This window comes from Alosa alosa, chromosome 8 (assembly GCF_017589495.1).
Source record: "Alosa alosa isolate M-15738 ecotype Scorff River chromosome 8, AALO_Geno_1.1, whole genome shotgun sequence".
Lineage (NCBI taxonomy): Eukaryota > Metazoa > Chordata > Actinopteri > Clupeiformes > Clupeidae > Alosa > Alosa alosa.
Window position 1 is genome coordinate 9,510,518 of NC_063196.1, and position 144,179 is coordinate 9,654,696.

The 144,179-nt window shown below is 44.4% G+C and overlaps 5 protein-coding genes across 9 annotated transcripts in view; all 5 read right to left on the minus strand.

Moving 5' to 3' along the window:
* Positions 1–39,839: 39,839 nt before the first annotated feature.
* On the minus strand, positions 39,840–98,229 carry ppp1r13bb (protein phosphatase 1, regulatory subunit 13Bb). 4 transcript variants are annotated; one of them, XM_048250787.1, is made up of 19 exons: positions 97,790–98,229; positions 96,611–96,760; positions 77,159–77,306; positions 74,859–74,978; positions 67,714–67,784; positions 57,293–57,394; positions 53,691–53,865; positions 52,098–52,294; positions 51,367–51,507; positions 50,113–50,305; positions 48,924–49,115; positions 46,615–46,739; positions 45,712–46,240; positions 44,312–45,177; positions 43,939–44,076; positions 43,239–43,372; positions 42,848–43,014; positions 42,044–42,243; positions 39,840–41,627 (listed from the first exon to the last, which is right to left on the minus strand). In XM_048250787.1, the coding sequence occupies exons 2-19, from the start codon at positions 96,617–96,619 to the stop codon at positions 41,586–41,588; spliced, it is 3,549 nt and encodes a 1,182-aa protein (XP_048106744.1). In that variant the 5' UTR covers positions 96,620–96,760; positions 97,790–98,229; the 3' UTR covers positions 39,840–41,585. The 4 variants fall into 4 exon arrangements, with proteins under 4 accessions (XP_048106744.1, XP_048106743.1, XP_048106746.1 ...); XM_048250786.1 differs by having other exon boundaries at positions 51,343–51,507; XM_048250789.1 differs by lacking the exon at positions 48,924–49,115.
* A 642-nt stretch (positions 98,230–98,871) lies between these two features.
* Positions 98,872–105,991, minus strand: atp5mj (ATP synthase membrane subunit j). The gene is made up of 4 exons (XM_048251182.1): positions 105,887–105,991; positions 105,113–105,233; positions 104,810–104,833; positions 98,872–99,205 (listed from the first exon to the last, which is right to left on the minus strand). Exons 2-4 carry the CDS (start codon positions 105,231–105,233, stop codon positions 98,973–98,975), a joined length of 378 nt encoding a protein of 125 aa, XP_048107139.1. The 5' UTR covers positions 105,887–105,991; the 3' UTR covers positions 98,872–98,972.
* Positions 105,992–109,434: 3,443 nt separating this feature from the next.
* Positions 109,435–114,509, minus strand: rd3l (RD3 like). Of its 2 annotated transcripts, none has more exons than XM_048250741.1 (3): positions 113,938–114,509; positions 111,411–111,755; positions 109,435–110,728 (listed from the first exon to the last, which is right to left on the minus strand). In XM_048250741.1, exons 1-3 carry the CDS (start codon positions 113,982–113,984, stop codon positions 110,296–110,298), a joined length of 825 nt encoding a protein of 274 aa, XP_048106698.1. In that variant the 5' UTR covers positions 113,985–114,509; the 3' UTR covers positions 109,435–110,295. The 2 variants fall into 2 exon arrangements, with proteins under 2 accessions (XP_048106698.1, XP_048106697.1); XM_048250740.1 differs by lacking the exon at positions 113,938–114,509 and adding an exon at positions 112,119–112,441.
* A 7,771-nt stretch (positions 114,510–122,280) lies between these two features.
* Positions 122,281–124,214, minus strand: LOC125299617 (avidin-related protein 4/5-like). The gene is made up of 5 exons (XM_048250953.1): positions 124,142–124,214; positions 123,993–124,029; positions 123,519–123,720; positions 123,023–123,140; positions 122,281–122,907 (listed from the first exon to the last, which is right to left on the minus strand). Exons 1-5 carry the CDS (start codon positions 124,189–124,191, stop codon positions 122,871–122,873), a joined length of 444 nt encoding a protein of 147 aa, XP_048106910.1. The 5' UTR covers positions 124,192–124,214; the 3' UTR covers positions 122,281–122,870.
* Positions 124,215–130,258: 6,044 nt separating this feature from the next.
* rtn1b (reticulon 1b) overlaps positions 130,259–144,179 on the minus strand; it is a 55,761-nt gene continuing 41,840 nt past the window's right edge. The window contains 6 exon segments of the mRNA XM_048251046.1: positions 130,259–131,461; positions 131,631–131,689; positions 131,802–131,848; positions 132,249–132,318; positions 133,701–133,839; positions 134,234–134,441. Of these exon segments, the coding sequence (XP_048107003.1) occupies positions 131,419–131,461; positions 131,631–131,689; positions 131,802–131,848; positions 132,249–132,318; positions 133,701–133,839; positions 134,234–134,441 (566 nt within the window). The 3' untranslated portion in view covers positions 130,259–131,418.

Below are 144,179 nucleotides of genomic sequence, written 5' to 3' on the forward strand. Positions count from 1 at the left end.
ATTGCTAAAAGACGGCCGTCAACAGTTCCAGATGTGGCTGGCGCGGCATTTTCCGCCGGCTGACTTTCTTTTGTTTTTCTTCATCTACTTCATCTCGTTTCAGGGGAGCCAATCGGACAGTTTATGCTGCCACTTCATCTGATAGCACCTATGAGGCTTATAGCCATCAAACATGCGTGCACATGCACGGTCACACATGCACAATCTCTCTCTTTCACACGTATGCCCGCACACACAAACACACACAGTATCTCTCTTACATCCATACACACACAGTCTCTCTTACATCCACGGACGCACGCACGCATGCATGGTCCACACACACACACACACACACACACACACACACACACACTCAGCATTCAGAGGGACAGCTTGTGATCTCAAGGTGCTGGGCCAGTGGGATGTAAGAAATGGGGAACAATAATGACGGACTGCCTGCTGCTGTTGCTTTGCCCCTCGGCACAAAAACAGCCCCCGTCCTACTCGAGGGGGTAACAAATGACCACAAACAGAGGGTCCACGGCCACTGGAGAGGGTCTAAGCCATTCCGAGGGGGCAGGAAGGGAGAGTGAGCGTGAGGGCTGCTTTCAGCCGGCGCCACAGGGTGCAGAGCTGTGATGGACATGGTGACAGCTCCAATACGTGCACACACACACACACACACACACACACACACACAGACACACCACAACCACACACTACTGTGTTTCACATTACCAGCCTAGGGGAAAGCTGAGAGCGAAGGGAGGATGGAGTGAGAGAGAAAGAAAGAGAAGTGATAATGCTTCTTCAGCCCCTGCTCAATATCACTATTACAACACTTACAGAATGAGAGAAAGCCGGAGTGGCAGGGAGAGAGAGAGAGAGAGCAAGCACAAGGTTGTTTAGCATGTGAAAGGAGAGCAGTGGAAAAAAAGACCAGACCTGATAAGAGACACAGAACAGAGAGAGAGACAGATACAGAGAGAGACAGAAAGAGAGAGAGAGTGAAAGAGAGAGAGAGAGGGAAAAAGAGGGCAGTCTATGATCAAGGTGATCTTCTCCTTCTCCACTTCGCTCTCCCTTGCACACAACACTGACCTCCTTATCTCTTTTCAACCCAACCCCTAATAAAAATGGTTGCCTGTTTCCCCCTCCTCATCCCACCCCATCTGTCCGTCACACACACACACACACACACACACACACACACACACCTTCTCTCTGTCTCTTGCTATCTCACGTCATCGTAGCCACAGCCAAACAGAACGCATATTACAACCTGTTGGAAGCGGAGTCACATTCATTCATTCAGAAAGAGTTCACAGCTGAAGGTGAATGAAGGTGACCAGGGCAAACATCGGCTTCGGCAGAGCCACACCATTTAGTCCATTCTGTTTGCACCCCACACTCACGACACACACACACACACACACACAAGCACATATAGAACTCCAAGAGTACTAGAAATCAACACCTTCAGCCAAGAAATGATAGACCCAGAAGGTGTTTTAACTGAAAGGACTGTGATTAACTGCAGGGGATGAAACTACATGGTGTACGGTCTATACATTCCACGCCAGTGGCACTCGAACGCACACTGTATTTGTGTGGCTCTTTATGCATTCACAAACAAACACACACAAACACACAATTACACTCACAAAAAAAAAAAAAAAAAAAAACACGTCCCTGATGCCTGTGGTTTGAATTTGCCCGTAGCAGGCGTGTCTGGTAATGTTGAGGCTTGCGTTGGCTTACCTGCTATTCCAATAGACGGGCTTGATAAGCGCTCTGCATCCCCCTGAGAAGCGAAGCTAAGCAACCGGCTTCTGCATCGGTGCAGGGGAAACGCCAGGCATGGGGAGGAGAAGAGAGAGAGAGAGGAGAGAGAGAGAGAGAGAAAGAGAGAGAGAGGAGAATAACTGCTGGCTTCTTTGCACAGAGCCAAAAAACGTGACACGCTGCAACACGCCGGTCGGTCAGTGTCTCTCTCCCATCCGCAAAATAAACCAAAAAAGAAAAAACCCCACACGTCCACCGTGGCACACACAGTGAAAACGCAGTCCAATAGAGTCCAGTGCAGTCCAGTCTTTTCCACTCTGTTCCGCAGTGTCTGCGCCAGGGAAGCGCTGGGTGTAGGTTCCAGAGGCTGACCGCTCGCAGCGCCGGCTGGAGGGCTAACGCAGGCTGCAGCGCTGACGAGGGAAACGAGGCTGAGAGGAACGCAGAGCTCCCTGCAGCTCAGCAGTGCACAGGAGTGTGGAGCAGTACTGACTGAGGCGCTGAAGCTCCTTCACTGGTGCGCACACACACACACACACACACACTCTCGGCTCCTCCCTGCTGCTGGTGTGCACAACCTCCCCCCTCTCAAACAAATGCCCTCCCCCTTCACACACACACTCTCTCTCTTTCTCTCTCTCTCTCTTGTGCTCTCTCCCCCTCTCTCTCTCTTTCTAAGCAGAGGCACAGATGTTACTATTGTCAAGCCCCTCCCCTTTTCAACACCCCCAGGTTCCTCATAGGAGGATGGCCTGGTCTGGCCGACGCCCACTGGTCTTCACACAGCGTAACCAAATCCCCACACTCACACTCCCCACCCCCACTCACAGTCACACAGTCACACACACCCTGTCATTGGTTTGTTTTGAGGCAGGCTGTGAGAACCTAAGTGTATGAGGGTGTGTGTGTATGAGACTATATGTGCATGAATGTATATTTACACGTCTATGGATGTGTGTGTGTGTGTGTGTGTGCGCGTGCGTGCGTGCGTGCGTGTGTGTGGAGAGAAAAATGTGTGTGTGAAGAGAGAAAGCATGTTTCAGCATGAGAGGAAATAAAAAGAGAGAAAGCAAGAGAGAGAGAGAAAGAAATAGAAATAGAGAGAGAGAGAGAAAAAGAGAGAGAAGAGAGAGAGAGAGAGAGACACTCCACAGTGCAGTTGTAGAGGTTGAGTCCAGCGGCACATTACTGAGATGGCTCACGTCGCAGAGAAGGGAACTCAAGGGGTCACTGCGCCGCATATGAGAACAAGACCTGACAAACACTTCCTGCAGGAGAATATTTGGAGCGCCATTCACAAGCAAACACAAACACACACACAGACACACACACGCAGGCGCAAGAACACACACGGGGACACACACATATACGCATGCAGTCTTACATGCATACATTTACACATATTCACCAAAACACACACACACACACACACACACACAGCTGCTGGAAGTTGAGTGCCTGGTGGGCGGGCGGGTGGACAGGCGGGCGTGTGTGTTGGCGAGGATCGGGCTTAGACCTTTGGACAGGCTGTTTTCCATTCCAGTGTCCCGCTCAATAACGGAGAACATGCCGAGTGCTGAGCTCCCCGTCTGGGGACTCTAAGTGCTTACTCATAGCACAGCTCCAGCACGGGGCACTGGCCAACACCACACACCAGGCTTTTTGTTCTCTGCCCCAACTCTCTCTCTCTCTCTCTCTCTCTCTATCCCCCTCACTTTCCACCCTTTTTCTCCCATTCCATCTCTTTCTCTTACTCATTCCCTCATTCTTTCTCTCTGTCCCTCTCTCTTTCCGCCCTTCTCTTCCATTCCATCTCTTTCTGTCCCTCTTTCTCCATATTTTTTCTTCCTTCTCTTCAGTTGGCGTTCGCCTCACACATTGACCAAGCGCAGACAGACACACATAGACACACACACACACACTCTCCCAAAAACATGTCAACTTCAAAAAGGCCATCCGTCAAAGCCCAATGCCAAAGATGAAGTGGGCTTTTTTTTCATACAGAAGGATTCGTCAAAAACAATCCCAAAGAAAGACAGCCAGAGCCACAGCCACACACACACAGACAGATGGCAGGAAGGTAAACAACATCCACTGCTCTCGGCCTGCACGGTTTGCGGCTGGCTAAAGGAGGGGGTGGATGGGTATATATGTGTGTGTGTGTACGTGTGTATGTGTGTGTGTGTGTGTGTGCGTGTGTGTGTGTGTGTGTGTGTGGAGGAGGGGGTAGCATCTGGGTAGTGGACGCACTCACCCTGTATTTAACCCTCCAGCTACAGTGAGGACAAAACACATGAAGACCACCTCCTGAGTCTGGGTTGGGATTGGGGTATGTGAGTGTGTGTGTGTGTGTGTGGGGGGGCATACCCCCGTCCTCCTCCTACACACATCTCTTGTTTTGACGGATGCCCCACTCACGCAAACCACTCACTCTCACACACACACACACACACACACACACACACACACCTCCTCCCTTGTCTTAATGAGGCCCCATACTGTCCTGTAAGCAGGCCGAGCCCTGGGGGTGGTGTGCTGGGCTGGGCTGGGATGGCAGGCTGCCTGGGGCTACGGCTGCTGACTGACACCTGCCCGTCACTGGGCCGAGTAGGCAAATGGGTCAAGTCAAATTGCTAGTGTGTTTTTGTAGAGCAAGCAGACATACAATCAATGACATACATAAAGGACAAGACACTCAGACACTCAGACACACACACACACACACACACACACCATAGCCTGTGGGCACGTTGGAGCCCCCCCACACACACACACTCCCCCACATACACAAAGATAAGTATACATTCATATACACACACACACACACAATGTGGAAAAAATAACCCCCCCACACACACACACACACACACACATACAAACAAACAGAACATGCAGAAAATACCCATTCCTGCACAGACGTGACTAAACCGGATATGGAAAATAGAACCATTCCTCCGCGTGTCTTTACCACAGCATATCCGAGACAGAGAGAGAGAAGTAGGAGCGGGTTGATGAATGTCGTAGTAATGTTCCTGACCTGAACGAGACCTCTGTCCATAACTTTACTTGACTAAAGTCCAGCTATCCTAATGGATGAAGTGCGGTGCATAGAGGCAGTAAAAAAAAAAAAAAAAAAAAAATGGAGAGTGTTGGAGACGTAACTCAAGTGCGGAAAGTGAGCTCACACACTTGAGCCGTGTCACATAAATAATGAGAGAGGGCAGGGAGAGGGGTCTGGGAAGAGACAGGACTGTACATGTACACACACGTGCACCTACACCAAACACATGCACACAAACACATCCAAAATACACAACCAAAATACACACACACACACACACACACACACACACGCGCACATAAGTATAAGTATAAGTATATATACTCTTTTGATCCCGTGAGGGAAATTTGGCCTCTGCATTTATCCCAATCCGTGAATTAATGAAACACACTCAGTACACAGTGAACACACAGTGAGGTGAAGCACACACTTATCCCGGCGCAGTGAGCTGCCTGCATCAATAACGGCGCTCGGGGAGCAGTGAGGGGTTAGGTGCCTTGCTCAAGGACACTTCAGCCGTGCCTACTGGTCGGGGCTCGAACCGGCAACCCTCCGGTTACAAGTCCAAAGCACTAACCAGTAGGCCACGGCTGCCCCCACATGCAAATATCCAAAACACACACAGCAAAACATACACACATACATTTCCAAAACATACACGCACATACATACATTTCCAAAACACACACACACAAACACATCCCGAATTATATTTGTTCCTGACCCGTCTTCATGGAAATTGGAGTGTGTGTGTGTGTGTGTGTGTGTGTGTGTGTGTGTGTGGTGAGTTATGTCTCCAGCTGACTTTCTTGAGGTGCGCGTGTGCACGTCCAGGCCTGCCCCCAGTGCCGCGCCCTCTGGTCTGCAGGCCCCGTCTGGTAGAGCCCACTAACCCCCAGGGCTGGGGATCGTAGGACAGCTCACCGTTTCATTTAATCACAGATTACCGCAATCTGCGACGTCAACTCTCTCTCTCAGGCACATCCCCGCAGCCGTCTGACTCACCCCTCACCTGAATCACCGACAACAAAGGTCGACGACGACGACAACAACAACAACGACGACGACAACGCCTACTGATTAGCGCTTCGGACTTGTAACTGTAGGATTGCCGGTTCGAGCCCCGACCAGTAGGCACGGCTGAAGTGTCCTTGAGCAAGGCTCCTAACCCCTCACTGCTCCCCAAGCACCGCTGTAGCAGGCAGCTCACTGCGTCGGGATTAGTGTGTGCTTCACCTCACTGTGTGTTCACTGTGTGCTGTTTGTATTTCACTAATTCACGGATTGGGATAAATGCAGAGACCAAATTTCCCTCACGGGATCAAAAGAGTATATATACACTTATATACTTTACTATACTATATACAACAACTACTGCAAAGCACCAGTTGCTAAGGAAGACGAAAGGGTGTGACCTCTGTAGTTTACGATGATGAATCATGCCCACGGGTGTGTGAGTGTATCGTGGCAGTGATATAACCGTTGGCGTGGGGGAGTGAGTTCCAGGAACAGATGAGATAGGGGCCAGGTGCTCTGCTGCTCGATGGTCTCCCGTCAACAGGTGAGAGCATTGTGACAACATTAGCAGAGCAACGCGGGGTGACGTGATGAGAACCGCCAAACGGGTCTCGCACGCAAACGCGGTGTGTGCACATGTCAAATGCTCACTCGCGGCTGTGTGTTAAAACACTGGGCCTACACACACACACACACACACACACACGGAAAACACTGAAGCCTGAGGGACAGACAAAACAGACGTTAACAGACAGACTCACAAGCTTGAAAGTCGGGCATACACAGACATTGACAGTCAAACCCCAATGCCTGGACTTCCGGTGACGACATGCTTTAAGCAGCAACCTAAAAGTTGAGCTCCGTCCAACCAAATACTAAATAACCTAACAAACTTCTTAAAACTCGGCATTTCATCACGAATTGACAATGGCAACATCTTCAAGAAATAGACCTGCAACTAAACAAGATGCGTCGAAAGAGAAGAATGATAATTTGAAATTAAATCAAAATGCGGGTAACGATAGTGCTAGCCCAGAATCCAAAATACTAGCCGAGCTAGAAAAGCTAAGGTCAGAAAACGGGGAAGGACATAATCAGACCAAATTATGCCTTACTGAAACTGGAAACATCAATGGAAGAACTGAAAGGTGAAATGACAAAGCTAGAGAAAAGAACCAAGGAGGCGGAAGATCATTATAAGTGCTGCCGAAGGCGATGGGAGAAGGTACGAGAGAGCTATATCGTTATCTGTTACACCGAGAGATGAACCTAACAGCTAGATCGCGTAGATTTGCAGAACAGAACAAGGCGTAACAATCTGAGAATCTATCGGTGCCTGAGGGTAGCGAGGGAAAAATGTGAAGACATTTGTCAAGGAGCTGATTCAGTCTGTTCTTAAACCAATGCCTGGCGTGAATATGCAAATAGAGAGCACACCGCTCTATAGCCTCCAAACCGAAAAACCCTAATGCTACTCCTAGGTCGTTAGTAGTCCGATTTGTGGATTACTCGGTCAAAGACAAGATCCTTCGACAAGCATGGAGTCAAAACTAATATACAAAGACGAGCAAATATACTTCGACCACGACTACTCTCCGGAATTGCAAAGGAAGAGAACAAGTGCGAGAGGTCATCAAACAACTAAAGGAGAAGAACATTAAAGCCAAGTGCCTCTATCCAGCGCAACTGAAATTGACCATGGAAACAGGGGAACAGACCTACCATACGCTCACAGAGGCTCTTCCAGTCTTGGCGGAGTATGACATACATCCAAAAGTAGCTAAAGAGCTAAGATGGAGGGCGAGATGTCCCGCTACAGGTGGAATGTTGTGGGTGAGAGGCGTGGGGAAGATGCAGCGGGAGTGTTGCCTTCTCGGATCTTGCGGCCCTCTTTGACTAAGAGTGAGGTCAACGCCGAGACTTTTCTTTGAATATTTCTGGATATACTTAAGGTTAGGATTATTATTTCTTCCTTCTTTTCTTCAATGGACGGAACTCAGCTGAACTGTGAGTGAATACGCACAATGAGCAGCAACCGCTCCACGAACTGGACGACAGCAGCCAAGACACTGTGTTAATCCCACGGAACTGTCACCATCCTCTGCCCAGGCTACATCGGGATATGGTTTGCTTAGTTTAGAGGCCAATGTTCTTTTCTTTCTCAGTAGGCCTACAGCAAACCATTTGGGTATGTGGAAGTGTATTGTTCTTATAGTTAGACGTTTTATTTTATGTTTGATTTGTTACTGTCACCTTGAGATTATTAGTCTAGTTACTGGTGGAGCTTTGTTAACAGGTAGTTTAAATGTTAAGAATGAGTGATATAGGTAGGCTTAAGGATAGGCTCCAAACATGTACATATAACTGGTATGAATAGTCTTAACTGCATTAGCTATAATGTTAAGGGCTTAGGCAATCCAATCAAGAGGAAAAAATACTTAGCCAACTTAAAAAAATTACATTGTTCTATAGCAATGATCCAAGAAACCCATCTGTCGAAAAAAAGAGCATTTAAAGCTTAAAAAGAGAATGGGTAGATCAGGTGTTCAGCTCCTCTTTTGAAAGGGGGAGAAAACGGGGCGTGGCCATTATCTTTAATAAATCTGTATACTTCAATCATATAGAAACGGTTAAAGATAAAGATGGCAGATATATCATTGTAAAGGGGGATATTAGTGGCACAAGAGTAACACTGCTCAATCTATATGCCCCAAATGAAGACTGTTCTGTCTTTTTTAAAGACATAGCAACTTTATTAGCAGGCACAGTAGAAGGGATTGTGTTAATAGGAGGCGATTTCAACTGTGTCCTGAGACAAAATATGGATAGGCTACCTGCAGAAGTGGGCTCAGTATCTAGAAAAGCTACTACACTACAGGCAATGATGAGTTTAACTAGGCTTAGTGGATGTATGGCGCCTTACATCCCAAAGAGAAGGACTTTACTTTTATGTCACAGGTACATGGCAGTTACTCCAGGTTGGACATGTTTCTAATATCTGGACCAGATCTGTATAGGGTCAATGAGTTTAAAATAGAGCCAATCACCATATCAGATCATGCTCCAGTCACTTTAAAAATAAATATAGGGCCAACCAAATCATTTAAGTATTGGAGACTTAATGTTTCATTGTTAAATGACAAATTAATTAAACAAGAAATACACAAGGAATTAACTAATTATTTTGAGATAAATGAAGGTGATACCGTCTCTCCAATAACTCTGTGGGAGGGGGCTAAGGCTGTGATGCGGGGCTGTATTATTGCCATTGCTTCTAGATTGAAAAAGCAAAGGTTAAGTCAACAGGATAGGCTAGAGAAAGAAATTAAGCAATTAGAAACAGAACATCAGCAATCTAAGAAACAAGAAGTATTGCATGCATTGAAAGAGAAAAGGAAAACATTGGATGACCTACTAACTTACAAAACAGAGGGGGCTTTAAGATTTGTAAATAGAAAATATTATGAAATGGGAAACAAAGCAAGTCGCTTGTTGGCTTTCCAATTGCGGAAAGCGCAAAATAGCAGGACAGTTCACAAAATAAAAAGTCCAGACAGTGACGAAATCTTAACACAACCTACTGATGTTACAGAGGCTTTTGCCACATACTATAGAAAGTTATATGAAGAGCAGCTGGACCCACACAAAAAAGACAAGATTGAGTCTTTTTTTAGATCCATCAAACTGGCAAAACTAACATCAGAAGTGGCTGACATGCTGTCATTGCCAATTACAGAAAAAGAAATCAGAGACAATATCTTAAAACTTAAAAATAACAAATCCCCAGGAACAGATGGTTTCCCAGGAGAATACTACAAAACATTTATAGATTATCTGACCCCAATCTTGTGTAAGGTCTATAACCATGCATTAAATAAGGGAGATCCGCCTGGATCCTGGTCAGAAGCGATAGTGTTATCCACAAAGAAAACAAGAACCCAATCCAATGTACCTCCTATCGTCCAATCAGCCTCCTGTGTGTTGATCTTAAAATTCTTACTTCAATTATAGCGAAAAGAGTACAAAAATTCATACACAAACTCGTAAAACCGGATCAGACAGGTTTTATTAATAATCGACAAGGAGTAGACCATGTCAGGAGGGCTTTAAACCTGCAATGTATTGCAGCCAAAAGGAATATCCCTTCAATGCTTCTCAGCTTAGATGCTGAGAAGGCATTTGATAGGGTTGACTGGTCTTTCCTATCAGACTCTCAGATATATGGGTTTTAATGACACATTTATTAATTGGATAGGCATATTTTATAAAAACCCTAAATCTAGAGTTAGAGTGAATGGGCACTGCTCCAACTTCTTTCCACTGGGACGTGGCACCCGCCAGGGAGACTCTTTATCTCCTTCTTTATTTGCCTTAAGCATAGAACCATTGGCTGAATTAATAAGGACAAACCCCCTCATACTGGGTATTCCTGATGAGGGAATGATTCAACACAAACTAGCTCTATTTGCTGATGACATATTGTTATTCTTAGAGCGTCCCATGGTTTCTATCCCTGCACTTCTAAATAGCTTAAATAAATACAGTGCAGTGTCAGGATATAAGATAAATACTAACAAATCGGAAGCAATGATGATAAGTGGTGAATGGCCGCAGCAATTAGATGACTTGGTCTCCTTTAAAAAATCCAAACAGGGATTTAGATATTTAGGTGTTATTTTGACACCAAAACCAGCACAGCTTTACTCCTCCAATTACAACAAATTAATCGAAGAGATCAACCAAGATATAAGTAGGTGGGATATGCTACCTCTGTCACTTTTAGAGAATAGAGTCAGTGAGGATGAATATCTTACCTAGACTCCTTTTCTTATTTCAATCTCTGCCTATTCATGTGCCACAATCAACCCTTAAGCTTCTAAAAAACATTATATCAAAATGTATTTGGCAAAATAGGAGACCCAGAATACGTCTAAAAATATTGATGGCAAGTAAAGAAAAAGGAGGCCTGGGTCTACCTAATCTTAAAATGTATTATTTAGCAGCCCAACTTAGAGCAATAGTGGCATGGGTGACCACAGATGAAGAAACAGGATGGCTATCCATTGAACAGAATTCCTTACCAGGGATACCAATATCTACTCTTCCATTTCTTAGTCAGCAGGCTCAGAAAAAAATAAGAATTAATAACATCTGGGTCAAACACACACTTAAAGCATGGAGCAGTGTCCAGAAGCAATTAAAGGGGTCTATGCCTCTATCAAGAGCAATGCCCATTCTTGGAAACATTGATTTTCTCCCATCTTTGACAGACTTAGCATTCAGAAGATGGGCGGAGAAGGGGTTGGTTATTATAAATCAGTTGTTTGAAAACATTGCGATCATTTTCACAACTTCAAGATAAGTTTGACTTGCCCTCATGTGACTTGTATAGATACCTACAAATACGACATTATATCACAAAGCACACAGATTGGGATAGTCTAAAAAGAGATCCAACTGGGTTTGAATGGTACTTTATACATATATCTCAACAAATGGTATCAACAAAGCATCAAGTATCACATATCTATAGGAGTCTTATGAAAGACACATCAGATAATACTTTCCATATAAAAAGTGAATGGGAAATGGAGTTTAATACAATTATAGATGATGATACATGGGAAGATATATGTCTGGCAAGTCATAAAGGGATTGGAAGTCAAATGTGGAAAGAATTTGACTGGAAGGTGAAAATTAGATTCTTTAGGACCCCTCTTAAGGTATCAATGTTCAAAAACAATGCCCCAAACACTTGCTGGAGAAACTGTGGCATGGTTGGGGACCATACCCACATATTCTGGGACTGCTCCGTGATACAGACATACTGGAAAGACATTAAAAAGGAGTTGGACAAAATATTTAGGATGGATATTCCTCTGGACCCTTTACTTTTCATACTGGAGAAAACACCTGAAAACCTGCTTTCTAAGGACCAAAGCTACATGTTTCACATCTTGTTAATGATTGCAAGAAAAATGATCACTATTAATTGGATGAAGCCTAGCCCTCCTACAATAGCTCAGTGGATACAAAAAATCCAACAGGTCCATACAATGGAAAATATGACTGCTATTTTACAGCTGAAAATACCTTTGTTTGTAAGAAGATGGACCCCTGTTATTCTGGGCCAATAATCTAAACATACCGTGTGAATGCAATGGTTTATCTATCCTGCCTCTATGTAATCAGTATATGTGTTGAATGAAGCTCAACCACAAGGTGACTCCCCCTTTTTTTTTTTTTTTTTTTTTTTTTTTTCCCTCTTTCCTCCTTTTCTTATGGTTGTTTTTAACCTCTGTTTTTAACCCTGAGAGTGTTTTAAATGTGTGTGTGTGGGTCTATGTTTGTATTGTAATGCTAAAATTGCTTGTAATGTTCAGTATGGGCAATAAAGTTAAAAAAAAAAACCCAATGCCTGAAGCTCTGGTAGACACAGACATGAACAGTCAAACACCTATGCTTAAAGGTCACTCAGACAGGGTATGGCCTTCTCCCAATACACAGACGTCAATGTTTTTCTACATGCCTGCAACAATTGGGAAAAATGCTGTGGATTCAAATCAAAATATACTTAGGGTAGTTTATCCGTAGATTACACCGGCATTCCCGCAGGCAGACAGGGGTCTAGCATGGCCAATTAAGCTCACCTCCAGGCAATGTTACAGAGCCAAAATGGGCCATTTAGCTCCAGTCGCTGGACAAGGAGACTTTGCCATTCAACGTTTCCCGAGCCTGCCAAATGTGTAGTTGAACAAGCAAGCTCTGGTGCACAGAACCTGAAGCATGGAAAAACAAGATCACTATCTCTCTCTTTTCTCTCTCTCCCTCTTTTCTCTCTCCTGGACTGATAAACATCTACTGAACAGCAAAAGCGTCTACCCCCCACCCACCCATACATGCACAATCTCTCTCTTACACATACACACACACACGTCTCCCTCTTACATCCATGCGCACACACACACACACACGGCTTGTTTGACAACCCCTGGGTTGTATGTCGGTGTGCAAAATGAGTTGGACAGGTATCTGATATGGACCACATCATTACCCAGTCACTGGGCTGGCTGGCTAGCAGTAGCAGCAGTCCCCACTGAAAAGGTGGCAGGAAGTGAAATACTCAGAATGTGGCTTAAAAAAAGGCTCAAGGGTAAACCGATCGGTTTGTGTTTTTCTTCTGTTGTTGTTTTCTCTATGACAAATTCAAATTGATGTCTGTGTCTAGCAGGAATGAATTGGCTTCTTAAATCGGTCACAGTCCTACCTCCTACATGCATCTCACCCACCCACCCAAGAGGCTCCTAACCTCCACTATAATTATTCTTACGATCTTTTCAATTAAAAACAACGGGCCAAATTTCATAGCCAAGACAACTGGCCCTTCAACCGCATGAAGGCTTCGTCTTGCCCCAGCACTCGACATCAAAGTGACAGCGTCCCACTCGTGACCAGAGGCTTGGCGACGTTGGGATGGACCCAATACACAGTGGTGTAAAAAAGAGAAGGGAAGGGGATGGAGATTTTTTTCTTCCCAGCTCCTGAGACCCCTCGTGTCAAATTAAAAGCTTGGAGAGGGTCCCTTCCCTTCCCTTCTCCCCAGCTTCTAATTACTACTGGCAGCATTGGCATGGCTTTACAAGGGCTCGGCCCTCCTCTCTCTCTCTCTCTCTCTCTCTCATCTTCTCATAGGACCGCAGGAACTATGAAACGAGCCTCTTCTCGATCTCACGCAGTCCGGGCACTATACTTTTCAATTTTACCCCTAACCAAAGAAAAATGTCAACACACACATACACACGCACGCACGCACACACACACACACACACACACACACGCTTTAAATAGAGTCCACCTCACAGGCTTTTAATGCCATCTCTACCAACATGCTGTAGTCTGTGTGTGTGTGGTGGGGGGGGGGGATTTCAGTGCAATTCAGACAGACAAATGACTTCAAATGACATGAGGACCGAACAACAGTAAACAACCACTGCACAAGTGGGTGTTTAAGTGGAATAATGTGTTTCACCACGACAGTCTCTGAGGGACTATCACACAGTTCTCTGTGTAGATATAGATTTTGACACCGCAGTGGTTCAGTCATGTGTTGATTTTGAAACAGCAGTGAGAGCTGTGTGGACAGGGCTTGTCTTACTGTCAGACCACGAATGTGTTCGTATTTAGTCATCACAATGTATATTTCCATCAAGTTCATCATCTAACTTCATTGGTCCTTCTCTTACGGTATATGTTTACAATTTGTGTGTGACCAATCAGGAATAAGCATGTAAAAATGAAAGGTCATTGGCGATATCCCAAATGACATGTCTATTAAAGGGCTATCTGAAAACCTGGGTTTTCGTGACTCGGCTAAGGGTCAAGCCTGCTGACCTGCTCTGGGCCCAGATGTGCAGGGTGCTTACGGATGAGGAACATCACAGGGCATCAGAGCCAGACACTACTCGAAACTCAGTGATCCTATCAGCATTCTGAGAACTTGCTTGTGACACCAGCACACACATTTTCCCTTTGAGCAGATAAGCATATCTATCTAAATCTCTATCTATATCTTGAAACCCACGGCAGCCAAGCACAGGCAGCAGTTGCATGGCAGGGCATCATATTTAAATACTTATTTTAATAGTCAATAGACTGTCAGACTTGACTGTCTCCATCAGAGCATTTATAAATCTGAAGCAAAAAGGAAACATAGTGTTTGTTATAGCGTTTCATCAATCTTCCACATAACTTATACATTTTTTTTTATAAATAGAGCTATTTTATCTGTCAAACAAGTCTATTGAGCAGAAACACATATTGTCCATGTTGAGACTTGAACATGTGCACAGCAAATGATACTCAAACTAGGAACTGGACTGGACTGGACTGCTGTCTGCCATTCATGCTAAAAGAATTCCCAGATTTCAATGGAGAGGGAGGCGGAAACGCGCCAGCTGTCGCCACTGCCGGTGCCGGGAACGGGCTTCCGCACGATAGCTGGAAAAAGGGAGGTTAACGGCCGGTGTTTGAATTCGCCAATCCCCCCAGATGTGTCCTTGTCTTTTTCAAGCTAGATGTTTTACTTCCTCTGAACTCAATGCAACCGACCAGCCTTCTTCCCTGGGCATGAGCCACAGCACATGCTAGCCACAGCTCTGCACAGATGCTGCGATCGAGCAGTGAATCAGCCGTCGGCCTCACAGTCAACAACAGCATCATGAAAGGAAAGAGTGTGACATGATTGTTCTAAAGCACAGATGAGAATGCTTAAGCTGACGATACACAAAGCAAATTTTTGAGCAATGTTGCTGTGGAATGTTCCGGAGCATTGTTGTTCGGGTACATTTCCATTACTATTGAGCATCAACTTTTTTCTAGGAGAACTTAACATGTTCATCCAATCAGAATACATGGAACTAGTTGTGTGATTGATTGCCCACCAACATTGCTCAAATACTTCATGGATAGGTCATCAGCCTTAGCCACAGCCCTTGTGGAAAGTGTCTTAATCCATGTAAATAAGCTCTGTATAAATATATGACTTAAGAGGATACAAATGTTTAGGTTGTTTTGGGTCTTAACTTGCACTCTTGAGGACCTCAAGAAGAAAAAAAAAACATTGTCCCTGAGGGAATGCTCAGAAAATGTGACCCTTGCTCAGTGATCCATCCCCACCTGCAAACTCCATCTCCTTTTTACAAGTATTGGCTTTGACAGATATCACCAGATGCGCAACACTGCCAAGAAATTCAGAATCAGAGTTGAGGTTGAGGCCAGAACACCATCAAAAAAGTGGATCAGCGAACTGAAGTCTCCTTTGCACTATTGGTTTAACATAACTTTGGTACTAGCATGGCTAATTGCTGTCGGAGTCAAGGTCGAGCTGATCAAAGGAGGATTTGCAATTGCAATTGAAGCTAAGCTAAGCTTAACTGTATTCGCTTAACACTATTTTAGCATTAGCATAGCTAATGGTTATTAAACTGTGGTTGCGACCATAGAGCCTTTATGAGGGACAAGTACCCATAAAAGCCTCTGAGATACATGTTTATGTTCAAATTGTAAATGTGATTCCAGTCTGTTGACACACATAATTATGACCCCATTCATAAACAGCAAATAGAAATCTGATATGTTTTACAACCTAGGCTACCTTGCATGTTGAAGGGCATTATTATGCCATAGTATGAAATGTCTATGCAAACTCAGAGTATTCCACAGAGTATAAGTGTGATTTCTATAATGTTTTTACAGACCTTTTCCACATGGGGTATTTTATTTGCTTTTCTCATTTCTATTTCTGGCAGCTGCGGTCATAAGGTTAGAGGTAATGGTTAGCTAACTAACCCAAGTGAGTGGGGAAGAGAGACAGAGACTTGTGAGAAATGTCCACCAAGCTGCTGACTCACTGCCGCCGCCAAAGTAGAAGCCACTTACTCCCTCCGCCTCCCAGTCGGTTAAGCCTTCACAACCACCTACGTACACGACAGAGAACGCCAGAGAAACATGAGCTACGACATTAGTCTTAAACTTGGGCAGGGTGCCCTCTGCTCCACTTGCTTTAAGATACTTCTTGGCAGTACACTTTGCCTTGCATGGAAGGAGACCAGAAAGACTGTTGATTGGCTTTGGACAGAGCGAGAGAGAGAGAGAGAGAGAGCGAGATTCGATATTTCGATATCCTGTATTCTACGAAATAGCAGTTCTTCTTGATCTTAATGTCATGATATTTCCTGGGTTATTTCAAGACGGTTTCTCTTTGTAGTGTCTGTGTGTTTGTGTGTGTGTGTAGTGAGAGATGGCTGACGAGACAGAGGGATCAGTACGTCAGTGTTGTCATACCTGTGCGGTAAGAAGCTTAGCCACTGGACTATCGCATCTTTGGCCATGACTGAGGACTAAGAGAGTAAAAACAGGCCCACCTGACAACATACCTGGCCAAACCTACTATCTATAGAATGGCCTAATTCCACCAAGATGAGCCCTATGGCTTAGGTGCTGTATAGCATAGCTTGCAGGCCTCTCTCTCTCTCTGTGTGTCTGTAGCCGAGTGCTGACGGGGATTAAAAGTGGACTTGGAGTGAGTCATGACACGGAGCATCACTGATCTGAAAACATCTGTTCTCCAAACATCCCACTCCAGTACGGAAATAGACTGCAGTTACGTATGTGCTGTTTATCGTGGGACAAGTGCCAGTGAGGATCTGCTTGGATTTTGAAGAGGCTTCAACACCTTACTGTGTTTCCTTGCGTGTGTATTACTCTTTGTGGATTAATTGGTCTGCAGAATGTGAAGTGTGTGTGTGTGTGTGTGTGTGTATGTGGGGGTCGGGGATTGGCTGGACATATGCCTGTGGTGAGGTTAAACATGTGGTCAGTTAAAGTTTTGCAACAAAAATAAAGGGAGAGTGGGCAACTATGGTAAGCTGGATAGAACAGAAAGAACAAAAATCAACACAAGCAACATACAGCATAAGGATTACCATCTCATCGGGCCCACTATTTGCTTATTATATGCAATTTTCTCAAGAGAAAGTAATTTCAGCAATCAAAGCTTAAGAGGTTTCACTCACGAATCTCCCTCAGAAAGTGGAACATATTTTTGACGTTTGTTTACTGAAAACTCAGCATGATACCAAAAAAGTTAATATACTTGCCACTTACAACGCATTCTCTTAGAGCTAGAACACGTAATGGGACAAGAGTGGCAAATTATGCTGTTAGAGCAACAGAATTAAACATAGACAAAGCATGCAACCTTGACCCAACCTTAAACTTTTCAGTTGAGCCTTTTAGGTTTATGTCTCAGCGAATTCTGCTTTAAACTGAATTAAACAGAAGCATGGCCTTTCATTTGAGAGTGCTTCACAAATATCATGTCATCACATGAAGATGTGATTAATCCTTGAAAATACCGCAGCTACCCTCAGACAAAGGCCTCTTGAGTTAAGCTGAGAACAATACATTCACCGATAAGTGCCCTCGGGATATGGTTGGCTGGACATCAGGATCAGCACAGAGGCAAAGAGAGGACCAGGAGGCCTTAGGCCAGGGGTGGGCAAACTTTTTGGCTCAAGGGCCACATTGGGTTTTGAAAACTGGCCGGCGGGCCGCACAACAACCAGCCCCCCCCCGACACACACATAAAAAAAATACATTTTTATAGCCTATAATTTAGTATGAAACGTATTTGTTTTAAAATATGAATTGCTTAAAAATGCTGCTAATTTTATGCTGTTTAACAAATGTATAAACTGTGCACTGTCGCTTTAAGACAGTCGCTTTAATTCACGTTTATTTCTCAATGATCTTCTGCCTGCTCCGCTATGGCTAGTGCTGTACCTACAGCTGGGCCCTCTCACAGTTTTTAAATGGTCAGTAGTGGGAACTACTGTTGCCTTCATGATTTCCTTTTAAAACTTTTCTTATAAGAAGGAGATATCAATTATCAACAATGACAAGCCAGCTGGAACCTGCGGCTCTCTCTCCCCCTCGTGAGTGCAGACGATTCCCAATTAAATGGATCGCGATAATGTTCACGTTAGATCTGCTGCAAAGGAGATAACTAAGAGTTAACTTAGTTTAACATGATGTTATCTCTATTTAACATGATGTTTTGACATTGACATAATGTTCTCTAAGGAGAGTGAAAAGCAGTTTGCAGTAAAGCTAACCAACGTCGTCTCTATCGCAGGAAAAAAATAGCGAGCAGCCTGATAACCAAATGAAATGCTCGGCGGGCCGGATGAAAGTGCTTGGCGGGCCGGATTCGGACACGTAGGGAGATTTTTGTAATGCGTTTTGGCCTCTCGTCCAAACGAAAACTCTGTTTCCGTCACTGTAAGGATATTTTTTTTAAACTTCAGCCGAAAAGAAGATTTTCTTCAATTCTCTGTTTCAGTGTTCACGTGTGGACAGGGGAAAATGGAGTTTTTGGATTGTGACGTTTAAAATGTTGGCCAATATTGCCTTCTGTTTGATTGACGTGTTCTCAACAGCCTTCAACAGCTGGCTATTGTGTGGACATGGCCTCAGACCAACAGCCTAGCAGGGAATTATCAGATATTACTTTGTCCAGCGCAAACAAGAAAAAACAAGAAACCACTTGAAAGACTTTTATGAAAGCGTTTTATCTGTAAAAATCAAGGAGGTGACTTTTGTTTGAAAATAAACTTGTTTAATAACAACTTTCTTATTTGTTTTAGCTGTCTGTGAAGCTGCTTTGAACAAAAGCTACCTGTTACAGGTGTCTTGTCCTTTGATGTGATTGAATAATTATGCAAATAGAGTGTGCAAATAGATATGGTGGCTTCTCATTTTGTGAATGGGCTTTTCTACATGCTAATTGTGAGTTGTTACCCAAATAATGTTGACCAGACTTAATTTATGACCACGGAAACTCATTTTACAGCCACCGTTTCTGCCAGGAGTCTTTAAACCAGCCCAGGAAATCCACTTGCAGGGTATTGTTTTGTTTACAAATTCCTTCATCTAAACCCGACTGCCATGGATTGAGCCATCGTCTTGACGTCTAGCCATGAGGTCAAAAGTAATACATCAAAATGTCTGGTTCTTCAAGTCTGTGATTCTGGGAACTCTGAAGCTGAACAATAGCTTCATGAACCAAAGCAGAGAACACAGTAACACAGTCTATGGTAACACAGTCTGCCCTACACAGGAAGGGCATCTGCTCACCTCACATCAACCTAGGTGGTGAAGGCTTAACCCAACTCCATGTGCAGTCTGCCGTCTGAATCTCAGTGTCTACATCCAAACGTAATCAGTTGCACTGTACGTGGCAACGGTAGATCCCTGCAGGGACTGTCTATACTACATCCAGTGTTAGAAAACCCACTGGCACTATGCCAACGTCTGACTTACCACCCCCTTCAACACACACACACCCCCTCTCCCTGGCTCCCCATCATCTCCATGGGACCCCAGCCAAAAGGGGCCAGATTTACAGACTTCCACAATCGCCACCCTGTCTATTAGCACACAGTTGATGACTGACTAAGACAAAAGACTCTTGACCGTTTCACCAGATGCAACCCCACCCCACCAAGTTCAATGGGACACCTCTCACCTTTGTGCCCCTCCGTCCAGCCTACTCCCAGTCCACAAAGGGTCTGCTTAGGATCTGGCTGGCTGGCTGGTGGTCTGTCATGTGTCCAGTCCCGACTCCCCTGCCATGTTTGTTCCTAATACAAAATGAGCACAGCACCCAGTGGCTTGGTTACCGGCAGCAATTTGTGCCTTCTCATTACCAGGCTAATTCCAACGTTGGCAGCACTCTCCCTTTCATTCTCTCTCTGTCGCTCTCTACATCCCTCTCTCTCTCCCTCTGTAGAGAGCCTGACATGGGATGTCTACAGGTTCCCGTACATGTCCATCTTTTAAGGATGTCTATATTGGATGTTCTCATGCATCGTGTGTTTTAAGGGTGCTGCAAAACGTTTGAATACTGGTTCAATAAAAGTGTTAACCTCAAAAGTGTCACACTCTCTCTCTCTCACTGTCTCTCCTCTCTTAAATCATGTCTCTTGTTCTCTCTTACTCTGCATCTCTCTCTCTCTACATCACTCTCTCTCTCTCTCTCTCTCTCTCTCTCTCTCTCTCTCTCTCTCTCTCTCTCTCTCTCTCTCTCTCTCTCTCTCTCTCTCTCTCTCTCTCTCTCTCTCTCTCTCTCTCTCTCTCTCTCTCTCTCTCTCTCTCTCTCTCTCTCTCTCTCTCTCTCTCTCTCTCTCTCTCTCTCTCTCTCTCTCTCTCTCTCTCTCTCTCTCTCTCTCCCCATCTCTCTCTCAATTTCAATTTCAATGGAGCTTTATTGGCATTACTCAATGAAGCAGTGTTGCCAAAGCAAACATATAACAAAACAACACAGATACAATATCTGTTTAAAAAATAAAAAATACAAATAAAATAATAACAATAATAATAATAATAATAACAAAATGATTATAATTAAAAAGAGAAAATAATAAATGAAATGTATAATGATACAGTATTACTATATACTGTATATTTATCAATGTGCCATCATGGGTATTGGTTATTGATATAAAGCAAAGCATGTCACAATATGGGTCACTCACTTCCTTGATTTATGACATGTTAACAGGTACTGCGCAGCGAGTTTTAAACAACTTGTATGCTCTCCCAACAAGTATGGGAGCTTGTCTTCATTTTCTAATAGTTCAAACTGAGGTATAATTTGGCTGAATTGAAAGAAATATTGGTTCCTGACTGTGTTGAATTTACTGCATTCAGTGAGGAAGTGTTTTTCATCTTCTACTACTCCCTCACTGCACTGCAAACACAACCTTTCTTCCCTAGGAAGCCAGGTTTGCCTGTGTCTTCCCATTTCTAAGGCCAGAGAGTGTTCACTTAATCTATAGGATGTTAGTAATTTTCTTTGTTTGTACTCTGTAATTTCTTTTAGATAAGATGCAAATTCATAATTGGTTTTGATTTTTTGGAAACATTTCAATTTGTTGGATTGTTCGATATTGTTTAGCCAATATTTGTAATATTCTTCTTTTGTTAATTTTTCGATATGTTTTAACTTTGCCTGAGACATGTCAGGTGTATTCAAATTCAAATTGTGTTTTGATATAAGATAATCAAAGGATCTCTCTGGGTGGGTTCTCCTCTGTAGAAGGGCACTGTGATTATATTCCTCTGGTTTTGAGGACAGTACATGGTGATAGAATTTGCATGCTCTTTTTTGAATATCAACTAATAGTGGATATCTTCCAAGTTCTCTCTCTCTCTCTCTGCATCTCTCTCTCTCTCTGAATCACACTCTCTCTGAATCACACTCTCTCTGCATCTCTCTCTCTCTCTGAATCACATTCTCTCTGAATCACACTCTCTCTGCATCTCTCTCTCTCTCTCTCTGAATCACATTCTCTCTGCATCTTTCTCTCTCTCTCTCTGCATCTTTCTCTCACTCTCTCTCTCTCTGCATCTCTCTCTCTCTCTGCATCACACTCTCTCTGCATCACACTCTCTCTGCATCACACTCTCTCTGCATCTTTCTCTGCATCTCTCTCTCTCTCTGCATCTCTCTCTGTCCCTCTCTGCATCTCTGTATGAGGACACAGGTTTTAGGGCACTGCAGTACTGAAGTGGGTCAACATCCATCATTGGGACTCCAGGGCAACAGAGGACACAGTGTGGCATGCTAAACTTAGCCACTGAATCACACTGCAGCTAGGCCTCCCTCTGAAAGGCTGAACTTGATTCGATTTGAAACATAGTCCAGAAAGGATGACACAGCTGGATGGCTTGGCAGAGTCTAGGGCAAAGCAACAGCAAATCATGAAAATGTATTGGTACACCTAAATCAATAGTCTATGTCCGTGATAGAGAGTAACAGTGAGAGGTCCCAAAGCATCCCAAAGGTCATCTGGTTAGGTGCAGGATCTAAAGCACATAGTATACTAGAAATAAGAGATAATTTGCACAAGGAGCTCTCGTTTAATGTTTATTTTAATTGGCAGTAAAGAGTAGGCTAAACCAGGAATATTATTATTTCCCTTTAAATTCTTATTTTTCCTGAGATGACCATTACAATTCAGGAGCTCTTTTCTGAGAGAGGTTTAATCAGACCTATGCATGATCCCCACATTAAAAACACAAAGCAATTGCCATTAGGAAAGCCCATCAACCAAAAAGATCAAAACAAATAAACTTCAGTAGTCTGAATCAATGAAAAGTAATCCCATTTAACTTTAAGAGTGAATGAGTCAACCATGACTGTGGTCAGTAGTGTCCCCATGACATCACTAACACACACATAGAAGAGTTTTCCAATTAAGCCTACTTAAGAGACAGAGAACAAAGTCAGCCCCTCTCTCTTTCCACTTCCCTAGAGTGGAAATAATACTTTATTAATAAGTTGCCCCTGCCAGTTACTACACAACTGCAATGAGGGAGGGATGGGAGCAATTCTGCATCTTCTGAAGCCAATGACACATGTATATTTTGTGAGGGAAAGTACTAATTATGTGTTCCTATCTAATCCAATGAGATGTGTTCTTTTTAATGAAAACCACATCAAAGTCTTCTTTTATGTCAAAGGGTTAACACATCTTTTATATGTTTGGGAGATCAATCAGATGAGGGGTATTTAAGCGTTTTAAACCCTCTGAATTCAACGTCCAAAGAGAAAGAAAAGGTAGCTTCTGGCTCGGCTGCAGTATGAGGGCAATTTACGAGGATCCCATGAACCCTGACAAGCCTCGACTTTGAAACAACCTCTTCTTTACCTCAAAGGAATGGTGAAAGTCTCGAGTCACCTCTGGCTCTGTGTTTCCAAGAGATGAAACGCAGAAACTCTCCATGAGCTCCATTCGTCGTGGCCTCGAGGCAGCCGCAACAATCTGGTTACAGAGTCAAGAATTTTCACCTTCCTCAAAGGGCTTTTTTTCCTGTCAGGAGCTTAACGTGAAGCTTGACTTCACTCAATGTATTCATTTCAAATGACCTCATGCCAAAAAACTCCTAATAACCAATTACGGGAACCATACGCGCAAAACATTCAGTTATGTATATGGAAAAGATATTAAACTTGACTGGTTGACTGGTGTTGTTAAGTAGATGCTTGTATCCAAAGCGACATGGAATCATGAGGTTCCTGGAACCCAGACCAACCGATTGTCAGGCAGAGACCTGATCAGCTGATGTAATGAAATTATATATCTTATAAGGGTAGAAGACATAATTTCACATCATGTCCTGTTTACCTGACCAAGCCACACAAATCCTTCCCTATGCAGTCTCCACCCATGCTACACACGTCTACGCACCTGGTTCACCAGAGAGTCAGGTGTTATCGACCTCGTCAGCAGCACAACGAGTCCCTGCTGCCACGTCACCGTGGAAACAGCAGTCAAGGTTACGAAAGAAGGGACAAACAGGTGTGGGACAAACGTCTGTGCAAGAGTGTGTGTGTGTGTGTGTCTGTGTGTGTGTGTGGCAGGGGGGAGAAAAAGATCAAAACAAAAACAAGCAAAGCACATCTGCCGCTCAGAGGGAGGAAGATGTCTTCCTTTGCAGGGCAGATGGCATGATGATAGAATGTGACAGGGGTTCAGTCATCAGCACACAGAAATCTAATTGAAGGTCTGGCAACAGACCTAGCCGTCAGTTTAGCCACCGGCAACAGAGCAGAATTCAGTTACCCAAACAACCTTTAAAGGGCCCTGATAACACACCTACCTTTAAATCTACATGTACAGCTCTCTCATCATTTGGATGTTTGACAATGAAAACAAATACCAAAAGAATACTGAACAAGCAAGGCCTACTTAAAAAGCACTGCAAGCCGCTGTCGGACTTTTTATCCCTCGAAGCTAGCTGTTCATGCTGTGCTCTATCTTGTTTTCCAAGGGGACACCGTGCTAATTTACAGAAGGAATGCTACCTGAACTCTTTTACAACTTTAAAGCGTCGCCCGAGAGGCTGTCTCAGCATACCTCTGTAATAAACGCGTTCCTCTCCCTCCCCCTGTCTCCCTCCGCTACCTCCACCTCCGCTACCTCCACCTCCACCACCACTACCCTCCGACTAGCTGTGAAGGGCGGGGAGTTTTTTCGGGGCCCTGCGGCCATGCTGAGTCTGGTTGCGGGTCCGTGGAGAGAGGATGACGCCCGGGTTTGTGTTGGCCGGGAGCCTCTGTTTATCTTATTAGCCCCGGCTGTGGTGGAGATAGAGGAGTGGAGAGGGAGCGCGGGAGGCCTGTCCACCCTCACTCACTCACTGGCCTCCCCTGCACTGCCCGCTCCAGCTCAGCTTACGCAGTGCCAGCAGTCCACCGATAGCAGAGGCACCGTACAGAGTACTACAGACACACACACACACACACACACACACACACAGGTTCACGTCGAAGGGGAACATTTCATTTTTGACACATACAGTAGGTTCAGTGTCTTGGACAAGGAGACGTTGATCGGGAGGGTCTGAAAGGTCATTTCTGTAGAGGTCACGTGGAACAGTTGACACAATCAAGGTCATGGTGGACAACTGCCTAACTGTGAAAGCCAATTGCCCAAACACTCATTACCAAAAGGCAGGTGGTTTTAATCAGTTCCCCATAATTTGATGACCAGGAAATTATTCCGTTTTCGGTATGCTTTTGCAAAATGGATGCCTGACCGACTCAAGCACAGTAGTGTCTGCTTGCCAATCATGCTGTTCGGCTTGACAGTAAAAAAGTTTAGGTCAAGAATGCCAGAACTTTCTCTTTTTTTTTCTTCTGGAAATTTCTTTTGGGGGTGTGATCCATTTATTTTAATACTGGTCAAATATTTACCTTACCAGAATTCAGAGGCATGGCGGAGTTATTGAAAGGATATTAAATGGCCATTCTGACGTGCGGCCGCCGGCTTGTCCCATCCCCCCACCCGGGGGTTTCAGATTCCAGAGCGAAGCCCCTGACTCCTGAGGGCCCACCGGCTCGGCCGGCCAGCCTTTTATTTCATCGCTCGCAGCGCACAAGAAAAATGCATTTCACAGAGATGGACGGCCACATCTGGTAAGGCTGAACCTAAGGGAGAGAGCAGGGGGAACCAGCGGCCTCGCTCTTCACAAAGGGGCACAAGAGAGATTTGCTCCTGTTTCTGAAGGCTTGGACGTTTTTCTTTTCTTTTTTTTTTTTTGGGAACAGCACAGAACCTGCTGGACATCGCAGGACACAGGGGGTGCTGCAGGAGAGTCCAGGAGTGTTAATAAAATGGTAAACGGCCAGACAGACGGCCCGTCTCGGCATGAGAGGCAAATGCGTTTCAGATGCAAGGCTCTCGCTAACCCCACTCCAACGTCTTGGAGAAAAAGTTCAACGACAACCTCCATAAATTAAGAGCTACCCCCATTCAGAGCTGGGGAGAGGGGTGGTCTGCCCCTTGACCTCCAGAGTAATGGGGGACGGGGGGTTCAGGCTGACTGTGGTTTCTGAAAATAAGAAGAAGAACAAGAAAAAGAAGAAGCCCACTTTCACTGGCACTCAGAGCCAGCAGGTCTTTTACTTCACATTAGGCACTCCAGAGAGGCATCAATTGACTGGGTGATTAATATGCTCTTTTCCCCCAGTCTTTTCCATGAGTGCACGGTTCACAGAGACCAGGGAGCCATATGGAGCAATGGAGCCGCAGTGCAGTCCCAGTGTGTGCAGGGGATGATAGAAGAACTACCAAAAAGAGATTGAATAAACTGATGGAGATCAAAGGTGCATTGTGCCTGGCTCCAGAGGGTGGATGGAGAACGAGAGGGCCAGAATACTGAGCGTCTGTGTATTAGTGAAAAAAAGAAAGGCAGGGAGAGGAAGAGAGAGAGAGAAAGAGAGAGAGAGAGAATGTGTGTGTGTGTGTGTGTGTGTGTGTGTGTGTTTGTGAGAGTGCAAAGACTGATGCAATTACAGTCACAAGGCTGTGAGGAAATAATCTTCTTTTATCTGCGGTGAAGGACAAAGCAGAGAGAGAAAAAGCAAAAACGAATCAAATCAACCCCAGAATGTCCGGCAAAGGACGCAGGCAGAGGACCTTAAACACCGAGAGACCCTGATGGCCTGGTGGGGTTGCAGCCAGAGCCGCATTTGAAGACACCGACCATCACGGTTGGTACGAAGTGAGGGTGAGCAGGGACGGTTGTAGTGACAAGCAGGGCCTCAGAGAATAAACGGCCCTAAATGAGGCCATTGTCTGGCCCAAGTGAACCACACCACCCTCGGAGAATGGGACATTCAAACGGGTCACACGGTCTCATTGTTGTGGTTGGGCGGGCCAGTCGGGGCGGGCAGGCGGAGTCTTGATTCACAGGGGTAGGGGAGGACCCTCTCAGTTTGTCCTGTTTCCTCTTCTCGCCTCGACACTGGTGTGCAGCGCACTCACTGCTGACACATCACAAGTCACACACACACACACACACACACACACACACTACATTATTTCTACCTCAAAAGGGACAACAGAAGGGGGAAATCACACTGACCAAAATGTCCAAACCCAAAATAAAAAGTTCCAATGGGTGGGCCTTGGGTAAATAAAAAATGCAGAGTGGCCTTGCGTAAAAACATTATTCCAAATATTTATAGTTCTGCGTGCAATGTGCATAGCTTGTTCCTATCTTTATTTTCGCAGACCAGACTCGTGTTTAAAAAACGCTGTGAAGGTTTAGGGGCCATGTGAGCATCTTTGAAAATCCACCGACTCAGGCCCTGGCATGTTTCCATGGATACAGAGAGCTGGGCTGGAGGGAAGTTGATGGGGGAGAAAGGGGTATTGACTGTGAAGAACGGGGAATCTGCCCCAGTGCTCGGGTCACTTACAGGCTGCGATTGATCACAGTGCAATTAGTGATACAGGGACTATATCTGTGCATCAGCAACTATTGATCTGGGAGAGACATTATTAAAGAGACTGAGCCAGATCCAGTCCCGGTAGACCAAGGGCACAGTGCATAAGCTTGGTGGTTTGTGTGTGGATGGATGAATGAGTGAGTGAGTGAATGAATGAATGAATGCCTAAGTGAGGGGGAACAAATGAGTCAGTGTGTGAATGAGTAAGTCACTAATCAAACAAGCAACTTGCAGTACAGAGATTGAACTCATTAAGACAAAATGACAATATGCAATTACCTGTCCACATAAACATAAACAGAAATAAACATAAACAAACTTGATGCTATGTTGGCGTGCTCTATTAGTTTTGTTATTCCCATCCTAGGTCAGGGAAACTCTGCTGGGCTAGCAGCCCCTATCGACGGTGAGTGGAGGACCCGCTGCCCCTGACCACCCTAATAAGCGGGCGAAGGAAACTATTGTGGTTCCCGGTGGGCCCTCGCTCGCTTTTCATTTGTAAAACATGAGCGGCGGCAGAGGCGGCAACGGCCCCTCCTTCCACCAAAGGAACTCTCTGGTGTGTGTGGCGCACTCGTGAAATCCAACACCCCACTAATTAAATATCCGCCCATGGTTATAAGCAGTACGCAAACACACACCCTCTCACACACACGCATACACCTGCAAAAAAAGTGAGACAGAGGTGAGAAGGGATAAATCAAGAGTAAGTAAAAGGTTCACTATATTACACACACTATGCACGCACGCACACTGCACACACACGCACACACACACACACACACTAAATACAGTACTACACATCCATACTACAACAAAGCTACATCAACTCAATGGGAACACTGTAAAGCTGTCTGCTTGGATTTGGGATGAGGCACAGCAGAGGTAAGACTGCCTGGGAAAAGCATGTTTCACATAATAAAACTAAGTACCGGTTAGGGCCAGAGAGAGAGGAGCACATTCTGTTCAACAGCCCAATGGCCCCCATCTATCAGGAAGGGAAGCTGAGGTGAGCCATGGGGTGAGGTTGCTTGCACCATGAGGGGCTGCACAATCAGAGATCCACTTAATCATCTACTACGTGTTGATTAAGCTTAGTCAAGAAGGGGAAAGTTGTGCGAAAGCGCCATGGTCATTGTTGACCTCGGCTTTCTGTGCAGACCTCTGGCAGGCTTTCCTTATGGCCCCCCATCTAATTATCGGACTCTATCCGAGACAGCGGGCGGCGAAGAGTACATCTTAAACAAAGTCGGAGATGCTGACTGGCCTATTTGTTAGAGCCCTGATGGCACACAACACAAGGTCGATGAGAAGGGAGAGTGAGAGAGAGGGAGAGGGAAAAAAAAAAGAAAAACAGAATCGAGGCCACCGTGTTCTTGAAAGGCACGGTCAACGCGTTCCCTCAGAAACTGTCCACTCATGCTGTCTTAAAGCACTCGCTATCCCAAGGCTGGATGGGGGGGGGGGGGTCAAGGCAGGACAACGAGCCGCATCTGAACCCCCAAAGGGAAAACCCTAAATGACACGAGCACACACGCACACACACACACATCCGCAATCACACACATACACACATCCGCAATCACACACATACACACTGTATCCCATTTTTTCAGAGCTGAAAATATGTGTGCGGTTTACTGCCACTAACTGGTTGGATCGTGTTTTTAAAAGCCTAAAGTCTCCCTTGACAGCCACTGGACAACTTTCCCTGCAACAGCAAAGCTCGACTTGCTCAATTTCAATCTCTACCTACAGGGAGGCTTTTCTGAAGGGCCCATTGAACACAGGACTTTTTGTGCAGCACAAAATATCTAAATGGCTCCAGAGACACATCTGGTTACAACCATTCTTTTGCTAATATTCTCTTCGTGTGTCTTTTCCTTGTCCTCTCTCTCTCTCCTTTCTCTCTTGCCCTCTCGCTCTCCCTCTATCTCTCACTGCAGCTTGCTCTCTCGCTCCGTTTCTCACAGTCACTCACACACACACACACACACACACACACTTACACGCATACACACACGCATACACACACACATACACACACACTTGTTTTGGCCTGAGTACTTGTACACCCGTGGAATGCAACTAGCATGGACTCCTCACCATCCCAGAATGTCCCAGGAGAGAAGATAAAGGAATGTGGTTAAAGAAAAGATTAAAGCTCTCAGGGTTGGATGCTGATATAGGCTACATTCTCACAGATTCGCACAGATTTGGATGGTGGATCATGGGAGACTGAGTTAAGGCCAGCAGGGCCTGGGGAAGCCTGGGGTGGGACTTCTACAGAGACACACGGCAAAGGTGCTCCCCCGAGTCAGTGCAGAGCATAGACAATCACATTACACGCTGGTTCGTTCGTTCGCCCGCCCTCTCTCTCTCTTTCTCAGTCTCGGTCTCTCTCTCTCTCGAACACACTATGCATGCACAGACTTGATTTACAAGCATGGAATCCCACTGAACGGTACACACAAGGAGGACTCACGTGAGTCTATAACTTTATGGCTACTCATGTGATGAAAGGGCTGCTCCCACATGGTCAATTTGACATGGCCGGGTAGGAGACATAGCACACAACATGGGTACAGTACATGACACACTGAATGACTATAAAAATGGGCATAAACAAGACATAATCTTGGACATCCTCCAGTGACTGACATTTAAACATGGAAACATGGCCTAGATTCGTGCAGGTCCAAACCACTCTTCCCAGCAAGACAGACATAGACATCTGAAATTTTACGATTAAAAAAGTCAGTTAATCAATGAGTGGGATGCAAGTACACACGCTGAGTCAAGTAGGCCTACTCTTCTGTCAGATGAGCACCACAGCCTTTCAACTCTGGAATTCATTGACTGAATGACTCGTTGTTCCACTGAATGCATGGATTTTCTTAAAAGGTTTTTGAAAGCCCGTGAGGAGGTTCTCCCTCGTTCAATAGGTCTGTCAACTTTGTTGCTGTAACGAAGTGAACCAGAACACAAGGGATGCAAAACTAATATTTGATGGTGCATGGAGACACCTGAAAGAAAGCTTCTGATTTTATGGACTATCCTACTAAGAGCCTGCTTAACTACAATACAGTAACAAAGCAATGAGGCTAATAGCCGAGAAAATAACGGCGACCGGGAAGTCACCTTTTCCAGTCCATTTCAAAACATATTTCATATACTACTGGGTGAATGAGAAGAAATGATCATGGAATCTCCTTCACCAGATTCACAACGAAACCCTTGTGAGTCTACACTGTCAGATGCTTGCAGCGTAGGCTACAACTCTGGTTACAAATGACTAATCACCACTGACCGAGTAAACATGCGTGACATGGGCTGGTTACTGCGTCTTTATACTCTAGGCAAATTGCGATTGCAAATTGATGCAAATCACCATCGCATTGGTCAGCTGGCGAGCTAAAAAACTCACGTAACAATCAAAGGAAAAAAAAACTTTTAGCTCATATTTTTCAAAGCGACAGATGCCAAACGCTTCTTTGATAAGTAGGCTAAGAGTGCCACAGAATCATTGCACGGGGCTTTTAAAAAATAATTTGTGCACCACAATTTTAAAGAACGACTGGTCATAGTTGCAGTTAAAGAAAAAAAAAAGAATTCCCCACTTCACTCGATGATAGAGATGCCTGTTCAGTTGTTCGCAGCAGAGTTAGCTGGCATTTCACTGTAATCGGATCGAATATGTCAAGTTCGTATTTTGCAAGTAATTTTCAATCTGAAAGCCGCAAGTTAATAAACGTACCTTACTGTTGCTAGTCCATCACTCAGTTGAACTTCGTTTTCTTGCATTAAAAGGCAGTAGAATACGGCTTCCAATTCGCAGAGTACACAATCCGACTGCCACAGGTGACATCATCCGTTTTGCCACACAGCCATTCGCGCATGGACAAAGGATCTCTATCCCGATGTTCCATGGGATTTGTAGTTTGCGCAACCTCAGGAAGTCCCCTTCGAGCTAGGCATTCTCTATTTTTCCAGGTGGATGTCAGAGTTTTCATACAAAAAACATGAGAGGAACAAAACAATGTCCTCTGTAGTTTCATTCAAAAACAAACGTTTCTATTATTAAACTATTTCTTATTCTTTATTCTGCATAATAGGCCTAGATAAGTATAAGTAAGTATATCCTCTTTTGATCCCGTGAGGGAAATTTGGTCTCTGCATTTATCCCAATCTGTGAATTAGTGAAACACGCAGTGAGGTGAAGCACACACTAATCCCAGCACAGTGAGTTGCCTGCAGGGAGCAGTGAGGGGTTAGGTGCCTTGCTCAAGGGCACTTCAGCCGTGCCTACTGGTCAAGGTTTGAACCGGCAACCTTCCGGTTACAAGCCCGAAGCGATAACCAGTAGGCCACGGCTGCCCTAAGATGCCCTAGATGGTGTTTTGTGCTTATGAGAGATTGCCTGGAGCTCTGTGGTAAAATAAAGCATGTGTGTTTCCCTATTCTCTGCATTTAACCACAGCTTGCAATGTCATTGTGTGGTCCAACCTCATCTGGTCTAAGAACCCATAGTTCACAAAACCAAAACTAAATGACCATGTTGTGACAAAGTGCATGCCAGCCCTAAAAAGAAACACTGACCATTAAACTGACTGTTAAACAAGTGCATCTGAATATGAAGTTAGGACAGTTGATGACTTCAATGTAGCCTATATCAGCTGAAATTATGTAGGCTACTGTGCAGTAGCCCCTTGTCAAGTCTCCAATTGGCGGACAAAAATTATGATCTTGTGTAAGGGATCAGAAGGTGAATGCCCTGTTTCTATACAGCTGAGAGACTCTTACTCTTAAATCACCCAGCTGACTCTCAGCAATGAGATTATTAAGCCTCAGTCAGTGCTCCCTCTCATTCCCTATGTTCTGTTCTGTTCTGTTCCTCAACCAGATTGAATTAGAGGGACTCAGGCAGTCCGGCATGGACTGGAGGCCTCAGTGAAATTGCATTTGCCTGCTCGATGCTTTGGAAGACAAGGGGCCCAAGTGTCTTTGGCAGAGGCCAGAAGTGCAGACTCTGGGAGTTTTCACGATTGAAACAAAACAAAACAAAACAAAAAAAGCATAGAGACATTTCCCCCAGACTGTGAAACTGCATAATGGTATGTAGTTGCTGATATACAGTAACTGAGTGAAAGCCCCCAAAGGATTCTGCAGCTTTCCTCCTCCTTTAAAGATATCTCATAGATGAAAATACACTCCCTTTGGCGAGGGTTATTTTGAGCGTAAACATTCCTACTGGAATGGGCTGTCTGCTGTCAGTGTTCTTTGGCAGATGTTCACCACACATGATATATCGCAGGGAGAGCAAAACAGCATTTTTAATCCCATTCAGTGCTTTGATAAAATGACACACATAAGTAGTCGTCTGCCTCATAAAGAGTTAAGTGTGAAGCTGGCTGACTAGGTTACTGAGTTTACTGTAACACACCAGAACTCCCATTTTCGCAGCACCATGGTTTCAAAATAAAAACAAACCCTAAAACAGAGATCCGGAGGAGTGAACAGCAGAGGATCAGCGAGCATTCCATACACGACGATGACTCCTCCTCGCCCGAATCAGCGGCCCCAAAAAAAAAAAAACACGAAGACCTGACTGAGCCTCAGAAAAGAGTTTTCAAAAAGAACCTGGAAAGAATTCAATAGCTCTGGCTGCCCAGATCCCACAGAAAACCTCATCTGGCTTTAGAGGGGGAAAGAAAATAAGTACAATGCGAGTCAGGAAGCCGTGAGACAGAGTAAGCTCACCAAGATCAAGTTGGGAAAACATTCCAAAGCCCATGTTATTACTAATAACATTAATAAGATGGCATAACCTTGGCGCTTTCTATTTGTGTCTGAGGGAGTGAGAAAAAAAGACATTGTGGTGAAGGTTTTTTTTTTCACTGCAGCTCAGTATTTGAATTCTACCATTAGCCATACGTTAGCATATTGTGTGCATGCACATGTGTAGCCAAGCATACTGTATATGTTTGAATGGACCTGTTCTGTTACAAACATGTCAAGTGGTTGTAAGGGGACTTTTCTGTATCTTAAGTGACTTCAGTGACTTGAGTGAGACTCAAGGTCAAAGCTCATGATGGCTTTGTGGCAGTAACTTCAGCAATAATGCCACTCATTGTGGAGGTTTTGGTCAAAACATGGGCACACAAGAGGAACAAAACAAATTGTCCTCTGAGGCTGGGTGGGGACAATTCCACTGAGGCATGGATCACGACATATTGTTCTCTGACAGGATACATTTACACGCACCAATTACAAACCAGTTTGATTTATATGTAATAAATGTCAACAGATTTAATTGTTTAGAACAACAGCAGAGTCACTGTGGTTTATTCCTCATAACACCATGTCTCCGTCCACACCCTGTTATTGTTTTACTGCAATATTGTTATATTATAATGTAGTTTGACACATTCAGTTTAAAGGGATTGTATATCAGCTTTAGTCTGGCTCCACCCACTTAGAGCCTTTGACCACACCTCTACCACCTCCTTTGAAGTATTTATTTTCTTGTGCACCAGTGCGCATGTGCTGCCATTTCTACCAGTCGTTTTTGCTCTTAAAGGGACACCAGGCAAGCCTGATGCTTTTTCTCTACGAAACTCCCCCTCGGTCTGAAGCTCTTTTACTTTTCTTTGCGTCTTCCGTCAAGGGTTTTCGCTGCTTCTTCGCCGGCTCTGCCATTATACACACGTTTGCAACAATCTCTAGCATTTCGTTAGCCTGCCTCTGTGCTGTAAACTGATCCTGCTTTGGTCGGCGGGTAGGATACACCGAACTTGTGGGATATTCTTCCTACAGGCAGTAGGGGCGGGCGAGAGAGCCTTCATTCGCCCCGTAATGAGTCATTTAACCATATACCGACTTACGAAGATGATTAATTAACACGAAAACGTTGCCTGGTGTCCCTTTAAACTTGGGCCCCTTTTTGGACCAGCCAGGTGAGGAGAAGAGGTTGGAGGAGACTGGACGGGTCTGGATTTATGACCACATAACCTCAGAGGTGCGGTGACGGAGAGCCCTTGGAGGAGTCTGGACACTCTCCAAGGAGCCAGACAGCTGTTCATAGTGCACAGGTGGTCATAGTGACAGGTCCAGCATTCGTGGAATGCCTGCTCTCCCTTTTGCTTCAATGGTAATAGAGTCTGCTGTTGAAGTACACTGACGATGTATTGTATATAACTTCTATATCCCAGATGATCCTCTTCTGCCATAACAAACAAGCAGATATGATTATAGTGAAGACTAAAACGTTGAGGCAGGCGACCTCCTGAAAAAAAAACTGGAAGCTCTCAAAATATCTGCCCTGTCAGCACAAGAAAACAGAATAGGAAACTGATATTATTTCTCTATTCATATGTTTATACTTTTCCAAATGTCTCAATGTGAGAGGACATTCTTATCATGGGTGGGTTAAAAGTTACACATATTGATGTTTTTACAACAGAACATATGGGCTAATGTATCTTAGATTTCACTTGATAATGGCAGAGCGTATGCATGCTTTCCCCAACCAAAAATAATATTTGAAAAGTGTTTCTTAAAAAGCCTTCGGAACTTATTATCAGTGGTGAGACATGCCCCTGAGAGAGAGAGAGAGAGAGAGAGAGAGAGAGAGAGAGAGAGAGAGACAGGGGCCAGAGTTGGGAAATGGGAATGAACCGTTAAATCAAGCAGTCTGGGGCAAACGGTACCCCCATTAGCCATCCATGTGCTTAGATGCTGCACACGGCACCAGCTGTGTTTTCCTCCTCCGACGGTGAAATCCAATAAACAACGCTGCAAAGACCTACCTGACTTTAAAGAGACCCGCCCGACAAAAAAAAAAAAAAAAAAATCATTCCCCAGAGGGTTGGTCCGCTAAGCGATTCTCCGCCTGTCACTGCTGTTTCTGAGAAGGGGCAAGAGGGCCTCTCTCAGTGGGGCGGCTTATGGTCAAAGCCACAGCATAAACAGATGACAGACTCAGGAGAGGTCACTGAGGATAGTGACCACTGAGATAACCATCAAAACACACCGGGGCTACCTGCCACGAGAGGAAATTCAGTAGGCAAGTCAGGAACCTCACAAGTGAGACATTTATTCATACTAATAATAAAATAAAATCCTGAGTTGCTCATCGTCCTAATAGGACTTGTTGGCAATCAAAGTAAATCAAATGCCTTTACACATAAACTAGAGCCAGTGGAGAGCATGTTGCTTATAATGATCAGGCACTTATCACATTTGTTTCAGATTCTTCACCATCACCTGAGAAAGTAAAAGCATTTCTTTTTCTTAAAGGCCATAACAGTAGAAACTATTAATTGGATGGAAAGTGGAGATTCCATTGATGGAAAACAGTTTTGTAAAAAAAAAAAAGTTAAGCCATTTCCTAGAAGATGCCATCAATTTTGCACATTCCTTTACCATAGACATAGGTATTTCATCTATGCCTACTTGAAGATGCGTGCAATGTTTGGACATGACGATGCGTACAAATTGCTTTGACCTAACGTCACCACAAGGCATACTTCCTCTACCACACATTCTTCTCAGTTATCGCATGTGTGAAGCACATCACATGCCTGCTAGATCAAAGCACATAGATCTTGATGTGTTGGCTAAGGGATTGTTTTCTGACAACCATGAATACAGTGCTGAAACTTTTGAAGACTTTTCTGAGGTCTTTTCAGTCAGTGGCAAATTGGCAATGCCATTGTTTAAACCACATGCAGCACAGTGTTTTGCAACTGAATAAACCAGTACACAAGTTCAACATGACTTCTTGGCCTTCCAAATAATGCTTAGCAGACAAAACTGGTTCAGAAATGGTTCCATGCAGTCCATTGTCATTGTGTGGCTATGCTGAGTTTATGACTTCCAGGGATGAAGGCGATACTGTGGGTGGGTGTGTGGGTAGATGGTGGGCAAGTCCAAGCTCAGAGACAGATGACTGAGGAGATCATGGTAGGCCTCTGTCCAAAGCCAGAGGGCGGCTGAGTGAGAGGGGGGGGAATTGGAGTGTTTCGTTGAGGGGGTGGAGTGGCCTTCTCCCCGACGCGATAATTGACTCTTTGTTTACTCCCAGCTCTGTGTGGTGCTCTTCCCCTACATGTTATCACATGCCGACTTGGCCTGACCTGAATGTCCATGAGGGCGGGGGAGACTGTGGGCCAGGAGGCTGGGGGGGGGGACTCTCATCTGACTTATTACACACTTCATATGGTCTGCTTTTACTTCCTGCATAATCCTCTCAATGTTATACACACAGATGTACTGTATAAGTGAAAAACTAAATTTCAGTAGAAGATCGCACCTTGGCACCTGTACACCCCTTTCAGACATGAATCCTATTTATTTACCAGGTAAAAAGTAAACAGGATTTGTATTCAGACTTCAGACCACGCAAACCTCCGCTTGACCTCCCCTTCGTGCATGTAGCCCATATGCATGTAGCCTCTGAATCTTACTCTTTCTCTACACTGCACCTCTACACTGCCTGATTCTCCTCTATAGGCAGTGACTTCCCCCTCCATATTGGAGGCGATGGCAGATGGCTGAGGGCAGACAATAGCAAAGGCAAATCTCCCTCTCCCTCAGGTGGGCACCCTGCTGACTCAGGCCAGTGTGAGCTCTGACTGAAATTGAGCAGGACAGATAGTGCACTTAGTGGAGACAGCATTGGGCACAGAGAGAGAGAGAGAGAGAGAGAGAGAGAGAGAGAGAGAGAGAGAGAGAGAACATTTGAAGTGAAGGAAAGGTCCATTTAGTAACTTGGGTTGTTATTGTATAGTTGCTGACTGTCATTTTCTCCTCTGCCAGATTTTATCATTACTGTTTTCCTTTTTTGTAAATACTTCAGTGCTCTAGTGTCATATTTTAAAATGCTTTCCTGTCCACATTGGTGACTCTAGATATGGACATAGTACCATAAGAACAAGAGTATGTAGCCTATGCCCTAAGCCTAGATTGTGTAAACTATAGATGAGCAGAAACAAAGGCCACATGACTTGTCCTCCCCAAATCTGGCTTTCTTCCAAGACATTTCAGCAGAGCATATCAGTTTACATATTTTCTCAGAACACATTCTTGACATATCAGTCGGGGTCCACTTCATTTGAAATTTCAGCAACAGCACGCAGCCTGATGTCACTTTTTGAATTTCTGTTTTCTTAATGTTGCCGATAAATCACAGTTGAGCTGAACTGCACTTACACTCCTCCGATCTGTCTTACTTTGTCACACACCGCTGTATATTTGAGTGCACATCGGAGGAGAATAATGGCTCACATAAGTGGTCGTAGATAAGCGAGTCGCAGGGAGAGCCTCCTCTGCCATGGTAACTTATCACGCGTCCATGGGGAGGGCCGCGCTGGTCTGTTTCCCGTCAGATTTCCGACATGGGGGCTCATTCCACTCCCCACAACCCCCCTCAACCCCACTTCCACAAGTAATCCAACAGGAAATGGTCATCTTTTGTGTGAGTAGATTTGGGTGGGTTCTATGGATTTTTATTGCTAACACCAGATATTATATGAATGCGAGTAGTCTGGTTGAGATATGGATTTTAGTTCACTGACAATTACCTGAGATCATCACAGAGGAATAAGACAGAGTGTTTAAAAAGTAACAGAGAGTTGATAAATGTTTCATTGCAGTTCTTCATGATGAATGTACTTCAGGCATGTAATTTCAAGTGCAGCGATGATCAGGTGTGTGTTGCAGCTATAGTCATAGGTTCAGCTATGTGAAACTAATAGCTAAATATATTTAGATTATAATATAATATTATATTTAAACATGTGTATGATATTAATAGCAGCAGAATTTGACTATAGGCCTACTGTTAAACAATACAACCATCTTCAGCTTGAATTCTAGGGGTGAACCATTTAGGAGCTTTGGAGCTTTAGTGAAATTAGTTAATTGGTATTTAAGTGAACATAGACTGATAGATGACAAAAACCTTTTTTCATTTGGGTTTGCTACTGAAAGAAAATGCACTAGGTGTCTAGATGTGGTCTTTCATCTAGACACCTCAATATGCAATAGCCTATGTAATGCATTGATGCACAGATCAAAGCAGAGGAGAAATCCCTCAAGCAAGCCTGGGTAAGCCTATCACAATGAATATTTAATAGGAGCAGTCGGCAGCGTAGCCTAATTGCTGGGTATTTAGATATACCCCTTAAATAAAATTTAAGACTGTTGCCATCTGGAGTGGAGGCGACTCCCATCCCATATTCCTAATGTTCCTGGCCAGCACAGCTGCCGCCCTCTCTCTAGGGACTCCGGGAATGCCAGACTTCCACAGAAGCCCCAAGGGCTCTCTTCGCGAGCTCATCTGTGTCTCCTCACCCTCAATTAAGCAGACATCACTGTCAAATGATACTCCATGATGGTCAACCGTATGGGTAATTGCGCCAGGTTTGGTTTTCGCTTGCCATATGGTTTCATTTCATTTCATTTTGAGCCACTAGTCTGATCGCCACCAGTGCAGATTGAGATGTAGTGCGGCTTTGTGAGATTCCAATAGGTTTTTTGCTAGCAGGCCATTGCCTAGTAACCTTTATGTAGGAGCAAGAAAGATCAATGCACGTATTTTTTAAACATCATAGGCTACAGCAACAACGAACATTATAGGCCTAAACCAATCAATGTTGAAAGTAGTGGCTTGCCTATGCAACGAATTCCAGTTAAATCTTTTAAAATATTAAATCTTTAAATTCATTAGTGCCTCCTACTCAAGCAGCCGAAGTAAAACAAAAACTGAGTAGGCCTCCTCAGGCTTTGTGCTGCAGCTGACCTCAACATCCGTCCACCTGACACTGATCTGAAAAATATCTTGTGTTTTTTTAAAAGGCGGCGACTGATTAATGGGCTTGAGTATTTGGGCTTTTTCCTCCATCACCGGGCGAACAGCAGGCTAGTTGCCCCCCAGGGTCCTTCGAACGAATGGAGTGCTCTGTTTACCTCAAGCGCGCAGGTTGATGCACGCGTCGCGCTGGCACGCGCTCTCCAGTCTCCACAGAGCCATCAGTCAGTACTGCCTGGAGGCGCATCTGTTACCCACATCATCAGGAAAGAAAAGCCTTTTGCACTTTATTGGTCTGGCGTCTACGCACGCTAGTTGACATGGTGAGCAAAACACAGGGTACCTATTCAACGGCTTTTTTTGTCTGCACCCCAGCATTCATGAGCTTGCCTTTTTATCATGCGGCGGGGGTGATTTACCTCCTTTCTGGCGGCTGCTTTGCTCCGACTTAATGACAATTTACCATAACCACAGCTGCCCATTATCAAGTTATTCATAGAAGCTGGGCACATTATCACTTAAAAAAACTAAATATCTCTGGGTTAAGCATCTGCCGAGCTTTTTTCTGCATGCAGCAGCGCTATCTTAATAAGAACATTTAAGGGTTTTTATTGCATAGCTTGACACAGTTCTTTTTTTGAATTCATAGCATATTATTCATATTTTTATGGTATGTCCCTTTCTTTTACCGTGTAAGACAAGAGCGCGACTACCATCTACTGGAAGAACTAAAAACTGCATCTTCAAGCTTTTGGATTATCTCGAGCCGAGGTTCTTATGCCTTCCGAGTATTAGCTGCACAAAACAAAAATCACTCCATATCATGCCGGAATCTTTTTTGTTTTAATTGTGCACATGTATATAACGGGTTGTGTGAGGTACTGTATTCTTATACCAAACAGAAACCGCACGGGGCAGTAAAGTCAGACAGCAGAAGAAGAAAAGAAAATCCAAAAAACAAAGTCGCCTCTCAAAACTTTTTTATCACAGTATCTACAGAACCCCACAGTAAAGCTCTTTGCTGCCGGACAGGCAGGGTACAAATCTCATCTCACAAGACTCGCATGTGGAGCAGGAGTGTGTGGGGTTGTATAATGTGATGTAATGCAACATAAAAAAAATGTAAATAAAGCAGGTAAATACAGCATGAAGGGTGAACCTTCACGTCAGCTTGTATAGAAAAGCTTACAGTGCCATTTGATCCAAGTGCTCTATTAGTTTGACCATACACACGAGTACTCACATACACACACTCTTTCTTTCACACACACATATGTGGTGTCATCCGTTAAAGCTTAACTACTTTAGGGGTGCTAAATATAGAACCTAGACGCCCTTCTTTCTGTCAAAATACTGTAGGTGTTGACAAAATCACTCACTCCCAAATTTCTTACACAATACCAGTCTTTCTGCCAGTGTTTCACAAGTATATGTCTTTCATGTGGTATGGCCACACACACACACCCAAGCAACTAAAAACACTCATTCATCTATCAACTTGTCAAAGTGACCACTTCCAATAAACTGTTGCAGTCTTTTTCTTTGTCCCTTTCTCCAAATACAGAATTGATTTAATGCAATTTCAACACGCACTGGAATCTAGCTACCACACATCTTCAGTCATTCTTTTTGTTGGTCTCTCCTTCGAGATGCACTCCTCTGAAAACACAGCACTCAAAATTCATCTGGCTTGGTCTCATTAACTTATTCTGGTGACTGAATAAAAAAATGTGTAGTCAATGTCAATGCGCAGACTAACTCTCCTAAAAAAAAAAAAACACGTAAAATGGTAATAAGAAAGAATCACACACAGCACTGAAAGCAAACACATACACGCTCTGCACTGGAATCAAAGTGCCTTGTTAGTGTGTGTGTGTGTGTGTGTGTGTGCCTGAGAGACAGAGAGAGGGAATGGAAAAGCTTCAGTTTTGTCACACTTCGGGTGGCTCTGAGAGGCGTGCAGTTTCGTTTCATGTCTTTGTCTTGTCCGACGCACAACTTAAAGGTGTAATATCAGGTCTGTGACTGGGTGAGTCGACAGGACTTGCAGAGCCTGGATGAAGATGTGTCGGGGGAGAGGGGGGGGACACGAGAGGTGAACTTGTTCTCAGCTTGTTTGATTTGCCTGTAGTGTCTGTGTAGTATGTATGTATGTATGTATGTATGTATGTATGTATGTATGTATGTATGTATGTATGTATGTATGTATGTATGTATGTATGTATGTATGTATGTATGTATGTATGTATGTATGTATGTATGTATGCATGTATGCATGTATGTATGTATGTATGTATGTGTTTGTCTATATGCATGTATTTGTGTGTGTTGCGCTGTTGATCGTCTTCCCCGCCGGGTGGCCCGGGGCGGTAGCAGCTTGAAGCCCCTGTGTGAGGCTGAGGCAGGGCAGGGGCAGGGGCAGGGCAAGGGGGCTGTAGGGCCAGCATCTTGTCTCGTCCGTCCAGGGCCATCCATACCCACTACCCAGAGTTCCAGTTCATCGCCCGGGAAGAGGCGCAAAGGGTCAGAGAGAGAGAGAGAGAGAGGGGTGGGCGAGGAGAGCGGCACTACGCCAGGGAGCGCTGGCGCGGCTTTATTCTGGGATACAACTGTGGAAGGAAGAGAAAGAAATAAGAGAATTAGAAAGACAAGAACATGAAGAAAAGAAATGTTGTGTTCACAGAGTGCTACTCAGACAAAGCACACTTGCAAACCCATGCAATACATGAGCAGCGGTTTTCCCATGCCTGAGCATTCATGCCTGTGCACTGAGGCTGAAGTGGCTGACCACTCCTTTAGGTGTGTGTGTGTGTGTGTGTGTGTGTGTGTGTGCGCGTGTGCGTGTGCATACTTAATATTCTGTGTGTACTCATTTCTTTCTGCTCCTAGTGTGTGTGTGTGTGTGTGGTCACTGCTAACGTATGGGTTAAAAGCATTTAGAGTTCTCATTTGTCCTGTGTTAATAATAATTACTTCTTGTCTGCCTGTAGGAGCCCTTTGTGGGGTCATCTATGCGTTCTCTCACCCCGAGCAGGTTGCGGGGCACGTAGCCCTCCTTGTCGTTGAGACGTCCCCACCACCACTCGGTCTCGTTGTCGTCCTTGCGCCGCAGGATGGTGATGGCGTCGCCCTCGTGGAAGGAGAGCTCGTCGCTGCTCTGAGCCTCGTAGTCCCAGAGCGCGTACACAGTGCCCTTGTTCATCACACCCAGCTTCTCCTGCACGCCTGCAGACACGACACAAACACCGTTGGAAATTCACTTTTTAAAATGGGAATACCTACCAGCCACCGACAGACAATTGGTCAAATTCACCAGCCACTCAATAGTAAAATCATTACTTTGAGTCTGGAATCTACCAGACTCTTTCATACTTTACTTTCATACTTTTCAGTTGGCTAGGGATTTGTGCTAATTTTGGTTTCTAGCACAACAAACAATTCATTTGATACACAAGCATTACGCATTCAGTAGTAGTATCAACGAGTAGAAAGCACTTGACACGATAAATGTGATGTGCTCTTGTAAGTTTCAGCAATATAGGCACGCTCACTCACGTACTTTATGAAGTATTTTGGGTGCGAGTTAAAAATGTCAATCTGGAAGTGGAGGAAACCGCACTCTCTTGTATGTTACTTTTAAAAGGATTTATTGCACCATCCCCTTGACTACAGACGCGTTTCGGCGTCAAGCCGTCTTCAGTGTCACACAGACGCCGAAACGCGTCTGTAGTCAAGGACATGGTGCAAAACTGAAAAAGTGCAGGCAGTAGCCTTGTCCAAAACCATGGACGCAACTGAAGACAAGAACCAAACGGTGAGATGGACATACCATAGAGGAACTGTGAGCACTGGATGTAGCCCTCCTCCATCTCCTCGCACTTGTCTGCGGCCGTCTCGACATCGCTGATGGTGGTGGCGAAGATGGCTGCCCCCGACTCTACCAGCAGCTTGCACAGGTGGACGCTGTTACATGAGGCAGCGCAATGCAGCGGGGTCCTGGTCAGGTGACACAAAACACACCAATCAGCACACAGGAAAAAGTACCAAGTGCGCTCAAAGCAAACAGCAAGTCAGTGGACAATCAAGTGATAAAATAGTCTTGTCAAAACAAAAATTGTCAAAGTTTATATGATTTTGTTGTTTAAGCTAAAGAAAAGGCACGTATTGTAAGACAGAGGGGAAAAAAAAAAACATGCAGGAGGAAGTCAGGGATCTCTCACCAGCCATCACTGTCTGCTGCATTGACATTAACACCGAAGTCCAGCAGGAATTTGACAATATGGTGGTGTCCAGCACACACGGAATTGTGTAGAGGCGTGATTCCCTCATCATTAGGTTTACTGGGGTTCTCCACCTGGAAGTTAAAGAACCAAGGAGAACACAGTCAGAGAGAACCGTGTTGGGAGGTTGTGGGAGTAATACGAGAGGAGAAATGAGGTTTTAGCATTTAGCTCCATACCCACTCTTCAGACTGAGTGCGTAAAGGAACACACAAACATTACGAGAAATTAGCTTATTTGCCGTCTTCCCCAGAGTTATGTAAGAGGATTCATATCCTTCTTGTCTGACATTGTTAGCCTAGCTAATAATTCACCACACCACTTAGCCTATAGCTAAATTATGCACTCAATAACAACAGATTAAGAATAGCTTTTATGTTGAATACAACTCTGTGCACTCTGTTGTACATCATTTATGCCTATGTAGGGGTCTCTTTGCCTAATTAGGGCCATTAATGCATCACAGATCATGTTCTATTAATGTATTGTATGTACAGAATCGCTGTGATCTTATCCTTCACATGGCCCGAGTATTCTGACCGTATTGATCCGAGTTACTCTGTGATTCCCACCCCAATGGACTGTTTCTTGCGTTTAGTTAGGAGAACAGAACAGCCAGCAGCAGTGCATGAGCACCTACCTCATAGATGATTCTCTGCACCAGGTCAAACTCTCCCTCCAGCGAGGCGTCCAGCAGCAGGGCCAGGGGGTGAAACTTGACCCGCTGGCCACTGCCTGCCCGCTCAGAGTTGGGCTTCTTCAGGTTACTGCGCTTCTCCTGGACGGAGGGAAAGAAGGAAAGAAATGAGGTTAACTAATGACTGTGTTGAATGACGAGGCTGAGCATCAGAAGACAACAGTTGTTTTTGTTATGCTATTCCTAATTCTGGAAGATGCCCAGTTCTGCAGACTGATTGATTCTGAAGTAAGGTATCTGTGTGTGTGTGTGTGTGTGTGTGTGTGTGTGTGTGCACACGTGTGGTTGGGCACACTTCTGCTGGATGGACACTGACCGTGGGTGCAAAGGGAGAGGAGCCAGCTTCTTGTGGTGAGGTGGCCTCCATCACGGGACTGGGCAGGATGGTGGTGGCGGATGTGGCCGCTTGCGTGTTGTTGTTCGCGTTGTCCTCTTCTGATGCCGCGGGCACCGGTGGCGCCTGGACCTCGCTGGCCGGCGGTGACCCCACCCCCACCGCGGGCTGGTTGTCATTTGTGTCTCCCTGTGGCAGCGTCGCTGTCGTCGTCGTCGTCGATGACGACGTCTCGCCCGCCATCCGTTCCGAGACGCCAGAGGGCACTTCCGATGGAGGGTTCCCATTGTCGGCATCGCCCTGACCCACGGCGCAGGCGGCGGCGGCGGCAGCAGCGGCCACTGCCGAGCCGGGCTGGTAGAACGGCGTGACCCCGGAGGGGGCCGGCCCGACTCCGACGCCCCCCTCCATGCCGCCGGCGAGCGTGTTGAAGCGCTGGTAGAGCAGCTTCTGGATGTTGGGCCCGCTGGGCCCCTCGGGCTCCGTGATGGAGCTGCGCTTCTTGAGCGGCCGCGGTGCGTTGGCCAGCCTCTTGCGCAGCGCCTCCAGCTCCACGTCGCTCTGGTAGCGCATCGGCGAGTGCACCATGGGCGTCAGCTTGGTGGGGCTCAGCGGCCGCGGGATGTGGTCCACCATGGTGGGCGGGGGGGGCCCCGGGGGGGGGAGATCCATGCCGCCGCCGCCGCCCAGCAGGGGAGGGAGCTCGCCGACCATGTCGCCGAAGCCGCCGCCGTCCGGCAGGTCCTCGCCGGGACCGCCCAGGAAGCCGGGGAAGTGTCCCGAGGCCGGGCTGAAGGGGAGAGGGGAGGTGGGGGTGGAGCTGGAGTGCAGGACAGGCTTCCCATACACTGCAGAGGGGAGGAGGAGGAGGAGGAGGAGGAAGAGGAGGAGGAAGAGGAGGAGTAAGGAGGAGGAGGAGGAAGAGTTGGAGGAGGAGGAGCAGGAGGAAGAGTTGGCACAGAGATGAGACCGAGTTATTATTACTAACTGATTGAGACTGATTACTGACACTGACTGTGGTTGGTGAAGCACTGACAATGCGACCCTGTAAGATGAGTATGCGTAGAACTACAATTATTTATTCAGATACATTCAGACGCAAATCTACATATAAACTTCCACTGCGAAACTTCAGCACCTCCAACGCAGTAAGTTGCAGCAATACATCAGCAGAGATCAAGGCATTAGAGTATGTTTATTGACCATGTTTTATAGTGACTTTCCATTAAATATCATCTATGATAAACCCAATAAGTACACAGTAGACTGAAGGTTCCTTTGTGTGTTTCTTAGTTCATACTTCCACAAAACAATTAATACCTATGACCTCCTTCCTGTTACTGTCAGCACAGAACGGCTGAAGAGCTCCCTCTGCTGGTTACCTGCTCTGACGGCGGGCTTGTTGTTGAAGGGGTAGTTCTTGGGGGCGGCCTGCTGCAGATACATGTGGTAGATGGAGCTGGAGTTCATGGTGGCCGGGCCCTTACGCGGCGACTGCGGCCTGGACCCCTTGTCCGGGATGAAAGGCCGCACGGCCACGGCCAGCGGTGGATCGGACCGGTCCCCTGGTGGGAAGAGCGGCGAGCCGGGTTGGTAGGTGGGACTGGGCGGCACCGAGATGCGCTGCTGGATCTGCTGCGAGGACGAGCCCTGGGACGCGGGGCCCGTGCGCGGCCAGGCCGGGGGAGGGAGCGGAGGCAGCGCCGGACCGCCGGAGCCCGGCAGAGGAGGTGGAGGGACGTCCTTGCGGAGCTCGAGGGAGCTGGTGGAGCCTGAGTTGGAGGAGGAAGACAGGGCACTGGTGGCGCTGGTGACGCTGCTGCCACTGCCGGCGCTGCTGTGGTGGTGGGCGCCGTATGGAGGCGGCTGGGGCTTGGAGATGGGGGGAGCTGGCTTGCTGCCGTCCTGAGCCTGGCGAGCAAGAATACACACATAATCAACCATCCTTTGATACATACAAATAATTCGATACATGCTTCTGTACAGTTGCTGAGAGAGAGAGAGAGAGAAAGAAAGAAAGAGCAAGAAAGAAAGAGCAAGTGAGAGAATAAACGAAAGAAAGAGGGTGAGAGAGAGAAAGGATATATATATATATATATATATATATCTATATATCTATATATATATCTATATATATATCTATATATATATCTATATCTATATCTATATATATATATATATATATATATATATATATATATATATATATATATATATAGAGAGAGAGAGAGAGAGAGAGAGAGAGAGAGAGAGAGAGAGAGAGAGAGAGAGAGAGAGACCTATACCTTGTCAGCAGGAGTGCTGGTGGGGGAGGGGGTCTTGCCTGGTCCATCTCCTCCAGACTCCTTCCAGTCGGGGGGCTTGAGAGAGGCGTTCCCTTTTCCGATGGTGGGCCACCCCGCCTCGTTAGCTGAGGAGACGAGGAGATGGGTGCAATAGTGAGATACGCAGTCTGGGAAAAGCACCTGTGGCAGAGATGCTTCAAGAGGTGGCTTTGGTGAAATGGGAAACTAGACTACTCAACAGCGTCCAGGAAGTGTTAGTCGAGCAAATGCCCATCAGTGCACTTAAACCGATGTGCATTATCCAACTACATTTTCAGTTAGCTGAACCCTGTGTCTAGAATTTACAAGTCCTGAGACGAGATGAGGCTCAATCATTATTGCTGCTGTAATTCAGACAATCAGATCAATACCTAAATTCATTCATCCAGTAACGGAGTGTTTAATAGCGCTATTACGACACACATGTATGATACGTTATCATACGGAATGAATAAGACAGCCAATCAGAAGTGCTTGGTGCATTTCCTGCCTTTTGCACACACGGTGACTGAATTATCTGCACTTGCGTCAAAATATGAGCTCAAGTTCAAATCCAAATCACCCAGTGAACCTTTTTACAACCTAATAAAAGGCAACTCCACTGGAGTCACATGATTATTCTTCAATATTGAGCTCCAGCTGGTTTAGCCACCATACCCAATTCCAACATCAGTCCAATTCAACAACGCTTTCACTGTGATCTCCCCACCATCGTGGAAATAATTACAAAACATGCAGAGAAGACTGCAGGAAGTGTGATGGAACACAAAGAACATTTCATCGACCCTAAAACAGCAATGGCCTCATCTCTGGACAGTGCGCTATTGTGACAGTAGAGATCTGTGTTATGCGTTTAATGAACTAGCTTTTCTTCTAATGATGTTACTGCCTGACTGATGTTAGCATCTCATGGCGATGTTATGACAGAACTGTTTGATCTGGTGGGGTATGAGCTCAAATTTACTTTTGTGTGCTGATGTAAATTTGACTGATCCGTGATCAGGGATGAAGGGGTTGAGAGGGCCCAGTGAACCTTATCAGAGTATAGTTCCTCAAACTATAGCGAACACACACACACAGCCAGATGCATCAACACACATCCCCACACATTCAAAAAACAGGATCAGCAGTTTGCAATATTTCACTGTTAGATTCACTGTCAATATTTCTCTGTACTTGCACCTTTTGAGCCAAGTAATTGTTATGACAAATGCCACTGCCCTGGCAGTGACATCCCTATGAACAGTTTCTACTCTCCAGTGCGTCTGTTTTTTGTAATTTTATCAAATGGAAAATTTCCCCTCTGCTGGCCATATTTCTAGGCCGAGGCAGAGGTCCAGTTGTGTTTTTTTTTGGTCCAATCGGAGTGGAAATCTGTGCCCTTCCTCTGGCCTGCCCTGCTCTGGTGTGGCCTGCTCTGGCCTGCCCTGCTCTGGTGTGGCCTGCTCTGGCCTGCCCTGCTCTGGTGTGGCCTGCTCTGGCCTGCCCTGCTCTGGTGCGGCCTGTTCGGGTCTGGGGGGGATTACAATAATAACCAAAACATCACAGCCATTAGGGAACATTCCAGAGCCGAGACTGACCCCAGCTGCCTGATCACGGACAAGATGAACGCCTCCCCCCCTCTCCCCTCCCAAAGTGATACATATTACACTACAGCCAATACATGTATAGCTGTTCTGAACTTTATAGATGGGTCCAGGAAATAGCAATCACAGAGAGGCAGTGTAATGAGATAAACAAGATGAATGTGTTTCAATGCGTCAGCAGGCTCTCATTTGGAGGACACAGAGAGGAAGGGAAGGAGGGGAGAGATGAAGGCACACAGAGGGAACGGCAGAGAGCCCTAATTTATCTGACGGGCAGTCCAAAAGTCTAATGCATGGACCAAACATTACTCTCACTGCTGGGCATATACATGTGTGTTTCAATTTCAGACTTCGCCCATCAATTAAATTAGGGCCCAGAGATATCATTACTGCTCTGTGCCTCTATGGCTCTCTGAATGTCATCATTAAAAAAAACGACCAACACCAAACAACCCAATTAACTTTTTTTAGTCAAGGTCTTTCACTCCCTTTTGAGTTTAAAATTCCGCAGCGCCTCTGCCAAGCCTCTCAAATCTCAGAGATTTCAGACCTCTCTCACTCTATGTTGTACTGCTTGGATCCTGCACCCTACACTGGATAAGGTTCAGGGGGTGGGGGCGGTGGGTGGTAGGGTTGGTGGAGGAGGTGGAGGATCTCTCCGCCTGTGACAACCTTCTGACTCACGAGAGGCTCCATCTGGCCCCGCCATGCAGGAGGAGGAAGAGGAAGAGGAGGAAGAGGAGAAGGAGGAGGAGGTAGGAGCCCCGGGGCCCGCTGGGCCCCCCGGCCGGGGCTCTGGCAGGGTCGGCTGGACCGGGTCCACTATGATGTCTAAATCAGAGACCTTCCAGGGGCCGGGCGGCTTTCTCACTCCGTCTGAGCCCCCCCCGCAACCCCACCACCCCAACACAGAGGAGACACGCATACACGGACCCCCCACACACACACAAATGAACGCACAAAACCACAGCACAGACAGGGAAAGGGTGAGAAAGACAAGAGAGAAAGAAGAGAGAGAACGAGAAAGAAAAACACGGAGAGGGAGGGAGAAAAGGGGAAGGAAGAGATTAGGAAAAAGGGGATAGAGAATGGAGGGAGGAAAGAAAAAAAAACAATAGCACAAGACACACACCACATGGGAAAGTTCACACAGGCGGTTAGAGGAGGAAGGGGAAAAAAAAGAAAACCATAATAGTCATAATACAACTAGAAACAGCTATCGGTCACAGAGAAGTGGATACAAGCACAGGTACAGTACAGGATACAACAGCACCATGCAAACCATGAACTCAGGCACATCCACACTAGCACATGACTCTTTGAGACTTGGACTGAATGGCGCTTGATTAAATTAGCTAATTTCCCCTCAACGGTGCTCATTCTCAAAGGATGTGAGCGGTACACAGTCACGCTGTCATGATTTGAGGCACTCGGTCTTGGCCTTGTGAAGTCCTTATGAACACATGCTGGCGATGGAGCTCAAAGTCGCCCCCCACTGGCCAAAATAGCAATATTCCCAAGCTAATGTAAAAGTACAGTCATGTGCCCTCCACTATATCTTTTATTACATTACATTACATTTAGTAGACACTTCTTGACCAAAGTTACTAACATATTATGTCAGCTATATTACAAGGGATCACATTGTCCCCGGAGCAACTTGGGGTTAAGTGCCTTGCTCAAGGGCACAACGGTGGAAGCCGGGAATTGAACCGACAACTTTCAGGCTACTGCACGCTAGCCAAGCCCCTTCTAAAACGTTACAAGAACAGTTTTTTTTTAAGGCACTTATACAAGGTTGTAAATATCAAAAAATTAAAATTAACAAACGTGGGAGAGTGATGGGTGTGGCGGGCCTGGACAGTGGACTGACCTGATTTGGACCGGGCGTGGTTAGCGGGTGAGTTGACGCCCAGGGACTGAGGTTTGAGCGGGTCAGGAGGCACCGTGTAGCCTGCTTCCTGTCGCACGGGCACCGGGACCTGGATGTAGGGACCCACTGCAGCCACACGGCCCGGACCGCCCGGCGCCGGCTGGGGTGAGGGGGGTCCGTTGGTCCGGTTCAGCTGTGGAGGAAAGACAAGAGAGAGGGAGAGGGAGAGAGAGAGAGAGAGAGAGAGAGAGAGAGAGAGAGAGAGAGAGAGAGAGAGAGAAACAGAGAGAGATAATAAGGGTTATTCTCCAATCTACACAAAACCACCCAAACAAACCAACACCCTCATCCTGGTGATTACTGCTGAGGCATCAGCATATTTGAAACAGACTGTCAGACTGCCCTTGGTCTGAGTGCTGACAAACAAGGTCATAATAATCAAAACACACACAGAGGGATACTTTTTTCCATTCCATCTACAATTACTCAGATTTCAAAGATGATATTTATTACGCACTTGGAATGAGCCCAAAATCACTGTCAAAACGCAACAAACAAAACAGTTTGTATGTCTGTGGGTGTGTGTGAGTTTGTATGTCTGTGTGTGTGTGTGTGTGTGTGTGTGTGTGTGTGTGTGTGTGTGTGTGTGTGTGTGTGTGTGTGTGAGAGAGTGTGCATAATGGATGGTCTGCTTAAAGTGTAACTCGCCAAAATGCAACCTAGGGTCTTTTTGTGAGTGAATCCGAGTCAAACTTTCGTTTAAAAGCATAATTAGGACGGAAGTGCCACTTTTAAGATTGACCGTATTGTCATTTTCGGGTCAAATGGGAGTGGGAGTGCTAGGGGCACTACTATGACCCCATCGCTATTTTTAAAACACTAAGAAGGCTCGACACAACATGAAACTTTGCTCGAAAGTTTACTAAAAAGAAAGGTTTTGAACAACTCACTTTTGCAGTTGGTTTTTCCGCTCGCTGCCATCTTGCAAACACCTTTCTTTTTTAGTAAACTCTGTGTATGTGTGTGCATCTGGGACTGCGTGTGTGTGTTTATGTGTATTTGGGACTGCATGTGTATATGTATGTGTGTGTATCTGGTACTGTGTGTGTGTGTGTATATTAGGGATTGCATGAGTGTGTGTTTTGTGTATATTTGGGACATCAGGTGTGTGTGTGTGTGTGTATGTGTGTACACATGTGCCCATCTTGTTGTGCACCCCCCAAGCCTTACTGGCACGTTCTCTTTTTGACGTGCCTCGGCTTTTTTCTTGTAGAGGCGTTGGCGCAGCTCAGTGATGCGCTTGTCCATCAGCGTCACCTCCATGTTGCGCTTGTTCAGCAGCTCCTTCTGCTGCTGCAGCTTACTGTTCTGCTCCTGGTTCAGCTTATTACGGATCTGAGACAGAGGATGGAGGGGGAGAGAGAGAGAGAGAGAGAGAGAGAGAGAGAGAGAGAGAGAGAGAGAGAGAGAGAGAGAGAGAGAGAGAGAGAGAGAGAGAGAGAGAGAGAGAGAGAGAGAGAGAGAGAGAGAGAGAAAGAAAGAAAGAAAGAAAGAAAGAAAGAAAGAAAGAAAGAAAGAAAGAAAGAAAGAAAGAAAGAAAGAAAGAAAGAAAGAAAGAGAGAGAAAGAAAGAAAGAAAGAAAGAAAGAAAGAAAGAAAGAGAGAGAGAGAGAGAGAGAGAGAGAGATGGTGGAGATGTCAGTGCATTCAAACCATATGATGAGGCCCAGCAGGCCATTGAGTTTATGTGTGTGTGTGTGTGTCAGGCTTGTGCAAAATTCCAGAATTGAATTGAAACTGGCTCTTAAATTCCAATTCAATTCTTGAATTTCACTTGCATTTCAATTGAGGTAGCAAACAGGAAGCAGAATTGCAATTCGAATTGTGCACAACCCTGGTGTGTGTATGTGTGAGAGAGTGTGTGAGAGAGGGTACCTGCAGCTCCTGGTGTGTGTATGTGTGAAAGAGTGTGTGAGAGAGGGGTACCTGCAGCTCCTGGTAGAGCTTGCGCAGCTCGAGCGCGGCAGTGCCGGTGAGCTGACCGCTGAGGCCCTGCAGGCCGTTGAGTTTGCCGCGGCGGAGTTCGTCCAGCTGCTGGCTCAGCTGCTCAACCCGCAGCACGGCCGTCTGCAGCTCCGCCTGCTTCTCCTGAAACAGACCGCTGATGTGCTCGATCTCCACCGCTACGTGCACGCACGCACAAAAACAGAGAGAGAGAGAGAGAGAGAGAGAGAGAGAGAGAGAGAGAGAGAGAGAGAGAGAGAAAACACACTTGTAAACATACATGTGTGCAAGGCAATATAAATACAAGTAATCCTCCTAAAAAGTAACACACACACACACCAATGAATGACACACACACAAAAACAAATAAATAGAGATGCAAATGCTAACATTAAGGACTAGAAGTGTGTGATTGCACCGCATCCACACAAGAAAAGGGGACTGTGCAAACATAGTACACCACCATACAGAAAGAGACAAAACCACATACACAAATCACTGAGAATGACACACACGCATGCACACACAAACAAACGGCAGGCATAGCACATGAGATAATTGCCAGCGAGGAAGAGCGAACACACACACTAAGCTGACCTCAAGGGACTCCATCCATGAATAATACCAAAAGTATAGGCTTATTCACGCACATGAGAGAAACAATGATGCGTGAGAAGACAGTGTATGTACTCTGTGTGTGTGTGTGTGTGTGTGTGTGTGTGAAATGACTAAGTCTAAGATTAATGCCCATGATGTGACTGCATACACAATATCTACCCTGAGCTGGCACATGTTTATACACTTGCTTGAGGACACTGACCTTGGATCTGGGAAAGTGGGTCACTATTGCATGTGCTTTCAGATGGCCAGTTTGTGTTCTCATGGAGTTGAACGGCTTTCTCTCATCACATACATATTGCATCGGTGTGTTCTAGTGTGTGTGCGTGTACCTTGTTTGACGTAGACTAGAAAAAACGACAAGCACATACAGTCTACACACAGCAAGTGTGAAGCTCTGGGGTCACTCTGGTGCATGTGAGTGGGTGACCTGAGAATGTCAACATACACTTTACCAAATGACAACATTCTAAGCTAACCCTGCCAGCCTTAATCTAGCACTTCGAGCATAAGGAAGCGTAGCCTCTGTGAGAGCAAATTCAAATGTGTGCAAACAAGTGTGTGAGTGCCTGTGTGAGTCTCCATCAGTGTAAACAAGTTACTGTGTGTGTGTGTGTGTGAGTGTCCTGCACAGGGTGATGGCAAAAAGGCAATGGCTAGCGTTCTTGTTCATCAGTGCACTCACCACTCAAAACACCAGTACTAAACACTATGCACTCACCACTCAAAACACCAGTACCCAATTCATTGCACATGCGCATTTTGTCTGTGTGTGTGTGTGTGTGTGTGTGTGTGTGTGTGTGTGCATGTCTGTGAGTAAGTGTATGTGTGGAGCAGGAAAGGCACGGTGTAAACAAGTTACCGCGTGTGTGTGTGTGTGTGTGTGTGTGTGTGTGTGTGTCTGTGTGCGTGTGCGTATGCAGGTTGCCATGTGTGGTGTGTGGGAAGTCCACGTACACAGGTTGCCGTTGATGACCTTGCTGTAGTCCACCTGGCCCCTCATGGCGCGGATCTTCTTGAGCTTGGCCTCCTGGCTCTCCACGCGGTCCTTGAGCCTCTGCAGCTTCTCCGCCTCGGACACGGTCTGCTGCTGCCGCCGCTCCTGCTGCTTCAGGTAGCGCAGACGCTGCTCCTGCACGCCACGGGGGAGAAGGGAGAAAGAGAGACTTTTAGACCACTTACATTTTTATTCAGCTAAGATTGAACTTAAAGATTTATACTTGAAAAGGGAGGATATTGAGGAAGAGGGTAAACATTTTTATAGGAATCGGTATTTACACCCCTTGTTGTCAATTTCCAACATACTTGGTACCCATTTAACGTGTGGGTGGTACCCAGTGTGTGGAAAACTGACGGAAATAAGTCATGTTCCTACACAATACAACAACGTTAGACAGTGCAATGGCAGGCGTTCTAGGCCTGCATGTCAACTGAGTTTGGAGCTCTTATTATCAGGTACATAGTGTTGCTTTAAAGGCAAATTTAACAGGGAACAAGAGAACAAGTTAAAGAGAATGAAGGGGTGAGGAGGTGAGGGACAAGCAGGGGAAATGTTCGAGAGACAGGACAAAGGGTGGAGGGTCCGAGAGGTGAGAAAAGAACAATGCCAAAGGATCAGAGTGAATTTACGTCCAACGTGAAATAACACGACGAGATGGAAGGAAGGATTTGAGAAAAGGAGAAAGCGTGGGATGAGCAGAGAAGGTGTATGAAGGGCTGGAAGAGACAGGAGAGGCAGAAGGAGCGCTCCAGTGTGTGGGTGGCACGGTGGACAGTACATACTCCCACAAGCACAAGCACACACACACACGGGTCCAAAAACTCCCACACAGCCAACCCTCAGCCCAGCAATGGCATCTCTCTCTCGCCCACACACAAAGACAGACACACACAAAAATGCACAAAAGCTGTTTGTGATAAGTTTGATGTACAAGTAACACGTATTGATATGTAGCAATAATATATGTTTTACATTTATTCATTTAGCAGACACTTTTCCAAAGCAACTTACAAAATGAGAAATAACATTCAAGCTAATTTTTGGCTTTTTTTTTTAATAATCACCATCAGCTAATGTCCAAGTATATTAAGGTGATTAATATAACAGACAGTTGCATCTGTGGGCAGCCCAGTGTTGCTGTTGCTGTGGAACATGCATGTATCAATTAAATTACCAGCAGACTCCACAAAAACAAAAACATCCATCTTCAGGGCCTAAATTTCAGTGCGTGATTGCGGGTATTGGAAACGGGGCTATAAAAAACCCATATCGGGCTACCTTTATTCGGTGGGTGATATCTATAATATCTGTGATTTCTGAATAGACCCCGAGTCTGCTAATAAAGGTGGTGATAAACTCAGGAAGCAAACCCAGATGAACAAATCACAGACCCAAACACTAACACACCAGTTAATGCCTCAATGGGTCAGTGACCCTGCGACTGCTAACAGCAGATCCACTGGAGCTCTGCTACTAATGAACTCCATGCCTGGGTGAAGCCTGGCCTCTACACCCTGGAGCAGTCTGTGTGAGACTGTGCCAATTCTCTCTCTCTCTCTCACACACACACACACACACACACTCTGATGAGGCTGTGTGAGTAAAGCATGATGCTTGGCCTTTCTAGGCCCTGGAGCTGTCTATATGTGAGCCAGTCACGATCCACACACACAAACACACACACTCTGATGAGGCTGTGTGAGTAAAGCATGATGCTTGGCCTTTCTAGGCCCTGGAGCTGTCTATATGTGAGCCAGTCACGATCCACACACACAAACACACACACACATGTATTTCACTCCCCTAACAATCCCACAGCCACACGCTAACCACAAACACACATAGTACTCACTTCACCCTGCCGATAAACTCTGTGTGGATCTCTCAATCAAAGCAAAACTGCTGTAATTGGCGCTGTGCACGTTACCGACGAAGGGATTTTTTTAAAAAGCTGGCGGGTTTTATTTTAGTGTGGTTCAAAAGGAGTTCAGTGTGATTTGGTGCCCACACGCCATGTGCTAAGAGGCACAGCACACACAGCATCACACTGGAGGCTTTTAGGGGCTTCCATCTCTGGGTGCCATTATCCTCAGCCATTAGCTGTGTACATATGCACATAATCACAAAGACACACTCTCACACACACTCCTGCACACGCTCTCCTCTCCCCTGCCCTCTCTCCCTCTCCATCTCTCTCTCTATATAACACACACACACACTAGCGCCTTCTCTCACTCTCTCTCTAACACACTTTCACACACTCTCCCTCACATATGCACATAATCACAAAGACACACTCTCACACACACTCCTGCACACGCTCTCCTCTCCCCTGCCCTCTCTCCCTCTTTATCCCTCTCTCTCACACAAACACACACATTCATTCATTCTCTCTCTCACTCAAAAAAAAAAACACACACATAAACATAAACACACACAGACATACACACGCACACACTACTGTCACGCACATAGTGTGAGCTGGGTGCTGAGGACAGGCTGAGCGCGTGCGAGCAGTGAGCAGCGATGCACTAAATATAGCACAGGCTTGCGGTGGCCTCGCGGTGACTGGAGCCCTGTGTCATCACCATCGTCACGGCAATTACACGCTCAGAAAGCGCCCCGTTATCACCCTCGCCCCAGTCCAACCCCAAAAAACAGACCAGATAAAAGAGTGAGAGCGAAAGAAAGAAAGAGAATGAGAGAGAGAGAGAGAGAGAGAGAGAGAGAGAGAGAGAGAGAGAGAGAGAGAGAGAGAGAGAGAGAGAGAGAGAGAGAGAGAGAGAGAGAGAGAGAGAGAGAGAGAGAGAGAGAGAGAGAGAGAGAGAGCTTGTCCCACCAGTCCCAAAACAGAAAAGACACTTTCAAAGCACCCCTGTGCCTCAAAAGTAGTCAACAACACCAAACAATTATGGAACGAGCAAGGAAAGCCTTCATTAAGAAATGCTTAAATGCTCCAATAAAGGCTTGTAGTCATTACCCAGTCTCACAGCTGTCTCGTGTCAGGGAAAATAAGAGCGACAATCAGTTGAGGTCTAAGCGAACCCAACGCTACAGAGACTGCTGGACGGATCGCTAAAAACATTTAGACATATTTCCCCCTCACTGGGAAACCAGTCTCATGCAACCTCAGAGTGCCGCTCTCATTAGGAGACCAGACAATTATCAGGCTATAACTCACAAACCATTAGGCTACACAAACACACATCACTACTAAAAGCCTTGGAATAAGGGCTTCAAAATGGCATGACTCACCATTGAGGAAATCATTGAGTTGACCACAGCAAAAGAACTCAGCCTTACACAAACCAGCTGCTGGAGAGCAAACAGAACTGGTCCTGTTCTATGACATGCTCCTGTTCACCTTCAAAACTCTCCCGATAATCACGTTATTGATCACAGCCGGGGCAAGCAGAGTGTGGTGCTATCCCTAGGGCTTCAGTGCAGAGTGGACAGCTCGCAAGCACATAAGCCCTACACACACACACACACACACACACACACACACAATAGAGCCAAGCAAGGGACCACCCACCCGACGCACATCTGAGAGCGTTACCTTAGCGACGAGCATCTGTTGCTGGGCCTCGATCTGCTGCTGTTGCCGAGTGGCCATCTCCTGTAGCTCTGAGAGAGTGAGCTCCACTCTGGGGTTCCCCACCTACACACAGCAGAGAGAGGAAGAGAGAGATGGAGGGAGGGAGGGAGGGGAAAAAGTAAAAGAGCAAGAGAGAATGACAGAAATAGAGGGATGGAGAGATGTCAAGAGAAGGAGGGAAGAATAAAAGTGTGAAATGAAAGTGAGAGAGAGAGAGAGAGAGAGAGGGAGGGAGAGAGACCGAAAGAAAAAAATAACAAGGGTTAATCTGTCTGTTACTCATCCGGCCTCCACACTCCAGTCAGACCACAACCTCAAGCATCAGCACTTCGACAAAACAAACAGCAGCAGCAGACCCTGAGTCACAGGCTGCGCTGCTGACCACACTGGGTCCAAGTACTGGACGTGGAGAGGATACTGTTAAAACTTAAAAAATGAACACACACACACACACAAATAGATGTATGTGCACACAGAGACACACGTGGACCCGTAAGAATACAGGTAGCAAAAAGGAGTACAATACAAAAAAATACTGATCATTACAAGGTGCTTGAACAATAGCCTAGTGTCTGAACTCAGGAAGACTGACAGAGAGAGACAGAGATTCAGAGATGAAAGAGAGAGAAAACAGGATAAAGGAAGAGGAAAAAAGAAAAAGGCAAAAAGCAGCGATTGAAAGAAACCAAAACAAGGAGCGGGAGGAGGGCAAGTGTGCAAAAAAAAGAACAGAGTGGAGAAAATAAATGAAAGAAAAAATGAAAGAAATGAAAGAGAGAGAAAGACAGGATGAAAGACACAGACAATTGGGTTTGAGCTGGATTGGTAAACAGGCTAGCGTGATCCGAGGGATGGATGGATGGACAGGAGGAGGGTAGGGAAGGAGGGAAGGAGGGAGGGAAGGAGGGAGGGAGGGAGAGAGAGAGGGAGGGAGGCCCTGCCTCTGTCATCCTGCATTGGGGAAGATAAGAGCACAGCCAGTCAGTCACCCGCTGGCACCCCGGCTGGGCCGTGCAATCGCCATGGCAGCAGGACGGAACACTCACACCGTGCTGATGAAATGAGAAGGAGGACGAGGAGGAGGAGGAGGAGGAAGATGTTCACAAGAAAGAGGACAAACAACACTGACAATGCTGTGACTGCTACAACAAATCTGTCTGGATACAGCAGCCAAAAACAGACGCACATTGGGGAACTTAAAAAAAGTCAAAAGGCTACTGGGTTTATGGTGTTATCTCTTGTTGCAACTGAACTAGCAGGTTATGAAGAATTCAAAACGGATGCAGTCACTCCCAAAGCGTCTGGGCTTTGGGCTGTGACATTTACGTAAGCTTTTTAGAGGTGTCAGCTGTGCCTCATCAGAGCCCAACTTGCATGGAGAGAAACTGTTTGAGATGAACATCACAGAGTTCTCAGAGGAGCAGCCAGGAGAGCAAGAACGCCCACACAACACAAACAGGAAAAGATGGAGCTAAAGACATGCAGAGAGAGAGACAGAGAGAAAGATGGAGCTAAAGACATGCAGAGAGAGACAGAGGGAGAGAACAGACTGAATGGATTCTGTGAACCAACCCACTCCGGTCGAGTACAGAGAAATTTCATGTACTTCAAAAGTTCATCAAAAACCAAAAAAACATGATTGAAACCTATTAAACCTACCTATTATATGATAAGATAAATACAGTACTTGAATGCTGAAGAAAAGAAGTTCAAAGAGAGAGTTAGAAGCCACCTACCCAGTTGTATCACAGTAATTAACAACACTTGCCACCATTTGCCACCAAACAAAGCTTACGCAACACTAAGGACTGGCACCCCGACACAGGTCATGCCAGTACACAACACTAACGACTGCTACAATGATGAAGGTCATGCCAGTATGTAACGGAAAAAGCGGTCAGCCTCAATGTGAGGCAGCAGTGCCTTTATTAGCAAGCAGGTCAGCCAGGCCTTGTGTTTTTTTCCATTTGCCAGCCAACAAATGCCACAGGGATGCTGAGATGGTTAGTGCCATCGCTAATTCAAGTTTAGACTAGCAACATCCCGGGCTGCCTGTGAAAGTTAATTTTGAGGTGTTTAAAGGTACACTATGCAGGTTTAGGTATTTTGGGAGACTGTAGAGCTCCCTCTAGAGTCGCGATATATTTATATTTAACTCTGCTGTTGTAAATAGCAAACTTCCTGTGACTTATCCCCCCTGTACACAATGAAAATGCTTTTGTTTTGGAGGTGAAGGATTAACAACAGGCAAAAACTATCTCCAAAGAGCTATATCTACTGACAAGGTAATGTTACATTAATGCCGCAAGATTTGTCGGGCCGCTGTTCTTGAAGTTGCATGGGTGGTTTTCTCGTAGCGACTTGATTCGTCTGCTGTATAGCTATGCATGTTGAACAATTTGCCAATTACAAGTTTGTTTACCATCAAATTGGCTTTGTAAAGGTAAAAATCTTGCATAGTGTAAGATAGTGTGTGAATGTGTCGGTGGCTCAAACTTGTTTAAAACTATACAGTGTGTCAGAGTTTTTTAACGTGCATAACCAACAAACAAAAGCTGACTTTTGGTGGCTTAATTTGTACATTTTTTTTTTTTTTTTTTTTATAAAATTTGCAAACCGAAATCTTGGTAACCAAATGAAGATTTCTTGGAAAGCCATCAATCAGCAATCCCTTAGTGGGCTATCCTCCCATACAATCACCCTCAGGATAGCCACAGAAAGAGGCAGTGAGTGTATGATGGGAGGCTTGGCCACTTGCCAGTTGCCACCAAACAAAGCTTACGCAACACAGGTCATGCCAGTACGCAACGCTAACAACTGCTACCTTGATGAAGGCCATGCCAGCACACAACCCTAATGATTGCCATCCTGATGAAAGATCATACCAGTATGCAACGGAAAGAGTCAGCCTCAATGTGCCATTGGCAGCAAGCAGGTCAGGCTAGGTCTGATTGAGTCACCTCCAATCCTAAGTTCCTGCTGATAGTGTGCCAAGGGTACCAGGTTAGATCAGTGCACTAGCCAGGGATTGTGTTTTCTTTTGCTCATGTAGTAGCCAACAATGCCAAAGGGATGGTGAGGAGGTGGTAATCCCCTTTTAGGCTATTGACATTCCTGGCAGAGGTGTGTAAGAGAGAGAAGTGTCTCTAATGCAAATGACTAGCAAAAAAAAACCTTTGCGTTTTAGTTGGAGCCAATATGACCACTCCAAAACAACAACAACAAAATACCGTAGGGGTAAATAACAGCAATTTTCTCTCTTGTTTGATACAAAGCTTTCTTGTAGGGAAAGCAATCAAAGGGATATTGCCTGACCATCTTCTCCCAGTTTTCATCACATACATCTAATTCCAGTGATGTTGGCCAGTGTCTGACATCTGATAATCACAGAGCAATGCTTGTTGAAATCCCTGCTGTTATGTAGGTCTCCTTGTAGGTCTGGGATAATGTCAGAGTGGCGCTGGGGTTGAATGTTCCCTGATGATGACAAAAGCTGGTAAACGTGGCCTTGTGAAAGCTTAGGTCACCCCACGCCTGCGGACTTAATCTATTTCTAGCTCCGCATGCTCAGTAAAAGAGTATTAATAGATACGGATGTCTTGTTGGTTTCCTTGAATTCCTAACATTTGCAGCAGGGTGAAACTAGGCTATGCCCAATTTTGCCTAACTTTGACCAAAAAGATCCAGGTGGGGAGATATAGCATCACCAATAGGTAATCACATCAAAGTAAAGATGTATGTCAAAAGAGTTACTACAGAAATCTTCAAATCAATTTCTTTGGTTATGTTGAGAAGCATCAACACCAACATAAATGACCGGGGGGTGGGGGTGTTGCACAGCCCCTCAGATGTCAATTCCTCAACAACTCCCTGGTGTTTAAATTCCATTTTGTAATTAATCTGTGCAATCCAATTGCAAGTGTCCAAAGCCTGTTAATGTTGATGGTGGGTATAAATAGGAGAGCTTAAATCGCGTCTTTGCTTCCTGCGTAGTAACAACTGGTCCTGTCATCTTTCATGCGACCTCGCTTTCTGGCGATGTTGCTCGATCGCTCCCCCTCGTCCTACCCACCAATCAATACAGAGGGCTTGTGCCCAAGGTTTACTGATAGGAAGCAAATGCTGAAAAAAATAAATATCCAGTGGATTTTGCCGGCAGGAAGGAACGCAATTGGGTCTAGATCAAATCAAGTGTCAGTGTAAATCTACATGATGGATTGAACTTCAACATTTCAGTGGGAACATTGCCTCAACTACTGTTACTACTACAAATTACTTTTCTCAAAATCCTTAGCCTCAACACCAAACATAGAGGTCTGGAGAGGTACAAACTTCATTTCTAGTCCCATTTCGTGCCTACTTTGGGGAATATCTTGCATCAAAATTGTAACAAACAAGTGTTTGTCTCTCATTTACATGACCATATACCATGAAAACTGACTTGACAACACCATTAGGCTGCAAATGCCTCGCTGCAGAATGACTGGTATAATGTTAAGTAGAAATGACATATTCAGTGTTGTATGTGTCCTCATTCTGGTTATAATATCATCTAGATATTTGCTCGTCATTGGTAGCACACATGCCTGAGGCCTGAAGCAGGCAAGAAGGGAATAAGAGAAAGCCTGTGTGCATTAGCCCCTGCACATATTGCCTCCCTACATAAATCTGAAGTTTTAATAACCACACAAATGCCACCATTTTACAGGCACTTTGTAGAGACTTTTCAACTTCGAGACCTTGGGGGTACAGACAGAGCCATTTCACTGACATACTGGCTAATTAAGACCTTAATGCTTCCTCGCCCAACACAAACAGCTCAGTGTCCAATATTAATTAAGATGGGTGACAATATTCTGGCAAAATTAACGTCATTACGGTGTACTACAGTTTTACTGCAATTTTATAATTACTAAGAATTAGTTTATAATGAGCAAAATCACTTCAAAATCTATTCCATGTGCCAGCTATACAGGGTAAGAGAAAGAAAGTGGACACAAGCAGCCAGAGTGCACAAATCTTATCAGTTTGACATAGTTCAGTTTAGCTCATGATCAGTGCAGTCACGGCCAAGGCCAACAGTAGGCTCTTGTGTGACAGGGTTGCAGGGTTGACCAGTACGATGGCAGGCCTCCCAATTTCATTAGCTCCGACTCAATTTGTAGGGAGAGTGATTCATGGCTTACTTAGCGACTGTGTCAGCTGCTGTTTGCACACACAGGACGCCGGCTGGATCACATCACGCGGGCTCTAGGGGAGAGAGAGAGAGAGAGAGAGAGAGAGAGAGAGAGAGAGAGAGAGAGAGAGAGAGAGAGAGAGAGAGAGAGCGAGCAACAAGGAACTCCATGGACCAGGGCTTAATTGGATTAACCAGATGTCCCTGGGCTTGAGCAATCAGAAGAGAGATACGCTCTCTCTGACTTGTCTCTGATTCCTCAAAGCGGAACATAGCTAAGGTCCTCTTAGGTCAGAGGTCTCATCTGACTTAGACCTTCACGCCTGCAGGACACCCAGTCTACTGCTCAGTGGAAACCTGAACAAACAGCCTGTGGTCTATAAAGGGCAGGAGGGTGACCGACCTCACATGAGACGCTCTCTTTTCAGACAAAAGGAAGATTGTCAGTAACCAAGCTAGTAATTAGACAAGCTTTAACCAATTATAGGAAGAAATAATGACAACAAACTGGTTCTGGGCAATGTATGAACATGTTTTAGTGGCAAGATGAGGACACTTCTAAGCTATAAGTCCAGAGGTTATCCCCATATCCATAAACAGAATGGGGAATTCCTATGTAGGTTTGATTTAGATACACTAGTAGTACTACCACTACTACAAATGCTGGTCCTGGTCATGGTCATGGCTTGCATGTGAGAACTGTGATGATGCTTTGCAGAGCGCTCTGCCTCTTATCCAGGGAAGGAAAAAGGAAGCAGGTCTGTAGGTAGACTTAAAGGTCCTGTAGTTTTATATTGACAATAGCTTATGTTAAGAAAAAGAAGAAAAAAAAAACCGTTGCAGTTGTGTGTGACTAACAAGATCTTCTTTTCAGTTGCTTGCAACTTAAGCCGTTCTATCCAGAGAGGATCTATGCTGTCAATTTTGCTCAATGAGATTTCACTGCACATATGTCAATATATATATATATATATATATATATATATATAGGTCTGCTAACATGTGCCCACCTTATTGTAAACATTCAAAGCCAATCCTGATTGCCTTCGCCTTCCTCGGACTCCCAGAAAGGAGATTAAATGGCAAGAGCACATCTGGCCAAATCCATTCTTTCAAATGCTCAGGGGGAGGGGCAAAAAGGAGAGATGCAGCAGCACTAGTCTTTTTTCAGTCTTTGAATGGATTGCCCCACTAAGATGCTGCATTATTTTGTCCACTGCTCTCTAAAGGTGGCTTGGCGAAAGGCACAGCAAACGCTCCATTCCGAAGAGAAGAGGGTCCAACAGCAAGGAGTTGGCAGCAGAAGAAAACGCAAACACAAGTGGTTTCATTGAAACCCTGACAATGCACACAGAGACAGAGTTGACTTGCAAGAAAAATATGTTGCAATCACTTGGAAAAAAACCTGTTACCCAGTGTAGATCATTAATGCTCTCTGAATAGAACACTTCAATTTACAGCTGTTTTTTAGGAGACTACTTAAAAGGGGGAAAAAAACACTTGATTGCACTGAAATCTCACTTGCTTGGAAAGGCAACTATAATGCACTTTTGTGAACCAGGGGTACCATACTTTAATTATGTTAAGACTAGACTCCAAAAGGCATTAAAGGGGGACTTGGGCATGAGCACCAGAGTAGAGAGATTGGTTTTTATCGTAAGCCTCCTTGGCCAGACAGCAAAATCCACATACTTAGATGAAGTGAAAGCATCCAACAAAATCTACTTAGAACTAAAAAAAATACCTAAAAAAGTCCAAACACATCAATTGCTGATGCCAACAGACAACAAGTACTTGGCACTTTTTTCCCCCTCTTCAGATTTTGGTTTTACTAGTTTCCAACTCGAGACACCAACCTACATACAGACAAATCAAACTCGACTGTGAAGTCCGAAGCTTACATTTGTCCAGTTTGAAAACTATGCATTTTTTAATTGAGTCGAGAAGCATGTGACTGACGCATGACACTCTTAGAGGAACAAATGCAGTTCGGTTTGGCTCAGAAATAGGTCACCACATCTTAAAGACATAAATATGAAAACTGGCTAATCTTAAAACAACAAAGCAAGAAGTAATGCCACTCTCTTTCTGGGCAGGAAGTATAAACGATCTTCATAAATGAACAGTTCTTAGGTTGAAACGTGGCCCCTGCCTTCCATACAGCTACATACGCTTTCTTACCTTGCACCGCGCCCCTCCCAAGCCTCGGAGAGCAGATCCCGGCTGCGTGGATGTTCGATCTGTCGTGCCGAGCAGGAGGGATGGGAGGACGGGGAGATGAATCGGACGCGAGTGGATGGGGAGGGGACAAGCGAGGAGAGGAGCGGAGGATGCCGGTGGGGGTGGGAGGAACGGAGGAGGAGAAGGAGAAGGAGAAGGGGAGGGTGGCTGGCTGACTAAACTCCAGCGAACACGCCCCTCTCCGAGAAAACCCCGCCGGCGAACACGGCCACGCTCCAGCGCACTCGGGCGACACGGCCTCACTGATGAGGCCCGTGGGAATAAACAAGTGAGCACAGAAAGAGGAGGGAGCGAGAGGGAGAGGCAAACAAGAGAGAGCGCGAAAGACAGACAGAGAGAGAGAGAAGGACAGAGATGAATAGTGAGGGACGGCTAGACATCAACTGAGGACATGACGGAGAGGATGAGAGGGAGAACCCCTCATGGGCACGTGTCTAGGGATTACCAAGACCGCAATGGGGTGGGTGTGGCTGCCACTAAATGTGTCCATTAGGAACACGCGTGTGTGTTTGTCTCTCTCTCTCTCTGTGTGTGTGTGTGTGTGTGTGTGTGACGAGTCGCTCTCGGAGCACTCCGAGAGGGGCTGAGGGTTTGGCAGAGAAAAGCCCCTCCTCTGGTCGAACAAATGGATAACGAGGATGCTGATCCTCTTAGAGCGCCGTTATGTCATGAAACTAGTGTAATCCTTCAAATTATATAGAAAGAACCAGCGACAACAAACAAAGCGCTTCTCTGCACTTATTGACCAACCGCCAACCCACCTCCACACATACACACACACACCCATACACACACACACACACACACACACACACAACAAGACAGGGTCATGTTGTTAAACCCATGCCAATCCTCATTGGGTTGGCTCCTGGATAAAATGGAGTAGGGTGAGGGGGTTAAGAAATTGATTGCATTTGCTGTGAGGGAGACGTCTAAGCCAACCCCTTAATAAGTTGCCCGACAATGAGCCGTCATCCGATTAAATGCCCCAAACAAATATAGCAGCATTTAAGGGACGCCAAGCGACTCCTCAAGACAAAGCTTGAACCTTGCGGCTTTTGGAGGCCTCTCTGACAGAGGACCAAGGACACTGACCATTAACACAGTCTTCTACTTCACATTAAACTGTGCTCGCTATTTGAGAAGCGTACTCTATCGCCGATCTTTGTATGTACATGTAGTGTATTTAAGTGGAGATTTTCATTGAAATTTGCATTTAGTCTAAGACTAAGCTTGATCCAGCAACAGGAAACTGGACATCAACAGACCAAGTTCATTGGTAAGAAGCTGGTGCATGACAAAACACATAGTAAATAATCACCATCTGAAAATTCACACGTAGTTGATGATGCTCACTTGTATGTGGGTGCCACTGTGTTTCCTGTCTGGCTGCGGTGATTTTTTTTTCCCCCTTCCTTTGCCGGCAATCTCCACAGGTCTCCACCTGGCAGCTGGCAGGAGGGTGATAATTGGGAGCGATGCTACAGAGCCACGCTTAAGATAGCACAGTTGCTTTGCTAATCAGCTCCCTTTGGTCCGTGTTGTAAGCATCATCGTCGCTGGTACTGCCTCTTGAGTCCAAGCTCAGTCTCCTTCCAACAACTGGTTGACGGGAGACCAGGCGTGGATTGAGGGGTTGGGAGGTGGGGTAAGATGACTAAACATACAGCAGGATGAGCATTTTCTTCAGGTCACTCAGTCTCTTCCTTTTCATGCTGAGGCGACAAGCATACCCCCCCCCCCCGCTTGCTATCCCTTAAGGTGAAATTAGTTACGCTTCGGAAAACACGACTCTTACTTTTGCCTGAATCTGGGACAGATGCTTGAAGGACCAAAGCAGAAACGCCCATGGACGCAGGCATCACTAAGTGGACTACAGTCGAGTGTTGTACAAAGTGCGCACACACACAGTGCATAATAAAGTGACAGAATGTGAGGCATGAGTTGAACATGTTCACGAGAGTTTCGCATATGGTGTGGGGTGCCATGGCAATGCAAAGCAAAGCTGCTCGATGATTAAGATTAAATAGACCAAGGCCACGCACAAGTGGAACTCTTACGGTCGTACGGTCATGTGAGACACATCAGAAGTTGCGTTTCGCCTCAAATGCCAGAGCTCCTAACCAGTGGCACAGTGCACTGTGAAGTATTCAGTCAATGAAATGAAGTGATGCATGGTTGAGCACCGCACTGAATCAGATAAAATGGGGCGATGTCCCTCTGGGAGAGGCTGGAACTGTGTACAACTGAAAGCAAAGTGAAGACAAAGCTTCTTCGGATTTGAAATTGAAATGTAATGAACTGATGATGTTTTGATTCATTTATCATTCTATGAAGACAAAAAAATACAATGTAATGTATTTATGCAAAATTCTTCCATCTAAAGTCTCTGACAGTTTAATATTCAGCTGGGACACACCACGTGGAACATGAGTCAATGCAATCCAATCATGCAGTGTAACTGCAATGTAAATTTAATGTCAATTATTTTCTAAATAGTGCAGAGATGGAGGGGAAGGCACAGCTCAAATGAATTTAAATGAATAACACATGCATAACTCAATTTCACACACAGCCACGTCCAACATCCAATTACGTTCCAGTTAGGTGGAGTGGACTGAGGTATATCTGTTTGGAACTCTGAACTCACTCTCACTCTTCCTGTTAAGGGACAGAATCGGCTGCTGACAAGGTGACCTCCAAGTCAGCAATGTACTTTAATCGTTTTGCAGAGGACTGGAGATTTCTTATCAAAACCTTCAGTGTATCTAGAGATCTACAAAACCTTTTTTTCTGCCTTCACATGAAGGGGCTCAGGGGAATACATCACAGTAGTCTAACTTTGCAAATCTAAAAAGAATTTGTGTCGGACATTTCAATACTGACGTTAAAGCCACCTGGCAAATAATAAATAACAAACAAAGAGAGAGGAAAGAGGTCAATGGTGCTGGGGATGTGAACGTACCCCGTTCTCGTTGTGCTTTTCTGAGCTGGAGCCACTCCATCTGCTACTGTGGTCCTGAGATTGTTGGCTACCTATACACGAGAAAGAGAGACAGACAGAAAGAAAGAAAGAAAGAAAGAAACAAACAAACAAACAGAGAGAGAGATAGAGAGAGAGACTATGAGCTTGACTAGTTTTACAGATCAAAATATGATTTAACAACACCACCACATTGCATTTTATAGGGCGTTTTTTCAAGGCACCTGGAGCACTTTACAGTAAAGAGGGAACCTCACTAACCACAACTCATCCCTCCTCGGGGTTTTGGGTTTCACAGACCCCTGTGTTTGTGCTGGGGATGCACGTGAGGGAGGATCCCCTCTCTTCGGTCACCTAACTAACAAGGGACAAGCCGTGAATGTTTGTGCGACGGGAGACATGTGACTATGGGACGCAGTCAGAAAGGAGCGCTTTTAGTGGATTATTACAGCACATCCAGGAGGGCAGCGCTCCACCAGAGCCCTTTCCCCTTAATCCAAAGGGCGGACGACAGGGGTGTAACCAGGGGGTAATCCTGTCTAACCTAGAGAGAGAGAGAGTGAGAGAGAGAGAGAGAGAAAGAGTAAGAGTGAGAGAGAGAGAGAGAGAGCAAGCAGACACAACTGCTCTATCGGGGTGGGGCAGGAGGAAGAGTGCTGGTGAAACTCTCTGGACGGACTTGGCCTTGAACTACACTGTTCGCAGGCAGAAACTTTTTGTGCCCACGAAGCACTAATGTGATAGCCGTAAAAAGGTGTGGGATGATGATATGAGCAGAGAGCAGAAGGGAATAAAGGTGTCAAATGTGTAGGGAAAGACAGGGGAGCAGTCGAGGGTGGGAGGGCAAACAGCAGATCAGTGAGATGGAACTGGGAGGAGAGATAAGAGGAAGATTCTAAACAAAACAAATAAACAGCAGAGGAAGAGGATTGGAAACGATTGACGGTTTAGGAGACAGGGAGAAGAACAACAGATAGAAATGAATGTGGAGTGAGTGAGAGAGAGAGAGGAGAGAAGGAAGATGAGGTCAGAAACAGGGGTCAGAGGGAAGGTGAGATAACCGAGAGTTCAAGAGAGACAGGGAGAAACAGCATGATACAGACAAGGAAAAAAGACAGACAGAGAGAGGCAGCATGCGGGCAGTGGGGGTGTGCTGGATGAAGGCCTGTCACTGGGGCGGTGACAGCCGGCCGCTCAGTGGAGGGTGATGGGGGGCCGTTTTACACCCTCCACTGGACACACTTGCATTCCAGCTCAGTGGAGCCAAGCAAGGCCAACACAGCCTCCAACACTGCCGCCAGTCCAGCCACAGCCACACACACACACACAGGCCAGGGCATTTGAATGTGTGTATGAATGTTTCAAATATTCTATGATTCTGTAATTCAACATTTTTTCCTATGTGTCTGTGTTCTATGCTTTTCAATGGCATCTTCCGTTATATGGTGATGTCAATAAAGCAACAGGGAGAGAAAGCAAGAGAGAAATGAATGGGTTCTGTAAGAAACTACTTGTTATGGACACATTTGATTTCTTGTCCAGTCATTAAAAACAATAAGCAGTCAAATCAATGAACATAGTGTTTGTTCTTGTAACTGATAAACTGTTCAATCACTAACCATATTGTTTGCCAGATTGCCAATGATATTTGTTTGTAGCTTTGAGTCAACAGATTGACTGTGTAAAATATTCAATAGTCTTGACACAGCCCTAATATATGTGTATTATATGAATAATATATGCCATAGACCTTTAGTGACGCTGAACTGACTTGAATGTATGGCTGCAACAATGAACCAATTCGTCAACTATTTAAATTAATCACCAACTGTTTTAAATGTGGTGGCACACCTGGTCTTCAACCAACCCAAAAGGGCCCGTTACACACCGAGCTCCACTGGCTACCTGTAGCCACCCGCATTAAATTATATTCAATAACGCTGGCATATATAAAGCGATCTCCGTTTCCGCAACCGCTTACTTAAATGCCGTCATAAAGACAAAGGCACCTGACCGCTGCGTTCCTCTACAGAACGGGGCCTGACACCGCGGTCAGCATGCTCATGGCAATCCAGGTTATTCTTATCTGTAGTTCCCCGATGGTAGAAAGCGCTACCAGCTACCTCTCCATCTTCAAAAACCTCCTTAAGACCCAGCTCTTCCTAGAGTACCTCCTCTCCAGTGGTGTGGTCTATGTGATACGTAGTATACCCACATGAAAAGCATCACCATCTTAGTATACCCACTTAAAATAGGCAAGGATACATTTGGGGTTGATCACAGTATACCCACTACAGATAACTAGACTAAATCACAGTATACCCACTACAGATAACTAGACTACATCACAGTATACCCACTACCAGGGTAGGAATTTCACGGTGGCCATGGCCGTCGTTGCCCCTTAAGTTGGTCGCCCCTTTTAAAATCAGAGGTTTACAGCCACTGTGACCTTGGTGCCCCCTTCTTACAATATTCTGGTTTGCGTCCGACTAATAGCATATTTTATTAGCCTATAATCTTAGCATTCACAGTGCAAATTAATTTAGTCTTTTACGCAGTGGAGAAAGTCACGGCAAGAAAGAAAGTGCGTCCAAATTCACCCATTCTTTTCAGTTGAACTACTCACGCGAAGTAGCCTACTCATCATACAGACATCACAAATCACATCAGATGAAAGAGCTTTTTCTCAGTTTTTAAACGATGTTAGTCGCCAATTGCTGTGGTGAACGGTTCGCGAGACAAGTAAATAATATGATTAAATTAAATTGAATCATACATTCTAGGTTCTGCGCCTACCCATTCATCTCGGTGGAATACTTCACGAACCCTTCGTTCAACACATGACAAACTATATATCAAAATAAACAGCAGACCTTACCGAACACAAAGGTGTAAAGCAGTCCCCTGTACAGTTAGCCGTTCCAAAGAAATCCGGTTTTGAATTTGCAGCAAATTTAGACATGCATGTGTCCAAATTTGGGCTTCAAGTTTCACAATGTGTTTACATTTTTCTACTTTTTTACATAACAGGCCAAATACAAAATAAATGTTGCAAATATCGCCTAGATATCAGTAAATATTAAAATCAGAGGATATACAGCTGACTAAGACTTAAAAAAAAAGACTGAAAGTAGCTGATCACAAAATGCTAAGCATGCATCTAGGCTATTTGAGTTTCTTAAAGCTGAGCTGTGGTTAAATTGTTCAATACATAATTTACAGGCCAAATATAAAATAAATGTTAAATATAGCCTAGATATCTGTAAATATGATCATGATGATGATTATGATCAGATGATTTACAGTTCTATGTATTATGTCATGTTTCATGTTTTTGTAATGTTTCATACAGTGATGCAGGTCTACTGCTGTGAATAGGCTAAATACAACTTTGATCATTTTTATAGCCTACTACTGTATAGTTAACTTTGGCCTTGGTGCCCTGACATCTGGCCTTTGTGCCCCCCACCAAATATTCCCAACTGAAGGCCAAGAGGCCTTGCCCCTAAAATGTTGAAATTCCAAGCCTGCCCACTACAACTAACTAGACTACACCACTGCTCCTACACCATTAATAATCTTACACACTTAACTTGCACTGACCATGACTTCTTTCTCCATCCTGTCAATCCCTCCTATCTACATCCCTTAACTTAACTTTGAACTGTTATTCTACTCTTACACAAGGTAGTATTATTATTGTTGCACTGTTGTCTTCTATTTACACTGTACCTTGACTGATCCCTAATTTTGTAAAGTCGCTTTGGATTAGTGTCAAAATGAATAAATGTAATTATAAGTATAACTTATGTGGTTTGTATATTATAGTATTTATTTAATTTCATTAGGCTATTGCTTGAATTCACATTGTTGTTTATTATTGATATTCTCCTTAATGTAGTCTTACCAACTTTTTAAATGATTTACTTTGTATTGTTAAATTTAACTTTGTATTGTTATTTGTATGTATTTGTATTATTTGCTTTGGACAAAAGTGTCTGCTAAATACCATAACCATAACATGTGGTTACTGCACAAAAAGTTTTCACTTGTATCACCTTTTTTTATGCATTTACATGCAGGCATCTGGAGTCTTTATGTGTGCTGACTTGTGCTAGCATTTAAGCATGTAAATGCAATTGTGAGTGTGTCTATGCCTGCACGTGTACGTTGGCAAATCACTGTGTGTGTGTGTAAGTAGGCTCAGAACGTGTGTACTGTATGTGTGTGAGGGTCAAGTAGGTAGGCCACGGGGGCCGGAAGGGGTCAAAGACGCGGCGTCCAAATATGGAGCAAGCCGCTTGGTTACATAACCCCCTACACACACACATTCTAAACTGCTTCATGGCTAAGACCTATAAAACCTGCACTCCTGGGGAGATGCAATTAAGACCCAAGCAAACAAATACCCTTAACTGGAAGGGCATTAAGAGAACAAAGACCTCCGCCAAGGGTTCATAGTTCTGGTCTATACAAATCAAACTCAAGATATCAGTGTGTAATTGTCTTTTATATGTTGACAGAAATACCGCTTCAGCAGTACACACCTTCCAGACTTCTCAGGTCTCAGGAGAAATACTCGTTAGTAAAACCTACTGTTAGAACTAAACATGGTGAAGCAGCTTTTAGTTGCTATGCAGTTCAGCTCTGGAACCAACTTTCAGATGAGATCAAAGTTGCCCCAACTGTAGCCAGTTTCAAATCTAGACTTAAGACCAAACTTTTCTCAGATGCTTTCTGCTAACTGATTAAATGTTCATTGCCCAGTTCACAGCGCACTCTTGTTGAGGGGGATTCTGTGAAGTAGTTGTCCTGTCATTCTAAAAGAATAGACAGATTGGGCATAGTCAAAGTGTAACAGCACGTTCTTTACTGCTCGAGAATGACAGGACTATTTTGGGACAGCAACTGTTTTGGGTGTTAATACTCCACGAGGGGGACTATCGAGGCCTATGATCGGGCATTTTGGCCCTGAAAGTAAATATATGTGGTGGTGTGCGCGCACAGTTTGGGACTACTTCAAGAATCTCTATAAAGTGCTGCTGTTCACTGGGTGCTTGACTAGTATAAATCATTCTATGTTGTTTTTTTTAAAGTATATTTTTGGCCTTTTTGCTTTTACGGATAAGACAGTGAAGATAGACAGGAAGGAGTGGGAGAGATGGGGTGGGATCTGGACATGACCACAGATCAGATTTGAACCTGGGTCCCCGTGGGCACTTGGACCCGTACATGGCATGAGCGCTATAGCATGTTGCGCCACAGCGTCCTCATATTGTTTTTTATGTGTTATAATTATTACTTTTTAAAACACTTGCCCTTTAAGTTTTTTTTTTTTTTTATTCTTTAATTTTTAAACTATTCTTTGACTATTGCCCTTCTATGCTTTTATTAGCTATTCCTGTTTGCTTGTGTTTATGCAAAGCACATTGAATGACCTCTGTGTATGAAATGCGCTATACAAATAAAGTTGACTTGACTTGACTAAATGTCATGGGTTCGCCCTTGCTATCAAGCTTCATGAAAATCAGGCCAGTAGTTTTTGCGTAATCCTGCACACAGACCGACGGATCGACAGACAAATCATACTAAAAACATTACCTGAGGTGATAAATAATTAAACCAAATAAATACATAAATAAGATAGATAAATAAATAAATTGTGAATATGCCTGAAACACCCTAGAGTGTGCTCTCGAGGAGGAAAAGACTTCTTTGTTAACATGCAGATGTCGCTGCTGAAATGCCGAGTGATGAAAATACTGAGGGCCCTTACAGTTGCTGAAGACGGAGGGGGAGCGGGGATGCATGCTCAGAGCTCATTCATGATCACTGATTGGCATTGCCGACAAGTGAATGGACAGCAGTCAACATTCAAATTCTCCCTTTTGTGCGTATGCTGCCAGTATCCACTAATAGTCTTTGGCGTTGCAGCACGTGACCTTGAAAGGAGACGTCAGACCAAACGAAACCAAATCTCTGAAGCGCTGTAAGACCAGCCGCGTCTGTTTCCTTGTGGTTGAGACGAGACGCTTGGCATCAGATAGCCGACATGAATTTCAAAAAGGCAGTGTATTTTAGATAATGTATTTTACCTTTGGTGTGTAATAAAGTTCATGAAACACTGCTATTCCTAACCCTCCTGTCATGACGTAGGTGCTTTTTTTCAAGTGATTAAAAACCGAAAGGACACTTCTGACGAAAGGTAGTTTAGTTTGGTTTGGCTAGGGACATACTTGCTGTTAACAAAGCGTACGCATCATGGGTGCCACATGTATCCTGCGCCCATTTGGCATTGTTGTGCACGTCCTCAAAAATGAACATGAACGCTTGTTCATTGTGGCACAGTACGTGACTGGGCATGTATATGGGCTATATACTATGTTCTGCCCTATGGTTCTGCCCCAGCCTAAAGATGATGACTTTTTGAGGAATGATCTTTTTATTTTGATTGGATGATCATGACAATTTGCCTACTGATGATTAATTAAAGTTCTCCAGAAAAGAGATTGTTGCCCAATATCAATGGGAACATGCCAGAACCACAATAAGGCGGGGATCACATTAGCCAGCGGCAAGCGGCAGGTTTCCTATTGTTCTCTATGGTTCGGCAGCGGTACGGTGGTAACGCTGGCGTCACGCTAGCGTTGAACAAGCTGAGCGTTGAACTTGGTTCAACTTTTAAAGCTCAATGCAAGCATATTCAATTGAAAAAACGTTTTTGTGTTGCTTAGGAACTAGATACAACTTATTTTGGTCCGAGCGTTGCGTTACGTTTGCCGCTGCCGCTGGCTGATGTGATCCCCGCCTAATGAGGAATACTGTCCTGCAACATTGCTCAAAAAATTGCTCCATGTATCATCAGCTTTAGTCTCATTTGATGGTCATATGCTAACTAAGGCAAAGAGACTGACGGGCAACAAAGGTTACCCGTGACTTGTTGGTAGGCTGCGATTGATCAGATACTCAGTGGCTTCCCTCAATCCCTCTAGTAAATGCCCCTGCTCAAGAACCACTGGGGACTAAAATGTTTTTCAAAATTGTTTGGGAAAAAACGAGAAAGTGTGACATAACATAATTTGTAGGGGATACATGCGCAAAGCCCCAATGGAACCACTCCTCACCTTGGTCGCTGTTCTCGGTCGGCGAGTCTTCGTGGCGCAGGAAGAACTTCACCTCCTGTCTCCTGGTGCCCCATTTCTGCAGGTGGTCGTACATCATGTGATCAAAGGGGATGGCTCTCTCTGTGGGAGAAAAGGAAAAACACAGGAGAGTTACAGAAGTGAAAACAAGCCGGCGGAATCAAACAACGCATCTGCATTCATTTGGCAACAATGTTGGGGAGTCCATTTAATTTAAGATCGTTTTAATTGGCCTTAAGGAGGGTCCCTATTGAGAAGAGATGAAGATGGAGACAGTGAAAGTGAGGAAGAGAGACAGAGAGAGCGAAAAAGAGGGAGATAGAGAGAGAAGGGGGGGCAGAGAGAGACAATGAAAGAGAGAGAGAGGGTGAGTTTGTTAGAGAAATGCAGTACAGGGAAAAAGAGAGTACACAAGTGTGACAGTGAAAGAGAATATGTTTAGCCCAAGAGGAGGCTCCCCACTGAGTTGGAGGGGGAGAGAGAGAGAGAGAGAGAGAGAGAGAGAGAGAGAGAGAGAGAGAGAGAGAGAGAGAAAAAAGAGAGGCAGACATTGAGGGGAAAAAAGTGATAAGAGACAAGGAAAAGAAAGAGCATAAAAGAACAAGACTCAAGGAAAATTGCAAGGATGGCGAAGCAGGATGGAGATGAACGCCATTAGGTAGGTTCAGAAAAGCACAGGGATTGTCTTTCACCTGCGCTAATTAACCGGCCAGAGTGCCAGACAAACACAAACACATGGAAGCGACTCAAGAGAAGAAGAGGAAAGAGATGATGCTGAGTGGGAGGAATAAGCAGATAAAGGAGTGGATTCCCTGAGGGAGATGGAGGGTGTGGACATCAGGGATCAAAGAGCAGGCCAGGTCAGGGCAGGGCAGGGCAGGGCAGGGAGAACAAACATGACTGTGTGCCAGAGGAATGCAGATGGTGGGGGTGGTGGGGTAGTGTGTGTGTGTGTGTGTGTGTGTGTGTGTGGGGGGGTGGTATAGCAGGTGGGGTCTGTGTATGAGGGAACATACTACAGGCTCTCTGCACAGGTGGAGGAACACCTGAGCTCACCTGTGCCAAGCATGATGGGAAAGAGAAAGAGACGCCAAACTGATAAGAGAAAGGACGGGGTATGAAGAAAAACATGGAAGAGAAAAGAGAAGAGGAAGAAGAGAGCTGGAGACCACAGGGGGGGAGAGAACTAAAAAAGGCGCAGAGAGAGAGAGAGAGAGAGAGAGAGAGAGAGAGAGAGAGAGAGAGAGAGTGAGTGAGTGTGTGGAGGAAGGAGGAAGAGATGGGACCAGTGTTGCAGGTTTGACAGGAGCTGAGGGAGAGCAAGACAGGTGCTCGGTACAGCGCAGCACATCACAGCACACTGCAGCCCCAACTGACAAGAGGCCACTATCGATCCAGTTTGACCCCAGCTGCTATGGAGACGACCTCTTGACTTGTTGGCAGGCTGTGATTGATCAGATACTCAGTGGCTTCCCACAATCCCCCTGGTAAATGCCTGTGCTCAAGAACTTCTGGGGACTGAAATGTTTTTCAAAGTTTTTGAGTAAAGGAACAAGACACTGTGACCCAACATAATATAGAGGAGATACGCTCCTCTATGGACATCTGTCAACAGCCAAATCCCGGCCCCACAAACACCCACCCACACACACAGGAAACACACATTCCAACAACCCAATCCAAGGAAGGACACACCCCGTGTCTGAGGTTTGGGAACACCACACTGGTAGACACGGCAACATTCCTGAGCACAAAACAAAACGCTCAGCGAGTCCATTTGTTTGGCTCGGTTGCGCAACATGTTCCCAGCATGCCGTGCGCTTCCTGAGTGTCTGCGCTTCAGAAGCGGGAGGGCCTTTTGATCCCACTCTTCTCCTGCTCAGAGCTGCCTTTAAAGTTGCACTCTGTGGGACGAAAAAGTGTTCTCTCTTTCTGTTGTCTGCTTGGGGTCAATTTCCATCTAGCCTTTTCAGAGAGAAGCACCTACGCACACACCAGGAAAAGGACTGCAAGTGCTTCTTCATCAGGTGAACATTAAACAAAAGGGATCAGGGCTCTCTGTTCTCCTCTAAATGTTATGGCATAGAGCAACACACACACACACACACACACACACACACACGTAGACATAAAGTATAAATCGTCAAAAACATCTACAGAACTACCCAAACATACACATACAAAAGATGTAACCACTTCACTCTCTCACACACACACACACACACACAGGAAGAGGGGACAGGAAGTGGTCAGCGTTGGGCTGACCAGACGGGGCGACTGACCGTTGCCACGCCACACTTCGGCCAAGTGGCAGCCACTCTCGCCAGGCTCCTTGCAGAACTCCACCACGTCGCGGCAGGACGTCTCCGGGGTGATGGGCACCTCGGACACCGCCTGCTCGCCATCGTTCAGGTACACGGTCAAAATCATCTGCAACGAAGGCAAAGAAAAGAAATGGGGAAAACAGTATGTCATTTTAAGTTCTGGAGTTATGTTATTTAGAGTTTACAGTGCCGTCATTTCCCAACTACACTGTATTAGCCGCGGCTTACACATTGATTTTGGAAAATTTCTTCAGCTATGAGGTTAACACACGGGGCAGTTAATATGGTATTAATATGGTTTTGTTTCTTTTAACTTAAAACAGTGTCCTGCGGCTTGTACACAATGCGGCTAATACACAGGACATTACTGTATTGGTTCTTTCAATGGTTAATGAACATTGTTGGCCAATTCATTGCCATCAATTGCATTGTTATGCGAGTTCTGCCCTATGGATAAAGATCTAGATATGGACGCAGTATGTCCCTTTGTGTTCCATCCTCCATTTCGGCTTCATGTACCGATGCAATGACATATTTGCTAGGAGGAGAAATCCACCAAGACAAACACAAAAAGAGAGGGGAGTATGAGAAATTAATGTGTGGAATGTGAATGTGTTGGCAGCATCTCAACACCAACAGCAAAACCAATGCAATGAACTATTGAATTACAAAAGGCCTCCTAGAGCTTATCAACCCACAGCAGAACGAGGAGCTATCTGAGGACAGAGAATACATTTGCTACTGACCAAAGCACACAGTCCAAATATCACTGCCTAGCAGGAGAGCGCGAGAGATATTAACAGAACAACTTACAGACTCCCGCAAATTTACACTCAGTAGCAAAACGAGACACTCTAACCTCTGTGTCTCAAAGTATATAGTGCAGATTTTGGTACAATACTAACCACGGAAAAGTGGGCACAATGCAAGTAAGCGCTCAGAGAACACTAGCAGTGTACTGACAGAAGTATGTGGTTTGACAGAGTTGTTTTATTCGGTTTGTGCACAGAAGCCCACACATTTGCGGGGGGAGCGTCAGCTGTGTTGTAGCAGGATCTTTTTTTTTTTTTGAGGTAGCCGAAGACCAACACAGACGGACGCAGCAGTGTTCAGCTGTCCCTCTGTGACCTGCTCTGTGTTGGTCAGAGAGAGAATTATGTTCTCCATCATTATAGGACCGTTGTTGCACAGTGACGTTTTGAGGAAACACACACACACACACACACACACACCCACCCCAAGACACTTCCCAGGCGGCATGTTATGCTGTGTTTGTGCAGGCCTGGAGGCCCTGTGACAGGCCAGAGATGGATAAGGCTGCAGAACAGACGCTGGGCAGAGCAGAGCAGTGGACTGGACTGGACTGGAGCAGAGGACAACAGGAGGCACAATACTGGAGAAAGAGACGGACACCGGAGACACCGTCTGAACCGCAACTCACTCACACCATCACAGACAAAAATGGGCGTGGGAGTGGACCGTGTCCAGCGAACGTCATGTGTGAGGAAAAATGAGTGACTAGGCAGTGGCTGGCAGTATGTGACAAATGTCCTGCTGCGGTATTGAGTTGAGCCCATGAGAGTGGGACCCCCCCAAGAAGATCTTGTGCATTATTTCCCACGGTATGATTTAGGTCTATTCTATAACAAGACCAAAACAAACCATTTTGCAAAACCACAACTTAACAAAGGTCTTTATAAATAAACTATAATTTAGTTGCTCATCTTTGATTCATCTTCACAATCATCTTTTGACCCTGAATGTGTAAACACTGTGTCAAAACAGGTACAGGACATGACGCTGTAATACCACAATCCCTGAGCAAACACCTCGTCTAGTCTACACCAAATATGCTGGTGGCAAAAAAGATTAGCTTAGCAATGAGTCATGCACCACAAACAAACAAAAACAAAACTGTGTGTGTAAAAATAAATAAATAAATGGGACTAATCCTCATTACCACAGACGTGTACCAAACCAAGCCAACATGTTGGCTAATTATAGACAGCAGGGCTGACAAACTTCATTGCAAGCAAACAAACAGCTGCATGCAGAGTACACGGTGTTGAGAAAAACCAGAGCCTCGACGTGACCCCATCTGACAACCTGTGGTTAGGACTGGAGACACTATTGTTGACACCCCCCAGAGTAGGGACAGGGCAAAGGCATGTACTGAGGATCAGTCACTCCTCACGCGTCAGTGCCAGGCTCCAGTGCTCAGGACCTACAAACACAAGTCCCGGCTTGCCTTGTGCACGGGACAGCACATCAACTCCGATGAAAATCACAATAACAAGATAGTGACTGAGAGCATGGTGTATGTTTTGGTTTTGTACTCAAAGTTTTAAAAACAGGGCCTGACACCTCTCAAGGAATTGTTGGGTTTCAGTTCTGAGACTTACAGGCTAAAGCCTTTGGCACACCTCAAGTGAGAACCACCCTCACTAAAACTTAGCAATCGATCTCAACTAATATTCCCATTAGGCTAAATGCAATATTTTCAGTCAACAAAAGTGCAAAAGGACCCTTATAATCTATTACTCTGACGGGAGTACTCAATATGTATTTGTGCACTGCTACAAACGTACCATACATTACCACACATTTGCTGCATTAGGCCTACAATCCTCTAGATTAACCACAGTATGCTGCAATGTGACATTTTGTTCCTCCCTCTCTAATCCAGTTGCAAAACACTTTTTTCCTGTGACAACCTCATCATTTCTGCTGTCAGACATCTAACCTCATCCAACAATGTTTCCTTCTCATGTAGCAATTCTCATTCCTGCCAGACTGTGATGAACAGCACCACATTCACAGGCTTTTAAATCACTGTCAAACATAGTACACATACCTTCTCTAAGCGATTTTTGGCCATTACATTTTATGGCCCCCCCACGCTGAACCACCCAACTAAAAATAAATCATATGAAAATAAAATCAAATCAAATCTTGTCCTTGGGGTTTCAGTCATGACATTCCAGACAATCCGGTATAATGTCACTGATCGCACCACTGGTAAGTTAGCTACAGGGCCAGTCTGACACAGGAGACCTCTGGTGTCTTCTGCCCCCTCGCTGAGTCAATGCACTGCTGGTGCTGCTGGTGGTGGTGGTGGTGGTGGTGGTGGTGGTGGGGCAATAGCCCTTAAACTCGTCATAACTCAACACTTCCCCTCCACACAAGCTCGGGAGTCACTCTCGTCTTCCGGCTGGTCTGTACGCTTACATGTCAATCCCATAAGCCCCTGCTTCAGCAGATGTGTCTCCCTCCGCTTGACTGACAGGTTGGAAAAGCAGACAGGAGGTGGGACACCACTGCCACCGCCACGACCACCACCGCCGCTATCACGGCCCGCGCGTGATCCTTGTGCTGCCACACATTGTAGACATCACATGTCATCTGTCTGGTCAAAGGGGTCACGCTCACCCATCCATCGAACCACACACGGGCCACTAACCCTTCTAAGCCTGACATAAGGGAAAGCCTAGTCTGCCCTGCTTATGTAACACCAAAGATTTCCTAAACTGATTAGCCTAGTGACGGGCTTAAAGTCTAGCCTATTTAATAGCATATGAGGGGGGGGGGGGGTCAGACCACCAACACAAGCCGGGTGGCTTCATGATTAAGGGGTGAGAGATTTCACTTACTTGTGTGATTGGAAACATGCCACCATCTGTATGTGCGGAATAGAGGATAGAATAGTGTTTATCAAATCCTAGCTTCAATGAGAAGCAGTATAGGTTTAAATGAGAGCGCCCCCTGAAGGGGAGTGGGGGTAACTGTTGGGATGTACATTTGTCTGGAAAAGCAGGATGATCCAGGGAAAAGCCCCTTATGGGAGATTTTCCAGGGAGCTGGCAGGGGCTCAGGACCAAAGTTAAGTGAGATCGCCCAAACTGCCAAAGTCTGGGTGCCAGAACAAGGCTGTGGGGAGGGGGTTTGCAAAGCAAGTTACACAACAGTTGTCAACAAGACACAACAAGGGGTCACGGTCAGGAGCATCCAATATAATGAGCTCACACAGAGTCTCTGAGCATGAAAACCACAGAGATAAATAAGAACAACATTTCATCATAGCAACAAAAAAAACTTACACTATGAGTAATTATATTTTGATACATTTGATGTCAGTGCAATTAAGAGAAAGGCAACAGACTTCTGGTACAGACATAACAACAGCTGATCTAGGCAACACACATTCTGTTACTCATCAGTAGCTGCATTCAGACCTTCGTGTAGGACCGGAGGTTCTGCGGCTGCTAAACGGTTGGGCCGTATATCTGAACAACATAACCGGACATTTGGAAGTCCGAACTTAGCCGGCTGTTCTACTGCTCCCCTCCTAGTATTTCTGACGGACATTATGTAAATGAGCTGTGTCTGAAAGAAGCAAAGAACATGCGGTCGGACCTCCGTTTGACAAAGCTCTGCATATACTCCGGAGGTAATATCTGAAAGCAGCTTGACAGAAGACTACAGTACTGACTGAAATTAGGCCTAAAGGAGGTGAGATGTCTGCCTGAGGTTACATTTCTGAGTTATAACTTTTCACTCCAATTGCCCTTGGGTACCCAGTGTACCTTGTTCCACCATAAATGAAGCCAACTACTGATTACAGCCACGTGCTACTTCAGAGATTTGCAATACTTGCTCTGATAAGCCCTGGTCTGATAACTATGCTCAACCAGTACACCCAACAAGTGCAGGCGGCAACACATTTGAAAAGTCACATCACACAACTTTTTGTTGACTGTTACAAAACTAAAAGAGCCTTGCAGCTACCAAGGCTAACATTAGCATGACGCCAAGGGATAAAGAAAACTCTTCTTGAGCGCTGCTCTTAATGGGCCCTCTGCAGTGGCACCAACATGCTGATCAGATCGCTCAGCTGTTATCTCTTCCCTAAGTCTTCCTGGCCCTGGTGCTGAAATAGGCGGTAAAGAGTAGACTAGGCAGTACTGCCTATAGAGCCAAACTGATGATACTAGGGAAAGGAAAAGCTCAGAGCTGCGAAGGAACTCATTCATAATCTCAAACAACTGACAGTGATGTTTGTCTTAGGCTAAATGACGAATGATATCGAAAAGCAATTGAGTGAAGTCTGTCATAGCATATTGGCAACAGAAAAAAAATGTTGTTCAAGAAAAAAGGAAGTTCAAAAGGTTTAGATATTCCACACCAAGTTGAAAACAAAAACAAACACTGGTCTAACACACACACACACACACACACACACACACACACACACACACACACACACACGTGGAAGAAAGAAACGGCTGATAACTACACAGGTCTGATTATATAACTGTAGATGTAGAGAACTGTAGAAAGGGAAGAATTCAGCCAAAATGTTTTTTTCCCTGTGTTAATTAAAGGAGCTATAAGTGATGTAACTCCGTTTCTAAGCTAAAACATTTTTTGTCACATACAGCTAACATCACCTCACCATCCGCTAGCTGCCTGTGGCCCCGAATACACTGTAAAAAAAAAACGCGGCTTCCGTGGACAATCTAGGCTCCAAAAATGGCTACAAAAAAACTTTTGCAGCAAATCACCGACGAGATGTGCTTTTGGGAGAGTTTCAATTGCACGGGAGGGAGGGGGAGGGAGTAGCAAGCTAGCTCTGTTTTGTTTGAACATCAACAGAACTGACGTTACCCTGCATCGCTTATAGCACCTAATAATCCAAACTCTGAGTAAACTCTTTGAATGTCTTACTACAATCAGCTGCCTTTTTCATCCTGCTTATCTCATCTTATGGGCAAACGAACATTGGGTGTTAGACTTCTGCAAAGTTAACGACACAGCAGGTTAAGTTGTAAGAGATTTGAGCTAAAAAGGGTGTGAGTCCCATCATCACATAACATGACGCACTGTGATATTACAGAGAACAAGTTCAGCAGAACACTGCTTGACCTTCAAGTGTCTCCTACGTCTATTGTTACCACATGACCTCTTTAAGTGTAGAAAAAGGGCTTTCAAATCCGCCAGAATCACAAAAAGCATGCGGCAACAGTAAGACTTAAGTCGTTAGTCAGGTCTCTATACAGGGAGGTTCAGCCTAAAAAGAGCCCTCGAACAATATCTACTTAACTTGAAACTCTTGCACTGACAGTCACTGAGTGTCACAGGCTAATTACCTTTACCTCTCCTGCATCTTGAGCAGAGAACGGAACAAATGCCACATCGGGCAAATGTGCATCGTTTTCACTTTCCTCCGAAAGCAAGCGCGAGACGAGGAGGGGGTGGAAGGGGAGAGAAATAAAAAGAGCATGCATAATTCAGCCACTCAAGTGCCAAAGAAGGGTTGTCGGCGGGGTCCATCCTTCCCTGACGAGATTAATCGCTACAATGGGGCTGAGGAGAGATGATGAGGACTGCCACGGAGGGGGAAGAGAGCCCGACTCCAAGCACAGCATCGGGCTGACAGCAGATCAGCCACACAGAGGTCCCACCGCCACCACAACAATCAGATTCCAGCGACATTAGTCAGCGCATAGACCTCTGGTCTCTGAGAGAAGTGCTGAAATAGGCGGTAAAGAGTAGACGAGGCAGTACTGCCTATAGAGCCAAACTGATGATACTAGGGAAAGGAAAAGCTCAGAGCTGCGAAGGAACTCATTCATAATCTGACAAACAACTGACAGTGATGTTTGTCTTAGGCTAAATGACGAATGATATCGAAAAGCAATTGAGTGAAGTCTGTCATAGCATATTGGCAACAGACAAAAGATAGTTCAAAAGGTTTAGATATTCCACACCAAGTTGAAAACAAATACTAACCAGAAAAAAAAAAACGGAAACTTTAGTACACTATTTTTCGCACAAGCAAATAACCACAGCCATTCAAATCAAAAGGGACAATCGGCTTTCAGCTTACTTTCCCCAGGCAGCACAATGAACAATGCATTGTCATTCCCCTTTGGGATTGCCCTGGAGTGACAATGACATTGACCAAACACACACACTGTGAGCACGCACGCCACTTTGCAGTCACAGCGAGATTTAAACTTCCCTCAAACGAATCCATACGCAGGACAACAAGCAACCCAACAAAACCCTTTCAACTGCACAAAACCTCTAGATGGTTGACAAGAAACACTCTAAGCACCATTACAATATTATTCACTTTGGATTAAAAAAAAAAAAAAAAAACATCTACCAAATAGCATAACATCCATATCCTTCCTCCCCTGCAGTCGTCAGGAGCACAAAAGGAAATCACATTCCATGACACAGGAAACTGATCAGATCAATTAGTTATACTGAGCACTCCCACGCACAAGCATAGACACCTCCCAAATCACCCCCCCCCCTTTAAATCACCTTGCCCCCCTTCAGGGGTGGCGGTCCTCTCCTGACTTCCCTTTTCTGCGGTGGCACGTTCTCCTTCGCCCAGGTCCTGTCCTTGGAGATGCTGACCAGGCCACGCAGGACTATGGTCACAAACTTCTTCATGCTGCCCGGCGCACTGTGCAGCGGCGGCACACGAAGAGCCGCGTCAAGATAACGCTGAGACGGAGGAGGAGGAGGGTGAACGACGGCGACGAAGAGGAGGAAGAGGACGAGCGGAGTAGAGCAGAGCCGACTGCCACGACCGAGGAGGAGGAAGAGGAGGAGGAGGAGGCAACAGCCCTGCAGAGGAGCGTTCTGGAGTCGCACACTCTGAGCAAGTACCAACACTGAGCCAGCGAGTGTGTGTGTGTGTCAGAAAGGGGGGGTAGAGAGAAAAAGAGAGAGAAAAGGCAGTGAGAGATAGAGTGAGGGACAGAGAGGGAGGGTGCACATCAAACCATTGAGGAGAGGAGAGGGGCGAGGGTGGGGAGGGGAGGGGAGGGGAGGGGAGACTTCACCATCAGGCCTTACTTTATGCCATTTTTGGTCCCTGGGGGCAAACGTGGTGAAAGCGACACACCAAGAGGGTGGTAATGGGGATGTGCGTTTGTGTGCGTGTGCGTGTGTTAGGGCTTTCAGATATAACCTCCGGAGTATACAGTATGTGGAGGTTTGTCAAACGGAGGTCCTACCCTTCGGATGATTCAGATATGATGCTTACCTGCGGACCTTATACTGACCTGCGTGAACAACATACACGCACATTACAGAATCTCCGTGTGGTTGTCGAGTGAGGGGTGGGGGCTTGTAGAGTTCACAAGAGGACGAGAGACGCAGAATATATGCGGCCGCTGTCACAGCTGCTGTTTGTTTACAAAGTGTATGCATTATGTAGGCTAAAGAAGAAAAATCTATTGTGCGTAGGCTAATACTTGAAGTAGTCACGTAAGTGCGCACTTGAAATTGCAGTAGAACAACCGGCTAAGTTTGGACTTCCATATGACCGTTTATGTCGTTTAGATATACGGTTTAACATCACCGTTTAACATCTGCCGAACTTCCGGTCTTACACGTATGTCTGAAAGGGCTTTGTGTGTGTGTGTGTGTGTGTGTGTGTGTGTGTGTAGATGGTAGGGGTGGTGGGGTATTATTGGGGAAAGGGACTGCTGGCAATGTGACAGACGGTTCGTCACATCGTGTCACACACAGTGACACGCACCCCGCCCAGAAGTGAGGAAAAAAACACATCCATCCTGCCTACAAGTTCCAGTGGTCAAGTTTTAGCTTTGATGGACCGGCGCCGGACCAGAGAAACTGCACGCATCCATGACCCTTACTTTGCCCCTGTCTGAGCAGGGCATTCAGCTGGTCATCACATCTGACAACTCCGGTTACATCACTCCTTACTGCCCAGAATGCTGTTAGTTTTCTCAACTGGAGCAGACACAGGGTGAAAAATCTGCAAACAACGACATCCACCACCAAATATATTAAAAAATGAATACAATAGCCTCTATAAGCCCTTGAGATTTGACTGCAGTCCAAATGTGACGAGGGGAAAAAAACTGGACACAAAAAAAAAAGGAGTAAGCTTTAAAGGCACAATCACTGGGAAGTCCTGGGCATTTTAAGCAAGCTGCTAATCCTTCTGGAGGCATTAGCGAATTGGGTTGGTCTGCGTGTCGGGCTGAATGGATACCCATGTGGTCACTAGGGGAATTGAAGGCTTATGATATGATTTGAGCTTCAGGGTTTTGAACCTAGACCAAACAACCACATCAAATCATTACACTCACGTCAGATTTCCAGTTAGTCCTGACTGTGTGTGTGTGTGTGTGTGTGTGTGTATATGCCAATATTCAATATCCAATATCACCTGTTCAAATATTTGTATTGGCAGCTGACAGGCCATGTCGTAGTTTGGCACCATCAGCGACAAAGAAAATATGCGGTATTTGTACAGCGTTCACTATTCCTGGAATATCAGAAAATGAGCTCAGTGGCATTAAAAATACAGGCAAGATCACCCCATACTTATCCCATAGCTTATAAATATTGGATATTTTCTCCTCTTCTCAGATGTCAGTCTGTGATGCCGGATTACTTATCTACTGACAAATCCCTGAAATATTCCATGAGATATCTACCAGATGGAGACTCTGCATTATACATGGCAAATTAAAGCAACATGAAGGCAGAGAAGAAAGTTTTCCTCCTCCAGAAAATCAAGTCAAAAAAGAAAAAGTTTCTCCCCTGGACCTTGTAGCACACTGTGTTCATCTCCTCCTTTCTTGGGAGAGACAAGAATCAGACACATGCAAAGAGGAAACAGTGAAATCACTTAATACATGGCGTCCTTCCCTCTATCTAACAATTACCTTGTTTACCTTCGCCCGTCTCTCTCCCTCTCTAGTAACAAATACATTCTAGATTCCACCGTAGCATTCCAAGGCACGTCTATGGTGCATACAATCTGTGAAAACAATCTGCTGCTGCTTGCACGATACAATGACATGGCAAAAAAAAAAAAAAAGGCTGGCTGGCAATCCAACTTCACACGCGTCTAACGGTGACAAACCTGTGAGACCGGACGCAACAATGCACTTAACAACTCAACACAAAAACCATGCGACATCAATTAGAGATTTATTGTAGTTGTTAATAGCCTGTCACTTGGTCATGTTTACTGACTAGCTATATCACGAGGGCACATGGCTCCACAAAAACAACATCATGAGGTAGAAGTGACCTTGTGGAGCAGATGGTATCAAAAAGTGGATCAACTTTGTGCTGGCAGACAGACGTCCTCCCTCCCAATCTTGAAAATATGGTGAGTCTGCCTCCTAAGCATCCTTCAGTGAGGCATGCTGCTGACATTAACCAAAAAAGGTAGCTTATCAAGGCCCTGCTCACCGTGAATCATCAGGAAAGTTCTATGGTTCAGGAACTCAGGCAGACAGGGGGAGAGCTCTCATTGGGCATTTATAGATTCCTCTACAGTGCAGTCTCACTTGATGTTTGATGGACTGAGCTGGCATGAACTGCAAATCTCCACCCGGTCATGAAGGGCATCGTTGCTATGAAAATCCAGATTGCAAAACAAAACAATGTCTGGGATTGAGAATATGGCCGCGTTCCAGAGCTGGCAGTGTTCTCTCTCTCCATCGGCCTAGATAATTTCATGTGGCGTTGCCCGAGGCACTCCATCACTGAAAATTAGCAGAGGACGAGGTGGCACTGTATACATGACATTCTAGCCGTGCCAATCCTCTGGATTAGCGGTCATTGTTTATTGTCTTCGGCCTTCTACAATCCCGCAAAAACAGAGGGGGTTGGCCCCAAACTCGCCTCGATTTTGAAATAAAAAAAACGAGAGTAAAATACACAACCCTAATATCGTACAAAAAGATGTTTGGGTTTTTAATAACAACAAAGACAGTGAGCCTGGTGAAAGCTTGCTTTTGTTAGCAGTGCTTATTAAACCAATCCTCGTCTTCAGTAAAATGAAGAATAGAAAAGAGAAAAGCAGGGGGAAAAAAATTGTTCAAGAAATCCTGAAGAGAGTTAAGTCCCAGTCTGAATTGAGCGTCCATAAATGGTAACATCCCCAGAAAAGCCGTGGTTATCAGGGACCTGAGAAAGGGACACTCTCTCAGCAAGTCCGCTCCACTGCTTCAAAGCTCTTGTGACAAGAAGCATTCATATTTGAGGAGCTTCAGAATTCAAAGGGCGCCAATTCAGCTGACCACATTAAGAAAAGAGGGTGAATATGTGAATAATTGAAACTGGGCTGACTGAAGGGAGACTATCCTTCCGCCTCTGCAGTCATACACACACACACACACACACACACACACACAAATAAAGATGGACTCATTGTCACAACCTGAAACTTTTAAGCGTTCCAGTTTCAGAAACCCAACCTTGAATTCTTCACAATCCAACATGATTCTCAAATTCAACCGCAACAAAAGACTGTACTTAATGGAGGGTGTTTTCAAATCAGCATATTGGTCACAAGTCAGCTCACATGGAAAGCAAACTGGCACACATCAGAGTGATTAAATCACATCACTGACTGATAAACCCTGGCAAAGGCACTGTATGAGTCTAGGAAGGCCTGGATGCGAAGAAGCTCCGACCGCACTGACAGATCGATCTCTGGATTCCCCCAACAACAGCGCATTAGCCAGCATGGGCCTCAGCATGGCCACTATTGGCTGGCACCATGTCACATGATAGGAGGCATTGTGGGGAGCAGGGCACGGGGTGTGCTCTCTGGCTGACTGGCTGTGTGACACTGATGCCACCGAGAAGCCGCGAGGCCACCCACGTCAACCCGGCGCAGATCTGCCAAACGGGCAGCAGTCATTGGCCCCTTCGAGTTCCGGGAGTCACTCTGATTGGCTGGAGGGGTGTGGGGAGGCGGGACACCGTTGTGAGAATTTAGACTTTGCAACTGAGAGAAAGAGACCAGTGCCCGCAAAGCTGACTCAAAATTGACGCATTCCTCAGGAAGAACTGCCTGAAAGAGACAGAAATCTGAGGGAAAAAAGGGCAGAAATGACAACAGAGAATCAAACCAAAAAACAAAAAAAGGAAGCCTTGGCAGTGCCATCCAGACAGTGAATATTTTTAATCTACTGACTGCTGTGACAAGCCTCCTGTCCTTGTGTCCTTCTGCATCTGAATCATCTTCCAACACTCACATAAAGGATCCCATCATTGGGATTATTTCCATCGTCATACCTGCCCACGGACTACAGGTGGAAATTAGCAATTGTTGCTATATCCTGACCAAACACATATTCTCTTGTATTAATGTTTATTTGTGCATTGTCCTGGTTTTAAATAAATACATTTCCAATTCCAATCAACATTTAGTGCAATTTAGTTACCTAACTTGATTGGCCAAAGATGTCAAGCCTGACACAACTGCACATCCACCTGCACGGTGCGCAGCTTGACTCATCCATAAGTGATCAACCGTATGCTACACAGTCTCGCTAACTACTGAGTTCTCAGCCCCATTGCATGCTTTAGTGTCTCAAAGGTGGATCATCAGACGCTTGTGTCTCTGTGTCTTTGAGGCTGGGGAAATGATTTTCCATTTAAGGGCAATACAACACTTTTGGGTCATTCCGTGTCAAATCATCCAGTGGCTGACAGGTCACCCTCTCCAAAAAAATCTGAAAAAAAAAATCACAGGTGTTTGTAGACCAAACCTATGCATAAAACCTTAAATAATATATCTGAATCACTAATGGTTCCAAAACTACATACAAGAGCAATTCAACTATGAACCATAAACTGTGTGTTTAGATTGGATATGTGCTGCAAACAAGTGACTCTTTTACTCTTCCATTGTATTAAAAGAGCACCACATGTGGTGCAAAGTGGAACTGCAGATCCAGTACAAATTCAGTGGATTTATAGACAATATTTTTCAAAAATCTTCTCAATGAAGAAACTCCGCAACAAGCCCAAATTTTGGACAAATGATCCTCACGTACAGAATGGTATATAGTAAAATTTAAACTGTTAACTGTCCACGTGGTGAAATGAGAAGATGAAAACGGGCTTTTTGAAAATCAAGCCTAATTTGAAAAAAAAAAAAAATGCTCTGAAAATATGGTAATGATACTAACCAAAGCATGGACATAACCTTATAATCAATATATGAGTGGGAAAAAAATCTGATGAATTTGTGTCACATACTTTTTGAATGAGAAGCCCTCAAAGGTGATGATGTCTTTTCACATAATGAATTTAACCCTTAGAACCCGATTGACGCAAAGTGCGTCAAAAAACACACCCTTTCTTCCTTGTTACATTGCTCCGCGACTGTTCATCGCAACGAGATAAAACCTTTATTGCATGACAGAGAAGAAGTGGGGCTTTCCAAAGAGACTACGACTTGTCTGTACGATCAAGTATGAAAATAAAAAAAAATCATGAAATTAAATCAAATTGCATCATATTTACAGTCTATACTTCTCATGTTCACCTGCGCACCCATTACTCGTTTGAATTACTCGCTGAATCCGGATCGCATAGATATGGCAAGCATATCAGATGAAAGGAGAAACAGGGCTATCCATTGGTACCATGGACCATCTTTCTGGCTTATAAAAACAGACGAAGTGACTGCAAAATATTAACGTCATGTACACAAACCAACGCTGCACACCCATTACCTCGGAGTAATTACTTCATGGACCCGTGATCGGATATATATGCCACGTATGTTAGATGAAAGAGGAGACACAGAGCTATCATTTGATACCAAATACATCCTTCTGGGTTATAAAACAGACAAAGTGACAGCAAAATAATAACTGCATATAGCTGGACTCACCCCACGTTTTTGTCTGTTTTTGTGGCAAAGCATGTTTATAATCCAACGCTATCATGTGTTTCTCTATGGCAAAACATGTTCATAATCCGGTTTTGAGATCCTAGCAAATTCCTGCATGGCATCCAATTCAAGGCTCACATTGCATCCCAATTTGTTCAACAAAGAAACACCTTTTTTGCCTTTACTTTGTTCATGGCAATGCAGTAAAAAGTTGAGAATCATCATGTGGTAGTCACAGTCACACATGCTAACAGGCAAACTTGGGTCAAGTCAGGTCAGATCAGTTCGTGTCACAGAGTGCAGAATGGTCATTTTTCATCGCTAAATAAAAAAATGGCATTTATTTCTGTAAATCACACACCACATATTTCTGTAAATTGCTCAGCCCCAGAGTATCCCTCCAACATGGCAATTATATTGCCCGTTTCAGGACAGTCTGCCCTACACACACATGAAATGCATGTAGAGCTATGAGCTTGCTGTGGTGAGATACAGGTCAAAATATAAGAATTTTTATAATATGATTTTTATATTTTAATTCTTTAAAAATCAAAATAAAATCAATGCTAGTACTAATACATGACATGATGGCAGATCTGGATTGCCTAGACTCTGCTGAAAAAAACAATATATAATATGTGTGTGTGGCACTTACAATGACCAGAATAAATCCTTATGAATAAAGGTAGTGAAAATGCCCTAAAAACAGCTTAGGGTTCTAAGGGTTAAAGCCATTTTCAGAGCTTTGCAGAGGGGAAAGTACACAAGATACATCTAATCCGGATTTTTTTTAATTCAACAGGAAAATGTACTTCTATTTACATAATTTCACTAATGTGTGTGAAATACCAAAAGAGCCAATAATGTTGGAAGTTGAACAAAAAGGATTGTTCACCACGACGCTTAAAATGACTTGAAGTTTCAAAGGGCTGTAGTTTTGCAACGATTAGTTATACAGATATACTATTTAAGATTTATGTACAGATTTGGAGGGGGGGGGTCACCTGCCAAATTTTGCTGAAATTGGGTGATTTCACACGGAATTACCCTTTTTAGAATTAAACAGAATGACCACATCTGACAACCACGGGGGTAGGAGGGAACAGACAGTCCCTTGATCATAATCAATCCGCACTAATTAAAACCAAACATACTCCCACAGTGAATTCCACCCCCACAGCATACACATACACACACACACACAAAAACACCCAATACACTACAGTCCCAGGGCATACATGTGCATGTAAACACATGCGAACAACCCCCTTTGCTTTGGACTCAAGGGATTATTTTGAGCCCCTATATGATGGAATATTCTGCTTTGTGTTTGCAAATGCAGATTCAGCTAGGCTACCATGCTGAGATATTAGCCAACGCTTTCAGGGTGGATCAAGGTTTTCAATTTCCACTTTCGTGCTAATTTGGAAACTAAAGCGCAGCGGCACAAGCAAAACAGCTATGTGCTTCAGAAATCCTTGAAAACGCTAAACCGTTGACGAAAGCAGAGTGAACATTACTAGCAGAGAGCAATAGAGGCCTAATTTAATTTGACGGCTCTTGCAGCTGGATGAAAATAAAAAGCACCATCCAAGCAAGAAACTGCAGCAAACAACAATCATATCCTCAACTCTCATTCGCAAACAGAGACCACAACAGAAAACAGTGGCACTCACAAACCTCTAATGGTCCACTTCCATGCTCCAGAGTGAATGCTAACAAAACTGCACAGCTCTCCATGACGAACACAAGTCTGCCAAATATTTCTGGAGAGGGATATTGCTGGAAGGAGGGGGGAAAACTCCCCCTGAAACTCACTGAGGAATGCGATCAATGAGGGCCCCATGGTACTCATCCCCTCACGGCAAATACTGGGCACAATGCAGGTAGTGTGAGAACTTAACTACATCCCAGAGAAAAGTGAGGAGAGGGAATGAGCTCTTACCTAGAGGGAATCTATAAGCCAAAATTGAGTGAACACATCAAGCTTAGATTGTTGGCTCCATTTCCAATTACTTCATAGATAACTGTGAATATATTTTTGTTTTTGTTGCTGTTCAGCTGCAAACAGTCTTTCAACGTTGTCCCTTACGTCGCCAGCACAATGTCTCGTTTTGGATGAAACAGGACGGACACTGTGCCACATCTTCTGAACGTGCAATAACCTCATCTCTCATCCTCCCAAGCAGAACAGACCCCATGCCAACACTCAGTTTGACAGTAAATAACTACCGGCTGTGTGTGTGTACGTGTGTGTGTGTGTGTGTGTGTGTGTGTAAGTGTACGCGTGTGTGTGTGTGTATCATCTGCGCATGTGTGTGTGTGTGTACAGTGGTGTGATGGGGTGTGTGGTGGGACAGCTTGGCATATTCATCTCCAGCAGGGCGATTAATCAGGTTGGCTAAATTTACCCCTGGGGTTTATTAACGGGGCCGCCGGACCGGGAGAGTAAACACATCACTTATCGGCCGGTGCGTCCAGCACTTTGTCGATTCCCTGCTAACAAACTCACCAACTGGCCTGGCATGGCAGCACTCTCCTCACAGTCACTCTCTCCACACACACACACACACACACACACAGTGTTTGGGAGGGAACACTAGGTATGGGTAAAGGTATTCGCAAAGGAATTTCTTAGTGGCTGTGACACAATATTGGACTCCAAACTACAGGCAAAAAGCACAGCCACCACTGCTTCCCCAAATCTCAGTTAAGAGTTTGCTAGTGTTGCTCAAATGAAACAAGCTTCGGTGCAGATATTTGTCAGGAAAATCTAATCAGGAAACACATGGGTGCATTCATTTCCTTTGTCCCCGCAGTACCATGAAGCAACAGCTCTGTTTAAATATTATCTCTCTGAATAACACTCACTGCTATGCAAGGAGCCTTGGTATTTTCAGCCCTGTGCATGCTTTTCACTCACATTTCTAGTTAGCATTCAAGTGTGTGTAGGTTTAAGTGATAAACAATTGAGCTTCGCACAAGCGTGTGCACACTCACACACGGGCTCAAGCTTGACTGCCGCACAGTGCACACCCTACCTCTAGCTCTTTCGAGGCAGATAGCCCGTGGGCGACTGATAGGCTTTCCCACAATGCACCTCTACATTCCCAGTGCTCCACTACAATCTAGGTCACAGCAGACATCCCTCCCTCTCCCTCTCTTTCTTTCTCTCCTGTGATGGGCTCAGCTATGGGAGCGGAGACCCCCTTCACTCTTGCAACACGAGACCCCCTTCACTCTCGCCTGTCAGTATGAGGCTGATGGCCGTGGGAAAAAGCAGCCACCTGAAGGTTACTCCAACTGATCCAGGTTAAGACATCAACACAGACACAAACACAAACATGCGCGCGCACACACACAAACATGCGCGCGCGCGTGCGCACACACACACAGCCATCGAAGAGGCATCTTGGTATTTTCCTGTCCTTTGAGCCATTTGTTCTAAGAGAGAGTGAGTGAACAAAAAAAAGGTTGGCTCAGAGGGAAAATGCTAAAAAGGGAGTAAGATCAGAGTGGCTAGCCAACTAGTCCAGAGAGACTCCATTATGGATCTGAAGACTCAGTGTTAACACAGACCGCAGCTTCTCCTCATCAAATAAAAAAAAGAAAGTCTCTTCATTGCCCCCTTTCAATCTGCCACTGGAAAAAGCCTCAGTAGTCTCTGAAGTCATCTCGAAACGGGCTCACCTCCCGGCTGCCTGACATCTATTTATAAACTGGCGGACGGAAAGCAGGAGGGAAATGACCCAGAGAGGGTTCCTTTCAATCGGAAGGCTCCAAATCACAGCTGCCCTGTAGGCCTCTGCTTGGGTCAAGCACGTGGCATGGCACACACACATTTAGGCCACAGGGGGTGGGAGTTGAGGCGTGTGTGTGTGTGTGGGCAGGGGGTTGGGTTTGTGGTTTGGCGAGTATGTTTAACATCCCCAGGTGGAGGCCTGACCCCAGGTTGACCTCAAGCTGACCTCAAGCAGGTCTGGGCTAATTCTCAGTCATCCATCCACTTCATTCATGTGGACCGTGGCCATCATACCCACTCTGCTATTTCGCTTAACCTAGCTGCATTTCTAATGCTGCACACATAGGCTCTCACTGCATTTCTGCATCCACCATGGCTCCCCATGTCAAAGGCAGCTAAATAAGCTTGTGCTTGTTACACCCAGTTGCCATAGTTACACAGAGAAAATTCTTGACAACTCAGTGAAGGCAGAAGGCAGTTATTTACACACAAAGTGTTGGATGTCTTCGAGACAGTCAATGAAAAGCAAGCAGGCTTAAAGAGGCTCCTTCCACTTGTCTAGATCTGTTTAGCTGCCCCTTGTGTGCACTACACTAGCAAATTGTAGGAGGATTTGTCTGCGAAAATGTTTCCCCCTTCAGACAATAAAATAAATCCCCAGCTCAGCTTTTCAATGGAAAGTCATTTAAAATGTCTAGGAGCATGTGAATTATTGTCTAGCAAAGAAAACAAATGGCCGAATAGCTTTGGAAAGTATGTGTGCACAAGGCGGGCGGGGTTCCCCTCTCTAAAGTCAACACAGGTTATCCTGGCATGCGTAACAAGTTAACATTTTTAAACCACTCATTTAGCAGATGCTTTTTATCCAAAGCGACTTAACAAAAATGCCTCATATTCAAGCTCCAGCACAGAGGAGAGACTTTAGGTAGGAATTAATACTGCATCAATCATTAGGCTACTAATTACTAGGCATGCTTAACTCACACATGATTCCTCAACAGAACACACACAAGCCTGTAAAGGACACATTCATACAGTGTCACAACCTACACAACAACAAAAAACTATGCTCATCATGAGATGGAGATTAGATTGGCTAATCTTTGTGAATCTTGGTCATATAATCACTCTTAATGACCGACTTGCTGTCAAGACCAATCTCCCTACAGAATCCACTTTAGGAGGATCAAAATCCTGCCGGCTCTCATCACCACCTCTCACATAAATAGGATGAAGGAGGGCATGAGATCAGGGTCACAGATTCCAATTTCTGAGATGGCCCAGGGACCATCCCTCTACGAGGCAGTGATGTAAGGAAATTGCCATCCTGATACCTGCTTGCCCTTCAATTACGTGTGTAATCCACACACATAAATACACTCACTAGTCCGCACAGTCTCCTTTTATACAGCCCCCACACACGTAATCTGTAAAAGACTGCCGAAATAAATTAGTGAATGAGTTGGCCCAGGTTTCTCCATCTTCTAAAAATGTACCTCAATCTACAAAGCAGCCTAGAGTCAGTGCAGTACCATTAAGCTAATTGCACCCATTAATACATATTTGCATGGATTTGGTTTGGTTTGTGCCCTCAAGGTCAGGCAATGCCTTGCCAGATCACAGGCAAGTGAGACTGGATTTAAGCCATTTGGCTAATCCCATAATCTAATCAAACATGAGTGTTAGCCACCATCGCTAATGGCAACATATTGCGAGGGGCTCAAAAAGTGTGTGCATCAATGAGTGAAAGTGTATACAGAAGACAGATTGTGCTTTCATCTTCAGCAGATCAAACAGGCATTGTAGGCAAAATCATGGAACAGTCAAAAAAAAATAATAATAGATAGATACAGAATGGAATAATAACAGCTTTTATCATACATCATGATCTTATGCAAGCAAGAACAGGGGAGGTCATTGGGGATGCATGATGTTTCTTGGTATATTAAAATATGAGCACTATTCTTACCGGCATCATGTTTGCAGATTTTAGGGGACGGGGGACATCAGAGCTTGAATATGGTCAGCAGCATAAGGATGTTGATTCTGACCCTGCCTCGAAACCACTTCAAAGGGTTGATACTGGGGTGTCCCCGATAGCTGAGAATGACACACAAGTCTGCGAGCAGAATTACATCGATGAAAATGTATGAATACCCTGGGTGGTCAACAAGAACTTTCATACAAATTACAATTAATGAAAATCCTTGTTTCATCAATTGATTTGACAGGTAACGTTAGAAAGCACTTAAAACGTAGCTAAACCAAGTGTAATCTTAAGGATGGTGTCGGTGTAACGTTGATTTAAACGTGTTGTAAACGTTACAAGATTAACGTTAAACTTCAATTTAACATTTAGATAAATATACAGCAACGTTAGCTGAGCAATACTACTATGACAGCCTTAATCAGATAACATTAGTTAGCATAGCTGGAAGCCCCGGATAATGTTAATGTTAGCAGGCAAAACAAACAAATGCGGACTAACGTTAGCCGTACAGATGCAAACTAATTCTGAATTATTGACGTGTAACTAAATATAATACCGAGATGCAATGTGGTGGACAATGGTCACTTTAATTACACATTTCTAGTAGCTAACGATACATTATTAGATAAGCTTACGTCAGTGTGTAGACCTGATTATTAGACAGTGAACTAGCTAGCAGCTAATTAGCAAGCAATGGACCTACCAGTGGCGACAGTAACGTTACTTTCACTCACTAGTAAACATCGTTAAATTTCAAATTCTGTGTATGCTGTTGTCGACACAAAAGAAGCAATGGTTTACTACGGACACTGGACTTAATTAAAACAACAATTACAACATGATGAATAGTGTGTGATACTTGTTTTGGCTATTTAATTCATTCGTAGTCACTCTCATTGGGTGGCTAACGCTAACCGTCTAACTTGCTAGCAGCGCACTTATCGCTAGCTAGGACCTACCAATACATTCCTGAGAAAACTATGGAGAAGCAAGCTAGCAAGACCAAGCTTTCAGTCATCCCGTACAAATTCACCATCTTGACAGATTGACCAGTTTGTAAAACAATTCTGACATGAATAACAAAATAACGTCATGGTCATAGCTGATTGTATGCGAATTAAAATATAGTTTGTGAATCAAAATAGCTTGGCAACTCACCAAAATCATCCAGTCATGATGATGCAGTGACGTTGATTCTCTTATAATTTTAAGCAAAACAATGTATGATTATGTGGATATAACTTAACCTAGTTTGCCAGTTAACTAATTATCGATTAAGTACCTAGCAAACACCCCAAAAGGCTATATTGTAGCTGACCAGCTAGAATTCTAACTTAAAAACACCTGGACCAGCGATGCATCGTTAACGTTGACTGGCTAATCGTCTAGCAAGCTACCCGACCGAAACTGGCTGAATATGCGTATTCGAAACATCTGGCAGGATGATCGAATATGTTTTTAACTATTAACGTTAAATAACAATAAAACGATTTCCAAGCTACTGCTGAAGTAGTAGCCTAGACAACGATGTATATCTAGCCAACGTTAGCCAGCTGTGGCTAATTCCCGATGTTTCTCCCAGCCAGGCAGTGCACAAAAATCCGTGACTGTCAGTGTAGTAAAGTGGTGTCACACGCTGACGCGAAATCTCAGGAATACACGGTATGCATGCCAGTCAAAACATTTTCGCACACATACACACACAATTTACCTAAGAGGAAATAACTATTCATTCTGATAAATAGAAATAACATAAGAGGTGCAGAACTAGTAACGAAATACAGATGTCATGGCCTTGAGACCTCAGTAATCCACTCATTAATAAAGCAAAACGCTGTTAAACATTATTGTCCTCTTAAAGAAAAGGCTGAAAGATTGCTGTGCTTAATTTTGCACCTAAAATTTCGTTGCCCCAACTTCTTTTGGAACTCACCAACATAGTCACATGACTCCTGATAGATTTACTGTATACTGTGGTAGCAAAGGTCCGGTTATAATTCTTCAGGAACTTGTGAACCCATTCAAAAGTAGGGCATGCTGATGCATTACACCATTCATTGTTCAAATGTATGCATGGTAGAACAATGAAATTGTGGCGTTACCAAGCACAAAGAAACTTGAATCGGTGTTAATGATAAACATGTTATATATTTGTATAGACTTTGACACTGATGTACAAGTAGACACAGTACATCATACCAAACCTCTTACGGTAGAATGATTGGCATTTCAGTCAAATATCAGAGTTTTATACAATTTTATTAACTGTACACAAGGTTGACTGAGTTCCACTGGTAATCGCTCATGTACTAATGGAAATGTACTGTTCATGGTTACTTTTTCATTTCATTGATTTCAGCTTAGCTTTCTCAAGTTCCAATTTTTCAATCTCCAGGTAGAGTTTTCTCTCCTCCAGGACAAGATTTTTGTGTTGCCTCTGCAAGATGTCGCTCATGGTGACGTCGCCGGCTGCCACAGCTAGACTTGTTGCGGTGGCGGCGGCGGCGGCGGCTGCTGCTGCGCTGGTGGCTGGCTTGGCAGTATGACTGGGGGCACTTTTCACAGCATGGGCACCTGAAAAGCAAATTAATTCATTATGGTTTAACACCCATCACACTGATACCTATTTAAATAGGTAACAGACCTCATGATGAAAGCTAAGAAGATCAAGGCAATAAAACTATTCTATTGGGGACAAAACCAAGGTTGGCTATTGGGATATCTCTGAACATTCATTTTGTAATGCAGTATGGCACAACTTCTAGACATTGCCTCTGGACTGATTCTGGATCAATTAAAAGCAGGTCCATAGATAAACACTGGAGTTGCATTTGAAAGAAGAAAAAAGGTTGCTTGATCCACAAACAGTGACTATGGGCAGTATCTGTCTGCATCCTATCCTGCCTAACGAGCATACATACTTCCACACCTGTAGTGAAAACGAAGTCTTCCGGACCATAAAGTTTCCCTTGTTCCATTAAGGCAGATTCTGCCTTAAGTTGTGCTAAATTTGAGTTGGTTAGGATAGAAGTCATAGTGGAATTTGACAAGTAAATCAGATATATGAGCGTGAACACATGTGATATTAAATGGGGTGAGTAGGTTAAACAAAACAGAAAAGAAAAACATGAATGCAAAGGTTCACAGACGTGATCCAGGACGTTGGTGAGGAATTTCATAGTGTTAAACATCGGAGAGATACATGCGCCCCACATGCATTCATGCATATATTTTACATAGCCATGGAGTGGGACCTCCTTGTAGTTTCCATACAAACTTCTTCCTGTCCCAGTTGTATCCGGAATCGGTATTTTTTCCCCCCTCCATCCACCAAGGGGCAGCGTGAATCTTAAACTCATTACAGTTCCACACACAAATCTGGTTTGCTACTGGAGGGTCAACCTAAAATACCTGAAGAAGAGTCATAGCACCAGAAGGCCCACAGCCCATTTGCTGGTTCAAATTTTGAACATCAACAACTGAATAAGAACAAGTGAAATGTCAGTCCTATGGCTCCACCTACTGCACGTTAGATGAGGAGACAGTGATTGTGGGCATAACAGCACCATCTAGTGGTCAGGTTTCTTTTTTTTTTTTTTTTTTTTAAATAAAATCTAATGTGGCTTAAAATGTCTATCACAAAGCTACTTAAAATAGAAGATTGGGCCAATTTATTTTGGCAAATGCAGACTTCACCAAACCTTTACGCAGTGTACAACTAAATAACAGGTTTGTGATAAGCTTATGGATTAAATTGGAACTGGATTATCAAGTTGAAAATTGCAGCCAATACACCAATCATTTGGAACCACACAGGCACTGGCTAGCAGTCTTTACCCCCATGCAGTCAGGCCGCTTAATGGACAGTCTACCCCCCTACTCCCCATAGGACATCCCTCTGTGACAATGTCTCTGTCCATTCACCCCCAATACCTGTGACCTGGACTTTGCATTGCTGCAAAAACACTCCAACAACCTTACCTCTATTAGATTTATTAATTATTGCACCAAGCACTTTACTGGACATAGCACTTTATGGGGTTTTCTAGGGGTAATTATGGTGAGCTAAATTAGGTACAAAGTAATGGGTGATTCATGGGGGATGTACATTGATATAAGGCAAATGGGGGAACAACTTCAAACTATATGCCTGTCTGTTTTTGCTCTAACAACATTTCCTGTAACAATGACAAATAAAAAAACTAAACTGAACAAGCAAAAGAAAACTGCCCCAGCCCTAAATAAAGTAAAGTAAAGCCATAAATACACAGAAATAAATAAATATATATGACTAATCAATAAGAATCATGTTAGCCATGATACAAATGTGGATTTAAAGAAAAGCTGAAAACAATAGAAACAATGAAGGTTGTGAAGTACTCAAGTCTGGCCTCAGCAGATCTGGGGCCTTATCTGCAGTGTTAATCTAACGAACAATATTTATGGTCCTCATTTACAGGTACCAAAGATCACTAGATAGGTCTTCAGTTGGTTTAATATGCAAGCTGTATATATTATATAGGTTACTTTTCTTCTCCCCATGAATAGAAATCATTTTTGCCAGTTACCCTCTTCAATATGAAGCAGTCCTTAACAGCCTGGGAGAGTCCTTATATTCAATTTGTTCATTGAAGAAATAAAAATCTGTTACAACGGAAAATCATATCCTGTTCATTCCTAGCACCTATGTGAATGTTTATGCAACCGGCCTGAGAAATTGTCCTTTGCATCCTATTGAAGACAGACAAATATCGAAAACCGACATCAACAACAGAAAGAGACCTCCACTCAGTCAGAATAAAAGAAAAATACTGCAAAGACGAAAATGTTCTCATTTGGTGACCCATCCAGGTCACTTTATTGAATCGTAAGAGACAGACAGAAAAGACATTTGAACGTAAAATGCAGGGATTTTAGAAGCCGTTTAAACAAGAAGTTGGAGGGAGGGTGACAGCTCAGCATGGTGGTCAAATCAGTGGGCAGGCTCTGCGAAGAATAAGGAGAGCAATTTCAATAGGAACTGATGTGATCATTGTGAAAACAGGGGCCGGTTGCATAAAACTACTTAAGACTGATGATGGGCCATTTCTCCTTAGGTGACCTGTTGATGCAGTACATGCCAGTCGCACAAACAGCAAGGTTTGCGTAACGAACCTGCCCTCGCTAGCGGTGCTTCATCCAAATTGCAAAGGGTGTTGGTGGTTGGGTTTATGGATGGAATTATTCTGCACACTACTGAAAAGTCTTTCCTTGGTCAGATTTAAACTGGCTATTAAAAGTGTTTGGCTATGTGGTTCAATTCTGCCGCAAAGGAGTGCTCCATGAGATATCTGGTCAAACAGGCTTGGTACAGAAATGCTAATAAAATGTTTCTTTCCAATATAGACCAGAGGTAATACCAAGTCATGGATAGGGTGAATTTCTCAATTCAGAGGCTTAACTCACTTGAAAAGACTGCACATCGAGTGACTCCTTAATTCATACATTAGATAGCACACACACACACACACACAAACTTCACTTGAGATTAGTTTTTTGAGTTATGAAGTAAAACTTGGTACTTCTGAAGTGAAACGCAGTTTGTCTACAGTTTAGGTAGAGGACGCATTTTATGAAATGAAAGAAAATGTATCACCTGCCAAACCTGTTAAACAAGTTTTAATATGCAAGTGCGCTTAAGGCTGTTTCCCAGCACTTCTACGTCTACCATTTATCTCTAATTTTACTTCTTTGAGGGCCGTGATCATTATGATCTCTATTGCTGCCATGGATAAAAAAAAAAAAAAAAAAAAACTTCTAATAAATGATCATCCAGTCAAGACCTGAAATACCATTGAGATCTTGCCCTCCATGGAGTTCCACTGTTGCTAGGAAAATAAATTTGCGGCATATTCCCCATCTCCTTGATAGCTTTATTTGCAAAAAGCACATTAACAGTGCGTTCAATTCAGTGGTAAATCTTTCACTAAACTAGTAGGATTAGAAATACAAATTCACGTGGTAGATGTATAATATAGTATCATGTAGATGAGTAATAAAATACATTTAACAAAATAAGTTTGCAATTCACCACAACCATCTTTTTCAAAATGGCATTTCATAGGGCTCATTTACGGCACCATCTAGAGATAGCCAATTAGGTGCCACGTGGAGACAGCGTTGAGTACAACGGTATGTCGTTTATGCGGATTGGTGGTTGAGCTGGCAATTTCCTGCTGGGAGGATCAGCCAATCCACACAGAATACATAATTTGTGGCCAGCGGAAATTCGACACCTAAACGGATTGAAAATAGTGCCAGAGGTGAGCATGTCAGACGACACCTTTAAAGATGGTGGCAATCAGCTGGGATCCTAACTTGCTGAAGCTTACCCTCCGAATCCCAAACCCGTGGTTTGTCTATAGCCACCAGGGTAGAGCCAGAGGATACGGTCATCTAGGATGAGAGGTTCCCCCAACACCTAGTCCAAAGTCACAGAGATATGCCTCTGCTAGGGCTAACTTTGACACATCTGAGTGAATACTTTAAACTTTAAAGCTTTGCCTTAAAATGGGTACATGAAGCCAGTACAACAATATGCTGCTAGCAAGTCAGATGCAAGCCTCGTCACGAAGGAATACCGATTTATTTTTAACCAAAAATACTACATTAACATTAATTCAGTGCAAGTGATTTGATTAAACATTAACCAAAAACAAAAGAAATAGCTGACTTCATGGGTTAGCTGTTAGCATTAAGCCTTAAGCATTATAAACAGAGGAAGCAGAGAAAGAGTGGCTTGATCACTGAAATGGTACCAATTTCTACTTTAGCAGCAATACCGACACTCGTCAAGGATATGTATTTAGCTTGTGGGGAGGTAAAAAGAAAGACCAAAAAAAAAAAGTATATATACACCGGTATATATATTTACACAAAAGACCTGTAGGCTGACCATCCCTAAAGAAAAGGTCATTCTAAGGTCAAATTCTACTGCAGATACAAAATCCAAAGCAATAAATGCCTTTCCCCCATCAACATTTTGAGATGAGATCTGGGCATTAAAAAAAAAAAAAAAATACAAATTTTCAAAGAATCACCTTTCTCCATAGATTTCCTCAATAAATGAATTACAATGACTTATGATCTAATGACTGACAGAATGAAACTACATAATTAAAAGTTAAAAATAGAAACTAAATTTATGGCAAGACAGATGGCTTTACCATGTTAAGACAATGGCCCAACAAAAATACATGGGCAAAATGATGGCTGCTCAAAGCACACAAAGCATGCAACATATTTGTACTATGGCATGTTCTTGTGGACTGTGCAACTGACTGGTTTGTCATTACCACATGAAAATTAAGACTACCTTCTAACAAATGGGGACATTTTTAACCCTCTCCATTTTAAGCCCTGAGGACGCTGACCTCAAAAGACAGGCATCCTCATTAACGTGCCTAGAAGGACACAACTACAATGCTGCAAACTAATCTACTCTTATTGTAAGGACATTATGGTCTCACAAGGTGCTGGCTTAAAAAACAACCTGCCAACTACTGCACCCACTACAGAGCATGGTCTAGACGATGCTACATGATCCAACTGATATTTGGTAAATCACTCTTTACAATTGGTCATGAGAACTAGCTCAACTTCATTCTACCCATGCACCAGTCGGTCATGGTGAAGGGAAACATATAGCATGATACACAATAGTAAGTAATCTAAAATCTTACAATTTCTTCTGTTCTTCTGTAACTACAGAGGTCCAATTTTTCCACATACTTTGCGAATACATTTAACTCTGGTGCAGTCATGTTGCAATACCGGGGCCAATTATCTCCTAATGTTCTGTGAGCAATATAGATGCATCCCAATTTACTGCTGTTTTTCCAATTACAAGTCACTTGGTTCTCCCATATTGCTTATTCAATCTCCTCAAGAGCACTCAAATGCAGCACCAAAATAGAGTGATTGCTCTGTTGTCTTACCGATTCTTGATTAGGACTGAGTCTTAAGCCTCTTTATGCAACCGGCCAAGAGATTTCAAATTGTCAATGAATTTGCACAAGATATAATAAAGCAATAATGTCATTAAATAAGCAAGGTTGGATTAAGATTGAACAAAATTATCCTGACACATGTGTTGTGGAGCATACTTGAATTGAGATAGTCCAATTGGATTACACTTACTTGAATCTACAGCAGCTTTCTTTCCTGCAAACAGAGAAAGACAGACATATTACGAATTATTATTACGAATTATGAAATTTAAAATGCAAGACAATTCAGCAATGACAGGGTTCAAGTTCAAAGATTTGATATGTTCAAGCAACACTAGAGTCACTGTAAAAACATAATTAATACAGACATACATACATACATACACATACATACTGACCTACAACTTTTCAAGCACAAACCTTCATTTATTCATTCATTCATTCATTCCTCCCTCCCTCCCTCATAACTTCATGCATATGTTAACTAACGCACCTCCGTAGGACACCTTGTAGTACAGGAACGTCATGACTCCAACACCAACCCACATCTCCTGATATGCCTTAGTGTAGTAAGGGCTCATTTTGGCCCACCAGCCTGCGAATGCGCCAGCCATCTGTAAAAATGAAACAGTGGCAGTAAGACAAGGTTACAAGATCCACCATTACCATCTTCACTGACATTCCCTACACAATGACATCTCGTTTTAAAACGACAACGCTAAGAGGGGGGAAGCAATCAAATTCATTATCATACGTTGACCATGACTTTCCCAGGACATCGCTGGACATAGCCAACTGGCTAGCTCGCATGCTTTCATCTTGTTGTAACGTAAGTTAACGCTGCAAAAAGTTAACGTTAGCTCACAGGCTGTCAAACGTTAACATGTCAAGAGCCCGAAAGCTAGCCGTTTTCGTCATTTTGAATAGAAATGACTTAGCCGGTCAACGCACCTACCAATTGAAGAAGGAATAGATAGCTAATTGAACGAGCATTTCAATAAATAACATTGGTCAGTAACGTTATAGGTAACTCCTCTGCTAATTTCACAAACTAATCTGATTGAGCTAACTAAAAATGCCGTTAACATTAACTAGCTGGCTAGCCATCGTTTAGGGTAGTGAGGCCATGTTACAAGGAGACACCGTAGTACGATGACATTAAATAGACCATTTAATTCCACAGACATTCTGCCATTGGTCTTGCACATTAACACGATTCCTCGTCTCTACAATTGCACAGGTAAATGTTAAATAAAACACGACTCACCTTCAGCTTCTGTGTGCACTGTTCTGTCTGGAGGTCACAAATTCAGCGCTGTGCCGCAATGACTTCTGGGAAAGAACCAAGTGGCGGATGCACTCAGGATGGACCATGCTGATAGATTTATACCAACACATCGCCACCTAGCGATGTCCTCCAATTGTGATTTGATCAACCTTGATGAATGTGACGTACACACCCTATAGTAAACAATCCCTATGTAAAACAAAGTTACAGTGACTAACGAAGACTGCTGTCCACGTTTGCAGTTCAGATCACCATTAAACCTTACGGGACAAGTGAGACATTGATGTTTTGTTAGGCTAGACATATTATGTATGATGAGAATGAGGCACATTGATCTATTTGTGATAATCCCAAATGATTGTAGATTCTGAACAGTAGGCTATGTAGTATGCACGTAGATTGATAAACCGTCCTATGTGGTTGCGACATTTATCATTATGGGCCTTCATTTGCACAAGGCGTTAGTGGGTGCACAGACTCAGGGTGGCGCCCTTTTCCTTTGGATTTTAGTTTGGTGAGAAGTAAGCCTTCAATCCATTGACCCAACCGGAGTGAGGACTGTTTCAGCGTCGGCGTCAAGGGCGGGCCTCAGGGGGGCAGGCCCCCCCAAACAGGCTAGTGTGCCCCCCACCCAACTGAGTTCTCTTCCTGACATAAAAAAAAAACATCTACATTTATGGCTATGGTGGAAATTAAATCCATATTGATCTCTGATGTTGAACACGTTGCCTACTCAAAATGAAACATGACACAGACTGACACGTGTGTCAACTACTATGCTACTGTTGATTGTGTTAGCAAACTGCACGATGAAGAGGGATTCTCCACACTTGGACACCATTGCACCTAGTGTCACTGATACATTTACCACCACTCCTGCAACGTCAAATGAGCATAAATCTTGACCAGTAGGGTTTTTAGACACTGCATAAGAACTTCAGTAGGTTTCAAAATAGATCTGGGAAGATAATGGAAAATACAAGGTTTTTTGTGTTTCTGACCGCATGATGACCCAAGCACTCAAGCTGAATGCATGAGCTGTTGATCTAAATAGCAGAAACTGTAAATAAAGAGCCAAACTGACACGTCTCATTTCCTATATTTTCCAATATTGTCCAGTGCTAAACTTGAGAAACGGAGACGTATCATGCTTTGGATCATGTAGGCTTTAAGAGGGGAGATGGAATCGCCCTTTAGTGAGTGCAACCAAAGTCCTTTTAGGCAAGTCCCTCCACTCCTTGGCCATATTGCAACAATTTTTGGGCTCTTATTGGGCATCTTTTTTGGCAGAAATGCGCTTGCGCAAGGCTTCATGACACCAACCTTGCTCCAGCAGCGAGATCACAACACATGATTGCCACGATGTCTTCACAACACAACACATTATTGGCTCAATGTATTCACAACACACCACATGATTGGCTCAATATATTCACATGTTGACGTTTTCCCGTGAAAGGGGTGGGATATGTGTAGACAAGTGCCATATTGGCGTTACAAACTAACCCCATGCATATATGGAGGATTTTTTGAGTGCTATGTCTCCTCATTAGAAAGTCTCTGGTGCAACACAGCATGGGTCTTAACCTTTATCCAGAAGGAGACATTTTTGGATGCAGTGACGAAAAGCCTACAGTATAATGGACCTGGCTGGGAAATTTTGTACCCTGTCGTTGCAAAACAGTACATCTCCAAACTCAAAAACAGTATACAGTCAATAAAAGTGAACTGTCAGAGCAGCACAAAATACTAAAAGCCATGCCAAGTATTCTGTTCGCTCACTTTCCATCACATTTGGTGCATCTACCTAGCCACCTTGTAAATGTGTTAGAATTCGTTCTGTACTATAAAAAAAACATTTTGAGCAATCACATAGCCTATGCAATGTTCCAGTGTTTTTTAATGACCAGCGTTAAAAAAGTTACAAATCTCTAACTAAAATTGTTATAAAAAAGATGTGTCATTGATGCATTTCAAAATACCCATCCAGCCTATTTCATGGGCCTGTGCAAAATCACATTGGGTTCAAAATTCCATGGAACACCTCACTTTGCCTCATGGCACACCAGTGTGCCTGGACCTAATATACCGAAGATCACAGAACCCACTTGAATGCAGATGAACAAAGTGTGTCAGGCAAAACGTTTGCATTTCAGCCTTCTTCGTCTGTGAGAGTGTAACAGGTGTGATTATTTAAAATCCCCATGTTATTTTCCCATAGGAAAAAGATCTTTAAAATCATGCCAGAGTGTAGCACTGCAGCTGTTGGCTGCAGCAACTTGAGCAAGGTAGCACCCATTTTTCCATTTTATTTCATACCGACATACTTGTTGACCTCGAGAAACAGATATCTATGTGAAAAAAAAACAGAAGAAAAGTGGAAAAAGTAAGGGCAATCAAGGTTGTGCATGTCAAAAGTGACCGTTTAAATGTCGTTTTCAAATGTACAACTGTTGCAGTAATTGTTTGTTTTAGTATTTAGCATCTTAATTAAAGTATATTTGAACTTTCAAAACAATCTATGCAATCTATACTGTGCTGGATACCTAGAGAGGACACTGTGAAATGGCTATCTGTACGCAAGCTGATATTTCACTTCTCCAAGTATATTTAAGAACTAGATGTACCGCAGAGCGGTACAAAATATGACCGCCGCCCAGTCCAGCACATTTTTTCCACAAAAATAAATCAAACTGAAAGGCCTATATGATTCTAACTGTCTCACTAAATTGCATTATCCACACTCAATTCTCACTGGTATCTGCTAGACAACAAGTACCAAAACATGATTAGTTCATAGATTTCACATGTAAAATTCATTTTATACAACCCCACCCCCATCTTGCCTGTTCATAATTCTGAGAAATTCTTGAATTATCTCTTATCAGTACACAAAAAATAAGCTATATGCTTAGTTCAAAATAAGTAGACCAACAGTACACTTCCATAAACATATTTTTGCTAAGGGTATGTCATAGCACACACTCAGTCCTGTTGAAGCCTTTTTGTACAGAGAGTTCTTACCATTCAAGTGTAATTCATTTTAGTATCTCCCTCACTTATCCGGTAGATTGAGAAAATAGTTCTTTATAGTCATGTTTGTCTGGCCTGTGAATCTGAGGGATCAGGGTGGGTATTCAGGTCAGGAGAGTGTGTTCTACACGAGGCTACAGTGACGAGGAGACATGACTAGAATGGACAGACAGTATCAGAGAGATGATGCCCACCGCTGGCAGTTCTTTGCTTTGTAATCCAGAAACATGACTCAGAGGAAAGAAAAAAACAAAACAACAACTGCAGCTACTACTTAGAGACCGATTAGGCTGGATGAATGCAATAGCCTTTGTGTATTTCTCTGATTTGTGTCCTCGTTCATGTCACGCACACCCTACCAAATAATCGTGTAGGTCCGTGTTAGTAATAAACTGGTCTCGCTAAAGACTAATCAGGTGGGTGTAGGTGAAACTGTACTTTAGGAAAATTTAATCATAATTTCAAAAAAGAAAATGTTCACATTCATCACACAATGATTTGCACTAAATTTATTTCATCTTGTGTGCAACAACATCTTATATTGTTTTGCAATACTGATAGATTCAAAATCAGATCAACTTAGTTCTGCTGTAACAAATGATAGAAATCTAAAATGACATAAAGTAATGTTTCCATCTCTAGTGCTATAAAATGTTGTACCACTACTTTCATCAAGACAAGACATCATTGGATAAGTATTGAGTCAGAACCCTGAGCGTCGGGGTAACAATGCTACAACGTTTGAGAGGAGGGTGTACACACTGGTGGGATGGATCAGGCAGGAACAGAAGGCAGAACAAGAAATGGGACTTTTTAACACAAAAATGTGCCATTTTATGCTATCTGGAAGAGGTGGAGGAGACTCAATGTCACAGGAGTTCCATCTTTTAAAAAAAAAACATTTCAGGTTCATCCTGGTCCTTTAGTAGGAAGTAAAAGCCATACAACAGTCGGGTTTAGGATATAAGTTAAACTTATATGTGTTTGTGTGACAGTTGTGCTGAGGGAGAAATCCAGCAGTTGACATGGACTATAAGGCAGGGATCACATTAGCCAGCGGCAAGCGTAACGCAACGCAACGCTCACACCATAAAAAGTTATATCTCGTTCCTATGGTAACACAAGCGGTTTGTCTTAACTTGAATACGCTCGCGTTGCGCTTTGAAAGTTGAACCAAGCTCAACGCTCAGCTTGTTCAGCGCGTTACACCAGCGTTGCCACCGTTCCGCTGCTGAACCATAGAGAATAGGAAACCTGCCACTTGCCGCTGGCTAATGTGATCCCCGCCTAAGGGTAGAACTCTGTCTTAACTTCCTGGCTACAGTCTGTTTATTCTCTTCTTGACAGGGGATACCCTACAGGGTGGTGCCGTAGGCCTCTGGACAGTCATAAGGAACCGAGTAGCAGTAAGGCAGGCTCCAGTCACGGTGGACAGCGTAGGGGCAGACAGCGCTCAGGTGGCGGTCCACGTAGCTGGAGATGGTTGGGATCTCCTCCCGACGGTGTCCGTCCACACTGTCGGTCGCAGGGGGAAGTGGGCTGGATGTGTCTCTCGGTGGGCAGCCGCTAAGCCGATAGTCCGTAGAGTGTGCTGACGGAGTGGGCACTGGCCGTGCTGGTGATGTGGGTGTGAGTACGGGCGGAGGTGGTCGTGATCGTGTCCGTGGCGGAGGGAGACCTCTCAGGGCTCCTTCTTCCTCTCGGACCAGGAAGTCCCGCAGTACCTGCTTGAAGACGCACACCAGCTCCCACGGCAGGAACTCGTTGGTGGCCAAAACTTCACGGAACCTAAAGTGGGCAGTCCAGTGGATGGCGAACTTGTGAGTAACAGTTGACAGTAACAGTTAAAAATGTGATTTGAAAATTGCTTTAAAAACAGATCCCTCCAATTATTTATGTATGATGTATTTCTATGTCTGTCCTCAACCCAATATACAATATACCGTGATCAAGGCTTCCATGCAAAGGGAAACTGAAATGTCCAAACTAAAGTTCATGTTTGTTTGGTGTCCACAAATGTTTGTCTCTGCCTTTTTCTGTCCTTAATTAAATGACTAACACACTGTTTACCAAGCCTCTGGCAATTGAAATTAATTAGCAATAGCCTCAATGAAGACTTTGCAAAAAATATTTAATGTTGAGTCATACCAAACATCCTTAATTATCTTAAAACTGCTGGTAATGAAACAAATTAAAGTAATGACTTGAAAGATGACAGAAAGGCCACACAGCTTTACCAAAACAAACACCACTAGTCATAATTTGGTAATAGTGGGACCACTCTGTCATATTCAGGAGAAACAAATATTTATTTAGCCCTCCTTAGGCCTTATCTTGTTTATCTTGTGAGTCATTACACAAGTTGCTTATACAATTGTCATTTAAATAATCTGAAGGTGCAGTGGTTGTGCAAAAACGTGAACTGTAAGCCCCATATTGATTCAGATTTTTACGAAGGACCCTGGCTCACCTGGACAGTACTGCTGCAGTGTGTGAGGGTGGCACGCGGGCACACAAGCGCTCCAGCTGCCGCCTTTCAGCACTGGGCATGAGTGGACGCGGCAAGGCGTGAGCTGGCGCTGGCGGTGGGCGCCGGCACCCCTGGGCGCCCCGGCGCGACAGAAACAGATGCCAGGCCTCCTCGCGGAGCAGGCACTCCCGCTGCTCCAAGTGCCAGAGAAGCTCGCGAAGGAGCACGCCGTTCGGGAGGCATCCCGTTGCCGTGGTAGCAGCTACGGAATTTGAGTGGGAGCCACTGGCCCTCTCAGCGTCCAGACGAGGCCACCTCATCCAGCCGAACAAATGCATGGGTGAGCTGAGGACAGAGGAAGGAGGAGAAGTGACAGACTGTTTTGTTAGAAGAAGACTGCATGACAATGACCTTGAGTGACCTGTGCACCATCACATCATTCAACTTGGTCATAACTGAAATGCGTTGTTGACATGAGGACAGAGAAAGTAGGAAGTAAGGTGAAGAAAATATAAGTGATTGTTTTTTAGCAAAGCAACACAGACTTGCGATGGCATATTCGGGATTAAAACCTGGGCCAACCGACAAACCTGTCCGTCAGACAGTGGTGCAAACACTGCTCCACCACGGCCGCTGAAGAAAGGTGTGAGAGAACGTTTTGCTCTGAAGGAGACTATGACCTTGAATTGACCTACAGTAGACCTTCACCTTAAAACTTTGTTCCCCAAATCTGTTGATTTATACAGTGCGTCTGAATGTGCAGTCTGTGAAGCTCCTCTCTGGTCCTCATTTCTGGAGAGGATGTGAGATACCCTATGTGCTCGGGGGGAGCTGGGAGCACAGGAGGTACAGCTGGAGAAGGTTAGCATCTTTCTGGTCATTACACAGGGTGCAGTCATTACAGCACTGTTTAAATGCATTCATTTGTCACAAACTGCACTCTCTCTCTCTCAAACACACACACACACACACACACACACACACTCCACTGCTGAAGCCCTTGCTGCCTGAAGGAGAACAGAATAGGAGGTGACAGCATGTGCAGTGAATGTATTGGACCAGTGTTCCCTCTACAGCCCCTAATCACTGGTCTAGGATACAGGAAATGAACAAAAATGGGACAAAAAGTCTATGGTCGCACCACTCAGAGAAGAAGAGCTTACAGTACATCACTCCATAGGCAAATATGACCACAGGTGCTCTGCTGTCTCTCTTGTCTGTAGGCAGTGAAATGAAGGAAGAGCATGTAGACAGGGATGGAGATGAAATTCACCTTTTTCACGCGGCAGCCATTGTGTTAACAAAACGATGCTACAGGGGACATTGACCATATAATTAAAGCCCATATAGCATTTTCGCCACCTACTGGTGAATTCATAGAACACAACAATCCTATAGTTTGTGTGTCCTGTAGCCTCATTTTGGTTGGTTACAATGGCCGCCATGTGAATAAGGTGAATGGGCTTAACATAGGTGATTTCACTAATTAGCTGATCTACTTGGCTTAAGAGTTGCGCTAATTGGAATCAGCTGATTAAGTGATAGAGTGGTTGGAACAAAAATGTGGCAGAACTTTTACTTTCTGAAGTCGGACCTTTACACCTCTGACTACTATGTAGATACTGTAGCGTTCACTGCTTCTAAGATTCGTGCACAGAAAAGCATACTGTGAATGAGAAGTTATATTGTGGTTGGTGTCGGCCGTGCCTTACGGTCGGTTCTTCACGAAGCACGACACACAAGTTATAACTCCCGTTTCACCATCACAGGCACCGTCTCTGAGAATCTTCCCCTAAGAACATCCCCGCACCCCAGCATTGGCCCAGGTATCACAGCCTATCGTAGAACATTACACACATTAACCTGTCAATAAATAACATTCTTGAACTCAGACACACTACAATACAATCCTATAGAAACACAAAGGTAACAGAAATGATCATGCACTTATTATATGACTCTTTAGAATGCTGCAGGAAGTTCCATTATCATGACATTTGGCGGTCAGATAATTCTATATGATGACTGCTGCAAAAAATGAATGGCCGCTGTCAATGTCAGTGCAAAGGTCCTGTTTGCACTGTCTAGACTTATTTTTCAATATTGATCGGCAGATGATACATTATCCCTTACTTGTTGGAGTCATTATGATGACTGAAATTAAACTTCAATGCAAAACAGTTTCAAACTGAGATGCACTAAACAAATTCTACTTTCTTACTTATTCATTCCTATACATCACATCAGGGAAACCTCGCTAGAACAATATGATCAGCGAAAGCCTACAGACAGAACTGGGACAAGGCAAAGAGAAACTGAGACAGATAGAGTGATACAGAGAGCGAAAAAGAGGAGAGAAAGAGATGGAAAGACTCAGGTGGTAAAAAAAGAAGGACACACCATTTCTAAACTAGAAAACACACCCTCGAGAAATACCGTAAAATAATACACCACGCAAGATGTGACCAATCAGACAAAAGAGAAAAGGACACAGGAAACTACACACAGGAGGTCAAGTGCACCTTACCTTGAGCTCCTCGAGGGCTGATGTCCACGGCATTGATGTGCCTCCATATCTCACTCGGCGAGAGCGTCAGACGACATTAGCCGCGTGCGTCCCCCCAGCCTGAGAGCTCAGTGCGTGGACTGCATGCACAGAGGGAGAAAGCCACAAGTTTGGAGGAGGAGAAGCGGAAATATCCAGAATGGAACAGAGGAGCTTCAATTGGAGTGAAATGAAAGATTTAGTATTCAGAGAATGACAGGAATTGAGATGACATAACCGGGAAAGATAGAGCAATGAAGAGATAGAGAGAGAGAGAGATGCAGAATGAAAGAGATGCAAAGGACAGAGAAAACTGGGGAAAACTGTGTGTGTGTGTGTGTGTGTGTGTGTGTGTGTGTGTGAGAGAGAGAGATAAAACGTGGAGAAAACGAGAGAGTCTGAATGGCACGGGCGAAACACACAGCACAAAGTGAGAGAGAGCGAAGGGAAAGAGATTCAGAGAAAAAAAAGCAGAGCTAATACAGAACAGAGAGAGAGGGAGAGACTGGTAGACCCAACAGACCCAGCAAAGAGCAAAAGACAGAGAGGAACAGAATGGCAGCTAGAATGCTTTAGATATGACAGAAAGAGCAAAAGGAGAGAGAGAGTGAGAAGGGGGGGGGCGATGAATGTGTGCGTGTGTGTGTGTGTGTGAGAGAGAGAGAGAGAGAGAGAGAGAGAGAGAGAGAGAGAGAGAGAGTTGGATGGCAAACAGTGAGAGCAGCAGGCAGATGACAGCACTGTGTGGAGCGGCGTGGTGCAGAGGAGCAAAGTTGAGAGGTGGAGAGTGAGGGAAGAGAGAGAGAGAGAGAGTGTGTGTGTGTGTGAGGGAAAGAGAAAGAGAGAGTTTGTGTGTGTGTGAGAGGGAGGGAGAGAGAGAAAAAGACAGAGTGTGAGAGAGAAAGAGAGAGGGTGAGTGAATGTGTGTGTGCGTGCATGTGTGTGTCTGTGTATGTGTGTGTGTGTGTGTGTGAGAGAAAGAGAGAGTGAGAGAAAGAGCCTCCCCAGCCCACTGCTCCCAGCCTTCTGTCTCTCTGCTCTGATAACTCATCCTGCTCTGACCCTGTTTCTATTCAGCCGTACTGTGCTATGCTGCCCTGCACACACACACACACATACACACAGATAAATAAACAGACACATAAAACACACACACACAAAGAGACACATGCACAAACAGACACACACACACACACACACACACACACACACACAGACATTCACAAACAATCAAACATGCAGGCATGATTACACATGCACAATCACATGTGGTTATGCAGATGCATATGCAGATGTGACACAGACAGACACACACACTCACCATCCTCATATCTGCCCTCCCCTTCTCTCTCTCTCTCTCTCCCTCTCTTTCACTCTTTCTTTCTCTCTCTCCCTCTCACACGCACAACAACATACATTTTCATAAGATGAAAGGCCTACAGGCACATGCCACACACATATGTGTGCATACACACACACACACACACACACACACACACACACACACACACACACACACACACACACTCACACACACACTCAATATGCTCTGTCAGACTATGACAGTGTGACTGGAGAGATCATATGGCAGCTTGCAAGAGCAGAAGCCTGAGGTGCAATCTCTCGTCTCTTTCTTTTTCACACCCTTTCCTTCATCCTCACATCAGACCAAAACACACACACAGACATGCAAACATAAAGACAGACATACACACACAGCACACACACACACACACACACACACACACACACACACACACACACACACACGATACACAGCTAGACACACATTCACAAACAATCAAACATGCAGGCATGATTACACATGCACAATCACATGTGGTTATGCAGATGCATATGCAGATGTGACACAGACAGACACACACACTCACCATCCTCATATCTGCCCTCCCCTTCTCTCTCTCTCTCTCTCCCTCTCTTTCACTCTTTCTTTCTCTCTCTCCCTCTCTTTCACTCTTTCTTTCTCTCTCTCTCTCTCTCTCTCTCTCTCTCTCTCTCTCTCTCTCTCTCTCTCTCTCTCTCTCTCTCTCTCTCTCTCTCTCTCTCTCTCTCTCTCTCTCTCTCTCTCTCTCTCTCTCTCTCTCTCTCTCTCTCTCTCTCTCTCTCTCTCTCTCTCTCTCTCTCTCTCTCTCTCTCTCTCTCTCTCTCTCCCTCTCACACGCACAACAACATACATTTTCATAAGATGAAAGGCCTACAGGCACATGCCACACACATATGTGTGCATACACACACACACACAAAGAGAACACACACACACACACACACACACACACACACACACACACACACACACACACACACACACACACACACACACAAAGCCATGGCGGGCATCTGTTAAATCTGTCCAAGCCCCAGTTTGTCTGAGAGGTTTGTGATGGACTCCTGTACATGACGGCTCCACACAACACTTACCAGCACGAGAGATCCCAGCACGGACGGCGGCTCTCCGTAAACACCACATGTTGGGCTCAGGGCAGGCCGTGCCAGGTCCCAAAGCCCCGGCAGCCATTGGCTGCTCTATGGCCTTTGACAGGAGCAGTTGGGGCCCATATGGAGGCCCATGGGAGTCCCTGTGGGTCCCTCTGGCTCAGTCAGGCTTGTAATCCCAGAACTGCAGCTGTGACCGATGCTGTCAGCCTATGAGAGAGCCCATGCTATGGGTCTGTCTACCTATTTATCTTTCTGTCTGTCTGTCTGTCTGTATACCTGTTTACCTTGTTGTCGTGGAAATTTGTCTTGACTTGTATTATTGCCTATCTGCTAGCTTTTTCTTTTAAAAAATGTTTTCTGTTGTTTTGCTGATTATTCCTAACCACAGTCTGTCATCTGAGACGTAGCAGTCGCAGACAGTTACTGGGGTTGTGGGTCGCAACTTCACAAGTCCATTTGGTTACAAGAAGACTAAGCAAAACAGGAGAACATTAGGTTATCTGAGGACAAAGAAAACAAGGGTATCAGTTGAAATTAAGAGAAGGCAGCACCCTTCAGATGTCTATAGCTACAAAACCATGACTTGGTCTTACATATAAATGTCCATTACACTGTCTGTCTGTTTACCTGTTCATCAGTACTACTTTCTGCCTTTCTGTGGCAATTTCTGTATATATACAGTATGTTTATGTGTTTATGTCTATTGGTCTATCTGTTTGTGTGTGTGTCATCTAAACTCGGATGGCAGCAGGTCCCTGAGTGATAATATCAAACCAGTTCAGATTTACTGCTGCTGAGGTAACAGAGGTCATAGTTCACCATTAAATGTATTGCACAAAATGCTTTAAATGACTGACTTGTTTGGGCTGCCTCTGCGGCATACATGCATTGTGGAAATAATGCATCTTGAATATGTTTTAGAACAAAAGCCAGTAACAAGTGATCTACTCTGGTCTGTTCTAAATGAATTCATCACAACATTGTGTGTCAGGCATATTTTGTTGCTTCTTCCCAGAAAATGAGGGTGTTTTGTCCAGTAAGGTTGTGCTGTGTTTTGTAATAGCTTAGCTGTGGCTCTTCTCACCCATTTCTCTCACATGGAAGAGCATTCAAGCCTCTCTTTCACGCCAGCACACAATGAGGAAGAGACCATAATGCAACGGACATTTTCCGCCTCGTCTGTGAGGGAACAACAACAAGGTTGAGTTTGTCATAAATTTGCAGCTCAATACTGACTCTCTCCGCACCTCGCGCAGATCGGAGCTGACAGTTTGACCCATTCCATTTCACAGATGAACTTCTCAACCCTGGTGTGTAGTCGTCCTCCTTTCACAGCCTCCCGTCACCTCGAGACATCCTCCGGAATGTGATGACTCGCTTCTCATTTGTCAGTTGGATGGTGATGCTGACTTTTGTGACTCATTGGGAATGCATTGTGTATGACTAAATAATCAGTACTGTATTTGAAAGTGACAGTAATTAGGAAAACAAACTGTGACTTGAATAGACTTTTGTTTTAGATTGTGCTATGTTCTTTTAGGTGAAAACAACAGTAAAGATTCAGAATCTTTCAAAGTCATAAAGGAGTTACTACAATTACTAATACAATAGAGAATAAAAATGCAAATACGGTTTCACATGGTACTTTTTCTATGAAATTATTCACCAAACATGAAATATCTTTGGAAAGTGGTCTAGAAATCTACAATTTGTTGGAAGGCTTTGAATGCCAGGGAAGTAGGCTACAATGTGTCAAAAGGCTTTGAATGTCAAAATGTCTGATTGTCAGAAAGGGTTGAATGTCTGAATGTCAGAGAGTCTTTATATTTTGAACACTCCTAGATAAAGCTTTATAGTTGTTGTCACTTGCTCCTGGTCACTGTGGCCAGGCCTCCCGTTGTTCAACGAGCCAAGCCAAGCGAGAGGAGTGGTCGGCACAAACAGCCCAGGAAAAGAGAATTCATCGGGACGTCTCAAAAGAACAAATCCCAGACAGCGGCGTGTTCCTGAAAACACATGTCCAATTGGGTTTTCTGAAACCTCCTCATGTCTGGGGTCTGACCACCATGCCGCCTCATCCACAACTTAGACTCGGTTCCAGAACCAGTATTTTCAATGGCAGTGTCTAATGCTCAGAAAGAAAAAAAAAATACCCACCTATTCATCTGTGGTCATCTCGATCGCATGTCTAGACAGAAATTAGGGAAGTGGCTCTTCGTGCCTGTCAGTGCGGCTAACCTCTCGTGTGAGCACTATTAGCCAAACCAAAGAGAGCAGTCAGCACAAATGAACTGCCCCTGGTTTTACATGCCACCCAGGCAGATAAGGCTTTGAGAGGAGATAAGTGCAATCCTCAATATCAAATTGACCAGGGCAAAAGTGTAGCTTCTTCTTTCTACATCGACGTGGATGGATGGAGGCCTGTGGTGGATGATCTGAGGCTTTCTGACAGTCCGGTACGCCGGGAACCAACCGTGGGATTGTGTGGCGTGGCTGCAATGTCCTTTTCAGAGCCTCGTTCCGAAGTGATTCAGTGTTTACTGGCCTGTGCATGTAGACTGCATCAAGTGATTGTGGGAAGTGAGTGTATGTGTTTGTGTGTGTGTGTGTGTGTGTGTGTGTGTGTGTGTGTTTGCTTGTGAGTATATGCCAGTATTATTATTTGTTGTGCACATGGGCATTTGTGTTTATGTGTGTGTGCATGTGTGTCTGTGTCAGAATTATTGTTCCTATACAGTATGCACATGGGTATGTTTGTGTGTGTGTGTGCGTGTGTGCCTGCGTGCGTGTGCATGTGTGTCCGTGTGAGTGTTTAGATCTTCGTGACTTGTGGTGTGACGCTGTCGTCTGGTGTCACATCGAGGAGGGCCTCGCCGGAGGCCGTGACGAACACTCCAACTCTGACCTCTGAGAGTCCTTCGGGAGATTGGTGGATGGCTTACGACTGATATGGCTAAAACAAAGACTCTCCATGCACACAAAGCCAATTATACTCAATTCAATTTAGTTTGACCAAGGAATAAAAAAACTAGATGTACCGCATAGCGGTACAAAATATGACCGCCGCTCAGTCCTGTACATCCGTTCCGCGAAAATAAATCACACTTCAATTTGTCTCCATATTTTACTCCATCCCCCACTCTTGAAACTTTTGTGTATGCTTGTTTGGCATGCCTGAGTGTGTGTGTGCGGCTGCACAGAAAGTAGCCTACTGGTGCTGAAAAGGTGAATAGATTGTAGAATAGCCAAAGAAGATGTAGCATTGTTTTAAAAAACCTTTAAAATCTCTAAACAATCACAAGTAGGGCAGTTCATCACAGTTCATCCATTGCAACTGGATTGATGAAAGGTCACTTACACCTGTAGGCTTGTATTTGGGAAAAGCAAAAGGTATCAGCATAATGTTATTTATTTATTTATTTTTTATGTATTTATAAACAAAAACATCTCTGTCAGTTCCATGCCGTTTTCAACAGCTATCAAAAACAAAGGTCATTTTTGGATGGATGGATTTTTTGTGAATGTTTCTTCTTCTACATAAGATTTTAGTCATCTTTAGTTCATGTAATACTTTCTTCTACATAAGATTTTAGTCATCTTTAGTTCATGTAATACTTTATTGTCAATGCACAAATTAAGTAACAGTAGTCTGAAACGTTATTGTTAATGCACAAATTAAGTCACAGTAGTCTGAAACGAAATGCTGTTTTACATCTAACCAGTGGTGCAAATAACTGACATGTCCAAATGGGCCTTGATGAAATGCGTCGCTAGACTGTTCATACACATTTTAACGGGCCAAAGTTGAAGAGCTTTTTGTCCGTTATTGTTCGTGGGCAAATATAGGCTGATTCATGTTCCCTTGCATTGTGTAACTGAGGTCCATGGCTAGTCTGGCTTTCATCAGACCAAGCTCAATCTTTTAAGAAATCAAAAAATAAATAGCGGGCAGATCAGGCTGGGTTCACCCAGCCTAGTCCATAGGCACCCGATATTGTTTAATTTTCCGATTGAGATTTACCAAGCTGGAATCAAATCACATCGATTCCCCTCTCACACCCTGCACGCACTTAAAACAAAATAAACAGGCGTCTCAGTCTCACACATGTATCAGACAGGTGTAACGTTGGTAAATCTTCCATTGCACAGAATGATTTTGTAGCACGTGCAATAAATGACAGTCGAAAGATTTATTTCGGCTTCAAGAAGAAATGGGAACGAATTTCCCCGGGGACGAAATGAAATTTTTCCGTAAAAGTCTAGTGGGGCTACATACCCACCAAATTTCATGTACCCCGGTGGTTCGGTGTCCCGGGTATCAATGACCAAAAATTCAGGAAGTACATGACGGGAAAAATTCTTGAATTGTGTGCATGTGTGCGTGTACAAGTTTATGTTTATGTGTGTGGGTGTGTGTGTGTGTGTGTATGTGCGTGCTTGTGTGTTTGCCTGCGTATGTGTGTTTGTGCATGTGCATGCATGCGTACATATGTCTACTGTGTGAGTATGTGTCATACGTTTGATTACTGTAAATGTATGTGTGTGCGTGTGTATCTGTTTATGCACATGTGTGCACATGGAATGGGTTAACATGACCCCTGGAGGCAAACATACGGAAAAAATTGGTCATCCTAGGCCCTACAGTTCTCAAGATATTCACAGAGAACTGTGTCTGCCCTACCCTCCTTTCGGGGGGTCCAGTCCAGCGGGGGGGCTACAGATCAAAACGAAAAATGACGGTTCCATGCTATCCATGTGGGGGTACATGCCCACCAAATTTTGTGTACCCCGGTCTTTCAGTGTCCCGAGAATCCTTGTTGGTGTACGTCACTAAATGTACACATAAATTATTTTATTGTAAGGCCCCCCATGAACGAAAGTACACAAAACTTGGTATGCATTCGGAGGGTGTCATAATGATCCTACACTTTTAATTTCGTGCAGTTTTGACAGCCAGAGATATTGTGATTAAAACAATTTTTAATTTTTAACTAGGTGGCGCTATACATGAAATAAGTGGTAATGGGATGGGTTGACATGCCCCCTTAAGACCAACATACATAAAAAAGGTGGACCTCCTAGGCCCTATGGTTCTCGAGATATTCACAGAAAATTGTCTCCGGCCACCTACAGGCCAGTTGGTGTATAGTAACATAAATTAATTTATTGTGTGGCCCCCCATGAACGGAATTCCACAAAACTTGGCGTGCATACAGAGGGTGTCATAATGATCCTACACTTCCAATTTCGTGCAGTTTTGACTATGTTAGGTCACAGATACCTTCAATTACAACACCTCATTTTTACTTTTTTGTGTTTAACTAGGTGGCGCTATTCATGAAATGAGTGGTTATGGAATGGGTTGACATGGCCCCTTGAGATCAACATACAAAAAAAAAATGGTCCTCCTAAACCCTACGGTTTTCGAGATATTCACAGAAAACTGTGTCTGCCCTACCCTCCTTTCGGGGGGTCCAGTCCAGCGGGGGGGCTACAGATCAAAACGAAAAACGACGGTTCCATGCTATCCATGTGGGGCTACATGCCCATCAAGTTTCGTGTACCCCGGTCTTTCAGTGCCGCTTCGCTGCGCGGCGGTCATAATTAATAACAGCATGACAGATCAAATGAATGTAAGCAACTTCATATGAGAATGATGCCAGCTTTTTTGATTCTGAATCAAAATGCTTCTGAAATTCTAGAATTAGAAACATCTGTGACCTATGGCTTAAAATGTTCTGTTATGGAAAGAGTTTATGCATAGCTCAATATCATCATATTGAAACAAATGATTGAACAAATCTTGAAATGATTTGAAATTACAATGAAAACCACCGAAGGAACAATAAAGACAAAAGCACTAATAGGTGGTAATATGTTATTTTTTACTATTTGAAGTATATTTGAAGACATAAAACAGCTTTTAATTAAAGCATAATAAACCTCACAGAAAATATTGGCCAAATTAGCATCATTTTATGTGAGGAAGCATGTATCATGAATCTGCTTCTGTTACAGCTGAGAACACAAAAGGTCATAGGTCATATATCTTGTCTCAGAGTTAGTCCCTTTTTTTATTCTCTCACAACCCCTCATGCACTTTGCTTATTGTGACACATTGTGAGCATTCCCAGCATGCACCTGGCAGCCATGCATGTTGCATACAGAGAACAGCCATGCTGTGGTGGGTTCTTCCTCTCACAGACGCAGCATTCATGTTTTAAACAGTGATGTTATAGGAAGGGTCATCGTATTGAAATGATGGCTTTATCCAAAGCGATTAAAAACTATTCTAAAATGGATAACAATAACAATAACATTATCGTGAACAACAACAATGAAATAAATGTTTGGAGCAATTACACCTGTGTTTGTTATGTTAAGGAAATGACAACAATTGCTGTGATTTTGACAGGTTAATATGAGTACTAGGTGAAGGACTCTTTTTGGCGTTCTTTTCATGCTGTTTTTCTCTTGAAGGTGTTCTCGCCAACCCTGCAGAAAAAAAATGACTGGACATTATTGTAAAAAAAAAAGAAATCTCAAAATGGAGGGATATGAACATGACATTTAAAGGATGCAAGGTCATGTCACGATATACACAACTTACCTTGTGGCCCCCCAGTTGTCTTCGTGGCTGTCCACACCTGCACGCATCAACCATAGTGTTTTGAGGGCTTCTTCCCCATTGTGGTTAAAATATTGTCCAACAACTGCATTACATGAGTCTGTGGAGACACACACGCACACATACACACACACACACACACACACACACACACACACACATACACACACACACACACACACACACACAAACACACACACACACACACACAGATACATATACACACACACACGCACATGCATGCACAAGGACACACACACACACACACACACATGCATGCACACACACACAGAGAAACCAATACACACAAACAAGGACGCATACACACACTCAACTCACTCACACACACACACACACACACACACACACACAAAACACACAGGTCATCAGTGTATCAGAGCATGAGGACACACCTCTGCATTCTAGAATGCGTTACCGTAAACAGGGAAGAATACTGGCCACCCTTATCACCCCATACCTCCTCCAATTTCTCCCATGGACACGCAGAAGCTGAAACATGGACTGTCCGCCTTGGTGTGATTCACAAGTCCCTTTAGGGGCACTGAAGCTTCCCTTGGTGTGCCCACTGCTATCTTATACCAGCCGGTCAGATGTCCCTTCTCTGGCTCCGCAATGTCCATTTCTGTGCAATCTCCATTAGTCCAGAGTCCAACCAAGCTCTTAGTGGAGGGAACAACAACATAGATGTTTTTTCCCCAAACATGACATGTCTCAGTAAAATGCTTTACATTACAGTACAGTAAGTGTCCATGTCATAAGGATATTTTTTATTTTAAAACTTTAATCAGAATCCATGTTTGTCATCTGATAATGTAGTCTAATACTGCTAGTAGCAATGTTAATTTGATTAATTATGACTTATTTTAACTTCAATTTATCTATTAATTGATATATTGTGTATTTATTATACTTAATTAGTTGTCACTATTACCTTTGCCATCTTTTGCCTAATCTGGGTATGTTGTGTTCTATAACAAAGCATAACAATCATACAATGCATGAAAAGAATAGAAAAGAATAAGATTATAAAAAACAGATCTAGTGAACAACAACAAACAAGCTAGAATATAGAGTTCTTACGTGTAAAATGCCCCTCTTGGTCTTAAAGATCCTAATTCTGTTTCTAGCATGTGAGATGTGGGCCTCCTTTTATGTACTTTGAACAGCTCTGAAAAAAACATAATTATTTCCCCTTTTTTTCCTGCGGGTAAAGTGGTTGCTGTAAAATGACATGTATCTGTACTGCAGCACCATGTTGCAATTACACTTGATGTGTTACTCAAAAGGCCTGGCTTGGTCTGGTCTGGTCTTGACTTCACTGTAGGTAGCACAGATCTGAGGTAGCCTAGGAATTCAGTGTTGTGAATAAAACTCGGTCACTCACAAACCTCACTGGATTGTAATGACAGATGAGCCTGCCTGATGGCCTTCTCTCTAAACATCTCCTCAACAGGAGCACCATCCCTCCATGCTCCTCATCTCCCACTTCCTCTTCTTAATCACGATGCCCAAGCCAGTTTTACCCAAACTGGAGAGGATTGTACATGCATGCAACAGCGAAGGTTTCAATTCACTTTTTTTGCTATTCATTTTTAGGAAGTTGTATTTTGCTGGTTGCTTGAGACATTGCTAGACTACATTACAGGGACACCAAAACCATGACTGGTCATGTTTTAAGGAAGCTGTCTCGCCACTAGATACACAATCGCTGTCCCCTGCTGAAACAGCATCTTCGATTCTCTCAAACCTCTGCCTCTTAATGTGTTTTATAATCTGATTTATGTATTATGTAAATATAGTTAACTTACCTTACCTTACCTTACCTTAGTAGTCCAATTTCTGACATCCATAGCTCCTGCACTGATAAAAGGCTATTTTAAACTGCAGTAAGGTGACTAAGGGTATTTTCTTCTGCAGAATTCAAATATGTAGCCTATTGCTTCTCTCAAAGCGACACAGACTATTAAATGAGCATGACTAGGTTTATCCAAGGTAAAGGTTACATTTATTTGTGTGTGTATGCGATTTTGTGTGAAAAGGGTCCAAGCAGACCAAGACAAGTCTAGAGGGCGCTTGACTTAAACGGAAATTGGCATGACACCATGGTATGGCAACCCCTGCGATGCGGGTCGTCTCCTTGTGCCCCCTCCCTCTGTGTGTGTGTCCACGAGAGAAGATGGGGCAGTGGAGGGTGGGGGTGTGGTCAGGGGTAGGTCATCAGACAGTGTGGTCTGGAGAGGAGATGTCATAGACAATGTCTAATTGTGGCTGTCAGTCCATGTGCCGGGGTGCATGATGTCATTGCCGTTGGCAGGGTGGCTGGGTCGGGAGAGTAATGGGTCCAGACAGGCTGCAGTGTGGCCTCCCTGACACCAGGAGGCAGAGTGAATGCCATTATATCCTTGAGCCAGATGGTGCTGTTTTTGTTTATGGCTTTGATCCATTGTCACTTCTGGCCATCAGAGTATCCAGTCATCATTGTGTGTTGTGTATGTAATTTGAGACTTTCTGGAATGCAACTGTGTGTGTGTGTGTGTGTGTGTGTGTGTGTGCAATTGCACTCCATTGATGCTTTTAAAGACAGAAGTCCATTATGTGCCATGTGTTATGACAAGTTAAGAGTAAAGGCCCCAGGGATGAGTGAGTGTATCTGAGCACGGTGTATTTGGGGGTGGTGGGGGATGTGTATGACAGCTGAGCAGAAAGTCCACACACAGGACCAAGTGATGCTGAACGTGTCTGCAGGTGCACTCTGAAAAGACAGATAGAGAGAGGAGGGGGGGAAGAGAGATGTGGAGGAGAGAGAGAGAGATGTGGAGGGAGCGAGGAAAGAAAAGAGGCAGATGTGTAGAGAGGAAGACAGGAGAGGTGGAAAGAGAAAGACCATGGGAAAGCTGAAGAGAGAAAGAAGATTAGGGAGAGGTGGAATGGGGACAAGAGTGGGCAGAGAATGGATCTGTTAGGTCAGATTTTTCACTTTTGAAATTTACTTCAACCTAGTGGCTTTGAGGCTTGTCACTTTGAATCACCTATAAAGAACCTGAGCTTCGACTGCACTGTCTAGAGTTATAGCCAAGTGTCATTTCGGGGATCATCTTTATTGTTCAACCCTTGAAAATGACTACATGTCAGTTGGGTTTGTTAGGTTGGAATGGGCGCTCAAGCTGGTCTCCCCAGCTGAGCTGTGCTGTCTGGGTGTTGTGACCTGTCCGAAGACCTTAAAGTCATTGGCTGAAGCGCTGTCTTTCGAGGGGGGACAGACCAGACACTGTGGTCCCTCTCAGTCTCCTTTGTGCATGAAAAGGGCTGAGGACTGGTGCTAGTCTGGCCTCTGCTGGTCATAATCAGGCATTGCAGGAACAGAGGACCAAAATGATAACAGTGGAATGTTTGCTTAGCCCTTGTTCAAAAATATGTATTGGCTGTTGCAACTGAAAGCATAACATGTAAGTGTGTGTGTGTGTGTGTGTGTGTGTGTGTGTGTGTGTGTGTAAGGCTGTGCCAATACCTGTGGACTTGTTCCTTTAAAATGTAAACTAATGTGACCTTGTTGGTTGGTTGAGAGAGAGAGAGAGAGAGAGAGAGAGAGAGAGTATGTGTGTGTACATTGCAATATTACACTGCATATTTGGATCTGTGAGTTTGTGATGATGTCTTCCATCCATTTAATCCCTTCCATTTTCGGTGTGATGTCTTCCCTCCGACAGCGTCTGACCTTTCGTCAGGTACAGCTGTGGCCCAGACATCCCAGACTGCTACAGGGGCCGCCATCCTGGGGTGACCGTCTGCCAAACCAGGACACGAGCAGCACTCAGTCTAGCGTCACACTCTTAAAGTTAAAAAGATCATCTTGAGTTCAAAAGTTTATGCAAAGTAATGTGGAACCTTACTTGTGAATTAGCTCAACATTGTGTGCTGATAACCATATGTAGATAGCCGAATAAAAGAAAACAACAAGTAGCCTATTGCGTGCCTGCGTGCGTATTCTCTCTCCTGCTCAAACAAAATGTGTGCACATTAATTTTGATAACGTGTTCACTAACTTTACGTAATAGAAAATGGTAAATAGCCTGATGCCATGCAGCTAATGGGATACTGTGCAAAGTTGGGAAGGTATGGTAGGCCAATTTGGTGTGAATACACACACACACAAGGGAAATGTTCTCTCGCTGTTGAGTAGCCTGATGACAGTGCGTACGGACAGGGATGGATTACTGCACGGGCCTACCGGGCCCAGGCCCAGGGGCCCAAGGGGCCAGGCCCCCTCCCACATATACGACAATTAGTGGGGGGCCCTTAATACATCTGGGCCCAGGGGCCCAAAAGTTCATAATCCGCCCATGCGTACGGACGTACACCTGCAGGCGCGCCTGGGTCTCAGGACCAGATTGTGAGCAGCAAGCCGCAGGACCAGTCGTTGAGCAGCCGGACATTGGACTAGACTGACAGCAGCTTGCAAATGACAACATATGGATGTCAAAAAATGGTAGAATTGAATGGTCTTCCTGCTCAAGAAATGAACCCCACTGCATGGCTGCCAATGTGATTCGGATGCTACCAGGACCTACACACTTGGCAGTCACTCATGCACAAGACATCAATTCTTCTTTTTACCTTTTCATGCCATCCCCTATCAAAAAATACATATGCAATACACACACAGTGAGACTCTGCCCCTCATGTGTGGTATAGTCTGGTATAAAATTGCCGTGTTCAATGGCTTCAATGTGTTGTTCAGACAGATGTTATTGAGTATGTTCCATTTCTAATGAAATTCAAATAAATAAAACTTGTTTCATTTGTACAGTTGTTAATTATTTTCCAGTTATGCCTGTTTTATGATGCATTTCCTTATTTTGTTATATTTGAATACAAAAATAAACAAAAACGAGTGGCACTTCTATTCATAATTGTGATTTAACAAAGGTAAAGGCAACCCATTTAACATATGTGTTGTTTATATTACTTGCAATTGGGATGAAGTCATCTAGTGAGTAAGTTTGATTATGTTGAATTAAAAGGCCTAAAATGCAATGGGTCCACTAGACCCAGCAGCACCTCCTGTGTAACAAAAAAAACAAACACCCTATGAGGGTTAAATAAGCACAGGCTCAGATAAGACGGTGGTATTTTCTAATGTCTCCATACAATTTTGGCTGTTGCATGGTTTAAAGTTTTTGAATTGAGTATCAAACTGTGCACATAGACAATGGTTCAGAGGTTTTCCTGAGCCCATACAATGATTTTCTGTATTAGGTCTGGATTTGATGCAGTATGTTTTTCAGCTCTATCCCTTGTTTGCAAAGATTTCTCTGGATTCTCTGAATGTTTCAATTATATTATGTCCTGTAGATGATGAACTCCCCAAATACTTCACTATTCCATGTTAAGAAGCATTACAATTACATTGTTTCATCATTTGTGCACACAGGTTTACACAGAGTGATGAATATCCCTCTTTACTGACCTCTCTGGGATGCTCTTTTTCATACCCAATCATGTAGCCAGTACCCTAATTTGTTTTGAAACATTCCTCCTTTTGTTTTCTTTATCATTACACAACTTTTCCAGCATTTTATTTCCCCCGTCCCAACTTTTGAGACTTTTGGCATCAAATTCAAAATTAACATATTTTTTTCCATGAAATAGTCAAATTTGTCATTTTCAACATTTGATATATTGTCTGTGTCCTTGTTGCAACTAAATATGAATTTACAAGATCTGCAGATTATTACAGTACATTCTGTTTTTATTCGCATTTTACACAACTTTTTCTGATTTTAGGTTGTAGAACTGTTTACATGAATCAATGTAGTTGGTAGTTCTAAAAGTATTTATTACAAGCTTATTACCTGCATTCTACCTGGTCCTGCACTGAAACCGAGGATTCCAACATTATACAAGACACAAGACCGTAAACAGAGCATACTAACCAAGGGCATCTTGCTTAATGAGTGGGGGGCTTTGGCATCTCTAATGGGCTAACTGATGAGCTCATGGTCTAATCATTCTGCCCCCACCCCCTTTTGTCTGCTCTTGGCCCACTTTCTGTGTAGTCAAGCTGTAATTCTCCAATGTTAGCAGTAGGTGGAGCTGTTTGCTCACTACGTCCTATCAGAGTGACATCATTCTTTTACGGTTAATGATGCTTATTTTGGCTTCTTTACCTATTACCCATATATGGGCTTAAACTCAACGGGGTAGTCAAATGTACTGTTATTGCAACTTTTGCTTTTGTGTCGTTGTCACACGCTATACTAGTCTATTTTATAACATATCCAGTGGTATGTCCAGGAACACAAATCATAGGAAGTCAGAGGCTGCATGCTCAGTGGCCAATAGACTACAGTGGCATTTGGATTTTGTTTTCTAGACCGATTGCCAATATGAGTTACTGGTGGTGTGATACATACTGTGTAGCCTACATCGCTGTGGCACTACCACAGGGTAGATATCACATTTCACCTGACAGAAAAATCACTTCAGTCGATAGTTATTGATGAAATGACACACCATATGTCATTTAGAGGGTTACATTAAAAAGTAATGACATAAGACAAGTAGACCTACTTAGCTTATAAAATAAAATGTTCCTGGCCAACCTAACAGTATCTTTTTATTTGATTTGTCAGGTTATTATCCAGTTGTTCACTTATAATTACATTCAATGTACTCTAATTTATGCAACAACCTGTCCTTCTTGACTTTGACTATGAGATGGAGAGTGGCCCAGTGTTTTGAGTCCTTTCTGGCCGGTCTCCCAATGAGCGGCGCAGCGTCTGTGTCTTGGCCACCTGTTCCTGACGCGCAGGCGTGCTATGGCTGCTCAGGTAGACTGATGGAGCGCAGCGTATGGTGTTTGAGGCACATGAGGACGCTCATCAATTCAGTTTACAGTTTAATCAGCAGGGAAAGGATGGGTTTTGCTGTTTAGTTGATGCATTTCTCAGATCAGAATTGAACATCCACATCATAGTCACTTGTGCTCAAATGGCAACTTCATACCCCTTTTCAGTGGATTACTCTTGTCTGTCAGCAATATCACACCTGAATTAAATCTATGGTCATTCCATATTTGGAATATTGTGCATGCCAAAGGTCAGAAATGTGATGAACACACACACACACACACACACACACACGGAGTAGGCCTAAGTGAAAGGATGAAGTGTAAAGAGTGAGGCAACAAACCTGATGTACATTTAAGAACATTTATTTTCGCATTCATTAATGGTTACATCTTAAGTGCAAATAGTTAAGAGTCCATGGCTAAGAAGAAAAACAAAGAAAAAAGAAAAAACTACACTGAAACAGAGTACAAAGTTGGACAGGTTCAACAAGCTGGCCGTTACTCGCTAGAGCTTCCTCCCGTCTCTCTTTCTCGCAGTTTTGTTTTTTTAAAAGAAGTGGTCTTTGATGACGGTACCTAAAAACATGAGTCGGTGTAGTTTCTTAAAGAGTTATACAAAAGAACAAACGCTATACGAGTTTACCATACCTAATCCAAACATTGCTATATATAGTCGCTTTTTTTGTGCCAGACAACACAAAAAAAAAAAAAAAAGGTCCAAGAGTCAAGCTGTGTATTCATATGTTTACAGGAATATCGATAGAAGAGAAGGCCCACCCGTTGCCCCGGCAACAATAAGCTTTTTCAATTTCATGATTTATTTTTTATTTTTTTTATTTTTTTGTTTGAAGAAGAAGAGACTATCACAGGAGAGCACTAAAGCTGGAGAGATCCTTCACACACTACTAAGAAACGCCTTCAGCACAGCTGGGACTGGAGCGGAAGAAAGGAGGTAAAGAAGGATGAGAAAAGAACAGAAAGAAAGGTATTTTTTTCTTTTGTTCAGACTCTTGACTTCATGCACTTAATAAAGCGACACAAAAAAAACACATCTAGTTCTTTTTTTTTTGTTGAAATTTCATTTTACATGGTTTAACATTGTTAACGTTTTTTTTTTCAAAGTATTTTTTTCTGACTAGATCTTAGTGCTTGACATGAGCAACAGAGGGCGCTGTTTTGACACTATCGTTATGACGGACAGCAGGGGTGGGGACTTCTCTTTTACAGCGTGGCTTCAGCTTCTAAACACCACAGTGCACACGAAATAAGACTATGTTCCAGTGACCATGTGGTGCATGGTGTGTTTATATCTGCGCATGTATGTATGAGTGTAGGTATGCACGTCTGTGTGTGTGTGCGTGTGTGTGTATATGCATTGTGTATATATCTGTCTGCGTGAGCGTGCGTTTGTTTGTGTACGGGAGCCCTCCGGTCATTCAGCCTTCTCCTGAATGGGGAGGGTGTGAGCGACAGGGGGCACCTGGCCTCTCCAGCGGACTTTAGAGGCCTACTCGGCCTTTCGCTTGGCCCCTGGGATCTTCTCCTGAATCCTGCAGGTACAAATCAAGGTACTCAGGTGAAGTGATTTGTAAAACATACTATTAAACTATCATACTGCTACTATACTAGGCTCTGATCCACTAACTTCCCAACTACTGCAAGGGAGAATCAAAGACCATGGAATGAATATGCCATGAACTATGAGTCAAGGCTACTTACTTCCCAACTACAGAGTTGACCTGAGTCCTTATTAGGCCCAGGTACTGGTCAATCTGTGCCTATAGGGAAAAAAGACAGAGGTACAGTGTTAGTGAACAAGAGGTAAAAATTGAGCCCCAGGCTGATGCGTCTTCATTTTTCTATACCAGTGCATGTTGATGTGGTACTTACCTGGTATTTCTCATAAACCACAGGCATGGAGAACATGGACACCACAGCTGGAGAGAGAGAGGGAGAGAGAGAGAGAGAGAGAGAGAGAATGAATGAATACACCGGAGGATAACAACAGTCCTTTTCCTGACTCTTGTATTTGTTCTTCCTTCAGCTGCTCACATAAAAAAGGTAATGGGTCTCTCACTGTGTGTACACTGTCTTTCTGAGAGAAGCTGATGAGCTTAAACAACCTCTACTAAGCCCCATTCAGACAGACACTGAAAACTATTCATTGAGTATTTATTTAGTGTGTACAGTAGGTGCTCAGACTGAATGCTTCCTACACGTTTATGCTAAAAAAACCCATCAATACCCATTAATCCTTTTGCAACCAACAAAGAAACAATAAATTCCCTCCATTTCCCGTCCCCATCAGCAGACCCAGGAGGAGGTCTGAGAACTTACCCATGATGAGCAGGGTGAGTCCGTTGAAGAGGGCTCCCACGTAAGTCAACAGCCACATCAGAACAGCAAACTGAATGAGGCACAAAACAAACAAAACAAAAAAGAGTGGAAAACTTGAAAGGTGTACCGTCATTTCTCAACTATTAGCTGCGGTTTATACACTGATTTCGCAAAATGTCTTCAGCTATAAGGTTAATACAAGGGGGCAGTTAATATGGTATTAATATGGTTTTGTTTTTTTAACATGCGTAAACCACTGTCCTGTAGCTTATACACAATGCGGCTAATACACAGTAAATTACTGTAAACATCTCTATCGCACTGCATGTGATGGGAGTGAATGTGGGCAGTGTTTTGGTGAACAGAACACAAAGTAGACATTTCAAGCAGTAACAACACCTACAGTATAATCCCAGTCTCAGCTGTTAGCTTTTGGACAAGTGTATTTAAGACACTTTTGCAGTAGATTTCACCAAATTGTAAATTTCAGGAAATTGGTTCAAACACACCAACCTCTACAACCTCATTTCTTTGTGCCCTTATCAAGGGCTTGTGCTTTGTCGCTGATTGGATTATGATCGCTGATCGGACAGACGATCACAGTAACGAAGAGGAATGACTGAAGAATCTGTTGGTATTTGTTGGAATTTGTTGTTAGAAAACCCATCATGAGTGTGGAGGGGGATGGACCTGGGACGCCAGACACCACTGTTGAGCCTTCTGTTGGTGTTGTGGGCCTAATGGACCTTACAGAAGGCTGCTCTGTTGGTGATGCTGTTTTTTGTGCATGAATGTTGCCTTGTTGGTTTTTTTTTTTGTTGCTTTGGTTGTTGCAACTGAAAGCGCATGTGGACATTCATGGATCTTAGGTACAACACGCGTCACGCTCGCAACTGCTGCCAGCCAGCTGTGCATTGTTATTGAATCCTGCATCATGTTGTGTCATGTTAAATAGGCTTAGACGCTTAGGCCCTACCTATAGCACAAGGCATTTAATACCTGACCTGTACATAACTGAAAAAGAAGTTATAATCTGTCTGAGCTTGTTGTCTTCTCATCTGCTTTCATTTGTATGGAGTATGTTTAACATAGGCCTAATACTGTAATTAAGCGCTGCGACCAAAGTGGAAGTATTGGTAAAGGATATCGCCACGGCTGTATCAAGTACAAGGCAGATGTAGGCAGATGTACATTGACATCTCGCATTTCATATGAGTTCTGTAAAGTCCCACTTTGGAGTGACCCTGAGGTAGATTTGCTAAAACGTGTGCAAATTTTTTAAAGGTTTAAAATGAAATGGCTTTTTAACTATTTTTGAAACGGAGAGCGCCTGGGAGTCTGACTGAGCTCTGATGTAACTTTAGTGAGTCCACCAGGTCCTGTACGAGGAAGAGTCTGACATCTTCTATTTCATATGAGTTGAGCAGAAATTCTGACTGAGCTCTGACGCACCTTTAGTGAATCAACCAGGTCCTGTACGAGGAAGAGCCTGCGCAGCTCCTTCATCATGCTGTTGAGGTAGTACTGCACGTTCTCAGCATACCTCTGCATCTGGTCCTGGGACAGGGAGATCTCCATGTCCAGATATGACCTGCAGCAACCACGCCAAACACACACACACACACACACACAATATTAGGAAGCTTTGTTATCTTTGTAGTTGCTACTATAGAGTCGATATCATGCAAGAGAAAATATCCAAGTGTTCTTGGTGGTGGTTGCTTTGTGTTCTTTAACTTTTTTTTAAATATATATTTTGGTCACAGGTTTTCTATCATACAAGTAAATACCACAGTTATATAACATCTGCTAAGACACAACCTATGACATAACTATGAGTCATGACAACCTTTAATAAGATTCTACACCTCGGCTTGATTAAAAAATGTAACTGTTTGCTGCACCTCACATTTGCATGCAAACACACACACACACACACACACACACACACACACACACACACACACACACACACACACACTCACTTGAAGGGGTGTCCCTCGTCTGTCTTCTGCACGGCCTGCAGCACGGACTTGTAGACGCGGAAGCTGATGGTGGCGGAGAGGGCTGCGAGGGCCAGGTAGGCCACCACGCTGACCACGCTGAACTGCGTCAGGCTGAAGAGCAGCAGCAGCACGCTGCCAAACAGCAGCCCCGACTGCTTCAGGTCCCGCCAGTACAGCAACTCCATCGCTGCACAGAGGGAGAGAGAGAGAGAGAGAGAGGGAGGCATTAGATGAGTAGGTGGGTGGGTGGGTGGGTGGATAGATAGAGGTAGAAAGTGATACATAGATAGATAGATAGATAGATAGATAGATAGATAGATTGATTGATTTAGCATTGATAGCATGTAAAAAGGAACTTGGTTTCCAAGTTTCTTTGTTCTATTTGTTTAGGATTTTTCCAGACTGTTCCTCATATATCTGGCTCAGTCACATGCACTCTTGAGGAACAGTAGACAGACAGACAGACAGAGAGACAGACAGACAGACAGACAGAGAGACAGACAAAGAGACAGAGACAGACAGAGAGACAGACAGGCAGGTAGATGGAATAGATGGGAGTGTAGTTTGAATCGGCCGTGAACTGGTTCATGACAACCATACAGACCGATTTGAAGCCAGGTCAGAGTTATAGCAATATCTATACTTGCCAACAATCTAGATTCTTCTCTGATCCCTAGATCACACCCTTTGTTATCTCACTCACTCACTCTCTCTCTCTCTCTCTCTCTCTCTCTCTCTCTCTCTCTCTCTCTCTCTCTCTCTCTCTCTCTCTCTTTCTCTCTCTCTCTCTCTCTCTCTCTCCGTCTGGTTTTGTTGTCACTCATCACATTTCCTCAGGATGGCCGGAACAGATCTCTCTAGGGGAGACGGTGGTGGTCATGGTAACAGCCTGGCATCGACTGAGATCTGGCAGCATCGATGCCCGCTCCTGTCCTCTGAGGTGTGGCGAGCTGTCGCGGAATGTGCCGGTGCCAATCCCCAAATCTACCAAACCCCACCACGCCCATTAGACTAAACCTACCAACACACTCACCAAAGATTACAGGATGACATCACTGTCTTTGTGCTAACACATCAATTGTTTCAGATATAATGCAGATAAATGATAAAACAACCCCTATAGCTAGCAATACACAATCACTATATAGAGCCAATAGCACAAACTACTGTTGAAATATCTCACATTTTGTACAAAATCATAGTTCTTCTCATATAGCACCTGTTAAGGGTGTAACCTTTTGCGTAGATTCTGGTCAAAACCCTTTAAAAAATAAATAAATACATAATAGGCTAATAAAAGCCTGATGTAAACAAGGCTGTCCAAGAACCCAGTGCTGTGTCACCTGCACATGCTCAGTAGGTGCCTCTTTGTTTTGTTCTTTTGAGGCGCGGCTGAGGCCACACATTATGCAATGGGGAAGAGGAGTGGGAGGAGGAAGAGGAAGAGGAAGGCAATGCTGGTCTGTCGACAGCCAGCCTGCACATCCATTATTCATCCCGCCAGCGTATGAGCTTATTTATGCCATCCAATGACCGCAGATGAACCTCATAACACACACACACACACACACACAGAAACAAACATGTGCATTATAAAATCCTCCTCTTCCGCTAGCAAACGCTACAAAACACATCTGTGGAGGGAGAGGCGGAGAGGTGAGGCATGCAGCCCTCTTCCATCGAATGGTGCCTGGTCACCACGGAAACAGAAAGGAAGGTGCAGTAGCAGCAGCAGCAGCAGAGCGAGCAAGCGAGCGATGGGCCCTGATGCAGTTGCCATGGTGACCGCTCGCTCTAGATTTTTCCTCTCTCTCTCGCCAGCGCCGTTTGCACAGGAGCTCACACTGACTGCCAGACGGAGTAACGAGGTGCTGACGAACTGGAGGCAGAGGGGAGGGGGTGGGGGACATTGCCCTGCTTAGCCAAAGCTAATGCTCCCATGCACCTAGCATCGTCCTATCCTCTATAAAACATAGCATGGAGGTCTTGCTTAATAAATGCTATCTCTGAAATTCTGACTAACAAATGCACTAAGAAAAAGAATGTTGTGTGTCTGATTTACATGCATGTCTAAAAAGCAGGGCTTAAAAGCTTCCCGTTGGGAGGCAATGACTGAATTGCAAAAGGTGATGCCGAAATCCAAATAAATCCATTTCAAAACCAAAACCCCACCTGCCTGTCCCCCTGAAATGGAGAGGAAAGCAAGAACGCAGTGCCTCACAGCACTTTACTTTCACTTTGATGACCGCAACATCACAATGTAATTTACCAACATACTAGTGGTTGGAGATGCAAATAACCCACAGTTTCCTTGCTGATGACAGGAGCCTGTGAGTGTGTCCATCATTACATCTGTCATATTAGACATTAGATGATTTCCTTACACTGCAGTCACTCGAGTTAGCATGCAGTCAGGATTAGCTTAGCGATGGAGGAATGAAGCAATTTAACGGATGGGGAGAGTGGGGGAGTGCGAGGCTTACAGTCTGACAGACAGGAACTGACTGACCTGAGTGAGCGAGAGAGAGAGAGAGAGAGAGAGAGAGAGAGAGAGTGAGAGAGAGATGGGGGTTGGGATGTGGTCATGGAGAGATTAACTGACAAACTGAGGCAGTGACCAAACACAAATCTGCCTGTGATGAATCTGAGCACAGACTTTGGGACTGGGAAAACTCATTTAAATATCTGTATCTGTTTCGAACAGAAATGTCTTCAAAGAAATTACAACATATACTAATGATAACAGTCGATCTCGCTCATTGGTGTACCTCACCTGTGATAACAGCAGCGCTAAGCTAGCCGTGAGGTGTGTGTGACTCCGACGTGACACGTGATGGACCAGAAGAAAGTCGTGTGGTGATAGACAGATGTGTTGACATTACGATGATGGCCAGTGTTGTTGCTCTGGCTCTGAGTAATCTCTGGACCCCGCAGAGCCACACACACAAAGACATAAGTATGACATCACACGTCATGAAGTCAGGAAATGGTCACGGAGGGATGGGGGGATGCTGGGAACTGGCTGTCATGAGAGTGCACTGGGGTGGATGAGCTCATTGGTGCGTCACTGACACCCGGCTTGACCAATAGGAAGCTGATTGCTCTTTCAATCTCTGAGGACATTGAGGGTACTGAGCATGTGCTCAGGGCTGTGTGCACCAATGGCAGAAGATAAGATGTACACTAGGAATGCCACCCCACTTCTAACAGAAAATGAACACATCGCAATGAGTCTCAGCTAAAACCTCCCTTACAACTACACTGTAATCCTTTCAGAAAGTGTTTGTTTAGGCAAAACCACCCAAAGATATCTCAAAAGCTGTCTACACCCAGTACTTCAAAAAGTAACTGCTTTGCATTGGACAAAAGTTTCTGTTAAGTACCATAACCATAACCACAAAATATATCCAGTACCTCAAAAGCTACTTAAACAGGTTCTACCAACACCCAGTACTTCAAAAGCTATATCTACATGTATCTAGCACCTAAACAGGTTCTACCAACATCTAGTACTTCAAAAGCTATGTCTATCTAGCACCTAAACAGGTTCTAACAACATCCAGTACTTCAAAAGCTATAGGCTATCTATCTAGCACCTAAACATGTTCTACCAACATTCAGTACTTCAAAAGCTATATCTATCTACCACCTAAACAGGTTCTAGCAACATCCAGTACTTCAAAAGCTATTGGCTATCTCTCTAGCACCTAAACAGGTTCTACTAACATCCAGTACTTGCTAAAGCTATGTCTATTTCCAATGCCTCAACAAGTTACTACACATTCAGTGCCTGAAAGCTACTATATATCAAAGGCTCCAAGTCATAATTCAGTGTTGTAGAGTAGACTATCACAGAGGCAGTGTTTTTCTCCTCTAAATGGGTGAGCTATCTTCACCAGCATCCGCAGCAATATGAAATGTGGCCCGGGGCACGCGCGCCAACCAGTTTGAGGCACCCTCCCCACACCTTTTCTGGGTTAGACGTTCCCTACGGAGATCTGCTTTTATCTCAATCAGGTTTCAGTCACAGACAACTCCTCACTCCCTCCAGTACATGGGAAACCAGGCGGTCTCGTGGAAAGTCTTCCCAGCAAGAGAAGCCATGCGGGTGGTGTAGGTGGGGAGAGATCAGGGGTGTGGTAGTGGGCATGATGGTGGTTTGGACTGACGGCCTCGGTATCGGGTCAGTTAACAGTTGTGAGCCAGCGTGTGGTGATGGGGAGTTGTGATCTTTTCCCTGGCTGCTGCGCTATGATGCCCTTTGATGCAGGCTGGACTCGGGTGGCTTGATCCAGTTTTGATGCAATGAGAACACCTTCTTCACTCTCCTCTCTGACCTAATATTGTATACTTTAGCAAGATGCCAAGTGATTCTGCTAAAGCTAACAGACAGGATAATAAGAAAGTGAAAGTGGACTTGAACATATCATCACTAGATTATACTTGTTACCTTGTTAGACAGGTTGCCTGTTTATGGATAACTCAATAAATTCAGGAGATTTTCATTTCAGGATTCTAATTCCTGAGTTGAATGGAAATTTTCACATTAATCACATTAAACCATGTAGAATTCAGGATGCACAATATGGAAAGCGGCAATCTCCTTTGGAACTGAAGAAATGAGAAAATAACAATAATCTATCCAGTGGTATAAATCATCTGAAGCGCAAGATCTAGATCCCTTATGAGAAAGGACATCAAACTCAGTGTCCATTCTGGCTCTCGCCAGCTTGCAAGTAGGGTACATAGTAAGTAGTGATGGAGCCAAGATGGCCGCTCCCTTTGGCCACCACACCACCGAGTTCCACTTGCCGTGGCCAGAATCAGATAGTGCTGACATCACAGTTACCTCTGGGTGTCTTAATGCTGAGGTGTGTCTTGCACTAGAGCACATGACTAGAGCGACTGCTTCAAAGGCCTGACAGAACTAGTGATGAACATGTGCTATAAAGCACATTACCATCCGCCATGGCTCAAACCTGTTTTTATGCCTGAAGTTCACCATTTTGCGAGCAAAGGCACAGAGAGCTGAATGCTTTTATCCAACATCTATGTTTTCTCATACCTCTGCATAGCATTGGTTCTCAGAAATGGTGGCACAGGACTTTCACAAGTAAAGCCTGTGGGAACAGATTGACTTTGTGTGATCATATGACCATCATGTGTTCATCATGTAATCTGGCTGAACAACACAATAACAAGATGAAACAAATCTTCAGAATAAATGTAAAAAGAAACTGTCAAACCAAGACCAAAATACCTGCATATCAACTTGTGATCACAACAAAACTACAGTACACAAAAATGATACATAGTGAATATAACTACTCCAGCTTCAGAAATGAAATGACAAACTCATAACAAATAAAAAAAACACACAAATGTCACACATGCAATATGTAAACAAAACTACTTCCTTTTCTAAACCAGACCTTTCACACAATAACTGTTTACTGAATCTGTCATATAGTGCTGGCAGCATGTTAAAAAATGGTCAATTCATTGACACATTTATTCAGCCATCTTCTGATTATGAATGGACAAAAGTGACCACAGCTACCGCATCCTCCCGTTGGAACATTCTAGGGTCCCCATAATGAGTCACTGTGCAGACCGGACACAAGCGCAGGGAGAGACATGGCTTCCTGCCCTATGAGATTATGCTTGCAGGTAGAACAGATTCCTGGCAGACTCGTAAACAGACACACTATCATACACAGCCCTGAATGTGTCAGACATGCGGGCACACATACACACACACACAGCCCTCCTTGTCGCGCCCTTTACCCTAATAAACGCACCCATATCACACAGACCCACACTTAAATTCGCACACAAACACACACACACAACTAGAACAAAGAAACAGGAGTAGCACAAGTGCTGCTGGTAGCAGCAGCAGCCCAAACAGCTGAGCACCAACACACACACACACACACACACACACACACACACAGACGCGCAGACACACGGGCAGTGGAGCACAACCACGCCCCGTCACCATGACCACCACACGGCCCTTTTCTCTCTCTCCATCTAAATCTCTCTCTCTCACTTACATTTCTCTCCTCCGATCGCCATGGCAATAAATAAAATGACAGTCAGGCCAGACACAAAGAGGGAGAGGCGCTAAGGCGTGGAGGACGCTAGCAAGCTAGCGGCACAACATCACTGACACACACACACACACACACAATCCTGGCTTGGGTCGCTATCTCATTTTTTTTTTCTGCATTGTCATTGCGTTTTTCCTTGCAAATTTCCAGGCCTAGTTCTGCAGCATCTGATGCTCTCTTTGAGGGGATGGAAGGATGGAGCAGGGATGACAGAGAGAAAGAGAGACGGAAAGGGGGATGACGAGAGAGATAGAGAGGCTGGAGGAGAGGATGGAAAGGGCGGGTCTGGGACCTGAAAGAGCAGCCCCTCCATGGCCTGTTTATCTGTCTGTCATGGCTGTGGTGTTGACGACATCGGCCACCATGCACAAAAAAAGTCGGAAGACGCACCCACCCACCCACCCACAGACACACACACACCCACAGACACACACACACCAACACCAACATACGCAACACAACCATCCACACACAACCTCATATTCACATGCACAAACACACAAAAATGGCCCCGTGAGTCTATGCAGCCCACATCCTCTTCCTACCCTCAACATGCATGCATACAATCCCCATTTAAATACACACAAACACAGACACAGACATTAACACACACACACACACAGATATTTTTTTCTTTTCTTTGTCTCTTTCTACCCATAACACTGGGGCCCTGACACATGTGTATTCATCCTCTACCCCCAACCCCCAAAATCTCCTTCCCTTCCTTCCCTTCCTCACTCCCTCTCCCTCCCTCCCTCCCTCTCCAGCCCTCTCTGGTCCTTGCTCTTCTCTTCTCTCCTATCCACCCCCTCCACGTTACATCCCCCCCAACCCCACCAACACCCCCCCCAACATGCGTAGCAACCACACACCCACGGTACCCTGGGACTTCCAGTTGCTCCAGAATCCCTCCATCTTGGTGGAATCCGCTGCTGCCGCCGTGGTGCTGCTGCTCATGCTGGGACGGATGCGTGAACGAGAGAACGCCGGGCGGCCGAGGAGGGGGATGACAAGGAGGGGGGAGAAAAAAAAACCCGAGAGCGAGCGCGAGAGAGACGCACGGAGGAGGAGGAGGAGGAGGAGGTAAAGGAGGAGGAGGAGGAGGTGGATGAGGAAGAAGAGGAGGAGGGGAAGAGAAAAAAAGAAACGCGCAGAGATTCCGCCGGCTAGCGCTAACGGCTTCTTGCTGCTGTCGCTGCTGCTGATGCTGCTGCTGCCACTGCCGAGCTCTCTCTCTCTCTCTCTCTTTTTCCCTTTTTCTCTCTCTCTCTCTCTCTTTCGCTGGGCTGTGTGCGCTTGCTCGCTCTCTCTCACACACACCAGTGCATGAATGACCCAGTGGAGGAGGAGACACAGCAGAGGAGAAGGAGAGGAGGGAGGGGGGAGAGGAGAGGAGGGAGGGGGGAGAGAGGGAGGGAGGAGGGGTGGAGGACCCGATGCTGCCGACTGGTGGAAGAGAAGAGGAATAGAGGGATGGTGAAGAGGAAAGAGCAAAAGGGGAGGGGGAGGTGATCAAAGGGGGGAAATGGAAGGGTGGGGTAGCGATGATTGACGACGGGACCGGCCAGAAGCGGAAAGCCGCAGTCTTTAAGCTGGCCAACAGCCTAAGGGGCCCTCACTGCAAAATCCTTCCAAAATAAAAGTCCTCAGTTCTGGACACACAAGAAGGAAATGGTTAACCCCACCCATAGCTCATATCTGACAGACAGACTGGAGAGACAAATATCATTGAATATATTTTGTTCCCATCATCCTGGCTCTCTCTCTCCCTCTCTCTTTTCATCATTCTCCATCTCTCTCAGTCTTTCTCTCAGCCTCTCTCTCACTGCTCATCTCTCTCTCTCTCTCTCTCACTGCTCATCTCTCTCTCTCTCTCTCTCTCTCTCTCTCTCTCTAAACTCAGATTATTAGTAATCCCAAATCTGCTCTTTGAACATAAAAAAAAAAATACAAATTTCGATTTGAAGTTGTGTTTGTTTATTCGTGTTATTTTGCCCCCGTTCTTGAGCCTGTTTGATCTGTGTTTGTCTGTTTGTAAGATTTAAAGCTTGGTTCATTGGAACAGCTGCAATACTGACCACAGCAGCTGGTCAATGACCGGGGCTTTTTTCGGTTGCATTAGTGGCTCCTGTTGAAACTCAGGAATATTGCTGGAATATTGTCAGTCATGTAATAGTAATGTCGTCCTTCTGTTCTCCTTGACAACAGTGACAACAGTCTCCAAAGATGTCCACAAAGATAACGCAACAGACAGGCCAACAATGCAATAACAAATAAGTGTGTGCATGTGTGTGTGTATTTCTGTATGTGATTGAGGGATGGAGCGTGCCTGGGAAATAGACAGACAGACAGACAGATAGATAGATAATGAGAAAGCGAAAGAGAGATAGTGTGTGTATGTGTGTGTGTTTGAGTGTGTTGTAAACACTTGTAAACACCCCTGCCCCTGCATGAGTTAATCCCTCTCCAGGGCTCCAAGATGACTAACCACCTCTTCTAGAAATGCCTTCGGTGATGTATCCTGCTCTCTGCTCTGTGTTTGTGTGTGTGTGTGTGTGTGCTTGCTTGCTGATGTGGGAAGTGTGTGTGTACACTTGCTTGTTCTAACAACTATAAACACACACACACACACACAAACAGATCATTTATACAGTAGCACAGTCACATGCTCTGAGTTACCAGGATTTTAACACTTAGAGACTATGAGGAGAAGCATTCTCCAAAGCACCACATCCCATTCCCTTGAAAATGGCAAACGTATGTGATTATTATTATCCATACAATCCTTGTACACTATGTATACAAGGCGTGTGTGTGTGTGTGTGTGTGTGTGTGTGTGTGTGTGTGTGTGTGTACACTTGTGGGGAAGGGGTGTGTGACATCATGAGGCGAATGTCTCAAAGCCAGGAGAATGACTCAGCGTTCTGTCTGTGGGTAGCGCAGTGTGTGAGGAAAATGCTGTGTTTGCTCATACGCTCATCTGTATGCAACTGCACACACACACACACACACCTATAGAAGCACCCCCCCACACACACACACCTCTCTCTCTCTCTCACACACACACACACACAGAGCAACACCCACCCTGAGAGTCAGACACAGCCATAGACACACACACAGACACACCTCTAAACTCTTAACAGAAAACTGCTGTTTTTGTTGTGTTGGCACAGTGCACCTATCTGTACACTCTGTCCTTTTCAATGTCATTACATCTCCGTTTCACTGCAGAAAATGGGTCAGTTTCACCCTCAAGAGCCAAAAGACAGAGGGCCAGTTTCCTAAACATGGACAAAGTCTAGTCCGAGAGTCAACACTTTCCCTTTCAGTGGACATTTAATTTCTTCATAGAGGAAGCTATGGTATAACCCACTTCCAGTGAATTAAGCTGAGCTAGACAGTAACACTTTACTTGAAGGTATCTACATAAGAGTGACATGACACGGTCATGAACACATGACATTGTCATTAACACTTGAACCCTAACCGTAACTTGTCATGACAAAAAACGTATGACACTTAATGACATAAGCGTTATGTCATAAACGTTTATGACTTGTTTACAATGTTTACGTCACGTTCACGACAGTGTCATGTCACTCTTATGTAGATACCTTCAAGTAAAGTGTAACCAGATAGGCTAACAGTGCCAGACAAGGTTATTGCACGCACAAGAAGAGAAGATAAGGGTGTGTATCCTCTTATCTAACTCTTAGGGGTAATTTCCCAAAAATCTGGTGTGTTCTTTAAGTGTTTTAGTCTAGGACTAGGCTTAATCCATGTGTTGGAAACTGGTTGATGTATCA

Coding starts and splice junctions, on each gene's coding strand:
- ppp1r13bb (XM_048250786.1), bottom strand. Junction 50,306..51,342: donor GTCAAAAAGAGAACGTGCCA/GTAAGGCTTGGG, acceptor TTTCCTCCACAG/CTGAACCGGACCAACGGACC. Junction 44,077..44,311: donor CCTCTCCCTTTGCACCCACG/GTCAGTGTCCAT, acceptor CCCTCCGTCCAG/GAGAAGCGCAGTAACCTGAA.
- rd3l (XM_048250740.1), bottom strand. CDS start 112,330: ATGCATTTAAACAGTGCTGTAATGACTGCACCCTGTGTAATGACCAGA. Junction 111,756..112,118: donor TTGGGGAACAAAGTTTTAAG/GTGAAGGTCTAC, acceptor CTCTGTCCTCAG/CTCACCCATGCATTTGTTCG. Junction 110,729..111,410: donor ACTGCAGCAGTACTGTCCAG/GTGAGCCAGGGT, acceptor TGCCCACTTTAG/GTTCCGTGAAGTTTTGGCCA.
- LOC125299617 (XM_048250953.1), bottom strand. CDS start 124,191: ATGCTAGAAACAGAATTAGGATCTTTAAGACCAAGAGGGGCATTTTAC. Junction 123,141..123,518: donor CATGGGAGAAATTGGAGGAG/GTATGGGGTGAT, acceptor GTGTCTCCACAG/ACTCATGTAATGCAGTTGTT. Junction 122,908..123,022: donor GACAACTGGGGGGCCACAAG/GTAAGTTGTGTA, acceptor TTTTTTCTGCAG/GGTTGGCGAGAACACCTTCA.
- atp5mj (XM_048251182.1), bottom strand. CDS start 105,233: ATGGCTGGCGCATTCGCAGGCTGGTGGGCCAAAATGAGCCCTTACTAC. Junction 104,834..105,112: donor CTACAAGGTGTCCTACGGAG/GTGCGTTAGTTA, acceptor CTCTGTTTGCAG/GAAAGAAAGCTGCTGTAGAT. Junction 99,206..104,809: donor GAAAGCTGCTGTAGATTCAA/GTAAGTGTAATC, acceptor TTTGCTTTTCAG/GTGCCCATGCTGTGAAAAGT.